At 39.8% G+C, this 122192-nt stretch overlaps 9 protein-coding genes and 1 non-coding gene across 15 annotated transcripts; 4 read left to right on the forward strand and 6 right to left on the reverse strand.

The window, feature by feature from the left end:
• Positions 1–4456: 4456 nt before the first annotated feature.
• Positions 4457–4550, reverse strand: trnai-uau (transfer RNA isoleucine (anticodon UAU)). The gene is made up of 2 exons: positions 4513–4550; positions 4457–4492 (listed from the first exon to the last, which is right to left on the reverse strand). It is a non-coding gene; the product is annotated as a tRNA-Ile (tRNA).
• Positions 4551–8213: 3663 nt separating this feature from the next.
• mta3 (metastasis associated 1 family, member 3) lies at positions 8214–31373 on the reverse strand. 2 transcript variants are annotated; one of them, XM_075456966.1, is made up of 19 exons: positions 31146–31373; positions 29306–29373; positions 28272–28365; positions 25850–25976; positions 25629–25692; positions 24229–24346; positions 23960–24062; positions 23319–23418; positions 23041–23229; positions 22354–22428; positions 21049–21107; positions 20811–20929; positions 19794–19951; positions 18522–18744; positions 16729–16821; positions 16411–16572; positions 15786–15817; positions 15575–15693; positions 8214–8857 (listed from the first exon to the last, which is right to left on the reverse strand). In XM_075456966.1, the coding sequence occupies exons 1-19, from the start codon at positions 31171–31173 to the stop codon at positions 8686–8688; spliced, it is 2103 nt and encodes a 700-aa protein (XP_075313081.1). In that variant the 5' UTR covers positions 31174–31373; the 3' UTR covers positions 8214–8685. The 2 variants fall into 2 exon arrangements, 1 of the variants encoding a protein (XP_075313081.1); XR_012768541.1 differs by lacking the exon at positions 8214–8857 and adding an exon at positions 15975–16082 and having other exon boundaries at positions 15622–15693.
• Positions 31374–32332: 959 nt separating this feature from the next.
• On the forward strand, positions 32333–36866 carry kcng3 (potassium voltage-gated channel, subfamily G, member 3). Its single transcript, XM_075457200.1, has 2 exons — positions 32333–33150; positions 34659–36866. Exons 1-2 carry the CDS (start codon positions 32474–32476, stop codon positions 35302–35304), a joined length of 1323 nt encoding a protein of 440 aa, XP_075313315.1. The 5' UTR covers positions 32333–32473; the 3' UTR covers positions 35305–36866.
• Positions 36867–42435: 5569 nt separating this feature from the next.
• Positions 42436–47971, forward strand: cox7a2l (cytochrome c oxidase subunit 7A2 like). The gene is made up of 3 exons (XM_075457238.1): positions 42436–42582; positions 46730–46864; positions 47331–47971. Exons 1-3 carry the CDS (start codon positions 42511–42513, stop codon positions 47469–47471), a joined length of 348 nt encoding a protein of 115 aa, XP_075313353.1. The 5' UTR covers positions 42436–42510; the 3' UTR covers positions 47472–47971.
• Positions 47972–55255: 7284 nt separating this feature from the next.
• pigf (phosphatidylinositol glycan anchor biosynthesis, class F) lies at positions 55256–59119 on the reverse strand. The gene is made up of 5 exons (XM_075457345.1): positions 58754–59119; positions 57066–57157; positions 56582–56698; positions 56387–56495; positions 55256–55571 (listed from the first exon to the last, which is right to left on the reverse strand). The coding sequence occupies exons 1-5, from the start codon at positions 58979–58981 to the stop codon at positions 55458–55460; spliced, it is 660 nt and encodes a 219-aa protein (XP_075313460.1). The 5' UTR covers positions 58982–59119; the 3' UTR covers positions 55256–55457.
• Positions 59120–60121: 1002 nt separating this feature from the next.
• cript (cysteine-rich PDZ-binding protein) lies at positions 60122–64091 on the forward strand. Its single transcript, XM_075457132.1, has 5 exons — positions 60122–60256; positions 60460–60525; positions 61689–61743; positions 61889–61992; positions 63730–64091. Exons 1-5 carry the CDS (start codon positions 60241–60243, stop codon positions 63792–63794), a joined length of 306 nt encoding a protein of 101 aa, XP_075313247.1. The 5' UTR covers positions 60122–60240; the 3' UTR covers positions 63795–64091.
• Positions 64092–65409: 1318 nt separating this feature from the next.
• On the reverse strand, positions 65410–68242 carry gch2 (GTP cyclohydrolase 2). The gene is made up of 6 exons (XM_075457538.1): positions 67948–68242; positions 67196–67305; positions 66899–66954; positions 66317–66348; positions 66128–66212; positions 65410–65866 (listed from the first exon to the last, which is right to left on the reverse strand). Exons 1-6 carry the CDS (start codon positions 68240–68242, stop codon positions 65737–65739), a joined length of 708 nt encoding a protein of 235 aa, XP_075313653.1. The 3' UTR covers positions 65410–65736.
• A 4068-nt stretch (positions 68243–72310) lies between these two features.
• On the forward strand, positions 72311–81009 carry msh2 (mutS homolog 2 (E. coli)). Its single transcript, XM_075457607.1, has 16 exons — positions 72311–72577; positions 72831–72979; positions 73221–73505; positions 73726–73872; positions 74340–74489; positions 74704–74837; positions 75107–75306; positions 75636–75745; positions 75846–75969; positions 77343–77493; positions 77600–77697; positions 77951–78196; positions 78270–78474; positions 78551–78798; positions 79921–80096; positions 80545–81009. The coding sequence occupies exons 1-16, from the start codon at positions 72370–72372 to the stop codon at positions 80719–80721; spliced, it is 2808 nt and encodes a 935-aa protein (XP_075313722.1). The 5' UTR covers positions 72311–72369; the 3' UTR covers positions 80722–81009.
• Positions 81010–83613: 2604 nt separating this feature from the next.
• On the reverse strand, positions 83614–99271 carry fbxo11b (F-box protein 11b). 5 transcript variants are annotated; one of them, XM_075457994.1, is made up of 22 exons: positions 98938–99271; positions 97655–97818; positions 97372–97432; positions 97055–97196; positions 96816–96945; positions 94546–94629; positions 94256–94388; positions 93998–94104; positions 93339–93450; positions 91188–91294; positions 90961–91098; positions 90648–90865; positions 90386–90566; positions 90110–90232; positions 89003–89088; positions 88781–88857; positions 88550–88693; positions 86729–86839; positions 86529–86636; positions 86337–86445; positions 85251–85349; positions 83614–85014 (listed from the first exon to the last, which is right to left on the reverse strand). In XM_075457994.1, exons 1-22 carry the CDS (start codon positions 99023–99025, stop codon positions 84885–84887), a joined length of 2652 nt encoding a protein of 883 aa, XP_075314109.1. In that variant the 5' UTR covers positions 99026–99271; the 3' UTR covers positions 83614–84884. The 5 variants fall into 5 exon arrangements, with proteins under 5 accessions (XP_075314109.1, XP_075314108.1, XP_075314107.1 ...); XM_075457993.1 differs by having other exon boundaries at positions 97055–97199; XM_075457992.1 differs by having other exon boundaries at positions 97351–97432.
• Positions 99272–101403: 2132 nt separating this feature from the next.
• Positions 101404–117284, reverse strand: fshr (follicle stimulating hormone receptor). The gene is made up of 14 exons (XM_075457996.1): positions 116866–117284; positions 113967–114038; positions 112728–112802; positions 112484–112558; positions 112317–112391; positions 110410–110484; positions 109914–109994; positions 107074–107142; positions 106902–106976; positions 104994–105179; positions 104437–104654; positions 104038–104219; positions 103757–103948; positions 101404–102646 (listed from the first exon to the last, which is right to left on the reverse strand). The coding sequence occupies exons 1-14, from the start codon at positions 117060–117062 to the stop codon at positions 102134–102136; spliced, it is 2085 nt and encodes a 694-aa protein (XP_075314111.1). The 5' UTR covers positions 117063–117284; the 3' UTR covers positions 101404–102133.
• Between the last annotated feature and the right edge of the window lie 4908 nt (positions 117285–122192).

A 122192-nucleotide genomic window follows, 5' to 3' on the forward strand; every position in this document is an offset into this window, starting at 1 on the left:
TGTGGTCACTGCCAAAACCCCCTGGCAACCCTCTTTATGCTGGCTGACTCCAAAAGTAATGCTTTTGATAACATCCAAAAGTTCTGTAACTCTTGTCAGTATCAAAGTTGTGAGGTGGAAGAAGGTATTGCAGTGTCCTCTTGTTCTTGAGGTTAGTGCTCCATTTATTTTCTCCACAGAAAAAGTGAGATGAATGAAAGTTGCAGAATTAAGTTTTTGCATATTTATGTTAATTCACTTGGTTAGTTCATCCATCTAATTTCAATTTGTTCACTGAATTTTTGATAATCAGTATACAACTTGAGAAACAGAGAAGCTGCAAGCAATATTTACTTTTCCTTCTTTGAAAGGCTCCATTTTACTTTACGTCCATTTAAAACTGCCCCTCAGAAATACGCAGTGTGCTCTGATTGGTCAGCTTATTAGTCATGATTGGACGAGTGGATGCAGTAACTCAATATTTGTAATACTGCTTTCCATGTAAATATGGTCAATTTTTTCATGGTTATATAAGAAAAGCCCAGGCTGCCAATGAGACATTTCAGACAATTCAAGTTCAGTAGTTCCATTACTGTTTTGGATTTGCATTCAGAAGATGTGAATGAGAAAAGATGATTGGAGCAGGTAAAAATTAAAAAGACTTCTACTGATAGGCTAATTAGGTTATATGCAGCTCTGCACTGTATCCTCCCGCTGGTCAGCTGATCCCATCAGTTGTGTTAGACTTGTTTGATACCTTACTGCTTCGTATTACTTGAGCAAAGATTTATGTACATGACAAGTGTTTGTGCTTTTTCAGAATTCCTTCATATTTGTAGTTCATCTTGTAGTTGGTATTTTGGGATTAAACTTGCTTACTAAGGATACCACTAGTCAGCCACAATTCAGCCAGTCAATTGGAAACAACTGTCCCATGCAAATGTGACGTCCGACCACTATCTACTGCAGGTAACACACAGACTCATAAATACTACACACAATCCCACTTAAAAAGAAAAAGAAACCTTTAAGCTCATCCCAGAAAAGTTATAGGTTTGATGCTGGGTCACTAAGAAAGGTGGCCATTCCATGACAGATAGCAAACCTTCCTTTGCTCTCTTCTCCAAGTTGTTTTGAACAGCTAAGAGCTGTGCTTAAGGTCACTGTGCTGCTTCATGACACTGTTGGGACCTTTCAATCAAGTTTATAGGATGACCCCACAGAGAAAAGTGATTTCAAAGTCGGTTCAGTTGCCTTAGACTTCATAATGATCACCAGCAAAGACCTCCAACTTTGACTAGTTTGTCCATAAGACTCCTGTTCCAGTCATTCTCAGTCCAATGTAGAATCTCTTGTCTTATTATCTCCTTATTTTGGGAGCATAGGACTGATTTCTCAGTAAAAAGTCCACCATGCACACTGTAGTTGTACTGCTGATGTGGATACAGCAGCTGGGCATGTGTCATCAAGCTGAGCTGTAAGTTGAGTGTAAGTATCTGTCACACTGACTATAAGCATGGAGAAAGTTATCCTCTGCAAGTGGGACGGGTTGAGCAGTGTTGTTTGTTGATCCTGACTCTTTTGAAGCTGCTAAATCACTTTTTTTTAATCACAAAAAAAAAAAAATCACTACTAAACTTAAAAAAACAAATGAGAGCAAACTATCAAGGTAGCTGTTGGGATGATTCTCAGATACTGTATGTTGTCTGTGTGTAATATTGAAACTTGTGTTTTAAGATATGTTAGGAACTGGTATTATAGCATTCCTTGACACAACTGTAACACAGTGAATTTGACTTGCACCCCAGCTTTACAGTAAATTTGGGATATTTTCGACTGGATACATCCTTTAGTAGGGTACTGTATTTAGGATTATATATGTAAGGGTACATTTCATTAGTTTGAGCAAATATGATGCAGGGGGGGTGGGCTGGAGCAAACTTGGTTGGGACGATTTAGCTATAATATAAGTGCATGTATAAAGATGGAGTTATGCATCAGTGAATCTGTGTTTATGTCTGTGTGTGTGTGAGGGCAGTATGGTGAAAGCGGGGCTTATCCGTTGTCATTTTGTGTTTCTCCCTCAGGATTAGACTTGTGTCTTATTAATGAAAAACTCATCAGATATCAGAGCAGCTCCCTAAGGAACCCACCACAGTTATGAGACACATGTTAGATTAAGACCTTGTGTGTGTGTGTGTGTTCACAGAAGAGAGTGGTATTTAATTTTCCAAGATGAGGGATTATCACTGGCAGAATTTGATCATTCTGCTCTGATCTCAGGATGTTCAATCACAGCTTATCCCAAATATTAAACTCTATGTCTTTTGTCCCCTTTCACCTCAATCCCCAACACACAAACATATTTACACGTGCACACACACTCACAGATGCTTGCGCTGCTCCAACTGCCAAGCTTCTCATTGAGTAAAGTGGCCCGCTGAGCCTACTGTTAGGGTGGTGTGTGTTATGTGATTGTTCAGCCACCTGGTGAGCTCAGGGGTTGGGGGAGTAGAACTGAGGCGAGGGGAAGAGGGGGGGCTCTGGTGGCATCGAAGCTGGGCTTTAGTGTCTTATAGAGGCAGCTGAGGAGAGTAAATTAAAAAACTGTTACATCTAATCCGGAGCGCCGAGAACAAGTGGCACACACTCCAAAATCTGATTCCGCATGTTTACATGGATCTGGATGAGCTTAAATACACACACAGCATGCACGCTCACACACTACAACATTCCCTGCTGCTAAATGCGCTGTGATTGTGTCTCAAGCCGGATGGAGGGGCTGTAGTAGTGGTTGGGTGGAGGGGAGGTGCGAGGCCCTGATCTTCACTCTCATTTTCAACCCGGGAATCTGCACGCAGGACATCTGGGTCATATCATTACTGCAATCTTTTGCTTGTTCATTCCCAGCTTTATGGGGCTTAGATAGACAGACCTGCAGACAAACATACAAAGCACACACTGTGAAAGGAGAAGTTGCAAGAAGTGAAACTCAATTACGTCTTAAAAAAGATTCAAATACATTTGGTTGTGTATTTGTTAACACATGCAGGTTACGAAGAAAGAAATGAGCAGTGTTCAACAGCTGTTTAATGATAAAAAATAAATAAATAAATCGGATATAGGATATAGATACAGGAAATCTTTCCTGCCACATGCCATCACTCTGTATAATAATAGTTAATCATTGTTCTGCACTAATTATGGTCATTATGGTCATTTCAATTTCGCACAACTGCATTTGTTGCACATTTTGCTGTACATATATATTTTTTATTTTTATATATTTTTTTACTTGTCTGTATGCTGCAACTGCAAAGTAATTTCCCAGCTGGGATGAATAAAGTACTTCTATTCTATTCTATTCTATTCTATTCTATATTCGGGTCATTTCTGGAGCTGTAAGTTTCACTAAATTACTGCCCTGAAAATAAAATAATTAGCAATAATAAATAGATTTATGTATCTTGATATCACAAGTGCGCTGCCCTTATTTATGTATCTATTCATGTTTCTTGATTAAGATGTCATGGATTTGTGGAGAAACTCTTTGTTGTTGGATGCAGTCATATCGCCCTCTAGTGGAGGAAACCTGCACTCATTCCTAACCAGCAGTTCCACTGGATGACCACCAGGGGTGCTGTTGTTTAGAAAAGTCATGATACTGAACTTTATTTCTATAAACTTAACTGTACAGGAAGATAGATATAGATATAAAACTCTTCCAGAGATAAATAGCCTCTGAAATAATAAGAAATTAATCTGAGCAAAAATATTTACAAGCAAAATAAATAATATGGTTAAGGACTGATTAAAAAAAACAATTCAAACAGAAACTGAAAATTATCATATCATTTAGTCTTTTCATAAGCTATGTAAGCCACTTCGAATTAATTTGCTATTGGATTGTGGTGTGTTTTTTTCCTGGCCTGTGTTTCTGTTATGAACAACTATAAATAAATTTGAAAAACAAACAAACAAATAAAGGTCTCACAGAGTTGTTCTGTCTTTTTCCTCGTGAATTCAAAACTGAAAAAAGTCTGCGCAACTGCAAAAAGGCACATACACACAGCATCGTGGATAATCTCGTGTTTTTATCAGGAAATAAAAAACCTCTTGTGTAAATAGACACAGTCACAGTTCACTCATGTAACTTATTTAAGTGGCCAGATATGGAAATTCTGGCCAGATATAGAAATTCTGAAGTATTTCGTTCATTTATGCGCCAATGAACCCGTTTATAAGTTTGCTGTTATAAATCACTTAATAGAGTATAATGCTTCATAACTAATGCCACATGTGGTCAATAGCTGTGCTTAGTCAAACACATATAGTTCTTTGTGACTGTAATGTACTCTGATTTATTTTATTATCAAGTGAGGAGCAGCTGTTCCTGAAGAGGTGTGTTGAACATCAACAGATCTCGGTAGATGAGGTTTTTCCTGCTCTCCCCACGAAGGGATTACACTAAAAACTCTGCTCCAGGTGAGGCTCGAACTCACAACCTCGGCATTGCTCTGCTGAATACTGTCATATAAGTACCGCGCGCTAACCGATTGCGCCACTGGAGCTACGACGAAATTGCGCCAGGAAATCGGTTTATCAAAAACACAGCCGTCCAAACGAGAAAAACTTTATAATTGTTTTAATGTTCTTTAGTTCTTTTTATATTTACGAGGACAGCATCTCATCAAGCCAACGAGGATCGGGATGCCGACGGGCAGCGGGTAACAGCCCCCAGCAGCCGACGATGTGCGGCGATCACTGGCGATCCTAGAGAGGTTATATTTTGTGGAGCAACAGTCAATTTTGTCCTTTTCTTGAAATAGTATTCTTTTGCCTATTGAATGGAGTACTTCAGAAGGTCAGTAACTAATTATCCTATCAGATTTACTTATACAGCACATTCAAAACAAACAGTTGGCCAAAGTACTGTACAGAACTTAACACAAATAGGAAAAGAAAAGTAAAACATATAAGCAGTGACAGTTTTAACGATCATAAGAGCGATAAAGACAACTCTAAGTAAAACCTAATAAAACGAGTTCCTTAAAATGGGAGAAATATAACAATAAAAAACTGTAAGGGTTGGAAAATACTAGTGTTAAATGTAGGAGAAGGAGAACAAATATGTCTTCAGCTTTGAGTTAAAACTGCCAATAGAGTCATAGAGCCATCCACTGTCAATTAACACATTTAATTGACAGTGGATGGCTGTTCCCTTGGAGCTGGCCCTGTAAATGAAAGATCTCCCTTTTGACCTATTCTCGATCAAGGAACAGCCAAGGGCAGCCTTTCAGAGGATTTAAGAGCCCTGGAGTCGGAGTAAGTCCAGAAAAGGTTCAGTTCAATTCTATGTTTATTTTTTCAAGCAATGCAAGATTAGGGGCGACACTTTGTCTTTAAATTGGAGTCTGAACCAGCTTCAGAGGAGCTAAAAGAGACTGGCTGGTGCCCATTTACAAGCAGTTACAATAATCTAGCATTGAGATGATTAAGACTGCAATAACTGTCTTCAGGTCACTACCAGAAAAATTGGAATTCAGTTTGGCAATGTTCCTCAATTGGAAAAAGAAATAGATTTTCACCACTGAATTTATCTGTCTGGCAAACTTTAGATAAAAATCAAATAAGACTCAGAGATTCCAGGCCTGGGTCCAAAGATTGAACGAAGATGGCTCTAAGAGGCTTGCTAAACCTACTGAAGAGTTTGGGTGTGTGTGTGTGGGGGGGGGGGGGTCACATATTATCTAAATGAAGACAGTTATTAGCCATCCAACATTTTTACCTCCTGAAGACAGTCGATAGAAGTAATCGCTCTCGAGCCTCCGGATTTAAATACAGGTAGATGTTTTAATCATCTGTAGCGCAGTGGAATAGGATATTATACTTACTGAATATGCAGAGAAAGGGAAGCATGTACAGTGAAGGATCAGTTATCAACTTTGTTGCATATTGAAGTTATCATTCTGATATTTGTGATAAAAACAACAGCAGCAGCACTTGTAGTCGATTCTGTGCTGACTGACCGATAAACAAAGCCAAAGATATAAATCAGGTTGTTGTTGTTCAGTTGTGGTTACAGGTGGGATTCCAGCAAACTGCTTTCAACTTCATGGCTGCAGTCTTCATGTTTGGCCACATACACAAAGCCTGGGTCATACAGAAGACATTTTTGGGATTTTGTACGGAAGCATTAATCTATTCTGCAGAATCCTGACCTCAACCACAACCAGCTCCTTTGGAGTGAACTGTATCACCCAACATCAAGTTCTCGGGATGGAACGGGACAAAGTTCCTGTTGCCAAAATTTCACGACAAGCCAATACAGAAAAGTGAGAGCTGTTGTAGTATATAACTGTCCTAGCCCAAGCTTGTGTCCATCATGTAATAACACCTTCTGCTCACTGATGTTTGAGAATCCCACGTGGGGATTTCAACGACTGTATTTGTTTTAAAGGTAATGTACTTCCAAAACTCTGTTGTGCTTTTATGTAACAATTTGTTACGAGGAAAAAAAAGAAAAGACTACTACTCTAAGATCTGGTAAAAATAATTGAGTTGCAGCTTGGAAACACATATGTTTAGAAGTCTTCTAGGACACCCTAAATAACTTCAGTGTTTTTAAATGACCTCTATGTAAAAACAGAGATTAAACGTTCAGACAAACTAATATTTAACTCTACAGAATGCCTCCATCCTACTAAATGAGAGCCATGAACTTGGGTAAATCAATTGTCTACACTTTTGGAAGGAGAAATTTAACAATTAAACATGAAATGGGGTACAGTGTTCAGTTGCTTTTTTGGGCTAATTAGTGTTGTGTTAGATTTTTGTATCGACGATGCTGCCATTAAAGATTTGAGGGAGCAGGTGATGGTGTAGCTGTTTGCAAACCTCCACAGTACCAAATGCAAATACCTGAAAGAAAAATGACCAAATGTAAGCGTCATCCTCTCCGTCAGCTTCCAGTTTTCACTGGAAACTATAGAGTGTGGAGAGTATATTTTCAAAAACTTGCCGTTTTGGAACTTGGTGCTCTGGTAAGCTGCAAATGGAAAATCTTCACTGAACAACAGGGAGTGAGCAGCTAAAGGCGAGCTGTAAGCCTCCACAAACATCATTTGTTTTCTGAGATCACTCCTCATTCCTCATCGCTGTCAAATTGCCACATTTTGTGGGAGTATTTTACGACGTCCACACACAAGCCAGAGTGTGCATCAGGCCTCCATCTACCATCTGTTACACTCTCCCTCAAGAGCAACACAAAGAGAGATTATAGACACACAGAGATGGCGTAGGTGGCTGGTAGACGGGACAGGATGTCGGAACAGCTCAAAGAATGGACACCGTAACCTGGCATCGTTTGTTATCCTTTTATTATTCTCAGCATATTCATAATTCAACACGACAGACAGGAAACACTAACATAAACATTCTGAATGAAAGAGAAGAAATCATCTGACCCATCGGCCAAAGACATGCGGCGGCGATGCCAGTTTCAAAACTTAGAATAAACTTGCCCAAAGGCTGGATGGGTTAAGCGACAACTTTTAGAGGATGAGAGATGTAAAAACATGACTGCTTTAAAGAAGTTACACTGTCAAGAAAACAGATGCTGATTGGAAGAGGCAAACCACCGTTGGCAATGTAGCACTTATTTTTGCCTCTAAAAGTTGCAGTTAGGTCACAGCCTTGAGGGAAATATGACAGATTCATGCCCTTTTCTGCTGCAAAGGAAGTGCTGATGTACCCATGTTAGGGCTAGGCAGCCATAGAAATTGAATGTGAGGAATTTACAGTGCTGTAATGAGATATACAACATATTATACACTGGTTCAGGTCGGAGGCTTATGCTGTTTGATGGAAGCTGGCTCCCTGTTTCTTTTCATATTTTCAAAACTGCAGATTCATCATGATTATCTGTTAACATTTCAGGTAGAGTTAGGGGAGCTCTGATAGATAATGCCTCCAGGTCATTATTCTTCAACACTGGCTCCTGCTCATCTACACAGATTTCAAAATGGCCGTGGAAAAACTGAAGATAAAACAGAATTTAAAGCAGCCGTTTCTTAAAAAGCCACTTCAAATCTCAGAGTAGTGCTTTTTTTAGTTTTTTTTTTTTTTTTTTTTTAGTTATGTCAGCACTGGACATGTGTCCATATTAAAAGACTCACTCCCCACAAATGCAGTCCCACCCCCTCCCTCCCCGCCCCACCTTAACCCACCCCCTCCCAAAATAACTTTATACAAACTGATGAAACTTTATACAAACTGAAACTTCACGACTATTCACCATCGACACAAAGGTCACGCAATGTTCAGTCATTATTTTCAGCCATAAAAACAAAGAACAACACACATCCCCTTGTTTTCCAATTGTGTTGTTGGCATGATCGCGCACACACACACGCACACACACACACACACACACACACACACATTCTCTGACACGCACTCACATGCACCCAGATACTGTATTTACACATAAAGACACATTCCCAGGGGGTCAAAGACAGGCAGCACTTGTAGTCAGATTTATGTTTCTATTGCATTACGGCTCATCATCGCATCCTTCTGTTGCCAAAGAGCTTGTTTAAGCGTTGTTGAGAGTTATAATGGCATTTATAGGATACAAAATAGGATTTGTTGAAATTATTAGTGCGGATGCAGGTGGGTTGTGAATGTTAGAGAGTCTGTATCTGATCAGTCGTGGATGACGATGGGGCCGCGCATCCTCAGACTGGGGTGAGGGTGTGGAGGGGCAAGGACAAGTCCCTGCGGTGGGCCCTGGGAGACCCTGCGCAGGGTGATTTGCTCGCAGGGCTGCCGGCAAGCGTGCCTCAGCTGGGAGCGCGACAGCAGCCGTCGAGCCCTCCTGGAGGGGTGGAGAAGAGATGGGGCATGAGTGAATAGGAAGATATATAATTACAACAAAAACTCCAAATTTAATTGGACTGAAGAAAGATTCCTCGCCATGAACTTTTGGTACTGATGGGAAAAAATGATGTGCTTGCACTTTGACAATTTAATTATCTAATTTTCTTTACCATACTTATCTCATCGTTGCTGTGCATTACTTTGTAATTTCAGATTAGTAAAACAAATCTACCGGTGATCATTGCAGCCAGGACTCACTTTCTATTATTTTTAAATAGTAATTCACAAGCAACATCACCAATTGTATTCCAAAAACGTACATTTGAGTGCCATTTATGTATATTCTAAGCTTTTGAGAGTCATTTTACACCATTAAAATGAGACACCAAATAGCTACGTCAATAGAAAAAAATCAATCGGACATCATCCTTTCACTGTACATGGTGCTCAGTAACAAATGTGAAAAAGGCTAAATGCATTGTAAGGACATGCAACATCACTTTGCTATTCATACGCTATTTCATGACACCGAGATAATTCCCTACATTTCCTGAGACACTCTCTGTTGCATCCTTCTCTTAAGAAACTAGTTTCCTCTTACAGTGGATGCTGTCTTTCTTCTAATCCTTTAAAAGCTTTGTCTTATTCTCACTGATCTGTCATTTTAAAATTCTTGCAGCAGTACTGTAGTTAGTTTGAAGAGCCCATATATTTGCAGATAAGTTTACCTTTTCAAAGTCTACCACTACCACTGGAAAAGGTTTTAAATGCTTGAATGTTTAAAAGATATTTAATTTTTTTGCATATTGTACATTGCTGCAGCAACTCTTACCACATTCTTTCTGAAATGCTCTGTTTAGACTGCTGTCTCTTTAAGGTCCCCCTTCCTAGAGGCCCAGCCCCTCCGATTGGTCCAAAAAGTTAAGTTTGTGCTTTTCCTTTGGATCAATAGATTGTCATCTATCTATTTTCATGTATTACATGAAGTTAGTCTCTTGAGACACACTCGATATTTGTTATAAATGACTTATTTTAGTAGAAGCCACTTATCCACTATTCTTTATGTTTCAGCAAGGTGAAACAGCTAATCTTGCAAATATTGTTTGTCTGAAATTGCTAGTTTTATAAAGCTGCTTAAGAACAACACTGACACAATGACAGCTTAGTTCTCAGTATGGGTTTGCAAGCAATCTGACAAAAATGTATGTTGGACAACTGAAATTGATTCATTTGGTTGTAAAATTGTTGCGAAGATTCAATTCTGTTTTTTTGCTGTGGATCCTATTTCAGTGGAAGAAAAAGGTTTCCTCAGTGAAGCATACAACAAGCAGCAGCTTTATGATATGTAGACTTTTAATTAGTTCAAATGATTTAATATACGCTCAAAAGTTCAATTTGAGAGCATCAAATTTTGCCAAATAGGTTTTCCTATTTGAAGAGGATTCACGAAAGTGCAACATTTACTGAGCATTGGGAATAGAAGTACAAATAAATGGGGTAGGAAGAGGACCTTCCCTGCAGGATTTCCAGGCTTGTAAAAGAACTCGGAGGTAATTTCCTGACTGCTATGGGCTTTACGCTGTGACAGTAAGAAGCTTTTAACTGGCCACAGAAAATGTCTGCACGAAACCAAAAGCATGGCACACAGTCACAACTGTTTGACACAACACTAATGGCATTTGACCGACAAATGCAAAGTACACGACCACACAACGTACAGGTGACAATTCATGCAGACAATTAGGGATTCAAAGCTCTTCCAGCACTCTCATTTCATTCCTGTTTCACTGCTCCCTCTTTGGATGTTTTTCTTGCACCATGAATGGTAAAAAGATCCTTCCGTTGATAAAATGAACACATTATATTACATTATGTGCCTGTACGTCCAGGGGCACAGAATGTGTCTAAATATGCATGCAACAATCATGCATCTGCATGCGCATCTTTGAAGTGCTCTACACTCGAAGACTGACTGTTACAAGACATGCACATACTATCGCTGAGGGCTCCAGCATAATATGAAACAGAGAAGAACACATTTAACACTTGCGATACATTATCTAAAGCTCCTGTTTGTATGTTCAACTGGCTTTTGGGTAGAGGAAAGTAAAAGCGCATCATTGTATTTCCTGTTATATCGACATGGTAATTGTATCGCTGGTAAAAATAGTTCTTTTTAGTACTGTATATAAGATGCAGTGTTTTAATTCGGTAGTTCAGGCCCGTTCCATTGGAAAATAAGAAAAAAACAAAGGATTACCAGATGATTGATGATGTAGAAAAACAGAAGGAAAAAAAAAAGGCTCAAAGTTCTTCTCACCTGCATTTATTTTCTCACACATCTTTCATTTGTGTGAAATGGTGGATAATATTACCCTTAAAGCTGGACTCTCATAATATTACACAGTTATCATGGCCAAAAGCATTCATGTAATGATATTTTTTCAGTCAACAGCAAACTTGAAAATATATATTGCTCTTAGTTAATTCGTCGTGGCTTGTTTATCTATTCATCTATTTCGGTTGCCTTTACCTTTGATAAAAACATTACATGCCGTACAAAAACCCCAATTTGTAATAAATAATGTTTTGATTTTATCAACTGAGATCAAATCACAATATATTATAGGTGTTTTAAACACAATATTGATATTTTATTCCTTTATCATCACAAGTCTATCACTTGTGATATATCCCAACAGCCCTGTTTAAAGCTTCAACCATTTTCATCATCTAGAATCTCATCTGTGTCTGTGTTGACCCTGTGATGGAGTAGCAACCTGTCCAGGGGGTACCCTGCCTCTCGCACAATGGTAGCTGGTATGGGCACCAGGCCTAAAGCAGGTATAGAAAATTAATGAATGAATTCATTCTTTGATGAATAGCCCATAACAGGTATGTATTTTCCTCAGTGTGTGAATCTCACTGGCTTTAGTGATCCAAGACTCTTCCTTTCTCATCAGCAAAAGAGTCTTTTTTATATCTATATTTGCTTTCCAGGGTGTAATACACCTGAAATTTGATCATTCTTTCTTTCCAATTTTTTGTCCACTTTAGGAAGTCGATTGGTTTCGATGACACTCACACACTGTCTTACTTAGCTCCATTTCCATTTCTATTTGTCTCCCACTTCCCTGAATAACTGTGAATATGATTTCCCAGCCCTTCTCTCTGCCCTGTGACACGTTGCGTTCTTCATCACTCGAGAGACGGATGAAGGGACTGCGGACAAGAATGAAACTTCGATCATCCCTCATTAATATCAGATTGGATCTTTTATTCAGAGAGGAATTTGCCTCACTGGGAGAGTGAATGACAGTATAATATGAAGAAGGGTGCAGACTTGAGATTGATGCTGTCTCTGTCACACATCAACACACAGCCATGTTGATCTTGGTGGTGAGTGAGTGATCCATGTGAGTGCACCCATGGTTAATGCGGTAATGATATTTCCACTCAGGGCACGGCAGTGCCTGGCTCCATCTGCGCCATTTAGCTGCTCTAATTTTAGCCTCGGCGGTCCAAAGGAGGCTGTGAGACTCGGGTGCCATGGCTCATTTAGGCACCAACTTAATGAAGAAACATCTTTCTTTCACACATACGAACACTGCATAGTTTGATTAGTTATAAGCACACACACACACACACACACACACACACACAAACACACAAACACACACACATCTATAGGGTGTGTTCAGAGAAAGAAAAAACATGTTTATTCAACTCGACATTCAATGATATTTACATCAAAATGTGTATTTAAGGCCAAAATTAGCAAAGACAAACAGGACATGAATGCAAGTAGTCTGCTCTTTGAGGTTCTGAGGAGATTTTAAGATGTGTGTATTTTTATTGCCTCCTCTTTAATAATTCATACTCCTTTGAAGGCTCGAGTAAATCATTTTTTTACAATGTGGAAAAGAAGGAAAAAAACAACAACAATATCATCTTATTCCAGTCATTCTCGAGGCGATAATTTGGTGAGGGCCTGTCTACTGAAAAGCAAATTCACTTTTCAGTCACTCAGCAGATTGCGTCATAAAATCTCATATTTCAGTCCTTGATTACAACTGATTCGGTTTGAGTCACTAATAACATCCTAATAGCTATGCTGGAAGATCTGTAATGCTGCATCTACACACAGGGTTGCATACAACTAAAAGCTTATGTCACATGCTGAGATGCTCACAGTGACATGCTGGTCATTTCAGCAGCCATAATGATGATGCATTCAAGCAGTGCTAATAGTATGACATGGTGTACACTTTCAGTCCCCTAAGTGGCAAAAGTGAACGTTGTGAGAGTGAATTGATGAAAATGCCTCAGAATGTCAGAGGATGTGTGACTTGAATTTTTTTCAATATAACTGAGAATACCGAGAATATGGGGTGAAAGCAATCTCAGTCTGTGCTTTTGTTCACTTCTCCCAATGAAGTAAATAGAATCAACACTTTTAGTTAGCTGTTTAAAGGGGAAGGTCAGTGGCAAAAAACATGTATTTGTCTGTTTGCTAGCTCGAAAGGTTATCGAAGGATTTGCTCCATTCACTAACAAGCATGTTAGCATTGCTAGCAAGCTAGTTTGCTGACTTTGAATGAAGTTTTCAGGGAGAGCATTATAAGGGGAACATAAATGCATCAAATTTCATACAGTAGCAATCCACCGAAGAGTTGTGAAGATAAGTCACTAAAAACCAGAGACTGTATAGGGAGAATGAGAAGATATGTTACGCCATGTTGTATGCTGGGACATTAGCACCATCTTGTGAGGAATACTTTCCCATTACCTCCATTTAAGAGCATTGTTGCCTGGTTAGATTTAGTTTTGTTTGGCTAAAAATGATCCAATTTAGTAGAGAAGAGATAAAAAGGAGAAAGAAGATTAACTGTAGTAATTGAATCACGCCTATGTATACAAGAACTGCTTATTAACATGCTTTTACCAAAACTTTTACATGCAGTGGACAGACGTGTTTAACATTTAGTTATGAAGATTAGAAATGGACAGCAATTAAATTAGAAGAAGCACTATCCTGAAGTTAGAATTCAAGGTCTGTGCATACAAAAGAACAAGCGAGAATAGAATATGTCAACTTTGCAACTTCGACTTCTCCATGCACACATGCAGTAACTATGGCATCATCTACTTTTTTAGTTTACCGCTTTGGCCATGTTGTTCTTTTGAAACCGGATATTCACGAGTGAACAATAGAGCTGGTAGCAGAAACAATGTATGACCATTGGGTGACGGGTTGTCATAGGAAAGGTTTTGCTCTAAAGAATACACTGCTTTATCCTCTAACACACTTCCAAACTGGCTTATTTTTTCACAAAGGTGGCTACTTCCATCTTTTAGATAGAATCTATGACTAAAACCCCCTAAATTTGCAGTGTTGTATCGATGGTTTACCCTTTGGGGACCGGGAATATCTACACCACATGTAATTGCATTCCATCCAGTTGGTGGACTGACCTACCAACACACCATGTGGATACTGTAGCTAAAAAGTAACTAAATTTGATCAAAGAATAGCTGTTATTAAATGCATAAAACTCAACTTTAAGGCCCAGGCTTAAAAAGGAATGTATCTGAGGGAAAAACTAACTGGCAAAAAAGGGACATGGAGGTGTAAAACAAAACAAGATAAATTAAAGCAATGTAAAATTTGGATAGAAATGTACATTAGTGTGAAACCCAATAATTAGACCCAACAATTTTTAATCAAACCAACCATCATGTGTCGTAAATACAAGCGGGCATTTGTAAGAATTCATATCACTCAAAAATCAGTTGAGAATTCAGTGAGTTATGATGCTTTACGTTATGAATAGACATCCTGCCTCCATAGACATATCCATTCGTCTCTGTATTAACTGCGAAGAAAGTGAGCAAAAATACGGTCCGGTTAAAGATCGAAAATAAGAATCAGTTTAATCTTATTGATTGGTAATATGTCTGATACATCCATTGTTTTAATTTAACATTTGTAAAGTGGCAACATACTAATCAGCTGCTGCTGACAAACATGGAGAGACTATCTCTATGAGCTTTGTGTGAGAGTGAGACATCAGGAATGTGAACCAAACCAGCTATGCTTTGCATCTAGCATAACTAGCATGAATAAATAGATTTCATAATAATATAATATTCAAGATCACATATTTACAATGTAATATAGAAATGGAACTACTTTCTTTTCCCAGGATGTGGGTGTCATTATCCACCGATCCTCCTGTGATTTTCTGCCTATAGCCAAACATTAGCCTCGAAACAAAAGCATCGCAGTTCTTTATATTTAGACCCATAAGAACATGATTAAGATGCATTTTTAGTTTCAGAAATCCATTTATAAATGATACACTTTCACTTAAAGTGAAGGCTTGCTAACTGTTTAAGAAAAGAAGAGAACACTGATCAGCTATGAGTATCCAATATTCATATCATCTATGATCAAAAACTCAAATCTGTTCATAAAACCAAAAGATTTTTGGTTGTATAAACATCTAGTCAGTAATGTCCTGATGAAACCGAACTGTTATTTATGCACGCGGCAGCTGTCTGAAGTCACCACAACACAAAAATGACCTTTTTGGTCACAGTTTATCTGCTTTCGCTCAGCTCTCACCATTAATTGCTTTCCCTTCACACACACACACACACACACACATCAAATCAGTCAATTATAGGTCGGTAAAGGGTCACCTTTGCTTACCTGGTCTCCCGGGTGACGAGGAAGAAGCTGTCATCAGGGGCATCGATCCAGTTGGGACGTCTCTTTCGGATCATCACTCCACCCCGGGTGCTTCCACTGCTGCTGTTGCGGCCGTTATGCTGCAAAAAGATCATCAAAAATAATTTGATTACAAAAAGCAGTGATGCAGATGTGCAAAATGTGTTCCAACAAATTGAAAAAGTTCACCAACCATGAGAGGCCCACCTGTTGAACCTGGGTTCTCTGCAAAAACAAAGTCACAGCAATGAGAGAAAGATGCAAAGTACACATGAGGGAAACTGTCAGGTAAGAATAGTATTGATTAGTTTATTCATTTTCCTATTTAGAAGTGGTGCAGCAAATTACTGTGTTTCAATTTCAGGAAAAATAGTGAAGTTACCAATAAAAAACAAAGTGTCAGACTGAAGTTGAATCATCCAAATTATCCAAATGACCCCCATCTGCTGATTCGTTTTCATTAGAATTAGTTGTCATTCTCTCCAACGAGCTAGTTTAGATAAGAAATGGCAGAAAAGGTTATCAACTCCCGGTGCGATTCAGCTAATCTGATTTTACAAAGGAAAAGGATGACAAAAACATTTCATATGAACAATGTTTGGTCCCCAAGGTTAACTGACATCATTTGTAACTTAATTAAAAGAATGAAGAGATGCATTTTCCAATTCAGTGGGGGTTGGCTTTCACTAACAACTCTCTGCTTCTTAGCAGGATGAAGTGAGACAACAACAATCTTAAGGATAAATAAACCATAATCACTTTTCTGAAATTAGCTCAGATTTAGTTTATTGAAGGAAAAAAAAAGTCCTTGCGTGTACCTGAGCGCCTGTCCGGCTCAGCCCTGCTGTGGTGATGGTAGCTGCGTTTTCCCAGCATGCCATGGGGTCCATGTGGGAGAGAGGAGAGGAGGCGACGAGGGGGAGGCGTCTGCAGGCCTGGGGTGCGGTGGGAGCGAGGGGCGTGGGCCGCTGGACGGGACTCTGGAAGAGACACCACACTGGAGCTGCATGAACAAGCCCCTACACACCATCTGAATAATGTATACCGATAAATCACTGGTTTCAAACTTCAGGACTATAACGAGTCTGATAATGGTCCATTTTTCCTGCTCAGACGCTGAATGTGTGTATGTTTACCTAGAAACTGCACAACACTGGTGAGAGTGCTCCTTTGGGCGGCTCTGGTTTTGGGTAGGCGAGTCCCCTGCCCCTCCGACACCCTCAACATGTCTAAACCGAACACACACAGAAATTTGTGTCAGTCATTGCAGGGTCTCTCAGACTGCACAAATTCCCTCTCCTTCTTTTTTGAAACTTACATCCTACCTGACCAAGATTTGTATAAGATTTTCACCCATACAACTTGGCCTTTTGCTTGTGTAAATGAGGAGAAACACATGATGCAGAAATCAATTCAAGAGAGCACTGAGGTTTTAATGTGGTGAATTGCTTCCAGGGATGGCACGACCACTAAAAAAAAAAAAAAAGAATTCTAATCACCTTCCCCCCACATGCACATACAGATGTCAGTACATGCATGCATGCAGACTGAAAAACATATCACAAGCACGTGTGAATAAATAATGAGGGCGTTAGAAGAGTAGGCACCAAATGCTGAGACCATGCTGGGGAAGGAGGGTGTTGGTGTGATTTCTCCATGTGTGGTGGAGTTGATGGACAGATAACACAGACACATGAAGCACAAGGACTCAGAAAAAATGCTTTCAGGTGCGACTTTATTGGAAGTCTACTCTCACATTCACACAGTAATGAAAGAAAAGAGCAAATAGAGGTAGAAGATGAGATGAGAATATTGCAACAGTCGTTAGAAAATGACAGATGGGGAGGCAAACTGGAGAGAGAAATGAGTCTGAATGGCAAATCCTGTCCCCAGGATTTACAAGACAGAGGAGGCATATGGATGGATTTGTATGAATATTGCATGATCTGAACACAGGAAATTAGCTGAGCGAATGGGACGGTGTAGGTCCATCCTACAGCAGGAGACCTGGTCTCCTGATGGGTAAGCCTGTATATAGAGTAGGCGACGGGGTCAGCAGCAACAGAAGTCAAGAGCAGCTGCGTATTCTTTGCAGTCTTCTCTTCACCCCCCATTCTTTCAAGTTTCAGCAGCCGAGATCTGTTTAAAGCTCGCTTTCACACCAAACGTTAACCGTTTCGTCCTAATACGCTCAGAGAAACACACAGGATTAACAGAATGAGGGGAGAAAATGCATGTGCAAAAAGAGACAAAACATTTAAAAAATGGTGATGGTCAACACACTGAAGCTGAGGTTCAGTATTTACAGTGAACATTTATGCCTGAGACAAATTGTCCAGTCATGACAGCACAGGGTGGGTGCACCTTTACCAGGGCACCGTGCAAAATAGAGCTTCTCTTATTAAAATACATTTTCTCTACCTCTAACTTCAGCAAATATACGGCTCAGACAAGAACGACTCCTATTGCAAGCTATTACAATCTACCTGTTAATTACAGTTATTATTACATGTGTATTTTCAAATGTATGCAGGTATATCTGTAGACTTGTTAAACCACTAAATCTTTGTGTATAATTTCAACAATGGCTTTCAGTTCACAGTTACCAAGAACCATCACAGATTTAAGAATGAAAAAAATAAAAAAATACGAATGAAAAGATGATCAAAACTCATAGTTATGAGGACAGGCAGTCTTTATTGGAAACGGGGTGGGAGAATACAAAAAAACAAAATAATAATAATAACAATAATAATAAAAACAGAAAGAGAGACAGACAGGGGGCAGAGATGGGGGTTGATGGCAGGGCAGTCAGGGTGAGGAGGGGTGGTGTGTGTGTCTGTGCGTGTCTGTGTGTGCTGTGTTTTGTCTTCAGATGTGCATGTGTGGCCATGTGGCAGAAGTTAGGAGGAAGTGAAAGAGCTCTTACACTCTGCCTTTATGGCCCCACAATTAATGGGGACAAAGGGCCGGCGCGCAGCACGGCGCAGCCTGATGATGTCACGGCACATGTGCCGGGCCAGCTTGGTGAGGCGGGTGGCCTGCAGCAGGAAAGCCTGCTTGGTCTTCATGGAGGACTTGGGGCTGCCGCTGTTACGCATCGGCACCATGTGGTTAGACTGGCGAGGAGCATGACTCCTCGAGCGAGAATCCTGAGATTGAGGAGAGAAAACGGAAATGAACGAACGGCAGCTTAAACTTGGGGGGGGGGGGGGAGAAGCAAGTGTTATTAAGGCGCCGAGTCCCACTTTAATTTCAGGTGTCGATGTGATTCATTTTGTAAGTATACAAAAGTCGAAACACTCGTGGAGGTCGTTTTAAGAGACTAAAATATTACATCACCATGCAAACAAATAAACAAAATGGTCCCATTTTAATATTAGCTTTGTTCAACTGAATTTTGACTGAGCTAAAAAATATTCAGTCCAGCAATAAATTCTACCCACATGGAAGACAATTCGGTTGCTCAAAGTGCTTATTAAAACTTAAAGTTCCATGTGGAGGCTGCTGTCTAAATCAGAGAGGTAGCTCTAATAATTTTACCGAGTGACCATAAAGCTGACTCAGCAACTTTCTGAAAACCCAATAGAATATTATTAAAAGTCATGAAAAGGAGATTTATAGCAGGGTTGTTGTATGAGATTGTGTGCTACTGTACAGAGACTAGTGGGCATTTCTTTATATCGCAGCTGAAAAGGCACAGGTCTAATAGATTAAATTAATAAAGACTGCATTCCAATTCTCTTCAATCAATTCCTTGGCATGTTACTTACAAACAATCTTTGTGTACGTTCATCTGCTCGACAATGTAATTAAAATGTACATCAGGGAGATAAAAGTACAGCCACAAGGTGCCTGACGTCCTCTGAAGCTCATATTTCTGCTTACAATAAAATGAAAGAGCTGTGATGAGATGGCATCTCATAATTGGTCTGTTATCTCAACTGAAAAGGCAACACAGTCGAACTAAAATGTGTTTTAATAACAGCCAACATGTTAAATGCTATTTGGAATATTGTAAACAACAGCTCCAGGCACCAGTTAAATACAGGATATGTCGCATTTCACAGACCTACAGTTGTTTTTCTGTTCAAATCTGGAAAATTTGTTTTAACATTAAAACATGGTTGTGGGGACTTGCAAAATGTTGCCACATTTTTATCTTCCCTGTATTTCAAACATGTTCAGGTCTGATGCTCACATTGCTTGCTGGACTGGGGGAGGTCCTCTCCTCCGGACCCTCAGCTCTGCTTGGCATCTTCAGGCCACCATACTTCTTCCAGTACATCCAGCAGGAAACACACAAGCGGCACTGCATGTTTGGGGGCCCCCATGAGTACCACTGGGCCGACTGCATGGCTGTTAAAAGTACAAAACACATTATTGCTTGTTCGAGGAATTGCAGGAACAAGCTGGTCTCAGACACTCAAGAGCATCGATCTTCTCCCCACTGTGTGCATCCTTCCATAAGTGATTTTATCAATATTCATGCTCCAGAAGGACTCGCGCAGCATGCCAGTTATTGACTGTAGGCACCAAACAAACAAGTCCACAAAGATGCAATGATAAAAACCCTATATGAACAGACGTTGGGGTTTGATACAATTTAGATTTAGCTGATTTTTGGTTCATCTTCAAGCAGCACAAACAGCAGCTCAATAACAAGTTTCAATAACAACCAGAGAATCTGAGGGGAAAGAGATTCCTTTTTAATCAAGCAAAAAAAATGAAAGAAATATTCTCTACTTGCAGTTTGTGTGAGTATTTGAACTTTTTCTCTTTCTTGTGTAATTGTAAACCGAACAGCTACAAATTCTGAACTGTGTGTTGGGGGGAAAAAAACAAAATCAAGAATTTGAAGACACTTTCCTGTGACTCTAATGGGCATTCACAGAATTTCCAGACATTTTATCGTTAGCTGTACGACAAGTTGCAAAATGGGTCCAACATTAACTGATGAGAAAAATTAAAAGCACTCAAATAAGAGAAGTTTAAATTCAGAAAATGTTTTTGTTTCCCATCCCACATCTGGAACCAAAGAAGGGAAAAAAATATTACTAAAAGCTATTATTAAAAAAAGAAAGGTGCAAATTAGAGGAACGCATGTAGTTTGGAATCAGAGCCTTCAGAGGGCAGATATTTCTATTTACATTTGACTTTTAACTGCTCTGGTGTTTTAATTTCACACCTGCGGTGCCGACTCACAAACTAAACTTACTGTAGCAGCTCTCGCAGGCTCTGCCCCCTCCTGCTGTATGGTAGGCACCGGGGCCCGCGCCGTTCACCGTCGCCATCTTGCCATTGGTCATCGAGATCTGGTTGGGGTTGGGTTTGTTACTGTCAGACACAGAGGGAGATAAAAGAAACCTGATTGAAAGCACTGCATACCCTGCTGGCACAGATGCATAAATAACTCAAATTTCCATACGAGTTTGAAATGAGGTAAAGAGACTTACTATGTGGGAATATAAACCTGCTTCAGTTTGCTTTCTGCTTCAGCTGCCTTCAGTCTCTTCTACTCGGAGAGAAACAAAATTAATTTATTCATTACAATCAAATAAAACAACTTTCACAAACATTCTCGCTGACAAATCAAAGCCTGAATGTAGAACTCCAAATATCAACTTAAATCACCCAACAAAGTCCACACTATTCCATCTGGTCTTTTTCCTTAAGTCATTGAAAAATGCATTAGGTTGATTTATCGTGTTCTCATCCAGAGTGACCTCCGCACCGTCAATTTTGCTTATCTGACAACTTTCAAAGCATCTCCTCCCCCAAAACAACTTCACACACAAAAAGACTGGTTTTGCGATGGGGGTTATCACTCAGCTTTTGAACAGTTGTGCAATGTTTTTTGCTGCTCTGGTGTGAAAAATGCTTGGTCTAGTCTCATCTTCTGCTGAAGGTGCAATTACATTTTCTTTTTTAGAGAAAACCTTCACCACAAATGGGGAGTTTGAAAGATTGTATAATTTCACAGGCAGAAAATGTCTTAAAAAAGATGCAGTTTGGTTAAAAACGTTAAGACCAAACGCCTTTTTTTAAGCTCAACTTGAATGGACTAACTTTCAATCATTCATTTCTGGAAGAGCAAAACTAAATGTGGAGTTTCCTTTTTTTGAGAGATGGGCCAGAAGACGAGATTGTACAGTTCTATCGAGCTTGAAATTCAATATTTGGTATGAGCACCTTTATTCTTCACACAGCCTGAACCCTCTAAAACAAGTTTTCTTGTAATTTGTTCCAGTAGTAATCAGGGATAGATACTGTTTTTAGGCCTGCAACTTCATCTTTTGACCTCCACTTGAGTTGTGCCACAACTCAATCACATTTTAAGTGATTTGCTCTTTGGGAATCCCCTTGTTGGTGCAAAATTACAATTCTGTCTCTTAAACCGTGTTATCTTTGGAATTTTTTATCTAGAAAATGGAACAAATTAAACAGGCTTCTAGTAACAAAGTGCCTAAAGATAGAATTTAGGTGCTTTTTTTCTAAAGTGACTTAGCTAACCAAAAAAAACACATTCCTATGAAAATGGCCAGGTACAAGGACCTGAACTAGAAATTAGTAAAAGAGCAATGTTTTCAAAGGCTTTTCAGAAAGCCTGGAGAACTGTTGATCAAGACCACTTTAAATGACTACAGGGATTACTGGCTCCTTGGAAGAAAAGAATAAAGAAACGAGAGGCGGCTCAAGTCTTTTGCACAGTGCCGAAATTTGGTGCCTTTAATGTTCTGAAAATACTACAGTTATCTTACCTGTTGCACATATCTGTCTGTGGTCTTCCACATGTAGTAGTACTCTATGATACTGGTCAGAGACTTCCATGGCAACTTCACAAGCAGAAAGAGTAAAATAGGGAGCGAAGGTTGGAGAGGGAGAGAGACCGAAAGAAAATTAACGATATTAATAACTCATGTTCTTGCCATCTGGGCGCGAAGCCCTCATGTATATTTATAAGCGAGAGACATCGTGACCACCGAGGCTGAAAGCTACTGGCTTTGCTCCTTTCTGGCCGCAGACGAAAACACACACTGTGATTCACACATTTAATAAGTATTCATGAGCACCTGCCGCCACGAAATAACCAATATCCTGGCTTTATTGTACAGTATAGGTAGAAAAGCTAAAAAGAATCTAATAGTCACATGAGAGTATTTAAAGTCCCAAAAGTTTCCTTAAACAGAATAGCAGCTCTGGTCAGCTTGATTTGATGGAATTTTAATGAATTTCCATCCCATTGCAGATAATTACAGTGCGTAGGAAGCAAACGTAGTCTCAAATTTGTCCAAACATAAATATTAAAGAGTATCTAGAACATATATCATTTTTGTTTCTTCATTGTTCTTTTGAATCACTTTAGCATTATTAGAGCAGTTTGCTATTACAGAAGATTTTCCTCCCAAGCAAGTCAAGGTATGAATGTCGTTACAAAAAGTACTTACAAAGTCTTGTCGGATGTCATTGAAGTCTTTTCCGTATTTCTCTAATGCCTCTTCGAACATGGCAGCTTCTGAGGCGCTCCACTCCTCCATCTCATCCCTGCAGAGCACTGGACCCCCCGCTGGGACCAGCACACTTAGCGCACTGGACAGATCGTAATTATGGCGATGCAGTGTGTCCATTGCATGGAACTGGAACCAGTGTACACAGAGAGATGGTTACAGCCCATCACTTAAATCCTGAATCGTTGTTGCAAGGGTGAGTGTGTATCCAAGCTCACCAGTGTGATATCTCGTGAGGCTGCAGCTGCACTCATATGTAAGCTTGGCTGTCTGACTGAACTGCTGCAGTCCAACGCTCGGGCAAACGTCCCAACCGCCCTGAAAAAGTAACCAGAGACACACAAATCAACAGGGAATACGTAACACATGTGCCATTAGATTACAACACAATCACATGTATTAAATTATGAGGGCTTTTTGTTTTGGTTTCCAGGTGTGTCTTTTTTCCAGAAATAAACAAAAAACGCCTCACGGCCAAGATGCTTCCGATGTTACAGAGCAACATATTGCAAATGAGCCATTGAACAAGCACCTTAAACACTTGTAAACAGTTTCTTGAAAGCGTCAACAATGATTCAAACGAAATCTCTTCTGAAGAAAACTACAGAAAATCACGTATTCATAAAAACCAATAATGATGAGTTCCCTCAAATTAAAATGTGTGTTTATCACGTTTATGACCCAGCTTTCCATCAATAAAAAGTAGTGTAGTTGAACATTGCATCCTTTACATTTGGAGTAGCCAAAAACATCCAAGCTAGGAATAAATTTGTGAGTTGTTAAGTGGGAATTTTATCTACTACAAGTCACTGTATCTGACTGATGTCACTGCATCGGAGTAAGATGTAAAGTGACCTACCGTGCCACCACTAAGAATTGGTCTATCTGTTTGTTAGTGAGAGGACACTCTGGATCCCAGAGCTTCTCTTCTAGTTTGGACTGGTCCCTGTCATCTGCCTCACCTGCAAAACACAGGAAACATCTTACAGATCCCACAGGGACATAATTTCACACTGAAGATGAAAATAACAATTTATAATCCATGCGCAATTCATAAGTTCATGATTATTCATTTATGAACCTGTTTGCAAGAATTAAACTGAATATACAATGAACTGCATAGTATACCTTCTTGTAACATTTCAGGTACGTCTGCCTGAAAGCGGGGTCCCACTCTGATCTCTCCTTTGTCGGCCAGCAGAGTTTTCTGTGTTGGGTCGTACACCAGCGAGTAGAAGAAGGTATCCTGAGGAAACACAACATCACTTTCAGACACATAGGAAACAGTTTGGGATGCTGGATTCTTACTCTAATCTAAATGGAAACTTCTCTCATACATTTTTGAACATAGAATTTGAATCCAATGTGGTTTTTCCCTTGCATAGTATGACTTGACTTAATTCTACCCATCTATCCTCCAGTAAAGGTAGCGTCCCATCAACATGGACGAGCTCAGCTGCTCATCATCGCAGGTTTTTGTAAGGTTTGCATGTGGGACATTATTCTGTGCAAATGTTTGACCAGCTCCGAGTTAAAAAACAATGTATGGATTAACACAGCGAACTGTTTGCTAGAGCTAACCAGGTGTAAATGCATCCTGTTCATTTCTAAACACACTCATGGACTCGTGCAATCTGTGCCCACAGATCTGTAAACTGTGCGCACACATTTTTCGACCCCTTCTCTTCTCAGACAAGATGGAAGTGTGTCAACGTCTGCAGTACAGCAGCCCTGTTGTTACACCCAAAGTTGAGGATTCTCTGACTTTTTAGTATGAGCTTAAGTCTCCTGGAACTTTAACTGAGGTAGTACTAACAAACAGGTTTTTCTGTTCAAGACATTACATACAATAGGGAGGGAAAAAAAAAACGGGCCATGTCAAATCAGGGAAAAAGCCTCATATCTTCAAGTTCTGATATTATCCGTAATATTTCCAAGTGATAGTTCCTGTCCTATTTCCAATTTCAACTGATGTCTACAATATTCAGCTAATGAAATTAATAATATCTGCAATACAAAAATAAACTTGAACATAAATTTTTTATCAACAAGGTAGCAGCCAAACTTCAATAAATCAGTCAACGAAATGGTAAATAGACCAAAAATAATGTTTTTATAAATGTTTAGTTGAAAAAGCCAACATTACAAGTACTGATTGGTTTTTATTTGCTGACTTTTTACTATGAACATATGAAGTCATCTGAAACTATCACGTTTGCTTATGTTTCATTAAAAATAAATAAATAAATCATAGAAATCATTTGCCAATCAACTGAAAATCAAAGTAAGCAGCAATTGCATCCATTAACCATTTAATTAGTTTGCCATCCAACATACAGTCATCGAAGATGAGGCCACTGTCAATTCAATCAGTTCAATTTGTCAAATCTACAATGTAATAAAAATGAAAGGGGTGTGATACACTTTGCATTCACCATACAAAGTATGACCAGACACATTCTGTGATGCAATCCCAAACCTGCAAAAAACTAACGAGCAACATCAAATCTTTCTTCTGTCAGGCTTACCTCTTTGTCAAGGTATGAAAGAACGGATTCAGTCTCATTCAATAACGCAACACTGCACTTCCCCCTAATGGAGAGGGAGAAAGGGAAGCACGCACCATGTAAAACACAGACAAAGGAAGTGTGAAGCTTGGAATGTGTTTGCAGCTGAATGAGTGGCTATCCACGAGCCCTGCCTGCAGATGATGAGCTGTATACCTCGTGTATGAGCTGGTGTGTAATACCTGATGTGTGTCGCAGGTAGACTCTCGTACTGTCGGGAGAGGAAGAGCTCTCTGTGGCGAAGCTGGTGTTTCTGTTTCTCTGTTAAGTCTATTTCTGTTGGGTTCTCCTTCTCCTCTTCCAACTCCTCTGCAAAGGCACAGGAAAACGGAGGAAAATGACATCACAAAAAATACACTGAAAGATTGTTGGTAGTGTCCAAGTAGGAAAAAGAGACAAGAAACAAGGCAGATAAATTACTGAACAACAGACCAATAAAGATGAACGTGGCACATTCATCTATCCGAGATAATGACACTTTGGAATAGCTCCAGATACAGCTTTCCAGATATGACAAAATAAAAAAGTTGGCTAAAATGTTTTGCAATTGCAAAATATTGCCGTCTATGGCTAGAAATGGGATTTTAGGAACCGTGTTCATCAATGAATGCTGGAACAGCTGGTTTTCTGCAGCTGAGTCAGCACAATATGCCAGACAGCAGATAAACATTTAAAATCACTGTGACACACACTTTTTTCTGAATATAGATCATCTGCCAATGCAGCTATATTAATAAAAAAAAAAATGTTGTTTTCCAGCATACAGGCTGTACTAATAGCATCACATCCCACTACAAACCAAATTCCTCAATGTAGGTAGGCAAACCAAGAGGTTCTAAATACTTTTGGGCACATGGTTTATGTCTTTTGTTCGTCAGTGAAGTAAGACAATGCCATTTCACTGGTATTTAGAGAAATAAATCTATCTTTTGGAGGATTTTGTTAGAAGATAAGGAAAAGTTCCCATTCAAACACTGCAAACTCATAAAATTGTTGTAAAATAAAAAGGACTTTAAAAAAAAAAAAAGAAAGAAAAGAAGCTGGAAAGATATGGTTTGCAAATTGCTACAGCTACTTTCTTTTATTGCAAAACTCCAAACACAATAACCATAAAGGCAAATGTCACCCGTTGAAGACAATGGAAATTCAACACCACAAGCAGGAACTCTGAAATTTTTGATATCATGACATAACTGGTGGCTCAATATCACTCAGGGGAGACATTTGAGATTTGGATGAAATGACTTGTTAGTTCTCCAGCAGAGCTGATGTTTCACCAACAGATGTCTGCTGATTAATAAGCATGATAAACAAAACAGATGCAAATTTTACTGCTAAAGCTCAAGAACAACAACACAAAGGCCTCTAATCCTCCCCTCTGACCTTCACCATTAACCAATGATGCAGTGAAGTTGCTTTTTTCTTCTTCTTCAAAGCCAGTTTTCTATTTACTCAACTATAACACTTCCATAAACCAGATGTTGTGGCAGTTTTCTGATAAAAACAAACCTGAACTATAAATCAAGTTAGCTCTTCAGTTTATGGAGTGGTAGGCAGAAATGAGTTCTGTTGTTTCGGCCTCTTCTGAGCAGCTGGCAGACGGACGACAAACAGCCTGCGGAGCTGTGACGGCATCGTCTGTGGCTCACTGTAAGGTTTAGGCTTTATGTTTTCAAAGTCAAGCTACAGTAGGCTTTCTTGGCCTACTCATACACGCGCCTTCACATTTCAACCTTCTCCTTGAATTGAAAGTTTTATGTGGTATGGAAGTACTTATTTTCAAGTCGTAGTGGAACACTTAAAGCCATGATGCCATTTTCCCAGTAGTTTTCAGATGCAACTTAAGAACCACACTGTTTCATGATGAAAGCGTCAAATCTTCTATAATCCATTAACAACTGCCGATTGGTCGTAGAAGCAAAATAATGATTGCCACAAAAAACAGTAATAAGATCTAATTGATTCTAGCAAAAGCTGTTTAAAACAATCAAGCATCCCAAACATATTCAAATAGCCTTTTTATTTCTAGGTTGACAAGCAGCTCAAAACCCAATGGCACGGAAAAGGAGCATATCTTCACGTCTGCAAAGTTAAACCCAGAAAGTACTGCCAACATTTTTCAGTTGCTTTAATAGATTAATCCACTTATATTCCTTCACAATTCCCAGCATACTGGGTGCTTTGGTGTTGTTTTGGTCAGTCTTGCACCACCCCAATTTCTGAACGCTGTGTAATGAGTAATGCATATAAAATACAGTAAAAGCAGAGGGGAAGAGTGTGTGAGAGTAGATCCATCTCTACTGGTATCTGAATGACCAATCAAAACCCAGAACGGTGTAATCATGATACATATTACATCAAAAAAGCACTTACAAGGTAAACAGAGAAGTTGGAAACTGTGTAGTTATGTCTGTGTGCACATAATGTACTACATGCAAAAATACCATTAGTGTTATAGTACTGCTGAGGATGAAGACTGCACTGACTCCAGCGCACCCCGCACTCTGACGTAAATGGCAATGGAGTTGTGCTGACGTCACAATTCGCTCACACAATGGCCGCTGCAGCGAGCGTGCTGCTGAAACTAAAAGTCTGACTACTCACTTGCATGTTTATCTGCGAGCTGGATGAGGCTGTGAGAGATGTCTCTCCGTCTGTAGAAACAAACCACCTTGGCCTCCACATTGCCACTGGCAGTCTGGAACAGAGAAGACAAAAGATTCAGATTGACTGAAAGAAGTGGCAACACCTCCCTGTAAAAACCTCAAATTTCCACAGGGAACTGCCTCCTTTGTGCGTTTGTCAAATTATGCCACTGTGACAGGCTGACCAGGGCAGCAACAGTGTTTTCTGAAAAGATGATTGATTTATTGTTGCACTGTATAATTAGGCCAACAGGCTTAAAGACAGCCAGTGTTAAATGTAGTGACTGATGCAGGAAGAATGGTTGTGGGGGTACAACATTTGACTGCCTCCATGCTGGTCCTGCTACTGTTTTTACAATAAGGACGAGGACAGAATAACAGAAATATAGTATATTCCAATGAAACGGCTCCAAATATCATCTGTGATTAACTACTCACCATCTCACCATTATAAAACATTGAAGATGTTAAGTAGTATACAGGCTAAATTGACTGCTAAATTAAACTTAATCCTACAGAAAGCTCCCCTTCTCTCACTTAAGATGACACTTTTTTTTCTGACCAGACATTATCTCAACAAGTCTGATAATGACCATTATTCATTTCAGTATCTTAGCACATACTTATAAATAGGTTAAGTGAGAGGAAAATAAATAAAGCCATATTGCATTTACAAAAAAACTGATATCAGCTTTTCTTTAAAAAAAACAACAACAAATATTTGATATCTTTAGTAAAAAGGTATAAGCAACATTGGAACACTCAATAACAATTATTGCCACGCCAAAACACACACACTCACACATTAAGTGTATCCAGTAATAATGACAGTTAAGAGACAAGAGCACACCTGTGTCTAGACAATAAGCGCTTAAAGTCACTAAATGGACACACACAATGGCAAAGAAAGGGGGTTGGGTAAAGCAATGGAGAGGAATCCAAGTTATTCACCCGCAGGCATGAACGCACAATGACACACAAACACAGCAGTACCTTGTTGAGTTCTTCTATCCGACGGATCAGGTAAGGGTTACTGGAGGAGTTTTCAAAGAATACATAATCTGCAACATCAGACACGCGCCGATTACTTCATGCATCACATCACTATAACACTGACTAATCTTCAAAACAATGTCTGAGGATGGGCTTTAGATCTCACGCAAAAAGTCATTCAAGGCAACTAAATTGGCTGTGTAACATACTGCAGTGTTCTCACTCATTCATTAAACATATCACAATGTAGCTATTAATATGTAATTCTATTAAGGAGTAGGGAAATTCACAACGCCCAGCGGCAATACATTTATATGAAGTAATGAATATCGCATCACATCACATAAAGTGAAAATGTAGCATGCAAGCACCACTATAAATACCAACTTCCCAACTTTAAAAGGTCAATTAAAATTCATATAAAAGGTGCAGTGCAAGTTTCTAAGTCTGCAGGACAGCATACAGTTTTGGTGTTTGATAATCAACTTGAGGCTAGGGGTGTAGAAAAGTCTAAATATTTCATTTTACAGGACATTTTCCCCCTCTCCTTAAGCATGATTCCACTTATCTGAGCAGGATGTACAATAACTTTGCACAACTTCAGTCTATCATAAATGCTACATTCAAACACAATCTGAATGACTGTAGTCACTATGTTCCTGACAGAAATCTATCCACCTTTCTATTGGTGAGATTTCAAGAAGTATAGCATAGAGTTAAGGCTAATAATTCATCATTCAAATATATGCAATTACACTCCGGTTCTGATTCTGCTGCAGCCTATAATTGTGTCGATTTGAAATGGTTATTTGCAGCTTCCATCACTTTAATTTGGAAGTTTAACAGAATTAGATCTGACTATTTGAATCGAGACACAAAATCAAATCTAAAAAAAAAAAAAAAACTTGTTTCACTGCATATAATTTTTCATTTAGACAGGGCAAAACTTCTGAAGGCAGTAGGACGGTGAGGAAAGTAAAGGTGTATTACAATGCATATTGTTTCAGTGACAAAGTGTTGCCAGTATCGCTTGTAGTTTATGTGGCATTTCTAACATCGTATAGTCATGATAATCCATCATCCTCATGTAGATTTAAATGTTGGGCACCTATGAATCAACCCCGGCAGACGCCACAACGCCATGAATTGAGACAATAATTTGACGTTGAATTCCAGCAGACTGCTAACGAGCTAGCCAGCCAAAAGCCCAATTTGCTAATTAATTGCACTTAAAGGGAATGTGGGCGTACACTGTGGCAGTTCATGTGTTTTAATATTGCCAAGATGGTTACATACAATGCTCGAATGATGAGCGAGTGTAGCAGAGGCGGAGATAATGGTTATCAGTGAAGCCACCGCTGGTGCTAACGTTAGCTAAATAAGGACTCGTACTAATGGCTGCATGCCAGAAGAGGCAAATACAAAGGAAGCCTCACACTGACCGTGGTAACGTTTTAACAACAGTATAAACACATGTATAGTCGTGAGGTCCCACGGTGAATCAGTTCTCAGTACCCACGGTGTTCGTATTCAAAAAGTGTTGCAACAGTAAAAGGTGCAGACAACTGAAAAATGTTTACATTATAAGCTAGCCACTTAGCAAACTGGTGGCTAGCTTCTGTGGCCACGACAGACGCCAGGCCTGACCCATTTTGAATCCCAAATATTAAGAAATTCTCACCTTCATGCTCCAACTAAACTCATCTCAATTTGTGTGGCACAGCCGTACCTCACTGTTAAATGCAAAATAGCTCAAATAACGCAGTACATCAACCAAGAGGTGCAAATCTGAAAGGGTTTCTGTTTGATTAAAAAAAGAGATCCACATTGACGTACATACCTCCGACCCGGTACATGTTGGCCGCCATTTCTGCCCTCCCAGAGCGTTAACGTAAAGCATAAACTAAGATAAATTGAATAAATTAATAAAAAGAATAAAACTCAGTCTCTTAAAAGGTGCTTTAGATTAAGCTCGAAGAGACTCCGGATGTGTACCCTATCGGGAGAAATTTTGCAAATCAACCCCCCCCTCCTCCTCCGATTCACAGAACCCTTTACAATACAGTGAACTCACAGCAGCCAAAAGAAGTCGGATCAACCCGAAAAACCACTGACTGGTGACGAGGGAGGGGGGGCGCGCACGCGCAAACATCCACACAGACGCACGTACACAAACACTTCCACCTTCAAAAACGCTGCAGGTGAGATGGGTCAAAATTTTTTTATACTGATTTATCGCGACGAAGCATCCCAAGTTCATTTCTTACATTAAGCCAGCTGCTTCTGTATGGCAGGTGATATGTTTAGGAATACAAATGAGGCCAAGTCTGGCAACAAAAATCTACACAATTTCATACATTTCTATAGTAGATATCTGAAAATTGGCTTATTTGTTCTAAATTCTATTTACATTTTGTTGGAGTAGCCTATTAGAGTCCTGACTTATTGAGATCTTCAATTTCTCCTTGTGTATCAATATTAATTTGAAAATAAAGAGAACACAACCAACAAAAAAAGTCATTAAATATCACCATATTTGGTAAATCCCTCTGTAATCAACTTGGGGAAAACAAAAGAAGGGATGAAACTGGAATAGTCTGTAAAATGTCATGCATCTTTATTAAAAAACTTATTTACAGGTTAAAATAAATATTTGCCTGTAATATTTGGACTACACGTTACACATGTTATGCTTAAATGTGCAAAGGAGGCATTCATTTATTTCTATGACCAATAGAGAAAGTGAAATGAAAGTAAGATAATCAGAAAAAAAAAGCAGTAAAACAATCTCAGAATTTTGGGACAAAGAAAAAAATAGTGCGTTTCCTAGTCGTATTTACCGTATATTAAAATATTTATTTGCTGTCCCTCCACCTAGGAGATTTACTATGAATTTACAGTAAGTATAGTATTGTGTTTTTTTTTCTTTTTTACTGCGTGCGTAAGTACGAGCGCGCGCATGTGACATCATAGATGGGATTGGCTCGCATTGACTGGGGTGGAGAGTCCTTTATACAGGCTACAGAGGGAGAAGGAGCCGTGAGAGACAGAAGGAAGAGTTTTCTCCAGCCACGGACCCCAGCGCAGGGCCACTTCCAATCACAGCGAGCCACGCCCCGGGGACAGGGGAGACTGGAAGCTCCCCCGCAGGCTAAACTTCAGAGATGGATGGGGGAGTGGACTGTGGCGAGGAGTTTTAGTAGGGCACAGGTTGACAAGATGAAGTTCGGGAAGAGCATCTGTGTGCTCAATGTAGGGGGAACCCGGTACGCCTTCACCCGTGAGGTGATCAGGGATTTCCCTCTCCGGCGCGTCAGCCGCTTGCATGCTTGCTCAAGCGAGAAAGAGGTCCTTGAACTGTGTGATGACTATGACCGGGACCGGAATGAGTTTTTCTTCGACCGCCACGCACAGGCTTTTGTGTTCATTATGCTGTACGTGCGCTCCGGTAAACTCCGATTTGTTCCCGGAGTGTGTGAGCTATCTTTCTACTCAGAAATGCTCTACTGGGGGCTGGAAAGCGCGCACTTGGACTCCTGCTGCCAGAAACGCCTCGATGATAGGATGTCCGACATAGGACTGGACACTCTGTCGGAGGTTGATATCGTATTGTCAGGAGATGAATCCCAAAGCCCGGACGAGTCAGTGCCACGGACTGCACTCACTGGCCGCGTTAAATGGCTCGAGAAGATGCGCAAAACATTTGAGGAGCCCAACTCTTCTCTTGCAGCGCAGCTTTTGGCGTCTGTGTCCGTGATCTTTGTGATTGTGTCCATGATAATGTTGTGTGCTAGCACGCTACCAGACTGGGATACAGCAAAGAAAAACACTGTGGAGGAACACAGGTAGGCAATGGTTTAAGATCAAACTTTTGGTTTAAGGAATAGAAGGGCCCACTTGTGAAAATGCTTCCAAATGTTCATGCGCAATGTGCGCTGACGTCCCGCAATTGAGATGGTGCCCATTATTCCTGTGCGTAAAAGTGAGCTCAACAGGTTAAACCATGTGAAGAATGAGCTCATTTCACAAAAAACGCTCCATAAATAAATAAATAAACACACTCTTAAACACTTGAAGATTCTCATATGAGCGCCTGCATGTGTCTAAAACAGCAGTCAAACTCATTGCGCATATCAAGGCTGGCGCTTTAAGACATCTTTGATAATCCTTTTTTGTGTGCGCTAAAATAATTTTGTGCTTCACTGTTAAAAGGTAAAAAAAAGCAAACAAATAATTTTGAAACATGAAAAAAAATCAAGACGTAAGGTGGATATGCCAAATTTCAGGCAATCCCTTAAACATTAGGACCCTCGTGACAGTCAGGCAAGCTCCCCAAAGGAAGCAAATCAATGATCAACAAGTAGTCATGAAGTGTTAATTATTGAGGGAGCCTTCCTTTGCTCCTCTTACCTTTCCCACCCAGCTCTCAGTGAATCTGAGCATCTTTATCTGTTCATTTTATTTTACACAGTGCACACAAAGGACAAACACATTGATTACTGCTAGATTCATAAAATTCAAGAGGTTAGGGGCAGGAGTAGAATGTGTACCAAAGGCTTATGCATAACTGTCAAAAACAAAAAAGGAATTAAACCTCTTGCAGGAATAAATAACCTTCTGTCCAAGTCACACATCGGGCTGTTATTCTTACCCCAGTTTGTGGATGCCAGATGAAAACATGGATCTCTATTTCTGCGTTGTTTTTGCTTCAGCCTGTCCTCTCAAGGAAGCCCAGCTCAGAGGAGGCCATTTTCTATATAAGGTTAAGTTATGTTCACTCAGGCTAGACATTGTTCTGAGATTTTGAGCAGCTCCAGTGGTTAGGTAATCAACTAAAAATGTAGTTTATACTTGGGGCCAAAAGGATTTAGTTTTGTGACAGCGGATGATGCAGGTTTCCCAGCTGCTTCATAATTTGGTTTGGTTTAATTGTGTTAATAGTTACCCTGTAGGCACTGTGGTATTTGCTTGGATTCAGTGTTTTTATGTGAGATACCAGTGAAACCTCATTCTAGTTTGATAGCCTTTGCTGTTCTAATCAGTGGGGCAATTGTGTGGCTGCTTGTGTCACAATCTCTGTTTAAGGTTTTTAATCAGAAGTAAAGACCGCTGTGCAGTCTTACTAGTCTCCTGTTCTTGCTGTGTCTGTCCCGCTATCTTATTTTACTTCTGTCAGCCCTAAATTGCATGAGACGTGTTCCTTATTTCGATAATTCCATTCCTCCTGCTTTGCTTCATTCTTCTTCGCGTCGAAGGACTGTCAACCACTACCTCATATCTCTGTAGCTCCTCAGCTATTTCCTGTTTACTCTTCAACTAATTTTTCTCCTCTCCTCTCCTCTCGTCTCCGTAGGATAGTGGAGGCAGTGTGCATTGGCTGGTTCACAGCAGAGTGCATAGTGCGCTTTTTGGTGGCCAGAGACAAGTGGGACTTCATCCGCCATCCACTCAACATCATTGATGTGATTGCGATTACCCCCTACTATGTCACCATGGCAATGGCCCGTGCAGGGATGCCGGGTGCCGGGCTTGGAGTAGCTGGAGTGATACTGCGAGTGCTGAGGATGATGCGAGTGTTCTGGCTCATGAAGCTTGCCAGACACTTCCTGGGCCTGCAGACTCTGGGGCTGACACTCACGCGCTGCTACCGGGAGATGGTCATGCTGATGGTGTTTGTCTGCGTTGCCATGGCAATATACAGTGCTCTGGCACAGCTACTAGAGCATGGCTTGGACTTGGGCACGCAGAACCAAGATTACGCCAGCATCCCAGCCGCCGCCTGGTGGGTCATCATCTCCATGACAACAGTGGGGTACGGGGATGTGTACCCGGTGACAGTTGGGGGTCGCGTGCTCGGGGGAATGTGTGTAGTGAGCGGCATTGTTCTACTGGCACTGCCGATCACATTCATCTACCACAGTTTTGTTCAGTGCTACAATGAACTCAAAGTCCGCTCCGCCAGATGTGCACGCAGCTTGTCTACAGAGATGCTACAGTGAACTTGCATTTATCACGAACATCTAAGGCCCTGCGTACATGAGAAAGAAACACAAAAAAACAGTAGATCTGCTGCTCTCATTGTGAAAAAACTGTGCAGATTGCCTGGTTGCCTGATTTACCCCCCCCCCCCCCCCCGTCTAGTTCCTGAATGTTGCACTGATGATCTCTAATCATCGTCGATAACCAGCATGAGCTGCAACTGTCTTCTTAATAAACACCATGTGATCATAATACACAAATGATTATTTATTAACCACGCACAGGGTCAGTCCAGTTTTGACAGTAGCTGCTGTTTACACTGTATTCCCATGGTTACAACCATGACGGAGATGGCTGTATCGACTTTGGTGTGTGTGTGTGTGTTTATTTATGCAGCTGTCTGCCTTTTACTTTGTCTAAGATTTACACCCAGATGGAGAGAGTTACACAAGATTGATGTGTGACCTAGATCCTTCCCGTTAAACCTGTGAAATGAAAAGAAGGTGTGAACAAGTGCAAGCAAAGTGAAGATGGAGAGGGGGACTTAGTGTGTATGAGGGGCTTAAGCCAAGAATAATGAAATATGGATACAGGTCTAAAGGGACTAAAAAGAGGCAGGCAATGAAATGAAGACAGATATGACAGGGCAGGTGGAATGAGAAATGGAAGATGAGAGATGATTGAACAAAAATGACAGAATGTGGACAAAGCCCGAGCACAAAGACTGAATAGATGCGTCTGCATTTGTGAGTGAATGTAGGGCATTTTCTGTTTCTGCGTCTCCAAGGCAACCTCATCCTCCAACATGCCAATCATAATAGTGGTTGATTTCTGCGCAAACAAAGAGTCTACATCTACGCATACCTCCTGGCTGGCACTCAGCGTTTTTGTCCCGGGATTTTGTCTTTGATGAATCCTATCAAAATGTTAAAATTTACGTAATAATATATATTTTTTTTTAAAAAGCCAGTGTGTAAGGGAACTGAGCAGCGGAGGCTGCCACAGATGAGGATTCTGACATCCGTGATTCACACACGTTTGCAGTCTTCATACTTTTGCCAAGTTGATGCGATTTGTTGAAGAGACACATGATCCAAACAAACAAGTCAACACCTCTCCCACACAACAGTCTTTCTCTGCATCTCCTCTCCTCTTCTCCCTGTTACCATCAACCATTCTTTTTATACACACACGCACACACACACTCTCGCACACACATGCATATCAAGATTCTGCTCCTCTGTTTGCAAAAGATAGATAAACTGCTCTGTTTTTTTTATCTCTTCCTCCTTAAATTTGAAGTCTATGTGCTTTCCACATAATCTTTGCTGCTCTATATAAGTTTAGTCTGTGTTGTGGACATCTCAATATTCTTGTCGTTCCTGGTGTGCTTTTCAAACTGTGAAGTGTCATGAAATTAAACGCAATCCATATTTTATCAGCCAGCTTATAACACTTAAATCATGTAGCAGTACATTTTTGCTGTGCCTGATTGCAACAGCAAATCAAAACGATTTCACCAGTACTTAATAAATGTGATCAGTGTACGAGCTTTTCTAATAAACTTTCTGTGTGAAATCTCTTTGAGTGCCTAATTGCTTATTATGACACAAATTATACAATCAGAACGGTCACTTTTAGGTGTCGGCCTCCGTCATCCGCAATTATAGTATTAACATATTCAAGATTTGCACATCCCTTGTGAAATATTCATCCTAATTGACTAAGTTAATTTCACACAGTATAACCTCAACACTCGATCAAAGAAAAGTCATTCTTTGCTGGCCGGTGCTTCTTTATTCAAAAATCCTGATGTCACAGCACACTAAAAATAACCTGTATGTCTATTCCCTTGAAGGCATCAGAACATAATATTCAGTCTGAGAAACACCTGAGCCCTCTGGCAAGGGCATGAAGTCACCCCTCAGAGCCACACTGGGTTAAGCATTACACAGTTTGATGCACAAAGTGCTGCTCGAAGAATAAACCGAGTCTGATTCGAAAACCTTCGCTGCACTGCCCTCAGGGTTGAACTTTTCTTGAACACGTTGCAGGTATGGGAATAAATTTGGATGCATTTGTTTCTTCTCAATCTTCTTTTATCATTGTGCGCATTAGTAAATAAAATCTGCTTTTTGTTGGTAAAAGTACACTAATAAGCATCTTTTGGGGGCAGAAAATGATCCTCTGGAACTCAGTTTAGCGCCTAGTTAATGTGGTCGAAATGGAGGGGGCTGGAAAAAGTTCCTGCACTCGGGAAAGGATCCATAGGTCCTCTTCATAATCTGCCAGGTTGCACTGACTGACAAACCAGTCAGTGGAGGGCGAGGCAGGGGTATTCAGATTATTGACACTAGATATTCTCAGTCCTTTACTCCAGTCTTTTTCAAGTTACACCCTCATCTGGCCTTTCAGTAACTGAAGCAAGAAAGTTTGCGTTTTTTCCATACTTTAGTCACTTCGCTTTATGTCAGGAAGATTTATGAGCTCTGTGAGGCTGTTAGTTAGCTTTTATTATGCTTAATGCATTAGAGACAGAGCTAATGTGTTGTTGATATTTTACCATGATGGTGCTTTAAGTATTTTCCTTGTTTGGCTTGATTTTGCCCTCTTTGTGGGGGTTTCTGCTGTTTTGTTTACTGCCACACTTCTTAGCAGCTTGGACCAACCAATCCTTTCCGAGGCAAGCATTTTTAAAAGTCTTGTGTTTGCTGCAGTGTCTCTCCAAATGTTAGTGTTCATGTTTAGGTTAGCTAATCTCAGGATGTTGTTTAATTGGAGGAAAGCTACCTTTCTTATAAACAAAACTCTCAATAGATATAAAGTACTGGTACTTTTCCATCCAGTTTCAGGGGGGTTCTGTTGATTTGGCATTGAGCTTGAGGATCACACTGTTCCCATATAGGCCTCTGTGTGCTGTGTTTTCCACCACTGTTTTTTTTTTTTTACCCTACCCTTGTGATTCTTGTTAGTTTCCACATGAGACTGTTCTTTGCTGTCCTGAAAATTTAAAGTTCAGCCCTTTTCCTTCCATGTCAGATTGCCTTCTTTTAACCCCACTGTACTCATGTCTTTTCCTCAAGTCCAGGGTATCAGCTGAATCATGTTCTGCTTCTGTGCTGCAGATGCCTTCATGTCCCCACTGATAACTTGAAAAAGAGGCTTTTTTTCTTCTTCTCATGTCTGCAGCTGCTTCTAAAACAAGTGCTTTGCATGTATTTAGTCATAAAACAAAGTTTTGAACACATTCAAAGTTTGATCTTGTGATGGTATTGGAGAAAAATAAATGTATGTATCAACAAAGATATTACAGTCTTTCTCTAAAGAATGATAGACACCCTCACAAAAGATCCCGGTAATCCTTGAAAAAAAATCTTGTTGAGACATGACACAACCACAAATGTCACCCGATGGCAGTGCGAGAATGGAAAAAAATGAGATAACTGAAATTAGGGTAACTGAAATGAAACATTAAATGTTGAGGATTTATTGATTGATTAGTGAAGTTTTGATCAGATGCACTCTGACACCTCTGAGAAGGAGTTCACATTGATTTGCTTTTTAACAAAAGGCTTAAAAACAGTTTCATCTTAATTACTTTTCGAGATTTGAAACATGATGTTTCTGCGTCTTTGCATTGTTTCTATTTCCAGTCACTAATGGCGCGTTTCCACTAGCTCGCTTCGGCTCGGCGCGCTATTTGCGTGTTTCCACTAGCACGCAGTACCTGCAACCGGGTACACTTTTGGTATCACCTCAGCCCTGGTTCCAAGCGAGCCGAAGCGTTACCAAAACGTGACGTCAGCCAACTGCCTTCCACTGATTGGCCGATGAGTGTCGTCACTGGAAGCGCCATAACCCCGCGACGACCAACTAGAATGTAAATTGTACATTGCTCGGCGCCGTGTAAATGACATCACGGAGGTTTCGCGCAGCCATGTTATGACGACCCCGCCCACGTCGAGGAGGCACGAAGTGATACTCGGTTGTAATGGAAACACAACCAAACCTAGCCGTGCCGAGCCGTGCCGAGCCGTGCCGAGCCGTGCCGAGCCGTGTCGAGCCGTATTGAGCCGTATCGAGCCGTATCGGGCCGTGCCGAGCTGTATCGAGCCGTATTGAGCCGTGCCGAGCCGTATTGAGCCGTATCGAGCCGTATCGGGCCGTGCCGAGCTGTATCGAGCCGTGCCGAGCCGTGTCGGGCCGTATTGGGCCTTGCCGAGCCGTATCGGGCCGTGCCGAGCCGTATCGAGCCGTGTCGAGCCGTGCCGAGCCGTATCGAGCCGTATCGAGCCGTGTTGAGCCGTATTGAGCCATATCGGGCCATGCCGAGCTAGTGGAAATGCGCCATAAAAGGCAATCCTTGGCATCTGACTTCTTTTAAATCTTTCAAATGAACACAACAGAATATTCAAATGAAAGTTAACACAATGCAGGATGGTCAAGGCCAATGTCTTATTTTGCCATCTGTTGAAAGTGATCATAGTTTTCAAATGCTCCATGTCGGCATAAAGTTTCATGAAAGTGACCTTTGTAGTTTTTTTGATCGTGATCACAAAAACCAAGCAATGCAGTAGGTGCGGTAGGTCAGATTGGACTCTTTTAGTGTTTCTGTGATGCATGGAATCAAAGATGTTTTTTTTGTTGTTGTTCAGATTCCATTTTTCCAACAGATAAGACCTCAGGAATGTACAAAGGGGGAAACTTAGACAAAAGATTGGAGGCTCTTTCCAAAATCCTTGTTTAACGTGTTTTATCGTGGCTGCTCTAACCTTCTGATTGATGGCAACACATTTTCAATCCTAACTCAAATACTTGGGAATGAGAACAGGTTGTTGATGGATAGTTGAGGCTTCACACAGCCTGAGGGGAGGACCTGAATTCTTTATTTACAGATGAAAAATGTACTACTGTCATGAGGCATGTTGAGTGAAGGAGTAGGACGACCCAACGGCTGGACTAACAGGCAGAGGATTGCTAGGTGAAGTAAAACAAAAAAGAACAGAGGACATTTTATGAAAGACCAATGACAGAGAATCATCAGAACTATAATCAAGATGCAACACAACCAAAACAAGAAAAGGGAGCTTGCACTGAATGAGGGAAAACCCATTGAGTGAGAAAATGACAAAAAAGATGCAGGTGTGGCACTCAGTAAATGAAATGCTGGCATGAAACAAGAGCAGGTGGTAGACTAAAAGGGCAAGCTCTATAGATTAAAACAGGAAGTAATACAACTGAGGTGGAGGATGTAGAACGATGACAAAAAATAAAGTAGAATACAGAACATGGAAACACCAGAAAAGCAAACTGAAAAAAACAAGAACAAAACAAAACTCCTACACCAGGATAAAAAAAAAGAAGGTTATGTTTGAATTAACCCTCAGCTGCGTAATTGTAACATTAAAAGGATGAACATCCTCGTAATATCAAAAAAGAAAAAGCATGTGACATGATTTTTGTGTCATGTGTTTTTTTGTCCCTACCTAAGGTTAATTTGTGCTTTTCCTTCTGTCTCCTGTCTGTTTATGCTAATTTACTTTTTGATTTTATGGAGTTGTTTACTTTGTGTTGCTTATCTTTTTGCTCTTGTGACCATTTGCTAGTTATCACATGAGACTGGTTACCCTTGCCTCCCTGTGTATTTATAGTTCAGTTCAGTCCTTCCCCTTGTCAGCTTGTGTTCATCCAGTCTTAGTTACTCGTGTTTTCTTCTTCAATTTCCCAGCCAGTCTGTTGGCTGTGTAGAACCTGCCTCCTAATGTCATCATATTTTGGCCCTCTGAGGAAACATGCCTGAAAGCAAAACACATATAGAAATAGAAATAGAAATAGAAATAGAAATAGAAATAGAAATAGAAAAATACTTTATTTATCCCCCAATGGGGGAAATTCAAATTCGTCAAGTAGCTCAACATTTTTTTAAATATTTACAATGATTGAATTTACAACAATAAAACAACAATAATAATTCTACTACTAACTAAATAATAATAAATGACTAAATGGTAAAATAAACAAATAAATAAAAATCAATCAATCAATTTGAGAAGAACTCAGCAGTCACTGTTATAAAGCCTTATGGCTGTGGGAACAAAGGACCTTCTGAACCTCTCAGTCCTGCAGTGCAGAGAGATGAGCCTCTCACTGCAGCTGCTCCTCTGTCCTGTCAGGATGCTGTGGAGAGGATGTTTATTATTCTCCATTACAGAATCTAATTTCCTCCTCATCCGTTTCTCCACCACAGCACCGAGAGGGTCCAGCCTTCTGCCTACAACAGAACCAGCCTTTTTCACCAGTTTGTCCAGGCGCCTACAGTTTCTGTCTGTAGTGCAACTCCCCCAGCAGACAGCAGCATAGAACAGTGCACTCTCAATGATAGTGTGATAAAACATGCACATCATATCACTGCAGACATTGAAGGACCTGAGCCGTCTCAGGAAAAAGAGACAAAATATGCTCGAAATATACTTTTTCATTAGCATAAAAGCTGTATCAGAGAAGTCATTTTTTTATTTTGTGAAACATTTTTGGTATATATGTAATGTAAATCGTTATTTTCTTTTCTTTCCGCTTGCTGTTGTTCTCTATTTTGTTGTTTTTGGATTACTATGTTGTGTTCTCTGAAATTCTCCTGTTCTCTACAGTGTCAGTTTCTTTCTGAAACGTTTTCCTTTTTGTTGTGGTCTCTGACATGTCCTCTGAAATGTTGTCTTGTTTTCAGAATTGTTTTCTTTAAAGCCATTGTGTTTATTGTTTTCATTTGTGAAATTTGGATGTGTTTTTAAAATGCCGCTGTCCTGTCTAAGATGTTGAAGTGTTTGGATTTGTTTATCTGTTTTGCATTTCAGGACCATCATATTTCTGCTTTATTGTACAACACAAACATGTGGATACTGTTTGGATTTTAAAGTTCCGACAACATGTAGCTATGACATATCAGCAATGTATTTTTTTTTTTGCTTAATTAGTGTAAGTATGCTTACAAATGATGTCTTTTTTATTTTGCAGCTCTTATCTGTTTATGTATTTATCTGTATATATAGAAAGATAGAAAAAAAAAACGCTCAAGTCCTTTCGGCAGTCCGCCGCCCCATTTTTAAACTGGCAGCTTTTTGGCCAGCTCACTTCTACGTCACATTCCTTCGACTGTCGCAGCAGGAAGGAAGGTCCTTACCGGTTCATTTGTTGTGGAAGCTACACCTTCCCTGTCCTTCAGCAGTAAAATGTACTACAAGTTCAGCGGTTTTACTCAGAAATTGACGGGCTCTGTTCCCACAGCTGCCCTCGGCCCTCAGGTGAGTTTGGGACTCGGCGTGTCTGTTAGAAAGCAATACGGTACTCGCGGGGTTGACCTTGATATCGTTTTGTTAGATAACGGACCTCTACTGTCGTTTCGAGGGCTTCATCTTTGGGTTGAGTCGATCAAAATCGTCAGTGGAGTTTACTACATTGATACATTTATTTCTTAAAACCTCAACGTGATCTTTTCTTGATGGTTTAGCTCTGTTGAGAAATAATGATTTCTGATTGTAGCCCACTGTGGGACGACATAATAGATAAACGTTATGTTTTTACATCTATTTTTCATATCAATTACAGCTATTTTACTCTGAAGATAACCCTAGGTGGGTCTACTTTGATGCGAGCTCACGTGGTATTAAGAGGTTTTTGTTTCTTTTATTACTTTTTACCACAAAGAGAAATACACATTTTCACCACTGCATTGCTATATGGTCTTCAATTTACTATACTTGAGGGTTATTTCAAATCTGTGAATTTGTCATTCTTGTGACTGAACGGTCAATTTAAAAAATTTGTATAAACCAGACGGAACCTTTGTGAAGGCTCCTCTTCTCCTGTCTCTTACTACAGTGTCTTTGTTTCGCTGTGATGTTTGGTTAAACCCAAGCTTGTTATCCAACATCAAGGTTATTATAAGAAAAATAAGCCAGTAGCATGAACATTAAGCTTAAATCCATCCTGTACTCCTTAATACTCTTACTTAATTTCACTACTATTCTAAAAAAATAAACAAAAAAAAAACCTTTTCGTTGTATGAGGATCATTTTCTAAATAAATAATAATAAAAAAATCTTTATCTTATTCACAGAGCATAAAATTATATCTATACAACAATGTATATATTACTCAGCTTTTAGTGTCTTAGCAAAAAAAACAAAAAAAAACAAAGTTAAAAATAGAAAAAAATTAAAAGTCTGTCGTCACTGTTCCTCTAGTCACGTCTGCTGAGCTCTGCTGCTCCTGCAATAGGAGCAGCAGTAGGCGGTGTTGGCTGAGAGCTATTTTGCTGTGGTACAAGACGAATTTGTTGATCTGCATTCAGATGATCTGGCTCAGGTCAATATGCAGCAGCCACAGTAACATTATACTGCAGACACATGGTCATGGAGTGATTGACATTCATTTGCCTTAATGTGTTTTCTTCTCCTCAGTCCAGCATCGACCAGGCTGATTGCTCTGTCCCTCTGTTGTTTTGGCAGTGATGACATTGTGCAGGCATGTGAGGGAGAAAATTAAATTTGTGGTTCTTTTTTACCTTTTGCCTGGACACAGTTTGAGAGCAACTGCCAATTCATTGCTTAGAATTCACCCCTCACTTAACAATCAAAATGTGTGAAAACTGAGTGGTGTGTTTTTAAGTTTTGTAAGTTCAATATATTTGCTTTTGTTTCCACACTTACAGGTACTTTTCCACATAAGTTTTTACATATAAAACAAATCATGCTCATATAATGCTTGGTTATACGTTGAACTACCTGGTAGTGTTCCATTTAGGCTTCAGTACAATCAGTTTCACAATCAGTGAATTCCATATTCAACATTGTACCAAGAAATTAGTATCACTTAAAGTAGTCTCTGTGCCAGAATGCTGCTTGTTTTGCAGAAACCTGGTTAGACAGAGCATGTGGCATGCATATCAACAGGCAATCAAACAGCAGCAGATGGTGAGGATGCTTTGATAAACACCGATTTAATTTTTTAACAGCTTAGTGGTTAACCTACTTCAGTAAATTTAAAATTTTGATGACAGCAGCAAATCTTGGGATCAGGGTGCTTTTGTTTTTTTTTTCCTACTATTTAGCCAGTCATGATACACACAGAGCCAGTCTGTTCAACACATTCATCAATATGTTGTTAGATTTTATTGCCTCATACTGACAAGTGATTCTGCTGTTTTATCCAAATGATTTAGAATAACAAAACATCTCTGTGGTATTATGCTGGGAAACAACGCAAACGACCTCCTCCAAAATGAAATTACAGTTAAAGTCGACGTGTTTCCACAAAGCTGAACACTGCAGCCATCACGCGTGGAGCATCTTCTTATAACTCACTGGGTAAAAGTAGATTAGGTTTCCTTCTTCTTTGATAAAATATGTATTGCTAAGGTATTCCAAAATACAGATACAGCAATAAAATAGCATTTACATTTTAATGCACACAATTGGCAAGTAAAATGATTTCTAAGTTTGTAAGAATAAGGCAAAAATAAAAATGGATTTGATATTATCCATGAATCTTGATGGCAGCAATCTGCTTGGTTTTAATGAAACACAGCCAGGAGGAGTCTCTAACCAGTGTCAATCACCGCCACCTTAACAGTTGATGTGGTTATTAGCTTGTTGGCCTCCTCTACATGTGGGAAGCAAAGCTGAAGCACAGCAGAGTGGGAGGGGGAGGCACCTGCAAGTTTTATTTATTGACATTTCCATCCCCAGCTTCTTAAGGTTACCAAGATTTGCTTAAATTCACCAATTGTGTGTATGACTAAATACATCAACAGTAGTAGTATTTATAGATAAGAGGATTATCAGTACTGAAGTGGAGAAGAAAACACACTACAAAGCCAATACTGAGTAAAATAGTTCAGCCTCATACAGAGACGCAGCTTTCATATCAGTTTGTGACAACACTGACATTCTGTCTCGATGTCTCACTATGTGATGATACAGATGTTCAAAGTTTCACTGTATCTGTTACATTTGCCATGTCCAAACATTTATACGAGTGTAGACTTATCTTCACTATATCTAAACTTACCTTTGGCATCGTTTTAGTTGACTGTTACGAACAGATAACATCAGATTTACAACTTTGCTCTTAACTCTTTAGATTAAACGAAGCATTACATTTTTTAATTAAATGATTATATTGCACTTTAACTCGTTGTCTTTTTTATCCTAAAAGCATTGAAAGTTGTAGAGTAGACGGCACTAAATATTAGCAAACGCCCCTGATTTGATTGACTGATGTGACTTTACAGCCCATTGGTTTCAGCTGGTACGCAAGAAAAACAATGCTTTTTTTTTAATGATTATCCAATGTGATTATTCGGCCCTTGGTGGGTGTAAAGATTGGACCCTGTCACCTTGGTTTATCTGTCCTTTAGAGTTGCCTCTGCTAGCACAAAATATCTCTCTTTTTGTTCCATCTTGCATTGTGCTTATTGTTAAATAGTAAGTACCAGAAAGTACAAAAAGGAATAGTCCGTGTATTTGTAGCATAATCCACAAAGATAAGCTCATTCTGTGAACACATTTAGTAAAAGCCTGTCTTAAAAGGTAGGTAAAAATGATCTGTTTTTAATGCCTCCACATTTTTTATGTCAGATTAATTTACCCACTCCTACACTATCTGCCTCCACACTCTTAACAGGATGGTGGGTGCCCCAGTAACTTTCAGAAACCTTATTTTAACACCACAGTGTGCCTCTGGCTGATTTACAAGCGGTTTATACTCACTGACTATATACAAAAGATCAGTATGAAGAGACTCAGCTGACATCTAAGTATCTTCTGTTGTTATCAAAAATCTCAGTATATTAATACAAAATACTGTAATTGCACACAACTGAGAAAATATGTTTGACTACACCCAGATAACATTTATTTTATGTCTACCTCAGAGAATGTGTTCTAGCCCATAAAAGATCTGGTAATCTGTGCAGACACTCATTGATCTCTGACACATGCTCTGGACTTGTCTCGTTAAAGGTTTTTTTTAGTGTCCACAGCTCATCAGGAAAAGCACCTTATTTTTCTCATAGAAATGTACCCCAACCCTTACATTTGTAAAGTGGATTATGGAGGAACAAAGATTCAGCCAGATGGAAAAACAGGATTGTATCGCATTTTACTAAACGGTGCCGATTGCCTCGAATGTCCTTTTAATTGATCCTTTTCTCTACTTGATTAGATTTTCTGTCCATGTCTTCCACCCACACAGTTGGATTGGGTGGGTGTGGAAGTAGAACAGATTATGTAAGTTGTAAATGTTAAAAATGAAGTTTCGGGGAAAAAAAAAAAAACTGATTATATTCGCTGTGAACGTAACTGGCTTTGCAAAACGTGTCGAAAAAAAACCTGAGAAAGTTGCTTCTTACATAGAATCTAATTGTGCATTGTTTTTTTCCCCCTTCAGGGACTAAAGCAAGGTTTGCCTGCAGAGTCCCCGACCATGATCTTTGCTACACCCACCAAGGTGGTATCAGAAGCAGGGTCCACAGTGGAGTACATGGGAGCAAACAGGGTTCCTGACCTTCAGAGGTTATTCCAGGTAATAAAGAATGAAAAAGGCACCAGTTGTGACGACAAGAGTAATTTTATATTTTCTCATAACTTTCACTATCAGTGTTTTTTTTTAATTTTTTTATCTTTAGTATTCAGAATGAGGGTTCATGAAGGGCTACAGCCTTTTACTGTCAGATAATGACTGATATTTATTGCTCATTATGTTCTTAATGGCCTTCTGGTTCTTCCTTCAAACCCATCAATATAAAAGAAAAAGAAAGAGGCTACAGTTGGAAAAGAGAAACTCTCTGTAATATGTACTATTAAGCATTTCAGTTTTTATAATCAAATATTTCACAGGCAGCTTTTGCAGCATTTAAAAACCTTTGAGTATTTAAGAAGATTTGTCCCAGTTTGAATATTGATAACCGTCTCATAACTCTGACACAACGTCACACATTTATTTCCTCTTTTTTTTTTTCTCTGCTCCCACCTGTTTCCTCCCCTCTCAGACATCAGACGGCATCCCTATTCATTTAAAGCGCGGAGTTCCCGACAGGCTACTGTACCGCACCACCATGGCTCTCACAGTTGGAGGCGTCGCCTACTGTCTGGTGGCTCTTTACATCGCAGCCCAGCCCAACAAAAAGTGACCAACATGAAGCCAGGATCTTCCTGTAACACCTCTGACTTGTTGCTGCTGCATTCAACAAAACATCCACAGTTTCAGTCTACCCTGGCTACGCCATCTCTTTGGACTCTTTTAGATGAGAATTTATCACTTATAGCAGTGGTTCTCAAACTGGATAAGGCCGTCAAGACCTGGGGTAAAAACATGTTGTAGTTTGATCAAATTAAGCTACATAAATGTAAATTAATGAGTCTAATATAAACAAAGGTTTGCATACATTATAGTGCTAACCTTTGTAGCTTAATTTACAAAAATTTCTATACAAAAATTATATGCCTCCTCTATTATTGCTGGTCATTTCGAAAAGATGTGGAGGGTGAATTTTATTTTATTTTTTTAAATTTCGGCCCCAACATGTTCGGGAACCACTGCACTATCAGGACATCGAACCAATGATGACAACAATCATGTCTGCCTTCTTCAAAAAAAGATGTCCAAGTTAATAAATTTGAAGGGGAAAATTTTGTTCAAGCCTATTTCCTTTGATCATGTCTCTGAAAAAGCCTCACTGTAATAGGTGTCATTATTGCCAGTTGACTGACAGATTCATGAGCAGCATATATGGAACCATCTATAGGGTACTGCACTCTGTCATCAACAGCTCATCAGCAAGCATGAAGGAGACCCTGTCTGGAACAGAGCTGCTGCTCACTTGGCTTACGTACCGTCTCATGCAGCCCTCATATGTGTGGGCCCTGGTGTGATGTCACATGCTTCTCACCATCTCTTCTTATGATCTTGTCAGTTGCTGCCTTTTCTCTTTTGTCTCGACGTTTTATCTCTTATCTTTTCTTGGCAACATTGTTATTGTTTCAGGCAGGAGACGGTTGCCATGGGGAACATATGTCAGCGGGGACAGAACTAATTTGTGGTGCATGCAATATGTTGTTTTTAAAAAAAAATCACAAGTACTATTACTTGCATTTATATGTAAATGATGTGGAATGAAGGCGTATGAAGTACCTCAAAATTATACTATACAGAGAATGAATTAACATGTAAGGTTGCGTTACTAAAACTGCATTAATGCATTCTAAAAACACTTTTTTATTCATACCTGCTAATTTATGCAGATATTCCATCATTTGCTTATGGTAGCAGTGCAGATACATGTGAGGAGCTTCTGTGACGTTCACATCAAGCATCCAAAAAGAGAAATAGGAGAAACCTTTATTAGTCCCACAATGGCAAAATTGACATTGTTGATAGGTTTGCATCAGATAGACGCAATGTAGCAGGGAATAAGCAAATGGAAAATAATATAGAACGCCATAAGGGTACTACAATATATACAAGCAGTATTTACATTTATTGTGATATCAGTGACTTTTCTTGTAGTGCTTGATCTTCAAAATGCCATTTTACAACTGGTGAGCAGAGAAGCAGCTCAGAATGTCGACCATGCCGGCTCTCCTGTCCTGCCTGCCAGGAACAGACGTGTCAGGCTGCAGAAGGCACCTGCTCCCCAAAACTGCACAGCTGAAGACAGGACAGACTTAGTCTGGTCTGGTCAATCTGCATTTTCGGTAGAGCCATGCAGACGGCGGGGTCAGAATTTGGAATTAACGGCACAAATCCACGGGGCCCAACTTTCCTCTGTGATCACTTTGGATTTGGACCCCTAACTACCCATCAGTCATGGACCAAATTCCACAGCCTCCCTTTACAACCATTTTCTGTTGGCTGCTGCCATCACCACAGTGATACATGACAACGTTTCCAGTAGACTTGAAAAATCCCATCGGCAGATCTAAATCTTGTTGAGCATTTTTTGGGGTAGACTTAAAACATTTGCAGCATTTGAAGACCACCGTATCAAAGACATACAGGATATTCATCAGTTATGCTGTAATGTTTACCAGGGATTTACCTCGCAAAGTCCGGTGAATATGAAAAAGATAATTCTGTTTTGTTTTACTACACTGCTTCCAGCATTAATTTTGTCCCTGAGAATCCATTTGTTAAGAAAATTGAAATTTATGAGTAAAAATAACATTGCACCATGTTCTCTGAATGGCATTCTTGTTCCTGTATGCACATTTCTCAAAGCCTTATTTCCCATTTCCTTTATGCGTCCACTTTTTCTTCAGTTAATGTATTGCAGACCTGGAGATATCCAAGCAATTTCCTATTTTTAACGTGTGATGGATACATGCTTGATACACTCTAAGCTATAATCATCAGTATATAGTGCTATAGTGCAAACGGCTGGTATTCTTTGAAGTTCTCAATGCATTTTTGTACTTTTTGTGCGATGATAAGGCAGAGTCACATGATGCCCTGCCTCTAAAAACTTGTAACTAGTGGCCTCTTCATCTGATTTGGCCTTTTGAGGTAGTTGCAGTAAGATGACCGTCCCAAACACAGGCAAGGAAATCAGAGAGCCAGTGATGATTGCAGTGCAGTTTGATGATGGGTTTCACTGCTGAGTGCCATGCAGATGAATGGAGGAAAAGCAAAGTGAGAATAAGAATGAGGTAAATATATCTGATACTCAGAGGTGGCAGAGCCTCACCAGAAAAAATATTTTTCTTCCCCCGGGCCCAACTCTGTATCTGGCAAGGTAATAGATTTTCTCTTCCCCATATCCATAAAGGACCTCTTGCTTGTCTGGATGATGACTCGAGCTCTTTGCCTTGCGAGACCTTCCCAGAGGCATTTAGCTTCATTCATCATAGTGGTGAGGATCATAACACCACACACAGTTCTGCCTAACCCAGGTACATTCAGCACAGTTACATGCACAGTTAAGCTGAATTCAAGTTATATCTCAAATTGGCCATTAATTGTACTACTCTCCTTTGTCCCAGTACATGTGCACGGAAAGGGAGTTGATTTATTAAACCAAGTACTGAATGTTCAATGATGTGGACCATCTGAGAAAATTATATTTTACCACTTCTGTCAGTGAGGGAGATCTACATCCGCCTAAGTATAGCCAGAATCACTGCAGCCATGTTGCCTTTCAGTTACTTTATTGGGGATTTTGTCAGATGCTGCTGTGGTTATAAAATCAGGATTTTATGAGAGCAAAACAAGACTGATAAGAGAGAGAAGTTGACATATAGTCTAAATGGGTGGATTTCAGTTACAATTCCTGGTGTGTTTAATTGTCTGACAAAAGAAACAGAAAAATATGTGACTGAGACCAGATTTATTTGGATTTCAGCTACGTCAATATAGACTTATCTTTACTATTTTTACCAAAATAATGCACACTACCCCTTCTGGTTATTATTTTTTGCTACCGTCTTTCTTTTTTGTGTACAGGATAAGAACTATGGAGCATTTCAGTTAGGCCAGTGTGTTTACATGTATGTTAAATGCCTAGTTTTGGTCACGCTAACACAAAAAAATCTTTATATTTGCTCAAATCTTTTTTTTTTTTAGTGTAATGTAAATGTTTTTACTGAGAAGAGCCAGTATCGGTAGTTCACACATCTGATAAGGATGCCCCCCCTCGGTGTCTCCCTTTAAAGGTCTACCAGGCATAGCCATTTTGGTGGAGACCCCGGGGATGAACCAGGACTTGCTGTGGGGATGGATAGATTGGTTAGATATGAAGAAGTTGAACAACAAAGGAAATATTTCTGCAGTTGTGAAACAGGTACTCTAAAACCTTTACTATATTCAGAAATGTCAAACTGAGCCATGGTTTTAGTCTACTGTCAAATACTGTGTTACCATACCAGAGCTTTTATGTGCCTATTGTTTAGTTTACAATGATTGAACTTGCTGTCATTGGACCATTATTGTGACACAGAAATTGTTCTCATTTTTTCCACCAAGGAATTAAAAATATCAATCTGCTGATGCCACAAAAAAAAAAACAAGTCAAGGAATCAATAAAGTCAGCCATTAATGTTCTTTGTGCCACGAATGTGGTCCCAGAAATGTCAAATGACTTTGTGTTCACATTAAATTTTAAAGATAATAAAGGCTTTGATAATACACTTCATATGTGTTTTTTTATTTTCATACCGTCTCCCGCATCCACGCTGAGTCATCACAGCCCACTTGAACATCCCTCAGTAACAATGGATCCTTTTGTTGGTGCTCTTTCAGCAAACAGGAGACATGAGACTACTATCATAACATGTTTGTGACACAGCACTCCAACTGTTAATGAAGCACACAGTGAAGGAAAAAAAAAAGTGGGGTAAAAGGAGAGTCAAAATGCAGGAAGCAAGTGGGATGTGAGGAGGATGGGTGTGAGAAGAAAGCTGTTAACTGGAGGATGGGTGCGACTTATCAGAAGAAAATTGAAAATCAATCCTTTTTTACTGAAAGGAATCCCTGTGTGAGAAAGCTGTTTGCATCTTGAAATAATCAATCCAGTCCAGCGACCATCTCAATCTGAAGGGCGAATCAGTGTATGGAAAGTTTCAACATGATTTCACAACAGATTATTTAGAAGTTTCAATTAGTGTAAGAGAGAGAAAAAAACCACAGAATCTTCCAGCACACAAACCCCTGGTGGATCAAAAGAACCTGAATATTTTTCTCGTGGTGGCTCTCAGAAAAGCCAAACCCTCTTTCTTACCTGACCAAGTAATAATCACTGGCAAGATTGCCTATACTGATTTCATGTGAACTCATGAGCGAGAGACAAGTTTTCTAAATTCTTTTTTTCTTTCTTCCTCTTCCATGTGGCCCTGCTCAGTATGACAACCGAGAGAGTGGAAAGTGTTTTTGTCTTACAGACTGGAACATTAACATATCGTGACAGCCAGCAGCTCATCGAATAACATGTTTGAATGTCTACGACAGGTTATATGGTTTACCTGCACAACAGCTAATTCTTTCATAAAATGCTTTCATTGAACAAAATGTACAAAATGTTTGGGTCCTAACTGGAATGATGAGCTAAATAAGTAGCAACGTCGGGGAATATTCTATCTCCCTGCATCCCTGTTGTTTAAATCCCATCGGATTGGAGCTTATGACACAATTATTCACTGTTTCTCAAAGAACAACTTTTTTATAAATTTTCCTGCCGCTGGTAAATTATGTGAGAAGATAAAAACCAACAATTAATCAGTCCCACAGTGTTTGTGTGTAGCCAGCTGCAGCTTCCATAAAGGCATAGACTGAAGTGAAGTGAAGACATGCTAATGATATTCATCTCTGAGTCAGTGAGCTTTTGTTCTTTTTTTCAACTGTTTGATGATTTGCTTTCCCCTTATGATTTGATGACGAGGTGAGGTTAGAACTGGGGAATAAAGGAAAGTTTCTGTTTAAGATGTGGAGTGATGTCTCAAAATAACAAGACAAGCTGCCTTGAAGCTGCAGTCTTTGGTGTTATTCCAGTTGCAATTATGCAGTTTGGGTCAAGTTCTATTGCTTTTAAACGTGTAAGTAAAAGGCGTAAAAATTTAAATCAGAAACAAGGAAATTGGATCAGTTGTAAGCATGCTTACTGCTCGTAGATTTTAGCATTATAACGAGCTTAGATGACTAACATGACCAATATTAATCAGTTGAATCAAACCAAATATTTACTAGTTAAATATATCTGCTGATGGATTTTGAGTTTGAACCAAAGAGGTGGACTGAACAAAAACACTGAATTATCATCACCACACAGTTAGGATGCCTTACTTTGGACTTTGGATCGCCTTGTTGCTGAAAAGTGCTATATAAATCAATTTCACTTCACTTACCATAGCCAAAATAAATAATTATATTGAAGTAAATCTCAACCAGGCAACCGTGCAAATATTGTTATCTTCTGTAATATAAAGCTGAATTAACTGATCTCGCTAACATTTTGTCTTTTATCATTGATTTTGGGTCATGTTTCTGGTTTCCAGATCAAACTTAAAGCCAATGCTCATTTAATTTTGGTTGAATTTCTTCCTCTTTCTAAGAAAAATGTCTCTTTCATTACTTTGACCCTCTATAACAGCTAGTTATGCGAGTCTGATTAATGTTGCCAGGCTTGTAGTTTTAATCCTAACACTGAGATCAGCTGCCTGCTGTTGCTGGAAGCAGTTCGTATGAGCTGAGACTGAACCGGGCATTTAATATGCAGGTTGTGATCTAGAAGAGGCACGCAGACCTGCATGTAGATTTTTAATTCTCTGTTGTCAGCCACATTAGCAATCTTGTCAACGCATCCCTTAAAAGCAGCGATTCATATTAGTTTAATTTGGACACTATCCACCACAGAGAAAAAAAAAAGATCCAGGTTTACTAGTTTCTTTCTCCTCAGTATAAATCTGCAAAAAAGTAAACACAAGCAAACAACAACTGCCTTTCAGAAAAGGCTGAGAGTGGAGGACGGACAGGGAGTGACAAATCACCTCTTCTCACAATGCTCTGCCACAATAGCGCTGCCTGAGAACAAATAATGAATAAATAAAGTTCTCTGAGATTGAATGAGGGGGGCAATTTGTGAAGCAGCAGCTATTGTGTGTATGTGTGTGTGAGTGGCCTTGTCTAGAAGATGAAACAACCACAAGTGGAATTGAGCATATGAACAAAGCAACCCAAACCAGGTTTCTGTAGACAAAGAACATGAACAAAAATAGAGAACTCAAAAAGACACACACACACACATTCGCTAGATGTGACCTGTGTGTCTCATCCTTAGTCTCCTAAGAATAAATATTCACACTGCAATGCAGCTAGAAGTGAAATCAGGGTGAGATTTGGCTCAGGTCAGGGCGAAATCAGCCTTGTCACAGCCTTTTCTCTCCGGCGGCCACACTTGATAATGATTATCTGTGCTGAAGTGGAAAATAGAAAAAAAGAAAGCAGAACAAGACCAATGATGCTAACAGCATGAAGTCAGATTGAATTTCGTGAGATGGAAGTAGAGATTGAAGCATGAAAAAAGTGTTGATTGGTGTTGTAAGCATATGTAGGCTTCTTGAAGGGATCTCCCTTTTTTTCCTTTTTTTCACATCGGGCTATTTTTCCCAGCTTTTCCCTGGCAACAGTTTTATGAGAGTTCAAGCGCAGGGGGAGTGGAAAGTTTTTCCCCTGGCTGTGCACTGACCGTCCACAAATCTTAATAAAATCAGAAAATTAATTTCAAACGGCTACAAAGACATTCATTTATTTTTTTTGTTGTAATCACTGAAGTTGTATTCGTGTGTCCAGTCTGTCTGCGTCACACATCCTTCAATTACTTTACAACCTGAGACTGCAGTGCAAAAAAATGTTACTGTCATTGTGGTTGATTGCTGCAAGGGAGAACAAGGGATGTGGGTGGAATGAAAGGAGGAAAATTAATGCCCCTAAAATGAGAGTGAATCAATATAGTTGCCTGAGGATGTGAAAAGGTGGAATGAGAATGAGAGCAGGGGTGGGAGGAGGGTGTCGAAATGGAGTTGTAGCAAGATTAATGGCTGTTTAAAAAGGACCAGTATTCATCAGTAGTCAGCTTCAGGTACAGACTGGCATCAGAGAGGATGTGTGTGAGTGTGTATAAGCTTTCAAGAAAGTTTGTTTTATCTTGAACTTTTTTAATAAATAATCTTCGAACCATATAAGTGATTGCTTTACATTTAATTGCAAATGAGGCTTTGTTGCTTATCTTTATTTGCACTCACATACACACACACACACACACACACACACACACACACCGGCGGTGATGCAACAGCACCATCTACAGTTTCGAGCATTTTCAGATTCAATAATTCAGTAAAAAATAATAAGAAAAATCCCTGATACTGAGGAGCTTCTAGGTATAAACTCATGTCTTTTAAATCAAATAAATCCACAGTAAATGCACACTTTTAATTTAGTATCGTTTTATTTGTGTCAAAAATACTAGGTTAAGCTATCACTTGTACAAAAAAATGTCTCGTCTTGTTCCAAAATCATTTACAGACAGCAAACAGCTCAAACACCCTCAATAAATAATCAGCAAAAAGACAATTTAAGACCTGATGGACACCTTTACACAAACACAGATATAAAACCGCATGTCTTTCTATCACTTGCACTTGTACGTGAGCTGTTTGCGATGATAGTGGATCCACCCTGGAGCAGCAACAAGCCCGGTTAGGTAGCCAATAATGGCGCCCAGACTGCAGGAAACAGGCCAAACCTATGAGAAGAAGACAAGTGTTCGTTCACTGACACTGAAAATGATGAAACACCCGGACGTCGCTCTGACAAATGCCGAATTATCTTCGCCACGAGCATGTCCCCACTCGAGTATTTAATTCTTTTAAAGAGGGTTCTCTGGTGGAAAAATGCAACAGTGTTATGTGTGTGAGTTATGTTCTAACTAGCACTATTTTGCATCTCCCCACTGAGTCATTTCACAGAGAATCCCCCATGCAGTAACAATTTTCATGTATTCTTTTATGCCATAAAATATCAAAACGATTAAAAGAAGATGAAACAATTATTGTGGAGTGTACGAATCTAAATCAGGTACAATTAAATGAACGACAAAGTGCAGCTTAAAGTTTCATGCTGTCACTATGATACTTTCCAATGTACTGACAGCGTTCTTTTTTTTCCAATGCTTGTGCAGCTGTCACAATCTCTCCTCGACAGCTTCTCGCTCTGCTATAGAAAGACTATTTCAGCACCTGACTTGGTTTCACATGAACACACTGTCTTTAAGTCTTTAAAAAAAAAAAAGGTGTTTGAACTGATATTTTATAGTCCACAGTTTAAAAAGCACTGATTTTGCAAATGATGACATCACAAAGACTGCATTAGGCTTAAAGGGTCCCCTCACATAAAGTCTGTGCATTTTAATGAATATATCTCTCCTGCAAGACAACTTCACAGAAAAATAAGAGTTTAGGATATGATGATCCATTTTGTTTTTGGACAGAGGCCCAACGTTAGGACATCCTGCTCGACACATTTGAATCTATGTGAGAATTTTCCATGTGTGCTGCTGACCTGCCACGGTCTGTCCCAGTCCAGAGGTATCGGGAAGGCCCCCAACCAGGCACCTATCAGTGTGCAGGCCACTGTAATCTGCAGACCGGTATCCCACACGGACATCGCTCTGAGGATGAAGAAAGAGCAAAAGAAAGGTGTGATATGCAAATGTAACAGTGGGGCAGAAGGCAGGTTTTTTTTGCTTATGCCTACCCATGTCGACTGAACACTCTTATCCAGGCCTGGACGTGTGGGCCAAGAACACAGAGACACCTCAGGGTGGTCAGGGAGGACAGCAGCACAGCAAGTGAAAACGTCTCTAAGGCAGATCTGAAAATGTAAGAAATTTTCCTGTGTCAGCGACAGGTAAAAGTTTTGGCCCAGCATACAGGAAAAAAATAGCACTCTTTTAATTACAAGGTCAAAAATGTAATTGACTAAACAGAACAAATAGACATATGTCATGAAAAAAAAACGTGTACATTTTCATGCGTACATACTTCAGTTTTCCATTCATTTACTCATTACATGTGATACTTTTCTGGTACATCAGCTGCTACTGTGGTGATTTGATCCGGGCACGCAAACAAACGGAAACAAATCATCCTCCACTGCCCTCTTTACTGCCACTTTCTCTTTTTTACACACACACACACGCACACAGGTATAATATAAAGGGGAAATACTGGCTACTCACTCAATCAGCGGGGCTCCATAGAGAACAACCACAGTGTGGAAGAACAGGCATGACAGGAAAAAGTACACACATGAACGACACAGCCTCGACAGCTGAGGAAAGAGAGACGAAGGTCGTTAAAAGATAAACTATCAAGATAAAAACTAAGTGAGAGCAAACACTGAGGCCTTTGGGAGCAAGACATCAATGTTTGTTTGGGCTCAAAACCTTAATGAACTAGAGAAATGATCTTGGTCTGATGAAAGTAGTTGAACAAGCAAACTCCATCTATTTCTATACAAATCAGAACAATAAGAATACTTGATTCAGTATAATGAAGTGCTGTACTCCTGCAGCGCTGTTCTTGTATTCTGAACTCTTACATTGATACGATCTTTGCTCCACATCTCATGATATAATGATAATGAACCAACGGGTGGGATGATAACCAATAATGCATTCTAGGAGATCATATGAATCTTAATACGTCACATTTTAAGAAAAAACAATCATCACACAAGAAATTTAAATCCTATAAGAAGAGCCATCTCACATCTTATGACCCGTCAGTTTTATATTTTGGCTCCGTTAGGCGGAGGGTGGGGAAGTGGGAGAACTTCTTCACTGGAAACGACTGGATTAAGCATCTAAACTGTGTATAAAGCATTTAAAACTAGCTCCACCCCAACATCCTTCTATATTAAAACAGTATTAACACACTTATAATAAATGACATCAGCCCTAAGGCTCATTTCTTTGCACCAATACATTTGCTTTTGTTACTTTTCATTTATGGTATTTTTGCGTTTTTTTCTAAAGTAAGCTTTCGATTGGACTTTTACTTCATTTTGAAGGTCAAACATATGACCTTAGACAAGTAACGCATGTTGCCCTTCAAGCCGCTCATAGACATTATATTCTCCAGAAAAGCAGAGCAATTTGGTCTTCTTCCTGTTTTTGTAGGTGGATTTCTAGCAGAGGAACGCGGTTTACCCCGTGGGAGTAAACCTGGAACTCTGAACTACATGACAGGGATTTTTAAATCCTCTAACATGGACATGCAGCTGGACTGACAGCAACAACACAAACAACATGAGCAGGGATTATAAAACAGATAAAAACATGTGCTCCCTGCTAAGAATATCTCACCACTAAATCTTTACGTGGCAAACGTTGAGGTTTTAGACATTGTGCACTGAATTTTAAACTTTATCCGTTTGTTTGTAGACTGCCTCTTTGTAACTTGAGTGCATTTCAAATCGAAGCTATAATTCAGTAATAATTTCTATATAGATTTCTTTACATTAATATTAAATCACTATTTTTTTCATTTTATTATTGACTCTTGCTGCTGTAACAAGTCCCTCTATGGGGATAAATTACACCTCATCTCATCTTATGCAGAAGTACTCTGGTGGGTAAATATTCTTAAATATTATGCTCAATGTTTTCATTGCTCGCTCACTCACTCTTCCTGTGAGTGAGTTTTTATCTTAAGAAGTTAACATGGGAACAACTAAATCTATCTATCTATCAAAGTGAGCTCACACCTTTTTTCAATTTACTGTCATTAAAATATCCTTGGTTTTTAGAAAGGTAAACATTAATCGAGACAAAGCTACACACACCATACAGTAATAAAGGGATAAACTTTTAACTTGACAACCACAACAAGCATCCACGTTATTTGGGACATTATCTCTCGGTACCTTGTATCCCAGTGTGTGCTTCTTTGAGGGCGGTGTGATGCCGAGCAGCCAGAAGACGGCGACACTGACCGTTGTCACCGCACCGGACACGGAGTAGATCCACAGCAGGTGCGTGCCGTACACCGAGAAGCCTGGCACGAACACCGCAGGTAAGACGGTGGCCATGAACACCGAGGCGGCGATGATGGCGTGAGTGGACGCCATGGCTCTGATTTCACGGCCCCACATGTTGACAGCTTCCCCTATCTACAACTAGAGACTGACGCAGCGGACGAAATCACAGTCAAACGATTTAAAAGTTAACGTAATAGCAGAGGTGAGTAGTGAGTTGAATCCATTGATGAGTCTCTCCGCCGCGTTTCCGTAAACACGGAAGAACTTCCGGTGGAGCTTCGCAATAAAGGTCCAGTAAACGCAAACTCAGTTCACAGGGGGGAGAGCAGTGAAACATAACAAGAACGATGTTGTTTTAAAAGACAATATATACAGACAGCCTTTAAAATAACAAGTAGACATTAGTTACTGCCATTTAAAAAGAGGTGAGTCATTATAAAAGTCCAAATTGTAAAACTGCTAAATTCCCATGTTAAATTAACTCTGTTAACTCTGACTGTTTAAACGGACACATATTACTTCCCCAGTGTTAAATTTACACTCGCTGTGTTAATTTAACATTAACAGTTTGAATTCTGCTGTGATGTGCGGCTATATAATTGCTTTTCAATTGATTTTTAGTGTTTGATCACTGTGATATATTTTCAAGCCTTAAATCCTAATACGTATATCATGAGAAAGATCACAGAAAATTTCAGAACATTATTCTAATACCTTTGCTACTTAAATACAAGAAAAATGTTCATGCAAACTGTAATTGGATATAGCAAAAGCGTGTTTATGAGAAACAGGCTGTAAGAACAAAAAAAGATTTCATAGTCTAACAGTTTATGCCAAAAATATCAAAAGTTATATTTGATGTAAGTCCAATTTGTGTAGTGGGAATTTCCACAATGATAAAAAGAGCTAACTCAATAAATAAAAAAATAAAAAAATTAAAAAATAATCATCATCTGTCCGTCATGTAGCTTAAAATCTTTATAATGATTCGCTGGTATGTGAAATGTAAAATATATATATTTTTATATGCATCTGAAATCACTATTTTATTTAGTAGATTTTAAGTTTCTCCAACACAGTATAAAAACTAGTTTCTTATTGCCCATCCGTATTGGACAAATATTTTGAAAAATTATTACACGCAAAAAAAAAGGAAGCATTCATTTACTGCAACGTTTGTGCAAATGATGTGTGCGTCTTAACCAATCATTGAACGCGTTACTGGGACCAGTGATGAGCCGTTGCAGGCTAAACCAATTACATTTGTGCTTTGAAATGTCAGAAACGACCGGAAGTTTACATTAACTGAGCAAGCTACAGCTAGCTGACCATTTCTTTTCAATTTTAACAGCGTAAATAAACACAGCAGAAAGATGGTTTGTGAGAAATGTACGTATGACTCTCTGAACATTGAACTTATTTAATTTATTAATTCTAATAAACGTTGCCGCTGTCAGTGAAGGTTTGGAAGTCTTTGTGGCTGGCTAACGTGTGAAGTTCGCAATCTGTTTTGTTGTTCTTGTCGTTGTACCCACTTTGTTAGCTAAGCATAACATTTTTGTCCATAAATGTTGTTTTACTTACCGTTTCAGGTGAGAAGAAGCTCGGAAAGGTCATCACACCAGACACATGGAAGGATGGAGCACGGAATACAACTGGTAAGCTGAGGGGGCCACAGATTCAGGGAAAATGGTCAACATTGCAACAATGGAAATTAATTCGAACGACAAAGTGAATATGAAACTAAACAACCGGTGTATTTTGTTTGTCTAGTTCATTTAATTATATCTATTAACTTTTCAAACTTATAGGGCTGATCTTACTTTGTTTGCAGCCTTTACACATGAGGGAGTAAATAATTGTATAATCCTGAACTGATCAGCATGACAAAGGCTAGAAGTTTTTCTTTGTTAAAGAATGCTCTTTGCGGAATATTTTGATTGTTTGTGCAGAAGACTGCAGCTGGGGCTTAATTTCCTAGGGGAGGTAGGCCAAGATCATTATTAAATATTCAGTTTGAGCATTTCTGGTATTCTGAAAAGCAGGCTTGTCAACTATGAGAGTATTAAGGATAAAATATTACAAACCCAGAGATGTTTTTTTCATGCATGTAACTCAAATCAGGTTTGCCTTTTTGTTTTCTCTGCATATGGACTTCTACCTTTAGAGAGATGACCTAGGGAGCCAAAGGGTGATTGCTTAACTCCAGTGCTAAAGATTAGTTTCCTGATAACAGACAGAATTATCAACTAATTTTGCTCTGTATGCAGAATCAGTATATCTGATGGACTGCACAAATTTAAGTGTTTACATCCAGGCAAAAAAGATTAATGCAATAAAAAGCAAAGAGTTGCTTAAACAAATGCTTAAACACCTAGCAGTCAGTTTTCTGACTGTATGGTCAAATGGCTTCTCATGGTTTTTCTTTTATAGTTTTATGTTAAGGAACATTCAGACAAAAGACACATTTCTGTTATGTAACAGGTTATGTTACATTCAGAGGATCCAAGACATCATATTAAGCCCCAAATTGTAGTGTTGCCCTCAGTTGTCATTAATTTGATACAGAAACATCAGTGTCATTTCCTCCATGCGGCTATGACTTGCGTGTGTGTGTTGCTTTTTTAAAAATGTTTTTACATGTTATATGCAAGTTCTCCTTTCTTTGTCTTTAATGTGTTAAGCAGTTAAATCACTGTTTAGCGTAAATGAATTACCTTCTATTTTAAATTTTTGGATTATATCATCGTACATGTAATGTTACACAGATGATAAAATTTAATGGAATTTTAAAAACAATTTTTTTTTTTTTTTATCTTAGAAGGTGGAGGGCGTAAGCTTAATGAGAACAAGATGTTGACTTCTAAGAAAGCCAGGTGAGTATCCTCTAATCTAAACAAGCTCACACAAAAGTTTTTCATAATCTGCTTTCTCTGATGATTAAGCATTATCATTTGAAATAACTAATGTATTGGCAGTGCTGTGCTCTAGTTATGGACGTGCTATGCTTATTCTTCTCAGGTTTGACCCTTACAGCAAGACAGGCTTTGCTATCTGCAGGATCTGCAAAAGCTCGGTTCATCAGGCAGGATCGCACTACTGCCAAGGCTGTGCTTACAAGAAAGGTATAATCTCACGCACACCGTGCTGAAATCCTGATGAGTTCCGTTTTCTTTTAAAATATGAGGATGTAACTTTCGCCCCTCTACATAAGAATTGCAGGTGTTTATAGTATAAAGTAGATATTTTATTGGCAAAAGTTATCCGTCTTGCTCTGCAATCTTTTCATTGACCGACATTAGCCTTGTTTGTGTGGCGGATCCTCTCAATGAAGAACAGCAGGACAGAGTAAGCTTGACATTGTTTTGTATTGAATGGGGCAACAGCAGGAAGATTGCTATTTAATAAAGTGCCAGAAGGTAATGGCCAAACTTATTGGACCTAATTGGCTGCTCATGGTTGATTCACAGCTCATATTAATGCAGGGCTGAATTCACCTGACAGTATTTCTAATTTTCATACATGTGCTCACTATTTTCTGCTGCTTGTTGACTTAAGTGATTGAGTTCAAGCTTTAAGGTCTTTATTCCCTCTTTGTCACATGTTCAGTTGAGTCGACATTGATGTAATTTCATTTGCAAGCTGTGCAGGGTTTATTGCTGCCCCATCATTCAGCTTTTGAGTCAGCTGTTTAGATGTTTTCACCTTTCTTTGCATCATAGTGTCAAAATCAAAGTCTGTTGCAGTCTCGCATGAGTAAACTGAGGATGTGCAGACAGAATGAAGAGCTTCTCTGATAACTTTGTTTGACTTTAGTATGGTGCAAGGTCTGTGTAGTATTTAGAGGGAATGATGAAATCCAAATAATAGTACATCTCAGTGAACCATCTTGATTACAGGAAATGAGGCCAGATAAAGCTGCAATGGCCACATACAATAAACAATATATAGAAATTAACAGTAGGTCTAAGTGCAGTGTGTGATGACCACGATTTCAGATGGTTCAGCAAACAGCAATAATTTCTGTGGGACAAACATTCCCTAAGTTTAGTACTATAGAGTTTTCTATTAGAAAGGCCAGATTTCAGGCTTGGATTACCCTCTGAAATAGCTGGATTTATCAGAATCAGAAACAGCTTTATTGGCCAGGCTTATAGGTTGGGATGAGGTGAAGCAGACAGTGGTCTGAGAGTCCTAGAGCTGCCCGTGAAACGGCGCGGTAGGCATCTTTTAAAACAGTGTAACAGTGGTCCAAAGTGTTTTTTTCCCCGGTGGGAATCTTGATATGCTGTCTGTATTTAGGGAGTTCCTTACTGAGATTGGCGCTGTTAAAATCCCCAACAATAATGGCGAGAGAGTCCGGATGTTTTTTCTCAATGTCTGTTATCCGATCAGCTTGTTGTTGTAACGCGTCTACCACGCTAGCTTGTGGCGGGATGTAAACACCGACCATAACAAACGACGAGAATTCTCGCGGAGAATAGAAGGGCTTGCAGGTTATGAAGAGGGTTATCGTGTTATTGTTCTCAGGTGGATTCTAGTATCACCCATCTTATTGTGCACTGTTGTTTTCAAGCTGCAGCTGACAGACGTTTCATGAAAAAGATCATAAAATCCACTCTACACAACCTGCTCAGCGCTGACCTGTAAAACATGAATGGTTGAGCGTTTAGCAAATAAAGAAACGTTCTGTGTATTTTCTTCAAGAATTACTCCCGACAAAAACACAGCTAAAAAACTGCCCTGTGGTGCAAAAAAGTAAAACTGACTCAGTTAAGTTTTGGGATTACGGTTGAGATAATGTGCAGCGTCCTGCTCCATATATTATTTCATCTTTCCTTCGTTCCTTTTTGTCTCCTCAGGAATCTGTGCAATGTGTGGAAAGAAAGTTTTGGACACCAAGAATTACAAGCAGACATCTGTGTGATGGGGTGCTGATCAGAGAACAGCTCTACAAGTGAAACTTTGGACTGTGAAAGAGAAAGATCTGGACATGGCTTTGATAGATTATCTCATAATACTGCTGGAACTATCCCAGTGGTCCTACACAGGCAAACCGTGCCCGCCACCTGTTATTCCCCGTTTCTAAAGCCACGGCTTTCAGACTTCTTGTGTATTTAAAATCTGTGCTTAAATTTGGATTAATTGCTTTTTTAGAACATTGATTTCTGTGTATAATATATCCTGTGTTGAATGTGAGTGAAATAAAGAAAGTGTGAGGAGATTTGACTGGGTCATTTTGTATCTCTGCCTGCAGGTAAAGGAAAGTATAATTTTAGCCTCTTACGCACAACATATACATATTTCCCTTTTTATGCTGTAATAATTGGTTTACTCTGACATAATCATATTTGAAAACTGGCTGGTGCACCCTCAGCTGTGACCCCCCCCCCCTCTCTTCTTCAGCCTGCCATCAGGGATGGAGGTTGTAGTTCACAGGCTGTCTGATGTCAGGCTCCCTCCTTTGATATTTAAAGGGCTTGCTCTGCCTCAGGCATTCAATCATGTGTGCACGCTCTTGTTCTTACATACCCTTGTGATTTATGCTTTTGTGCCATAACACAAAAGCATCATAAGTGCGTGTAGATCTAGCAAATGTAACTGCATCAGACAAGTTTAGCAGAGTAAGCTGCTGTGATCTAAATTTAAAATATGTACAGAGCTGTACTTCAATATGAAATGACAGCATGAGTTACTGGTTTCAAACTCTGGATCCTTCAGTTTGTATCATTACCTTTTGCTTGTTAGGTTGGCCTTTCATTTCACCAATAATAAATTTGATTCTCTGACCTGGTGTGTTGCTAGATTTGCAGTGGAGTCACCTTTCAGCTTTACTTTGAATTGATTCAGTGTTTTTTGTCCTTATTATCCCTCTGCATATTGAAGACATCCAGAAAAGGTGCATTTCTGTGATGGAGGCTGAACAGTTAGCTACTTGGTGGTACTTGGTTTACGCATTGTAGTAAGCTCACAATGCGTTTGGGGTCTGGTTTTCTTCCGCTTATATACTCATACTAAAAATATACTAGAATTGACGTCAAACTGTTTAAGTGTCTGTCTCCAAAGCTCAGTACAACACAGTTCTCATTCTTTTACATTTTTTAAGCTTCTATTGACCAACACTGATAATATCTTTTCATGCAAGTCTCTGAATTTGCTTTACTTGGACTTTAAACTTTAAATAGTGCGTAAAATCTCTGTCTCCATTATCAAAAAATAACATTACAAATTGATGACATACACAAATAAAAAGTAATAAACTGTTATAGTGTTGACATAGTTCTTTATTTAAGACTTCAGAATACATCATACCATAGTCATTGATCACATAGCTACATTCATTAGCTCTACTCTTTGGACTACAAATGTAATAATTTCTGTTTGATTTGTATCTTAAAATGTCATATAATACAAAGGTTTTAAAAATGTATTTATAAATGACACATCATTTGTTAAACTGCTAAATTCAGTGGATTCTAAATACAATTATAACATATGGAAATACGTTTGGAAAAGCACCAATGTCAGACAGCACAAAAAAAAATTCAAAGTTTGAGTATTCTCACATAACAATATTGCACTCAGGTTTCATACTTTAAAACAATGATATTGCCATTTAAAGACTGTAAAATATATACCAAAGGCACCATGAATGAGTGTGTTTGTGTTCACAGCCGCAGGGCTGAAATCTTTCAGGCTTCTGTGTCTGTATAGAGGTTAGCTCAAGAACTGGAGGTACTACTGTGACTTTATGTCTTCTGTTGCTGGTCTGTGTGTTTTTAGTCACACGCAGACCCACAGTCTCCCCACAGCTCTCTGCTCGCTGCTGACTCAGCAAAGACTCAGGGGTGGAGGGTGTTTAAGGTTTGTTAGGCGCGCATCGCTAGGGTCAGGAACTCCTCTCGGGTCTTGGGGTCTTCTAGGTAAACTCCCAGCATGGTGCTCGTCACTGTGCGGCTGTTCATCTTCTGGACACCACGCATCACCATGCACATGTGCCTACAAACACACACACAAACTTGTGTCAGACTCTTAGCGGCAGCTCTTGACATGCTGTGAGGAATCTCTATTGGCTGAAGATAATGCATTTAAAGGGGAACGCCACAGATTTTTCCACATCAAATTCTGTTTATAAGCTGTGAAGTTAGACTGGCTGGGGCTGAGAAGAATGAAAGTGTTTATTTGCACATGAAATTAATTGATTTGTATGAGTGCTAAGTATTTTTGAAATATTACCGTGGTTTGTATGTGTGTACTTACGCTGCTTCTATAACCACAGCTACGCCTTTTGGCTGCAGAGCCTCAGATATCCCCATAGCGATCTGCTTGGTCAGACGCTCTTGGACTAAAAGAAACAAAATAATTCAACACATTTAAGCCTCATACAATAGAATTTACTGGATTTAAGTTAAACTTTTTCTTTCTTTTTTTTTTAAATGAATTGCTTACCTTGAAGCCTCCGGCTGAAGATCTCCACAATTCTGCAGAAATCAGAGTGCAAACAAAGCAGAAAACACTGATTACAAATCAGGTGTAATAATGATTCATCTTCCGATAAACCCAAACTGACATCAGTCCTCAACCCTTGGCCCCTAATCTGGACATCCAACTGTATAACCTCTTCATCTGTGAATCATTCACCCAGCAGGATTCTACAAATCTGTCGGGCATGTTAATCTAAACCCGCACTGACTCTGTTGCAGCTATTCTGGGTTTATATGTTCATATCTGCTGCAATATTCTAGGGAATGGAGAGGAGGAGACAAAGAGGCTGTGATAATAACCAGTGATTCCCACAGGTCTGAAGGGATTTTCTCATGGCTCGAGCGGATAGAGTTTAGATTTGTGTCTGTGAGGTTGCTTGATGAAGGGACTAGATGATGGCCAATGGGCTCAGACTGTAAGCCTCCAGGTCAATGCACTGAGATAACAGAAGAACGCAGTCACCCGGCGCTAACACCAGAAACATTCAGCCACAGTGACGACAGGAGGGTATGGTAAGTGTGTGAGGGTGCATGCGTACTGCATTACCTTGCCAGCTTGCTCAGTCCCACCACTTTTTTGTTTGGAATGTACCCGATGTGAACCTGGAGAGAGGTGACAGTCAGTAAGGGCAGAGGTCACATTATGAGAGGAAAGGGTGGGCAATAGTAATCCAGAGTTGATCTTAAACAACCAAACAATGCCTGTTAGTTGCATCTACACACACAAGCTTGCACAAATTCTGCTTTTAAGACCATTAACTTGCTGGTTTATTATTTACTGTCATGCTTGTATGTACCACCTTTAAATCTTGTTTGATTGACTGATGCACACATTCAAACTTACCTTTCCAAAAAAGGGCACCAAGTGATGTTCACACAGGGAAAACACATCTATGTCCTTCACAATCACCATCTCATCATGGTCTTCATCAAATATAGCGTTGTTTAAGATGTCTGTTGGATGCAAACACATTCTTCAAAACTTTGTACTACTCCATTCCATATAAGAAACAAATGTGCTTGCAAAGGTTATATTCCAAGAACATGGATCGTTTCTTGTGCTATTTCATGTTCTGGCATGACAATAGTTTTCAGATAATTATTCCATCAGCGATAAATCTACAAATCCTCTTTTCTATTAATCTGGGTGATACATTTGAGAGAATACTGAACATGTCAAAGTGTTTCCAAATGAAAAAGATCTCCAGTTCTTTTCAAAACAACACAAATAAATCTACCACATGGACTCACCTTTGAGAGGCTAAGATTTGCTTCCACAAATAACTCTTATATTCAACTGAAATTCAAAGCTGCTGCCTATCGACTAGGGCATTGGTTTCCGTTTGTCTGGTCACTCAACAATACATTTTCAAGAGAAGGCATTTTTCATGATTGCTTATACTAGGTCAGAAAAGAATTCACTTTGATGCCTACAATCACTTGGCTCACTTTTTAAAATCTCTGAACTTCTCTGCAGGAGAAGCTTCAGGACTGAATTCTGAGTTTTACTTTAGACTGGAGGATGCACCAACAGTCTGAACACAAGCAAATTACCTGAGATGAATGACCATGTCAAAGGAGACCCTGTTGACTCACCTTCGATGGTCTCATGGTAGCCCTTGGTGAGGAATTGGATGGCTTTGGCGGCGCGCAGCGGCGTGCGCAACAGCCCCTCCCGATCCGTGTCCTCCCCAAGGTGCTGCAGGATGTTGGTGTAGGCGGCCTCCAACTCAGGTAAGCGGGACTCGTCCTCGGCCTCTTTGCGGGATGTCTCGTGTTTGCGGTGCACGGCGGCGGATTTCTTGGTGTCTATGATGAGGTCGCCGAAGCCGTTGTTGCAGTGGAACTCCTCCACGGTGTCGCTGACTTTTGCGTTGCAGTGGGAGTTCATGTCGCTGCGTCTGTTGACTCTTCGAGAGATAAAAGGAGAGAAGAAAGAGTAGATAAGAGGTCTGAGCTGGCTGAGTTGACCTGGTGCTGCTGCTTGGCTGTGTGCGCGCTCTGCTTTTATAAAGCTGGAGGGAGCGCATCAGCCTCTCATTCGTCAGGATGCCGCGTACGTCAAAACACTGGATCGTCTATGGGGTCATCATACCACCCCCCTACCACCACCACCACCAACACACACACACACACACACACACACACACACACACACACACACACACACACACACACACACACACACACACACACACACACACACTTCCTAAGTATATGAGGTTGGCTGTGCAACGGTTTTTCTGCATCTCGCGTCACTTGACACTTAATGCATTAGGCGTATCTCCAATGAATTTGTTCCGATTATGTTACACCGCTTTACTACAAACGTTCTCTTAAACAGCTTACGAGGCTCATGATATGTTTTTTTTTTTTTCCTTTTTTTTCGGGACAGTCAGACGTAGTATGACCCTTAATCTTTGGAAATCAAATTGGATAAGAGGTTGTACAGTGGGATACAAATGTTTGGGCACTTCCGTCAAAATTTCTTTAACCGTGAACACAAAAGATGAGCTGATCTTCAACAGGCCTCAGATTGAAGATTTAACCTTTTTTTCCCCTCCGGTTGTTATTTAAGGTCAGATTTGGGCTTTTATGTTTCATTATAGAGTGAAAAAAATGTTAAGGAGGACTATTAATATAGGCTACCGTGTTGTGCGCTCTCAGGTTACTTTTAACAAGGCCCCAGATTTCCATTAGCTAATAAAAACAAAAGCCTGTTCACAATTTGATCTATTTAATGTTTATTTGAATAGGGTCAGGTGTTTGGTATTACTGTACTAATTACTCACAACATCACAACATTTTACAATGCCTGTCCCAAAATTGGCCTTTGAGTTACATAAAATTCAGCATGAAACACATAAAGGTCAATTAAGAATACAAACACACAATAAACTCTTAAAGTCATATCACTAAACACAGGGAGGGCAAGAAAACACAGGACACAACAGACATATAAGCTTCAAAACAGGATCATAAAAGAAGAAATAGCAGCTGATTTGTGACTGTGACTGACCCCACCTGAAAAAAGTTCCAGTTTTATTATCCCTCATCTCTTTGTGTGTTACCAGGGAAAAGGAAAACAGGAGCATTTATTGAAACTTGTGCAGATGTAAATAGAAATACAGTCAATAAAGCAAAAACAGAGTGTCTACTCCTCTTCTTCTTTAAAGCCAATATTTGGTTTGAGCGTCTTTTTTCTTTTAGTCACCTTTATTCACAGCCTGGACCCTCTTACACAAACTTTCTTGTAAATTCTTTAAGGAGTCTTCAGGAATAGTTCTCCAGGCTTCTCGAAGGATATCCCAAAGCTCTTCTTTGGATGTTGGCTGCCTTTTGTTCCGGTCTCTGTCAACATGATCCCACACTGCTTCAGTAATGTTGAGCTCCGGGCTCTGGGGAGGATTCATCCCTCCATAAGACTTGTTGTCACTGATTTTCAGTCCACTTCTTGTGTCATTTGGCACAACTCAGCCTTTTCTCCATGTTTCCCTTCAGTAAGAATGGCTTGTTGACAGCCGCCCTTCCATAGAAACCACATCTGATGAACCTTCAGTGAACAGTAGATGGACCAACTTCAGGTCCAGATGCATCTCTCAGTTCCCGTGAGGTATTTGCTGGATTTTTTCTCCAATTTCTTAAAAACATCACTTTCTGATCCTGCTAATTTTTTGTAGATGGGTTTTCTTTTTTAGACCTGACACTTGTTCTTTTGTTCCAGTATCCTCAGATTCTTTAAGAACTCACTGCTATATATACTCAGACATGACAAACATTTGTATTAAAGCTTGTTTTTTAACATCTGCTAAACTCTGTTATCTGAGGCATTTAAGTATAAATTTTATAGGTGTTAGTGACAAGATGCGTACAGATATAGTAATAACTTGGTTCTCTACTATGCTGTCTGTTATGTGTAGACACAACACTGGTTCATCCCTTGAGTTAGGTGTCTTTTATCCCATAGATGATTCATAGGTTAGTGTTTCAGCAGTTAACAAACAAAAAAACACATTGATCTGACCCTTTTTAACACAATAGAAGAAACATTTTTAACATTTGCCCACCCAGTTTTTTCTTAGTATACAGATGCCAGAGGATTGCAGCAACTCATTAGTAAACAGAATCAGACCACAACATGGTGTCAAAACCAAGTCTTAATCCAAATATGATAACAACCAGGTGTTAGTCAAAAGCTAACCGCTTACAATATTAAGAATGATGCAAACCAGACTTATAAAAGAATATTTGAAAGATGGGGGATAAAAGTTTCACAAGGATAGATAATTGGTTTTATCTTCTTTATTAAAGAAAAAGTAGCTTCACTGTTGGAAACATTTAGATAAGTGATTACTTGGACCCTTTTGTTGATAATTTGCCTTCATTTTGTGAATTCTTTTGTATTTGATTATGGTCACAGTATTGTAAAAATGCTTTTCATCATTTGAATGACGGATTAGTCATGCTGGAGTAAAGTATTTTCATTGTGGAATAAAAAAATAAATAGATTGCCACCAAAAATGGTATATTTCAAATAAAATAGATCTGTTGTGAAATTTTGAGTACAAAAGTTTTGATTGAAAATCTAAAAATCTTTTCGCACAAACTGAGAAATTTTGTCTCCAAATGTTCATATTGATTGGCCTTTAATTCACAAGCTTCTGCCAAATAAATCAACACAAATAAAATTGCAGACAGCGACTATCTGGGAAACCTCATTTTACATGATGCAAATAATTTTTCATGTCTTTCTGTAAGTTTGATTTACATGGTTGCACTCTGATTTTCTGCCTTCTTCATGGGCTCTATCCCTCGTTTACTAACTGCGAATGTTGCCAGGCTGTAACTCTGACCAGACAGTGGCAAAAAATGAAGGTAGTGGCATTTATGAATGCAAGAACTAGAAACGCACACGTCTTTTCTGCCCAGGACCTGTGGAAACACACGAAGAGTTGCTACACTAATGCAATTAGACCAAGCTTGTTAGAAACAAAGAGGTTTCTCTGGTAAAACAAACCACACTTTCCTTCTCCACTCTTAAGTGCATGGGTGTATAAGAGCATGTGGTAGTTTGGTTTTTCAGGGTGACATGATTATGTGAGTGATGTATTATGAGGTAAAGTGTTGTATAAAATCATGTTTTTGAGAGGAAAGTTATAATGATGATTAACTGAACGATTAATGAGCTACATCTCAGTTGAGTTTAAGATGGGAAATCTTTTTTTAATCACCACCCAAACCAGTCCAGCTTTTTGACACTATATTTAGGTGCTGCCAACTAAAATGATGTAGGCTACCTGACTCCAGTTCCAAAAAGTATACTTTGTAAAATGTACACAAATACAGAATGCAATGGTTTGCAAATTTAAAAGGAAACTGTATTGTCATTTATTTTTTCCTTTTCTTTTCCCTCTGCCTTTGTATGGACATTCTCAGCCTGATGTTGTACAGTTCTGATGATGGTCAGTTTGCGCTCCAGTGAGTGATGTGATGTGAGTAGAAGGGAAGTTACTGATGTGCGTGTATAGGTTCCCAGTATACCCCAGTACTCGGACTTCCATCCTCCTCAATATGTACCTCACAATCCAAATAAGGCAGCTTGTTTTCCTTTACATCTGCCCTCATCCACTGAGTTCCTGTGTCTTGTGAAGGCCTCGACTTCCTCACAAACCAACAATACAACATGAATGTGTACAGTGATGCTTCTGTACATTTGAATCTTAAACTAATGTACATGTTTATGTGCTTTGTCTTTACAGTTATGTTTGTGACCTGACACCAGATCGATGCAGTTTGGGGGCATTACGCTCCACCTCTGGGTACATTTTCATGCAAAATGTCTGTACTTCTGTTCCTCCTCCACCACAGTAGGTGGCTGTAGTGGGTGTTCAATGATTTCCCAGAGCATTACTATTACCAAAGAAGAAGCCCACGGGCTCTGTCCCCGTTTCCATGGGGACACGGCAGAATGACAACGTAGCTTCCTGCTTGGCTCCATCGGTGGCGGGAGATTCCAGCATGGCGGTGCAGCCGAAGCAGAACCTTTCCATGGACAGTGCAGCCGAGAACGGTTTTCTGAACTTCATTTTCTCCATGCCGGAGAAACCCGACACAACCTTCAGGATATTTGACCGTAACGACTACTATACCGTCCACGGGAAAGACGCCATATTTGCTGCGAGGGAGGTTTTCAAGACGAATGGGGTCATCAAATACTTGGGATCAGGTAACCGCTTGGAGCAGCCTAGCTTACTAAGCTGAAGCTCTGAAGTTGATGCCAGGTTGCGTTTATTTATTAGCAAGCTGATTTAGTTGTCTGACTTGATACAGTTAAATGTAGCCTAGAAAGCGTAGAGTGAAGCTATCACCTTATATCCCATACGTGATGCGTTAATATCGGTTCATTCTTATAGCTGTCCACTTAAGTTTGAGCCGTTTAGGTCACTAAGATTCAGGATGTTGTTCTTATCGGTCAACAGGGAGCCGCAAGCTGGAGGGTGTGATCCTGAGTAAGCTGAACTTTGAGGCTTTCGTGAAAGACTTGCTGCTGGTGAGGCAGTACAGAGTGGAGGTGTACAGGAACCACAGCAAGAGCAGCAAGGAGCACGACTGGAGGATCGAGTACAAGGTATGCCATGACATGTCAACAATCTAACATGGCCCGGGGACGTCAAAAGACGTGAAACATGTGCACAGCAAAAAAAAAAAAAAAAAATACTGAAACACAATAGCTGAAAAGTCTGAACCTATAAGAAAGAAGAACATTTTCGAACCGGCTAAACAAATAAATGCCAAAATATTTTCTGAAGGCTGTTTTCTGTCGCATTTGGGCTGCTGCATCTCCACTTCCTGCTTCCTTCCAAATGCAGGCCTCTCCAGGAAACCTGACTCAGTTCGAGGAGATTCTGTTTGGTGGTGGAACCGGAGCAGAAGGCTGCGCAGGAGTTGTAGCTGTGCGGTTTGCGACTGGAGCCGACGGACAGCGTGCGGTCGGGGTCGGCTATGTGGACGCAGCCCAAAGGACGATGGGAGTGTGTGAGTTTCCCGACAACGAGATCTTCTCCAACCTTGAGTCCCTGCTCGTCCAAATCAGCCCCAAAGAGTGTCTCTTACCTCAGGGTGACTGCAGCACCGATGGGAACAAACTGCGGGAGGTAAGTGAGGGTGATGCGACGGCGAGATTGTTTTACACTACATGTTCAGCAAGCCCCCCTCTGCAACACAAACACCTAATCTGCTGGTTTATATAGTTTTTGCCACACGTTGGTGTAAGATGTCCTGCAGTTTTCTCTGAATGTCAACTGGGCACAAAAGACGGGTGCGGTATGTGGTGATTATTGTGTGCAGACTGTTTTGTTTTTGTTGTTGATGTAGGTGGTACAGCGTGGAGGCCTGCTGGTGTCTGACAGAAAGAGAGCAGAGTTCAGTAGCAAGGACATTGTCCAGGATCTCAACAGGCTGCTCAGAGCTAAGAGAGGAGACACGGTGGCGAGCAACACCCTGCCTGAGCTGGACAAGCAGGTGACTCAAAAAGAAAAGATTCTTGAGGTCTTGTGAGGGGCCGATTTAACTCAGTTGCAGGTGCACACACTCATAGCTGTGGCCATAATGGACCGATAGTTCTTGTGTTTTTTGTTTGAAGTCAGTGGGCTGGAAGCATTCCATGCACGTGCTGTAGGTCAGCATCTAGAAAAGGAACTTTTTCAACTAGTTACAATGTAACATTTAAATTCTTATCAATAATTTACCATTTTGCTTGTCATCTTATGAGATTGTGTCATCATTTTTATGGCAAAATTAAAAATACTCATGTATTTCTCGCCAAGCACAGAGTTAAACCCTCAAACTGTTAAGTGCTTCTTAAAATCTAAAACAAATGGAAGTTGCCTTTCTTATGTTGTTTCTTCGGACATGCAGATATGTCAGAATAGAAGAAGAAATGGAGAAAAAAGTTTGACCCGAGTCTCCATGGATGGCTTTATTCACAGGTGGCCATGTCATGTTTGGCTGCAGCGGTGCGTTACCTTGAATTGCTCTCTGATGAATCCAACTTCAACTCCTTCAGTCTCGCCGCGCTGGACCTGGGTCAGTACATGAGGCTCGACAACGCTGCCGTCGGGGCTCTGAACCTCTTCCAGGTCAGTAACCTGTACTCATGTCACAGGACTTCATATTTTCCCCGCACAAAGTAAACAAGTGCAAGTCGACTGCAGCTTTTCCACAATGAGAATGAGTTGAACTTAAAAAAAAATGGATCCTACTCTCTATGTAAAAGACGTCAAAGCGGAAGGAGCAGTTTTGATTGACTGTGTTGTATATTCATTGTACCGTGTTGAATTGTTTTTACTCCAGGGTTCACCTGATGACACCAGCGGAGCTCATTCATTGGCCGGTTTGTTGAACAAGTGCCGCACTCCGCAGGGTCAGCGGCTGGTCAACCAGTGGATCAAACAGCCGCTCATGGACAGAACTAAAATTGAGGAGAGGTAATTATACAGTGATAGGGATAAACTGCCACAGTTTGTTGTTTCGATAAAATCAAAAGAGGAACAGGTCAGATCTCTTTCTGATTGAGGCAGTGCAGTGGTTAGTTCATGTTAATTCATGTAGTGATTTTGGAGCAGGACCATCAGTATTTAGATAAACAAGGGCCAGAAAACTTAAGGGCACATTCTTAAAGGATGTCCATCGCTCTCTCAGGACTTTAAGCTTCTTCACATTTTGTGTGTGTTTGTGCGTGTGTGTGTGACGACAGGCTGGACCTGGTGGAGAGTTTTGTGTGCGACTCCGAACTAAGGCAGACCTGTCAGGAGGATTTGCTGCGGCGCTTTCCTGATCTTCACCGCCTCGCCAAGAAGTTTCACCGCCACACTGCGACGCTGCAGGACTGCTACCACGTCTTCCAGGCTGTGAGCCACATGCCCGCCCTCCTCACAGTCCTGGAGAGATACTCAGGTACCCACAAAGCTGTTGCTGATACGGTCGGTGTGGACGTATTCTGCAGGTCGAAGTATGCATTCCGTTGTCAGTAGGCTGAAGCTGTCGATCTGATCGGTTATTTTTCTGTGGGCTTCGGGAGACAAACGTATGCACAAACAAATACCACCACTGGCTTGCATCTCATGTCCCCATGTCTTGATATCTATACTGTACTGAATTTGTCTTTATAGTATGATAAACATATTGCGTCATAAACCTAAATATTATGTGTTTTTGGACCTCATATATCTATGAGCAACAAACAGTGTTGTTACATTTGCTCTGTGTGTTTGTGTGTGTTGCAGGCAGCTACCAGGTTCTGCTGCAGGCAGTGTTCACCTCTCCTCTCAAAGACCTCCTGAATGACTTCACCAAGTACCAGGAGATGATTGAAACCACACTGGACATGAACCAGGTCTTTTTTTTTTTTTCTTTTCTTTTTTGCTTCCACACGTTGGTAAGTTTTCTTTGTTGTTTAAACGCGTCTTCTCTCGTGTGTCGTGGGTCACGCGTAGATTGACCATCACGAGTTCCTGGTGAAGGCATCTTTTGATCCGGTCCTGAGCGAGCTGAGAGAAAAGATGGATGCGCTGGAGAAAAACATGCAGACGGTGCTAAACAGTGCGGCCAGAGAACTGGGTAAGTGCACGTCCAAAAACTGGGTTTGTTTTTTTTAAGAATGGTGCAACAAAAAAGCCAGCAGCAAACTGTTTGCATCATGCAGTCGTTATGTTCTATAATGTGTGTATTTTAGACTTTACATTTAGCTTGCAACTCACCTCTTGGTTTAGCTTTTCATTACTGTCTTGGCTTTTGAGAGACGCGCTGTAAGGTAACTAATAACCGGTGGACACTATGCACACGTGTATGGCTGTATGGACACAATGGGTAGCTGTGGCTCAGCTGGAAGAACCAGTTGCCTCTAATCACAAGGTTTGCGGCTCCATTCACAGCCTTTCCGTGTGTTCTGGTGTCCTAGGACAAGGCCCCAAGTATTATGCAAACCATTTCCCATGTATTAGCCACTGGTCCGTCATAAGTTAGCCAAGCTCTAATGTATAATGTAAGTCTATTTGACCCCTAATGGGAGTATAGTTTAACAAAGAAACTCTTGTGTTGTTTTGGAGAACATTTGAAGCCATAATCTCATGAGGAGATCAAAGGTTTCTCATGTACTTCGGTCTTGAACCAGAAGCGCTGTCCCCACTGGTTATAAGACACTTTTGCTATGACTTGATTATTATTTATAATTCATTTCTGTGTACGTTTTATTTACTTTTATTTTTTACCGGGAGGAAATGTCCAGCTTTTACTTCCATGTAGTTTTTGGTGGTGGTTGAAGCAGCAGTTATAGCCTCACCACTACGTAGGACAGGGTGAGGTCAGAATGAGCTTGATGTCGTTGAAATCTTCACGATTGCATGGATTCCGCGAAACAATGTTTAATCAAGTTTCAACTGACACTTTTGAAATGTACTTGTATTACTTTGTATAACTAATTTGGTCCTGTTTTTAAAAAAAAAAAATACTAAACCATGAGGGTACCAAACAGTTTTAGTCAAAAAGTAAAACCTTAAAACACGCGATAGTGTGAGCCTATCTGTGTTCCTTAACTGGAAGATGACAAAAATGTTAAAGTCGGGTAGATTACATTTGAACTTCAGATTGATGTAGATATCAGAACAATTGCGTAATGAAAATTCAGCCCAGTGTAACTTACACACTTAACTTACTATAGACAGATGGCTCATCGTTATTGTGTTGTTATTGTTATTGTGCTGTAACTGGTTTCCCCAGTACAGCGTGCTATTAAATCATGACTCTCATCATGACAGAGGTCTTTATTTGCCATTATATCAGAAGCTCTTCTTCTTAATGAACGTTTAGTGGTACCCCGTGGACTCTGGTGCAACAGTGTGACTGTAGATAACAATGATGAAAGGGGAATAAACAAAAAAAAAAAGATCTTCAAGGTGTTTCTGGAACAAATTGGCTGAGCTTGTGTGTTTCAGGTCTGGATGCCGGTAAGACGGTGAAGCTGGAGTCAAACGCCATGCTCGGTTTCTACCTGCGAGTCACGTGCAAGGAGGAGAAGAGTCTGAGGAACAACAAGAAATTCACCACGCTGGATGTTCAGAAGAACGGAGTGCGCTTCACCAACAGGTCGGTCTTTGCTGTGTCACATGTCTGGAGGAAGTTTTGGATAACTCTTCTCTAATTGTCAGCTGATGGCCTGGACTCTTGAATGTGCCCTTTCACGTGTCTGCAGTAAGCTGAGCTCTCTGAACGAGGAATACACCAAGAGCAGGGAAGAGTATGAGGAGGCCCAGAACGCCATCGTCAAAGAGATCATCAACATTGCCTCAGGTGCGGAATCCCATCACATGCTGCTCACTGTCTTGACAGCATGGCATTGATTTGAGCAAAAGAGTCTCGACTACGTGGAAACGATCATGAATTCTTACATTTCTAATTTGCCTGATATGCTGGTTAGTAATTGATTTCATTCAAAGGTCATTAAACTTCTCTTATCTTACAAATCATTGTGGAGGCCTGCACATGCTCCAGTCTCCTGTCTTATGTCATTTGTTAAAAGTTTTTAACGCTTATGCACCGCCAGGTTATGTGGATCCCCTCCAAACGCTGAGTGACGTGATAGCGCAGCTGGACGCAGTGGTGAGTTTTGCCGTGGCGTCCGTCTCTGCCCCTGTGCCGTATGTCCGGCCATGCCTCTTAGACGACGGCTGCAGGCGCATGGAGCTGCTGCAGGCCAGACATCCCTGCATGGAGACGGACGCAGACACCGCCTTCATTCCTAATGACATCACCTTTGTCCAGGACGAGAAGAGCTTCTATATTATAACAGGTGAGAAACGCCACAGGATTGTGAATGAGGGAGAGAAGAAAGATCCTCAGCTAACCCTTTTTGTTGTCTACAGGACCAAACATGGGTGGCAAGTCGACATTTATCCGGCAGGTGGGTGTCATCGCTCTCATGGCTCAGATCGGCTGTTTTGTGCCATGTGAGAAGGCGGAGCTTAGTGTGATTGACAGTGTCCTGGCCAGAGTGGGAGCTGGAGACAGCCAAGTGAAAGGAGTGTCCACCTTCATGTCCGAGATGCTGGAGACTGCTGCCATTCTGCGGTAAGGACAAGACATGCACTTTCACTACATGATACGTCCAATAGCCTTTTTTCTCATCACCACATCGTCCCCGCAGGTCGGCTACAGAGAACTCGCTCATCATAATTGACGAGCTCGGCAGGGGCACATCCACTTACGATGGCTTCGGGCTTGCCTGGGCCATCAGCGAGCACATCGCCTCCAAAATCAGCTGCTTCTGCCTCTTTGCCACTCACTTCCATGAGCTGACAGCGCTGGCAGCACAGCAGCCCACCGTCCACAACCTGCATGTCACGGCCCTGACGTCCCACAACACGCTCACAATGCTTTACAGAGTCAAACCAGGTAGGCTCAAATTGGTTTCATACATTTATTTGCCTCAATGTATAAACGTTAATTAAAAGGATTTTTGGTTAGGGTTGTTCAGCTACCACTTTAAAGTTTTTCCTACTTACTGTCATTTGGAAACACAGCTCAGGTTAAGGACGAGCTAGTTCATAGTGGGCTGTTCTTATAATAATATCTAATTCCCATATGTTTTTTAAAAATGGGCCTGTAGATTGTGTTGATGTTCAGATCCTCTCTGACAGAAAGCTCATTTGCTTTCTTGCTGAAGATGTGTCTGAGAGATCTAAAGCCACAGTCAGCTGACTCTTAGCTTATAAACATAAACTCTGAAAAAGGAGAGTAACAGGAGAGCTGGCTCCATGAAAGGCAAACAGATCCTTTAAAGCTCAATTCAACACATTATATCTCATTCATCATTTGTCCTCTTCAGTTTTTATGCAGATAAAAGATTTTGTGGTTTTACCACATGCTGGACTGGCTGCTGTTCCATAAACCCAGGTTAAACAAAGGAGCCAGGCTTATTTGAGTTATTCTGACTTATTTTCAGTTTATCCACTTCCACGGAACAATTTCAATACAGTTTAGGCTCTTTCAATATTGCAACCTCGTGTTGGGGAAACAAACTTGAATTGGGGCAGGCCGATTGTGAAGCTAAGCCTGAGATTTGTGCTGCAACACTGAGCTGAATAGATAAATTACCACTAATTTATGTTACAATATCTGACTTTATTCATCACTATCCAATCAATCGAATGATACAGTCGTATAGACTTACTGTACATATATATTTAATTATATGTTATAAGTTGTGGCTGTTTAATATATCAACACAGTTTTCATTTACACAGTTGATACATAGAAACATTTGTGTATTTCAGTGGATCTTTTAAGGTTTTCTTCACTAACTGACTGGATGTCATTTTTTTATATAAATGTATTTGATCATAATTGATAGTGATGCATCAAAGCTGGACGTTTTTATTATCCTCTAGCAATAAATCCTCTGTTTCATGGCGTAGCATTTCTGTTTTTTTTGACAATTGAGCATGAAGTTTTATATGTGAAAAAAATGGTTTTGTTTGTAATTGTCTCAACTAAATGAACTACCTCTGTCTTCAGGTGTTTGTGACCAGAGTTTTGGAATCCACGTTGCTGAGCTGGCTTGCTTCCCACCATCAGTGCTGGCTGTGGCGAAGGAGAAGGCAGAGGAGCTGGAGGAGTTCCAAGAACCTGCCGGGGAAAAGTCGGAGCAGGAGGAAGAGCCCCAGGCCAAGAGACGACGGACAGACAAACAGGTAGGGCTCAGTTTTCCACAATCTTTCTGCCTCTAGATCCACACAGTCTATGCTGACGTCATACGCTGTGGAGGAACAGGCCCAGGGACAGATCAGAACATGATTGATAAGCATCAGTGGGCAGTGTAAAAATAATTTGCAGCTGGTTGCTCTTAAAAACCCACAGTGCCAGCAATGCTCCATGTCCTCGGGGGGTTTTAAGATTTATGTTTGAGGAAAAACAAAGCCACACAGCCTATCATGGTGCCAGACAGAGCAAAATGTGTCACTGGAATCCACATCTTTTGTAATTGAGGTTAATAAAACTCTGGAAAGAGTAGGGTTCCACTGTTCTACAGTTGGTTCAGGCAGCTGTGTGTCTGAGCTGTCTATGGTAGATCTGCATTATGTGACAAGTTACTATGGTTAACGGCAGTCATTGTAAAATTCTATTCTCCCTCTCCTTCAGGCGGGAGAAAACCTGATCCAGGACTTTCTGAAGAAGGTAAAGTCGCTTGCTGTTGCCACCATGACTGAGGAAGAGGTGAAGGTGGCGCTCAGGAAAATGAAGCAGGAGCTGGTCGCCAAAAACAACACGTACATCAGTGAGATCCTTGCTCGCTGCGTGTCTGTAAAAACTGCCTGATTTCCAGACACGCATTCTGTTCTCACCTAAGCTTAACGCTTATCTACCACAATAGAGCGATTCAACTGTATAGTTTTTCAATAAAGAATTTTCCTTTCCTGTATTTCTTTGTGGCTGAGTCATGTGTACGTTGGTGTATGATGCAGATTGCTTTTGGTTTCAAGAGTCTAGATAAACCAGAGCTGGTCTGAACCTGGCTGCTGTGTCTAAAGTAATGCATGTTACGCTGATCTGGGCTTCTCAGAACTTAAACATCGTCTAGTACATATTTGCAGTAGGCATATCTGGAGTTTTATCACCATCAGCTCACCTAATTTGTTCTGCTCTTCTGGTGTCAAGCTTTTGTTTTACAATGTCTCCTCTGCTGGTCACATTTGGTGAAAATTAGAACAGAGATGGTTAAGTTTGATCAATGGATCACATTGAGAAACCCACTTTTTTTTTTTTTTTCTTTTTTCTCCCTCATTCAAATCAAAATCTGGACTTATCATTTTGGTGGCGTCTGCTAAACATTGAATAAAACTAAAACAATGCTGCTTTTACTCTCTTTTAAAGATGAGCAGAAAGGTCAGGACTTTAGAAAAGAAAAGGTAAATTCAAAAATGTATAAACCAATATAAAACCTGACCTGGTTTTAAATGTTCTTCTATCGCTGGAATAACAGGCTGAACTTGCTCATCTCTCTTTGAAAGAGGTATTTTATAGTGACGCCAATTGTAGCGGCAGCACCAAAAGAAAAGTTTGTAATTTGGTCACCTTGGTGCCACCTTTATGTTGTGCTGCATGTTTTTTTAACCACGTTTCTATAAGCCTGTGCGTTCCATCTGACTGATTGACAGCAGCATGAGAAAGGGGCTGAGGTAGAAAAGTGAAACTTATTGAAAGCCCATGAATCAATTATATGAATCCCCCTCATTTTCGGCCCTGGTTGTGACCAATGATGGCTGATCCACGCTTGCCCCCACTTCATTACGCTGCCAATACCATGCTTAGCTTTAGATATTCACCTGAGATAGAGCTGCACAACTTTTCTCTGATACTGGAAGAGTGTGAACTGTTGGACCCTGTGTGAACAGGTGTGTGCCTTTAGTCATCACAGCTGGAAAATCAATATATTTCAAGGTTGATCAAAACATGCAGCCGACTACAATTTGGAGCCAAACTGACTACTTTTAAGTTTTTTTTTGCCTTGGTTTGTCCAGATTTCCTCCTCATAGGCTCCGTACTTCATGTGGTGAAGAACATCTTGTTATTAAGTTGTCCGATAAAGATTCAGCTTCTTTCCTTGTATTAAAAAAAAATAACTATGGAAGAAGCAACACCTTCTCTTACTGCATACACTTGGTTACAGTGTTATTTTGGGAGGAACGTAAGATCTGTCATTTCAGAATATATTTGTTTTAGCTGTATAAATATTCTAATGCACTTAATGGCGTTAACACAGCTCTGCCAAAGGGTTGAGTTGAATTTTAGATCTCAACAGGAGTAAATTTGATTTCTACAGAACACAGCAACAAGGCTCAGAGTAAATTGAAGCTCCTGAGGACACCGCACTGACTTGTGATTGTTCATGGCTTATTTTCACAAATGTGAAGTAAATCGCAGGAATTTGAGACCCTTCTTTGTGCCAATCTGGACTTGTCTGCTCGGTCAACACAAGCACATGTTCAGCTGATCTAGGTTTCCCAGAACTGCAGCATCATATGGCACAGGCATGTCTGACGGCTCACCACCATATCATAGTATCTCAACATCAGTTGATTAAGGTTGTTGCAGTAAATTATGTGACGGCTCTGCTCAATGTTTCTTCTGTTGGTCACGTTTTATAAAAATTAGACCACGAGTTTTACTGTGTGTAAATGATCCCCTAAAGAGCTCTGACGACTCTATGCACAGGACCTAGTTCTGTTATAAATTGGCTTTATTCTTAGACTTTATGCATTCATATTCTGTAGTTCACTAAATAATCTATGTTCCTAGTTTGTACGTTTACACTCTGCTCATACAAACGAAATGTATGTCAGATAGGTCTGGTATAGTAGATACACGCCTGAAACAACACTCACATTGTTTATCACATCCAAAGAACATGACAAAGACGGTGGATGGCCTGCTCATATTACTAGCAAATGTCCAATTATACTTTGTCGAGTGTAAGTACAACCTCTGTGAGATAAAAGGTGGACATAAATATGAAATGTGTCCGGATATTGGGGCTCTCTGATGGAGGCCCTGCGTGGGCTCTGTCTCTCCGAGTTCAGCACGGCTAAACTTCACGTGACCACGAACAAATACTTTGTTTAACTTAAGATTTCTCCCTGTAGTTTAATATTTATTTGGGCCAATCAAGCTCCCAGAAAAAGTTTTAGCAGCAGTTGTATCATATACCGTATATATATTTTCCGACCATAGACAACTGGGTTTTTAAAATCCCAAAATTAAGTCTGGAGCAACTGCAGCTTCTGAGGAAACGGAGGAAAATATTTACGGCCACCAGCTGCTTCTCTGCCTGTTATTTTTTCTTAGACTGCATCACAGAATGATTAGTTCTCAGTTGATGTACTTGAAATGGTGATTTTGTTTTAAAACAAGTATAAAAGCACCCCGTGACCCCTTAGTAATCCAGCAACATCTCCATTTCACACTACAATTAAATTAATTCTGCAATATGACCATTAACTCCAAATGCCACCAGCTGCTTTTGATGAACCTCTCATTTAATTTTTCCAACAGGATTCCTATGACTTGTGACCAGTCAAGTGATCAATGTTGGGAGCAGTTAGACAATCAAACTCCCTTTGAGGTCTTTGAGCTGCATTTCCTTTCAGAACAAGAAGCACTTACGTAAGGACTTGAATTTCATCGTATCAAGGGAACTCAAAAACAGACATCTTTGATCTAATAAAGTTTTATTTTCTTAGAAATGGCCAGTTTCCTGTTTTCTTTTTTTTTGTCTTTCTAAGAAAGTATACCCCTTTTTGAATTCCAACTAGCATCTACATAATGGTTATTGAATACTTCACAATATATTAAGTCTAGATGTTATGGTACATGCATACGATTCAGGCTGCATGAAGAGCCACAGTCACCACGATACACAGGGGAGGGGGCGGGTGAGGACAGCGGGAGGACTGCAGACCGACTCTTCAGTTCCAGTTCAAAAGGAGCTTGGACGCCTCCTACCGAAACCCTCTCCACAAAACACTGACTGCATCAACTTATAAACACACACACTCATGCGCACACGCACGCAGAACTTGCACTGTACACAACACATTTACACGCACCTCTTTATACAAGTGTGGAGCTTCTCCACCTGCCATTTAAACTAACACACAGGAGAGGGTTTTTAGTGTTTAAATGACTCTCTTTCACAGAAAGAATTTCACCACTGGGACGTTTGAGTTTCTGCAGGTTGACGGGGTGAGGGACGCTAACCAAAGAAAAAAAAAATAATAATTATAATATATAATAAAATAAAAGACATTCAAATACAGTCAGCTTTTTGCTTGGAAATACAAAACTACATGAGAAAGCATTGAAATAAAATCCATTGATCGGAACATATATATATGTATATATATATATATATATATTTTTTTTTAAAAAAAAGCCCAAGTGCTCCATCACACACACACAATCTTGCTTTTTATGCACACACAGAGCAACATCCACCCATCCGTTGCCTAGTCACAACTGCCAAGACAGCCAATCGGGATGGTGGCTGTGAGGAAGCAGGAAGTCTTTGACAGCAGTTCTTGAGAACAAGAAGAATAAGAGGGCCAGGAGCTGAGGATTAACCGGGAGGAGTTCACACTCAAAGTGCCACCAGCTGACCTTGACAGCCCCTCAGCACAACCCTCCTCTTCCCATCTTCTTTGTTTACGGACTGCAGTTAGAAATACTCCAGTGAGGAATCTCTTGTGGCTGTTCTGTCAGTCTACCCTCAGCTCCACTGCGCCCTCTGGTGCAGCGTGTCCGGCTGAAGCCACTTCCTCTGCAGCTTCTTCCACCTTGATCCCGCCCCGAGAGCGCTGCAATCAGAGTCTCTTTGGGTCCTTATGGATGCAAGTGGATGTGTGTATGTGACTGTTTGCGTGTGGCTGTGTGCAATGTAATGTGTTTGTATGCTAATGTGAGGCTGTTGACTTGACCAGACACCTTCAGTTATGTTGCAGCGTGTTGGACTCGATGGGCGGCGCAGAGTCATACAGAGTGTCCGTGTCATGTGTGGGCTCTCCGGCCAGAGTGCACGGGTTGGACAACGTTCCTGCTCCGCAGTCACAGAAAAACCTGGTGCAAAAAGTTTCAAATTCAGATAATTAACCACCCGTGCAGTATAAAAACTCCCATTTCGTCTTCTTTAAACAGGTTAAAGCAATCACTTTATATTTGAAAGAGAGATGACGGAAAAACTACCAACCCGATAAAGCATACATATCAAATATTTACAGAAACGAAGACTGACTTTTTCAAATACGAAATGACAATAATTAGAAAGGGATAAGTGTCCGTAAGAAGAAGCTTACCGATCATGCCGTATAAACTCTACATCATGTCCTTGGTGGCATTTTTTAATGCAGTTAACACAGATGGCGTTCCTATCTGTTGTGTTACAGGTGTGACATCTAGAGACAAAAGGAGATTCGTTTTCATGAAAATTGGGAAATAAATTAAACATAAAAAGAGATAAAAATGTTCAGCCACAGAAACAGAATTCTCAAAAATAGTAGTAGATCACCCATTCCTTTGTGATCCGAGTGCAAAATCAGTTTAACCGTTTTATTTATATTAATCTTTTGATAAAGTACTTAACCGTATGGTCTACAAATGGAAATCATTTAAAATGTCATTCACAATTTTCTAAAGCTCAAGTAAACATCTTCAAATCAGTCAAGTCCTTGGGTACCCGATATTCAAGGCAATATAAAAATATCCAAGCAATGAATGCTCACAAGTGAATGATAGATCTACACAATGAGTTATTTATTTTTTCACCCAATGACTATGAAAATGATTACAGCTTTACTTTGTGCCAACTAAAGACGAATCTACGATTCCATGTTTGTATCGCTTTTAGATTACACAGAAAGTTTATTGGAATTCAACCAAAATAAGCTACCGAGGTGTCCTTGTATTCATCTCTCAAACAAGCAAAGAGTGTATTACCCCTCAGTGACTGAAGCAATGTACAAGCTGGAATCTAACTGGTTGGAAGGATAAACAACGAACAGACAAGAAGCACAGGCAATGCCTGCAATGAAAATTTGAAATGATTTCCGACACTTTAATTCACTCCACTACAAAGAAGTTCCAGTCCACTATAAATTATGTTGGGGGCAAAGAAAAAAAGCCAAACAGCAGCAAAAAAACCCAAAACAAAACAAAATTTAACAAAAGTCACCTCTATTTCAGTCTGTCCACATATAAACATCAGTCCAAATTTGGACATGGGTAGTGAAGTGAAGTGAAATTTATTTATATAGCACTTTTCAGCAACAAGGCGATCCAAAGTGCTTAGATGTAGGTAGATGTGTCCAACAGTTTGACGGGAAAAGTATCCGACTATGCGGTAACACAGTGGGGACTTGAAGGGTTTTTGTATTGAAGCTTACCTGTAGAAGTCATGCATGGGGTAACTGGTGTAGCTGGAGATCTTGTAGAGACACTGTCCTCTGCTCACTGCCTTCTCAATGGCATCCTGATTATTCTGAATCTTGTTATCTGAAAGTACAAATAGAAAATGAATCCGGCAATAGAGCAGACATGCAAAGACCAGAGTGGTCCAACATCGAACAGCCACTTACCTTTCATAGTAACGTTGACTCCAGAGGCCAGAAACAGACCCCCAAAGCGATTGTTGAAGATCTGGTTGCCCTCCAGTGTTGCGGTGGCATGGTTAGTGATTTCAATACCTAAACGAATAAAGGAAAGATACGCCTAACATAAGCAAAAAGCAGATAAACGGAGACGATATCAGTACTAATCAAGAGTTTGTCAAGCTAACCTGCTGCAAAGCCATCAAAAATGCGGTTCTTGCGGAGTATTGGATGGCTGTTGGTGCTGATGAGCACACCGGCCTGAGCATTCCTGAAGATGTCGTTCTCTTCCAGCAGACCTACAGAGAATACCATTTCACAATTAGCTATACACCACCAGGAGCAACACCACAAGACACAAACATCAAGGTAAAACCGCTTTATTTCTGATGGTTAAAAAGAAAGCTCAGTATAGTCCAGGTTAAAGATTTCAAATGATAAGAATGGACTCCTTACCATGACCTTATCCTGAAAGAATTCCCCAAAGTAAATCTAACTGCTGCATAAATTAGCAACCGAAAAAAAAACCCTAAACAAATGACAAGGCATCTGTCTTACATTCACTTATCAAATGTTTTTATCCAAAGCATCTTAGAGAGGCAGATACTGAAAGGGTGTATATGTTGGGTTTGTTAAATAGACTGAGGAAGTTTTAACATTCCAACTAAAAGACGACCACCTTTGTTCCTGAACCACAGCTGCCCCCTTACCTCCAACTGTATCTTAGCCGCTTCAGGGTAGAGTTTATAAAAATAAATGAAAGGAAACGGAAACTCATTCAAAGAAGAAAGCTCATTGACCAGAAGAACTTACATGGATACATTGGATACGCAGGCTGAAAACCCATCTCTTTAGGAAACACTACCCTGATCCTCCCTCTTAGGACATCACCCGTTTCGTCCTAGCTCATTACGCACTTATTTGTTTCCTAAATTGTCTTTACATTTGTCTCGGTATCTAACTTACCGCACTTACTCTAGCACTAGTTATGCTCTTAGCTGTTTGGTTTTGGAAGGAAATGCACTTATGATTTCTTGTGACCTGAAGTTCTTTTGCCTACTGATGTGGAACACACTTATTGTAAGTCGTTTCGGATAAAAGCGTCTGCAAAATGACCGTAATGTAATTTAATGATACATAAGCGATTGATTTTGCATTATAGAGATAACTGACACACAGTTTATGATTCGTCTGAGCTATGAGAGCCAGATCACTGTGTGATTTCACCGTTCTCCTTCAGCCACTTAGTAGATATGGATTTATGCTGTGAGATCTTTTTTTACTCAGCAACTGGCAAGCGATTTCATATCAACGGTGTGCTGCATCATTCATTAAGTCTTAGGTGCCCTGTCTGTTGAACATGACGGAGAAGTTAAGTCTACAAAAGAGGAGATAGCGGAGCGCGTGATGGCACATGCATGAGGATTCAAGCCCTTGCACAACATGAAGGCCCATCCAATAAAACAAAGAATTAACATTCATTCAACATCCAGTTACTTTGTAATCAGTTTGGTCTCGTTTTAAATTCTTCTACTACTTCTTTACAATTATTCCTCTATCAGCACATACTGTCAACAGATTCTGTTCAGCACCTTTAATTAAGTCAACTCAACTGAGGAGCGACTGAGCTTTAAGAGTCACGCTTAAGGAGAGTTAAGGCTCTAGCATGGTTGCCGCGTCTGCTACCGCGAGCGATGTTGATGACGTCACGGTTTCGTACAGGTGCCCATACAAACGCACATCCTGACTGAGCCTGGTCTCAAATTGGTCCATCCAGTTTGTTGTTCTCGGTGCAGCCAAGTTACAAAAATCGACTGGTGCACGACAACGCGCTGCGCCGTCTTTTCAAGGTAAGCGACATGCCTGAAACGTCATTTTGACGTCACGGGCCGCCACCGCCGTGAGCGACGCGTGGACTATAATTCCGCCTTCACGGTGTTGCTTGCAACTGAGCCGAGTTCTTCTGACAATTAGCCTTGCTGGAGATGTAACGCATTATGTTTAAGTACCTCGGCCTCCGTTGAAGATGCAGATGCCTCCATCTCTTCCGTCATGGATCTTATTTCTTCTCAGCGTGGGGTTGCTGTCTGTTTTGATCCACACCCCGGCCATGGCATTGTCAAAGATCTCATTGTCCTCAATGAAGCCCAAACCTGTAACATGTTAAATCATCATTCGACAAAAAGGTAATTACTCGTTATATACACCAAACAAATAGAAGGACATAGTTAATTACACACCCGAGTTGTAGACCAAAATGCCTCCATTCTGGCCTCCCCATATCTTGTTGCGCCTTATCTTTGGGTTACTCCCCGTCCTGTGAAAATTCAAAGTGATCATGTGAGTTTACAAAGGAAACTGAATTCAGCTGATGCGAAAGCTTTTACGTAGAATAATCTGCATTAAAATGGCCCACGCAATCAGTATGCTCAGTGAATACAACTGACGGGGGTAATCGTTACCTTATTTGTACACCCGAGTACATGTGATTGTAGATGTCGTTATCTTCCAACACACCATGCCCATTGTCATAGAAATATACGCCAACCTGAAGAAGGAGAGAAGAACCGATAAGCAGGAAGTTACATGATAGTAAAATAAAGGGAACTCTATTTGGACATTTTGAGCTAATTTCTGTGGAGAGGTCTGTCTAATGCTGCCTTGAGAATATGAGCACAATCCAAATTTAAGGGCAAGCAGTTTAACCCCACAGATGTGGTCAGTGACTTAACTGCAGTATGTTTACCGAGTGGCAGAGAGTACGAGATAGTCCAGAGATGTTAAAAGCGTCTTTCACAGAGTGATGAAAAACATAAAAAACAAAACTCCCAGTACATCCAACGTCTTTCAATTATACTTTGATACCACCACAAGCAGAATGCAGCTCTGTCAAAAACACTAAGCTGATCTGAAAAACATAAATATTTTCATGGAATCAACATTTGGAATAACCAAATTACCGCCATCTATGGCATGTAATGGTCTTACCAGCAATAGACAGCAGTCAGCTTGAGGAAGCAGGAGGATGCACGAGTGAAACTAACCGCTGCTCAAATAACAGACAAGAGAAATCTAAAACAACTCCAACCTCAAACGTTGCATAGTGGTTTGCGCAAACACTATACTGTGGATTTTAACACCGTGTCACTTTTGAATCAGACAGTTATTTACCTTGAATCTAAATGACCTCATCTGAAGAACATCCATGTTATTGATCAGCTGAGTAAGACAGAAACCGTCTCAAACTTGCTGAAAAGCTCATTGCCGAGCATTACTTTTGCGAGGATCAAAGAGATGGTGCATGTTTGCGCTTTTCCAGGATGTTCAAATAAAGTATTTGGAATTAGGCCAATAATAAGGTCAGTCTGCTGCGAGTTTGAGTTGTTTTAGAGGGTGAAAATGTCTCATCTCGGTTATGCCTGGTTCTGAGTAACAGTTAGGTTAGCTTGCTCTGCATCCCACTTCCTTCTCCAAGCTGAAAGCACTGTCTACTGAAAGCTGACTGCCGTTCATTTTACAGTTTTAAGATTATTTCAGACTTTACAGATGAAATGATTTTTCCATTTTACCTGTTTGCCACTGTGGATGCGGTTCTTGCGGAGCACAGGGGTGCTGCCGGTGGTCACCCAGACTCCGGCGAGCGTGTTGCTGTAAACCTCATTCTCTTCGATCACTCCCTGGCCTTTCTCATGCTGAAACACAAGCAGGGTCAGTTGTAAGAAAACCTTCAATGAGGAGAGCTTTAATCTAAAACTGAAACATTATCTGCATTTGCGGTTGTATTCCAAACTAAACTTCATATATTCTTATCTGCCTGCTGCTTCTTAAATGAGGAGTGCATTTACCACATAGATGCCCCCATGCTGTCCATCATGGATTTTATTGTGCCGTACAATGGGGCAGCTGTTGGTTCGGATCTGGATTCCAGCCAAGGCGTTACCATAGATGTCATTACTCTCTATCAGACCTCGCCCATCTCCAAATATGTACACTCCTCCTTGGTTACCGTTGTAAATAGCGTTTCCCCTGAATTTAAAGGGAAAGAGGTCAAACGTGTTGATATAAACTCTTCATAATGACTACAGATGCTGTCCTCTGCGTTCTTACCGTATCGTTGGGTCACTGTTGGACGTGATCCACACACCAGCAAAATTATTGGCATAGATTTTGTTCTCTATAAACTGGCCTCGCCCTTTCTCATGGACGTAGATGCCTCCCGTTTGGCCGTGGTGGATCTCGCAGCGCACCACCGTGGGGTTGGCGTATGCCTTTACCTCAAAGCCTGCTATGCGATTTCTATGGATATTACAGTTCTCAAAGTAACCCTGAAATACAAAAAAAAAAAAAAAAGATTAATTTAAGGCGTTTGTGAGGTTTAATCCAGCCAAATGTTAGACAAGACACAGCTGACTGTATTTACCATGCCGTGATCAAATGTGAACACTCCAACATCTCGTCCGTGGTGAATGTGGTTACGTCTAATGATGGGATTACCATGGTTTTTCACCCAAATTCCCGCTAGCGCATTGTTGCTTATTTCATTGTCCTCATAAATTCCCTGGAACAAACATCAGCAGTGAGAAGTTAAGTTTTAGGGAATATTTGTGAGTGCATGTTTGTGCACTTATGGCAATAAAGAATGCTTACCTGTGCGTGGTCGGTAATGTACAGCCCTACGTTCTCACAGTCGCTGATGTTGCAGTGTTTGATGGTTGGACAGGCTCCCTGTCCACTTACACACACAGCTGAACCCACTAAACACAAAACACAGAGGGGTCACACAAGAATAGGCTTGCCAATACTCACCTGTAAGAAAATTAGAAAGGAAGCAAGCTTATCCTCACATTTGCAAAGCTAAAACTAATTCCTTTAAATCTTAATAAACAAGACAGTCTTTAATCTTGTCAACACTTACATTTGTGAAAAAAAGTTTAACATCCATCAAAATGTCTTCACTAAATACTCATAAAATGTAGACAAACACTATCCGACTAAATTAATAACTGCTGGGTTAAGATCTGAAATCTGGATTTGTTATTCTAAAACATGAATTTTCTCATTAAACAATGAGAAAATGTGTTTGGAGTCAGTGCCTGGTTGCGTCACCAAAGCTTCAGTTCATACACTGCTGACATTTCTGTTAAATTGCGTGCGTTGCATGTTTTTTTTTTTTTAGACCATTCTTAATCAGCGTTTTACTTATGATGGAAAGAGATTTTAGCACAATGTAAAGACTTCTGCCTGAAGTTGTGCTGTATTTTTTCACCCCCCCCAATCTCTCTCTTAGGGTTGCACAGTACCGTTTCTGTAGCAACAGTTCTGAATTTTTCTCCATTTGCAGACAGTTTGTCTTGATAAACACAGAGGCCTCAGAAATGCTTTGGTAGCCTTTTTAAGCTTTTTTTTTAAGACACATGGAAGATATTCTCATGGGTAGCCTGAATTCTTCAGAAAAAAAATTGTGCCAATTCAAACACAAAGTATTCACTATATTTTGCACAGACAAGCCAGAAAACTAAGCAAAATACGTAGCTAAAAAGGAATCCGGACAGCTCATCTGTGAAATAGCTCAACTGATGAGGTCCCTCCAATAGTCAAAAACTATACTTAAAGCTGCAGTCTGCAACTCTTTTTCAAGCATAATGCCTGGAACTGTCCGGGGATTCTGAAAGTAGTACATTAAATACCCCAATACAAAAAAAAAAAAAAAAAAAGAGTTATCTAGGTCCCCTATATGTTCCGCTAGGTCCCTCCAAAGCCAGCAGGTTTGTTTACAAAATTGCAGACCGGACCGGTAAAAGGTAACCAATCAGGTTACAAGCTGGGCTCTGCTGCCTGTCAATCACCGATTGTGCACGCGCGATACAAGGTAGGCTCGTCCCCACGCTTATTTATCTGGACTATTGAACTTCATTACGGGCTTGTCTACTTACTGTGTCTTCCATGATCGCAAATGACAGGTGAGTTGATGAATGAGGAGTCGTGTAAGCGCATCTGGCGTGCACGTCTACGTGCACAAGTTCTCATGTGTTTTGATGGGGCGGGACAGGAAGTTGAATAACTTTTTATTTTTCGGTTAAAAAATAAGCATTTCTTGCATTTTGCGACTACGGAGGTCACCGTTTTCAACTTCAAGCGTTCTGATAGATCATGTAAACTCTTAAAATGCCAAAAATTAGGACTTTACGTATGACAACAACAAATCCTGCAGACTGCAGCTTTAACGAAAAGGAGCATCATAGTAATAAAGGAATCTTTATTAGGAATATAAATACTTTACAGCATATTAATCAATTGTAAGACATACAGCTCACTAATTGTAAATGTCAAATGACATTTTGTGGGACATGACCTTAAGACTACAAATATAAACAGGCTTTTCTCATCACCAAGACTGAGAGAAACTGAGCAACAATACATGAGGAACTGATTTATAAACACTAGGAGCCAACAGGCCAATTTTCCTCCTCACAAATTGATAAACGTGACCTCCCACATTCACAGCAGTTGCCAAAACGAAAGACTGAAAAAGTTTTTGGTGCTTTTGTTTTCAGTCCAATGTCAAAAGTAGCCTCTGACAAAGTAAACTCATTTTACTGTTATACAGATATTAGGGTTCAAACGGGGGGAAATGTGACTCAACACGGAGTAAACATAAAAACAAGCAGCCAATGTTATGTAAAAATTACATAAGTGCCCTCCAGTAAATGCTACTTTTGCCAAGATTGAGTTTGAGGTGCTAACAAGGAACATAATGAACCATATCCTCACCCTGAAAGCAGAGTGTTGTGTTGTTACCTGTGCATGTGGAGCGGATGATGCAGTGGTCGATGTTAGGGCTGCAGTTGACTGTGATCTCCAGACAGTGGTGGGCGTTATGGTGCTGCGCTGACTTATCATCAGGATTAAACTGAGGACAGAAGAGCAACTCAGGTCAGACAGTGGATACGATTACTGACAACACTTCTGTCCACCCACCACATCCACAATGGACTCCTCTTATGGAAGCATTAGCGCCACTAATACTTTTGAAGCTTATAAAAGGATATAATGAGTTATAATGATGAAGTGGGATGGTGACACAAAAATAATCAAAGGAGGACCAAACGAACACCCTTTTGTTAGAACAAAGATTTTACGTAAATAAAAATAATCCTGGAGCTGCACTCTCTCAAACAAAACTGGTACAAGAGCCTTAATTTGTTACGGATGATTGGGCACTTAATATCAAACAACTTAATCAAACTAGTATGTTTGATGTAATTGCAGCCATTTAATTTTTTCCCCCACTTTTCACAATCTGTAAAACATTATCTGAGATCTTGAACATGGTGTAGCTGGCACTGAATCATTAAGAAACAAGAGACGAGGCCAAACTTTAGGACCAAAAAAAAAAAAAACATTTGACATACAGCAATTCTTTACATCTGTTTGAGAACAGCAAGAAATAGGTTTACCTTGATGGTCATGTATCCCACATATGCATCTTCTGAGCCCTCCATGAAGACAAACGTTGAGTCTCTAGTATTTTCTATCACCACTTTGTCTGCTACTTTACCAGGAGCTGAGGGGAAAGCAGAGACCTTTCATTAAAACCCTCACACATAGAGACATACACACAGCTGAGTGTGTGTCCCTTTCTTAGAAGAGATATTGATTGAATGCAGGATAGGCATCACATCTTCAGCACTTCTCAATGAAGTGAACATACTTACCTGCACCAATCATGGTGATGGGGGACTCTATATAAATCCACTCATCTGTATAGATGCCAGAATGAACAAAAATAAGCCCATCGAAGTGGGCCTCCTGTACCCCACCCAGAGCATCTTCAATGGTGTCATAATACTGCAGGAGAAAGGCACAAGCACTTTCAGGCGGAGCGAATATACACTTACAATTCAGAGGACAGTTTGACATAGCAAGACGATGCCTAAATAAGCTGTGAAATGCAAAAATATCAGGACTGAAGGGTTTTCTCTTCAACTGCAGGGTTTTAACTTACCAGCATGTTCTCCCTGCCTTTGTATCTGCCAGGGTTACTGTAGAAATGCTCAGCAAAGCCTGGCTTTACATGTGCACCTTTGTACTGAAACAAAGAAAAAGCCCATATCAGTGCACGTTGCTGCTGGTTCACATGGTCTTTATTTAACCAAGCCATCAGTCTTTCTGATTCAGTACCGCAAAAAAGTTGAACACATAGTTAAAATTTCTTAAGATGCTAAAGTTAAGCTTTTTATTAGACACTTGAAGGTATTATTTGTTACCCAAGAGTTACCCACAAACAAAACCCTCCAACAGTGCTGCATTGCATATGTAAAGGTCAAATAACCAAGAAGACTTTTGAAATGCAGAGTTGCTCCTTTTCTGGTTCCCATCCTTTGCGCTACCTTGCTATCCAGCAGAATTATCTGAAGACCTCATGCAACCATCAAACCAGCAACAACAGAACATATGAACAGCAGCCGCGGCTATTCAGAGACAACACGGGAAGCCGGACAGCCTCTCCCATTCTCTGGCGAAATTGCTACATCTTCAATGTTAAATTGATGATAAAACAGTCATTCACAAAACACAAGATATGCCCAATACTGCATTTACTTTCATAACTACAACATGTTGTCCTGTAGCTTAATGAAGTGATTTGTTCTGAAATCGCCACCGTTCACTGAGGAAATCATGTTATGAAGCCGCCACTAACAGCCAGGCTTCCGAGCCGAGGGCTGCCCGGCTTCAGGAGGGGGCGGGAGAGTCAAGTTTTTTTCTACAATTCTAGGTCATCATTGGCTAAACCGACAAAAACTCATCACTTCCGAGGCTGCTTGGCGTCTATGGGGGTAGATTAGATGTGGGCGTGTCAATATGAGGGGCTGTGTCGTGATGATTTGAGTTGGTGTTTGTCCATCATGAGAGATTTTGTGGCAGCCGAATTTTTAAGCGGGGAGAAGCACGCTGGAACTTCAGTCCCAAAGCGGATACGAAAGAGACTGGTTGTCAGTGAAAGTGCTGTCGGAGTTTCACTCATTTCCCATCGTTTCCATTTCCATCCTCACACACATACACTTTTGTAAATATTACACTGTAAATAAGAAACACATCCTTGTTGTTTAGAAGTTTTGTCAATCATATTCCTGTTGTGCATTTGTTTGTCATGTTAGCTAGTAGTTTTGTCACAATGGCGGCTATGCTCCATCGAACTCTAAGTATTCATTATGACAGGGAAAAATGCTCCACAGATTCTGATCCAGCCACAGATCCAGCCATTTACAGGCTTTAGATTTCTATCATACTTGATTTTGGCCTTGCTGTGTGAATTTTCAAAGTCTATACCTTCTTTCTGTGTATTTGCTGGGCATACTAGACACAGCTATGTTATAACTAATTCTTTTTAACTTTGCCATCTTCTGCTTTGGGATGGCACGAGCCACTACAACCCTGAACGCGTAATATGGGCTTCCCCTGTTTTAAAAGTCAGCAGTCGCCACTGATGAACAGGTACCAAAATGATCAAAATTGATTGTGTTTTGCAATGAACGTAATGATATACTGCACTCTTAAATGCCTCAACAGCGCAATCATAAATAGCTTATGGCAAAAAAGTGACCATAGTGACTAAAAAAAAAAAAAAAAAAAAAAGTTATTAATGAACGACTGCATTCACAGCTTGGTCTTCGCCTTCAATTTTTCCTTTTGCTTTCTAATTAATAATGCAAACATGCTTGCCAATAATCAACCTGAGGCAACCCAACTCCACATTTACAAAGTGACCCAAAAAAAAAGTCTTTAAATCAATTTGATCATTGTATCAAAAATACAATTCTGTACAGCCTTGCAGAGATTATGTAAGAGCTGCTTTTTGAGGAAGAGGTAAACTGAACACAGGCACTTTGACTCAATGTTACTTGACACGAAAAATGTAAAATTAAGGCTCAAAGGAGACTTAATAGTCGCATGTCATAATATATGTACATATGACAAAAGCTGTCAAAGATAAATACAGTAGCTTAGTTAAGGACGTCTATCCACATTAATATCAAGTGATACTTGTGCTACCATTTCTCCCTGTGCAATCTTCGACCTTTATACAATCAACATGCTTACACTACTTTGCTTTCCATGTGTTCGATGTGTGCAAAAATTGTTCTAACTTTCCCATTTTGACTTCGAGTGGGATATATTTTAATTGCCAAGCCGTATCATGATGTAAATCGTCTGTGTGTTGAATACATAATTAAGAAAACAAAGAAATAATTTCAGTAATGGAGACTAACTTACCAGCTGCTGGAAGCTCTCCTTCCAGGGATTTGGGTGTTCGTGCTCCTCGGGGCTGACCTGGAAGAACCTGCCTGGCTCAGGATGCATCATGGGACGAGTATACTCAAACACCTCCATGTATAGCCGTTTCCTAGAATATCCACAAAAAAAAAAAAAAAAAAAAAAGACATACAGAATAAGTTTCAGCTGTACATCCTATAACAATGTAAAACAGTCTTCATGTCTTTAGCTGCACCCACCATAGGATGGGGTCATTTGCTAGCTGGCTGAATCTCTTGCAGACACAAGCTGCTTGGCAAAGGTCCTGCTCCAGTAAGTAGGAGAAAATCTTCAAAACAACCTCATCTGGAAGCTTCTGCTGCAGATATTGTTCTGCTGGGGCTGCTAAAAATACACAAATACACAGAACATCAGCCTTCAGAAAAAAAATAAATCTGGTCACTGCAAGCACACAGAACTACTAATAGCCAACTCAAAAATTAAACTACAAAAAGCAATCCCTTTGCTTATCTAGCGACAGAGCTTTAACACACACCTGGCAGGTCGTGGCTCTTACCGGACACTCGTGCCCGCTTGGCTCGATGGCCAAAGGCCTCTGTTGATGAAGTGGAAGCTCCCTGAAAAAGAGGGCAAGTAGGATATAAATTTCAAGCCAAGATCTAAGCGTTAAGTAATTAAGAGGGCAACACAACACTCTGCCAAAATATTATTGTTGCTTTGGAGAAGGATAAAACAAATCAGCAATACTCTCTCAATCCATCACATCTGCATTCTCCAGCCTGTAGACACAAAGTGCAGTCAAATGCCACATAAAATGCAAGTCAGAGCTACAATCTAACCTCCATTGGGCCCTTGCTGGGGCAGGCAGAGGCAGTAGCAGAGGCAGCAGCGGTTCTCTTGGGAAGCAGGGTCTTGCGTCGAAGCTGATAGGGACTGTTCTGAGCACCTGGGCCGGACTCCTCAATAGCCATTTCTGCTGCGGCTGCTGCAGGAGCCTCCTCATCTAAACAGAGAAAGGATGTCATATGCACACACCACATACCAAACATGCACTCATATGAACAAAGATGCAATATAGAGGAAGGTCATGCAACCAGAATAAAGACGCATTTCTTTAATAAGCAAAATCATCACATTTTTTTGCATCAATATTTTCAGATAATGCAGCACACATTACGGACATTGGGTTTTTACATCAAGCTCGCATGCTGTGTGCCAACTGCGCAGACCACAGTGAGGGGAATAGTCGGTAAGGCAGACAAAGGTTGGTTGATAGATAAAGGAAGATGCGCTCCCTGCAGCCGAAGTGCCTTTTTGTTTCATATTTAGTTGATCCCAACAGATACCAGACACTACACATTTGCCTCCAGATCGGGCAGAACCAAACTCATCTTTGTGGCGCTGTCAAATAAGGGGCCGCCGATGAAGTCGATGAGACGTGCAGCTAATGGCTAGAAACTGAACTGCGTAGCTGGCAAATCCGCGGTGTGTGTAAACAAATCAAGCAACGGCTAACAGGCGCCGACAATAAAGACGAGCGTATTTGTTCAATCTGATAACAAACATTAGCTTCACACAACACACCCAGGCACACGGAGAATTGAGCTAAAATCAGTATCATCTATCACAGCTGATCTATGTGGCCTCTCGAATCTGGGAGCAACTAGCTAGCATTGCCCCAAATCGCTGCTAATGTTTTTGTTAACGTTACACCCCAAAAAAATGGCAGATTTACACCCTCAGAAACGGCTGTGACAGCTGGGTATGCTGCAGCCGAGTAAACACGAACCTTAACATTAGAGGTTGTAAAGTCGATCCTTTTGCCTCTAGCTGAGGAATATGAGCCACATAGGATGTCCGTGTAGCTGCATACGCATTACGTTGAGCGAAGACAACCCCCAACCGCCTCCTAACCTGGTGAGCTAGCTAGCCCCGATCACTCAAGCCAAACAAAGCGCGGCCTGGCCTGAGCCACAGAGCAAAAAGCCTCGGGTTTTCCTGCTAAACCCGCAGTCTCTGGTACGGCTGAACAAGCCAGCAGCAAATACAAGGGTCGTGCAAAGAATGATGTCACCTAATACAGGTTAGTCTTAAACCATTGGCAGACCGTGGCCTAGCTTACCTCTGTCCCCGTTGTTACGTTCGGGTTGTACCGGGCGCGGCCTCGACACTCGCCTGGGTCTCCTGTTGGTGGCTCTGACGGAGTTCATCTGGGGAGTTGGTTGTCGAAAAATAGACCGCTATCCTCGACCGCCCGCTGCCAAATTTAGCTCTCGGCCCAAAATGCCACCCGGACAGTCTTTTTCCCAGATACCCCCAAACAATCGCGATCAAAAACACAATGGTATTTGGAGAGTAATTGCGTTTTTCTTCTCCGTGGTGTCACAGCTCCCCTAGTTTCACTGCTCGGTGCCAGCTCCGTCTCTGTCTGTAACAGGAGGAGCCATTAACCCACACGGGAAACAATCGCGAGAAAAAAGAACAGAATGTCGTTTCGACCAATCGTATTTTGCGTTTTATAATTTCCTCTTACAGCGGCCAATCAGAGGATACGTGTCAGACTAGTTAACAAACCAATGTGTTAGGGTTGGTCAAGCCGCGATTTGATCATTGCACGGAATAGGCATCAAAGGGCTCTCTGGTCATCAATTAATGTACAGTTTGCCACTCAAGCTCCCTTTGCAAGAGGTGCATATATGGGTAAAGGCCTATGTATGCATGTATAAATGTGATCTAATATATTTCCTCCCTGATAACAGTTTCTTTAATTATTAGCCATCATTTGTGAAAATATGATGCACTGTAGATATTTTTCTTGTTTATATGGAAATAACAAAATGATTGATGAGCATAAACTAAATGTTAAAATATGAACAAATACTATGCAATATGGATAAGAGAGAGAATTAAATAGGCCTAAAAAGAGAGAAGGTTTTGCATTTCTACTAGAAGACTATACTTATTTCCTTTATTCAACACAAAACACGCCAAAAAGAATGACTAATTAGGAGGTGTGGTTTTATTTAGAATATTGATACGTTATGAGTCTACAAGTGATTTCAGTTTGTTTTAAAAAATCAAACAATAATTTGTTGTTATACCTTAAAATACCGTATCTATTTTTCGGGGCAAATGTTGTCAATTTACAGAATTTTGGTGGAATGACACTTTAATAAACTTCTGGTTAGTGTCGTTTTATGCAAGATGACCACCAGGGGGCATTGTTTAGCCGCAAATGATCCGACCATGATCTGAAACTCCTTAAAGACAGAACTGTACTGATTCTTTTTTCCCCCTCCTTTTTTGTGGCATTGTCACAGGCGTTTGTCTTATTTATTTATTTGTTTAGTCAGGCGAGGCTGAACTACAGCAGTGATTCCAGTAACGAGTATACCTGTATATTTATTCAAAGGGAAAATATTTTTTTCTTTTAGAAAATCCTCTTTGTAAAATGCGCAGAAATATCCAGAAGTTCGTGATGGAGGTTTGTTGTATTTATGTAAGTGTTCTGTGAAAAGCATTATCTTAACTGCCACCGTTTTATCAAAATTTTAAAAGTAGTTTGTTTATCCAAACTAAATTTAGCTCACACTTAAAACTATGCTTTCCTGCCACAGTTGTTAATACGCTCATTTATGGTGCCTGTTGAAACGACTAACATTACTGTTCACAGCTCAGTGGACCATAGCATAGCAGAGATCACTATAAACCCTGAATCATTAGCGTCAGCTGGTGGTTAAAGTGTAAAATGCACCCCCACATTTAGCATGTAGGAGGCAGTACATCCATATCAATGAGACGGACTAGGATTCTTTCTTGCAGCTGCAGCCTTGAAACTCTGGGTTTCTGCTGAGTGTGTGCGCGTCTTATCTTGGTGCCATATCCATCCTCCTGTAATAAGCAGAATGAGCAGCTGTGTAGTCTGTCCTCCCACACCCACCCACCCACCTTGATACACAGAGCAGAGGTTGGTAGGGTCACCTTGTCCTTGAGAGCTTAGGATGCGCCGAAGGACAGAACTGATAGATAAAAAAAGAACATATATTGCACATGTGTGATTTTTCCCTCTGAAATCCACTCAAGCAGAGAGATTTATGAGCAAATCTATCAAAGATATGAGAAAACCACGCAATAATGTATTTTGTACAAAACAAACAAAAACACAATTGCATTTCAACGATGATTACAAAGCCTTTCTTTGGAAAAAGCGAGACACAGGTGAATTGGAGGGGACATAGAGACAGGAGCTTCAGCAGACCCTGTGTCTAAAGAGGTTATTAATCACCATGTCTTGAAGTGTTTTTTATTTTTTGGGGGGCTTTTTCATGCCTTTAATATATAGAACAGTGAAGAGAGACAGAGGGAATAACACGCAGCAAAGGGCCGTCCGATGCGGGATTCGAACCGGGGCCAGCTGCACGAGGACTATAGCCTCTGTCAATGGGGCGTCTGCTGTACCCACTACGCCACAGACCGCCCCGTAGTGTTCCTTTTAATGAATATTATATAATCATAACACTGAACGTCAAATTAATGAATTTTCTGTGCATAGGTTAATGTCCCCCCTTATAAAACCTTTGTCAAAGTCTTTTGTACCACTTTAATTTGTTGCATTATCTTGGGACACCAGATGGACAGTGTTAGTTGCATGAGACGATGGGTGAAGACATTACTTTACTATTCCCTCTGCTCTTCCATTTATACCAGTACTCCTAAACTGTTGTGTTGCTGGAAACTCCACCCATCAAGTTACAACAAACACAAGGGTATCTAGGACAGCTTAAATGACCCACATTTGTTTTAATTATCTGCAGTTGTTGTTTCTATACTTGGATTGCTGTAGTTCACACTATTTTAAATGTATTTTACAGTTGGCTACAAGATCTAAGATGAACATTGGACACTGGCCGCCTTGTGCTGTTGTTGATCAGGGGTGAAACATTTAAGTAATCCCGTAGCCCACATGACTGTGGTTGAAACACTGTAATGTCTGTGTTGAATTAAAAACTGTAGGACATTGATGAATTGAAGACCAACTTATCTTAAACCTGTCAGTGATGAGCTGGAGAGGGATACAGCAGTCTTTTCAAGCATCCCTACAATGTGCAACCATGAAACAGTTTTCTTTCTTTAATTTTGAGGCGTTGATCCATTTCAAAGTCTCGTTTCTCCTTCAGACTTCTCTGGGTGAGTGAAAAAGGGCTTTTGTGGGAGGATCAGGACAATCTGGTAAAGGTATGGATATTTGTGGAATTTTTGGATGAAACACCAACACTCTCGTTTCCCAACGAGACTCAGTGCACTGGCAAAGGAGGACATCAAACAGCTGCTCTTTGGAGAGGTCCATTTCGGCTGCTGACGGGAGAAAAGGTCCATGTCGGCTGCTGACAGGAGGAAGTCTCAGTGCGGTAAATTTGTGCCCGAGTCTTAAACAGGCCAAATCGAGCCGCAAGAAGAAAGAAGTCACGTCGGAAGGTACGGGTGAAGAATGCGTACAGGAAGGGATTGGAGCAGGAGTTGATGGGGTAGAAAAAGACCAACAGGAGTTTAGAGTCTGAAATGGTGATGAGGGGGAGCTTTAGGGCAGCCGAGATGGCGAAGAAAGAGATTGGAGCCATGCAGATAAAGTCAGTGAAAATGAGTACGGCCATGCGTTGAGCCACGCGGGTGTCAGCGTGGGCTGGTGCTGACGAAGGTTTGCGGTAAGTGAAGTAGATGCTGAGGTAACAGCCGCACACACAGAAGAAGGCCAGGATGTTGAGAAGGAGGAGAGAAACCACATAGACCTGGGACTCCAGAGACTCCACGTCCATCGGTAGGCAGATACTCACCTGCGTAGAGACACATGTTCAAACATCACAGTGATCACCTTGATGCACCTCATTTATACTTCACATCCTGGGATGTATAGAATACATAAACAGACACGTAGGTTTGGAAGCTAGATCTAAGAACTTTGCAATTACAATTCTCGATGCATACCCTAAAACCACTCCAACAACTTCCAGTGATAGCTGGGCATCGTAAAAATAGGTGCAACCATGGAAAGATTATGAAACAGTGGGCCCCTGAGACACCATAAGCAGCCCACTCGACTTACTAAAAGAGGTCTGAATCTTAGAGATGTTTTGCATCAGTATGTGTGTCTTCACAGAGTTATTTCTTGTTGTGAAATATTGATTATTTTATTCACATTTTTAATCTAATTTTTGTCATTTCGTCCCATTTGGGTATATTTTTAGTCACAAGTTGTTTATTTGGAATACAGTTTTTTCTTTTTTTCTTCTTTGAGATATACTTCAATTTGATCATTTCAAATCTTTGTGGTCAAGTTTGTATGTCCTAGTTTTTGTTTTGTAACTGTGGTAGTTTTTGTGTCATATTCTAACCATTGTAAACTTTTAACATGTGGTCATTTTTTTTTATCAGTTTATTTACACGTCTTTTACATCTAATGTTATTTGTTTTTTTACTCAGCAGTGGACACAAATAGATGCGATTTTTGTTTTAACATTGCATCTATGCTTTAGCCCCGATGTAGACAAACTGGTTTTAAAATCCTACTTTAAAAACATTTTACAGAGAGAAAATTCGAAGCTCTTTTCCAAAATGCAGAGAACACACCTTCATCTAGGCTGAGATTTGACAACTACAAAATTTTTAAACTTTGATCAGCCTCATTAATGACTAAGAAATTTAATAAATATGTTCTCTAACATTTATTGTAAGATAAACACATTAAAAAAGGAGAAAAATGTTGAGGATCCAGTTTCTAAATGATGGTCATATTGGGTTTTTCCTTGCCATTCTTAATTGTCATTGAATAACTTTTTTGGGTGCAAGATGAACACTAACACATGAGTTCTTATACCATTTTAAAAAGTACATTGGAAGGCACAGAAAAAAAAAATGAATATAGCATGAATAGATTAAATACTCACTTTGCTGTAACTGCTGACCCCAACTGTGGGCAGCAATGCGGCCAGCAAGGAGAAGATCCAGCCTGCTGTCATGATAATACAGGCATGCCTCAGGCGAAGTTTACGGTCGAGTCGCAGAGCATGTGTGATGGTGTGCCAGCGCTCCACTGTGATCGCTGTTAATGTGAACACTGACAGTTCACTAGCAAACACCTGTAGATGGCACACAATTTTGTTTAAACCTTGATATAGATAAGTGATGTCATTAATGCATGCAGTCAAGTCAATGTGTGTATACACACCGTGAAAAAGCCTGCTGCTTTGCAGCCAAGGCCCATCTGCCAGTCTATGGCGTGGTTGTAGTATTGCCCGTGAGTGAGCATGTCTACGGTTGCTATGACTACCAGGTAGATGCCCATGCAGAGGTCAGCAAAGGCCAAATGGCACATGAGGAAACGAGGCACAGTCAGCTTGGAGCGGGTGCCTGACCACATTAAAATGACTCCAATCACTCAAGTAAAAGTAATTAGCAGTAACATACACTCAAAATGCTTTTTACTGTGAAACAGATTAGTGCTCAGTTTTGTCATGTGGAAAAATGCTAAAAAGAACTTAAGGGGATGCAGAATGTCTGAGATGTTCAGATAGAGCAACCACTTACAGTATATGGAAAAAGCAAAACTTTCATTTGAGTTTCCTACCTAACAATACAAGGAGAACTACTGTGTTGCCCAGCAGAGCGAGGACAGAGATGATCCAGATGAGGACCCGTAATGGGACGGGGGACATGATGTCCTCACAGGGGTTAAAGTCATCAGGCGTTGGGCTGCATGTGATGGAGGTGGAGTTGTTACAGTGATTGTTGAAGAAGATATCGTCCTCCTTTGCCCTCGGGTCGCTACAAAACGAGTTCCACGATCTAGCACACAACAACACTTGTGTGTGTTAGATGGAAGCACTGTAGAGCGAAGTACTGTACTTATGAACGTGATATGTTACATTTCAGCATTCACTTTTTTTACACATTTTTTTCTATAGAACTTAAGATTCAGAAGTCTGTGTTCAACCAGTAATGGAGTTGTAATGAAATATTATGCATAAAAGCCTCTATTCAAATCGGGTAATTGTTCACTTCCAGGAAAAAACCCAAACAAATTGAAGTGAAGTAGCGCAAAACTGTAGCGTGACAACTAACAGACAGATGTAAGAGTGTTGGGAATGTTTTTGTGTTTGCAACAACAGGTACAAGAATATTTACACGTTTCTGGGCATGTTTTCGAAGGCGCAGCAGTGTGAAGGGTACGTTAGTTTTGCCAAATCCAGTCCGGTAAAGTGGTGCGGAGGTGGAAGTTTTTTCAGGTGATGGGCAGACTCTGCAAAAAGCTTCTCGAGACCACTGAGGATGGAGTCTGGCAGAGAGCTGATAGCTGTTTGAGAGATGTCCCTGCACAGGCAAGCAGAGACAACAGGATTTAACATGGGAGTCATTTTAATTACATTTAACACTCCTCCTATTTATTCGCTCAAGTAGTTAAACCTATAGCGTATGAATTTTTTTTTAAATTACTAGCATCCTATTTCATCCCAAGTCTGCTTGATTAGGTGATGAAGCCTGAAATGATTACTTTTCGTAGGACTAATTCTAATTTAAGAGAAATGATGCATAACAATACAGTACTTGGCAAAAGTGTTGAGCCACCTCTGATTCCTTTACATTTAGCTTCCAAGGAGACGGACTTCCTAATGATCCTTGAAAGTGGTATTGATCAATAATCCTCCAGACTTTCTGAAGGTCTTTCAAAGTTTTTCTTTGGACATTTGACTGCTTTTTCTTCATATTTCCAATCCAGCTCATCCATTTTTTTCTTCTAAATAGTCATTATTAGTTAAGCCACTGACCTATGAATCATTCAAGCAGAACAAAGGGACCTAACTCAAGAAATGAACAGCTTTGTCTACACATAACACACAGCTTAGCAAATAACCAGATTTGGATTTTGTCGTTTGTTACTCGCAGCCTGTCACAAAGACAGATAATTTATTCCCATATTTTTAGCTGCATCTATGAAAAATGCCAAAGATAACTCAGTTTGACAGACATGAAATGGTATTTTTGCACCCACAAGGTGATTAGCCAAAAAACGTGTATGTCTGCATGGTGAGCAGCGTTTCTTTTAAAGAATTGAACACAATTGGAGCTCAAAAAAAGAAGTGGCAGGCCTAAAATCCAACAAATACTTGACACAAGACCTAAGAGATGCATCTGGACCTTAAGGTGATCCATCTACTGTTTACTGAAGCCTCATCAGGAAAGGTCTCCGTTTTTAAGAAGAGGAAGCGGGGAGAACAGGCTGAGGTATGCCAAATCACACAAGAATTGGACTGAAAATCAGTGACAAAAGGTCTTATGGAGGGATGAATCCTCCCCAGAATCTGGACCTCAACATTATTGAAGCAGTGTGGGATCATCTTGGCAGAGAACGGAACAAAAGGCAGCCCACATCCAAAGAAGGGCTTTGGGATGTCCTTCAAGAAGCCTGGAGAACTATTCCTGATGACTCCTAAAATAGATTACAAGAAAGCTTGTCTAAGAGGGCAGAGGCAGCGTTTTAGAATAAAAGTGGTCATACTGAATATTACTATTCGAGCTTATTAATATTGTACAAACTCTGTTTGCTTGTTGCAAGTCTGTTGTTGATTTTGGCTTTACTTTATTTTTGTTTCACAATAGACACATAAATAATAGGTGGTTCAATTCATTTGCACAGTACTGTATATGCCAGTAATATTGAAAAAAAAAAAAAAAGGAAAGCAAATCAAGAATAAAGATGAAGCGGACCCGCTGTTGATTGCCAAGTATTTGCTGGGAGTGAAAAAAAAAAAAAATACACAGCAATGGCAACCGAATAGAAAAATACTTTTGTTTGATTGCTCTTTCAATAGAAGGAGATGTCTCTTTGTTTGAGGAATAAACAGATGAGAAGTCTTTCTGATGAAATTTCACCAACCTTCTATTTGTTTTACCTTAAATCTATAAATATTTTAGCATCTCTCTCTTCACACATCTCAAATTGTTTCTTTTTTATTCCTTCATCCTAAGTTTGATAAGTGATTAGGAGGAGGGTGAATCATGTGGATACGAGATACTGTCAGATGTCATGCTTACAGTACCACCAACTCACTGGAACCCACAAAGGCATTTGGACTGATGTGAGTAAGCTGCTTGTTGCCTCTCAGGAGCCTAAAAGAGACACAGAAAGAGAGAAATTAAATATTTAGGATGACTTTTTTTTTCTGTAGAACTTCTGTTGGTGATTATGCGTCCGTCTGTGACTCACAATCTGTACATCTTTGTTCCGTTGAAAGCGTCACTTGCCACCTCCTTGATGCCATTTCTGGTGAGCCGTCTGTCATTAGAAAGAGAAGCCAAATTACAGTCGTGTGGCTCCAACACATTCCCAACAGTAAACTTATCTGAGCTGCTCACGTCTAATTTTGTGTTTTCACTGCTTTGGTTTCTAGCAACAAAATCTGTGCAAACACAAAAGCTTTCAGTTAAACACGTCAGTTATTGTCTTCGATTTCCTTTTTTAGATTTTCTCTTCTGTTTAACAGTATAGATCATGTAGTCACTGGCCTGAAAAGCTGAAAGTGAAAAAGGCTAAAAGCAGTTGCAAACAACACAGATATAATTTGTGTTTTTTTTTGTATGTCCACCATATATGTTTTGGTCCCATTTTAATCATATTTTGCTGTTTTTATGTGGCCTATTCATTCTGTGGTACATTCTGTCAAATTTCTGCTGTTGTCATTTAGTCATCTCGAAGGTCATTTTGCAACTTTTTATAGCTTCTTAAAAAAATGTTTGGTTATTTTTGCATTTCTCTGTAGCTATTCTACATATCTTTTAGGTATTCTTTTCTCACATTTGGGACAAATAGTTGATGGTCTATCAATCTATTTTCAGTCGTTCTGTATCTCTCGATGGTCAATAACTAAAGTTCCTTATGGCTATTGTTCGTCTCATTTTGGTTTAGCATTCTTTTATTGCATTTCTGTAATATCTCTTTGTTTAGATCTCTTTTGCATCTCGTTTTGGTTGTATTGTATCTATTTCTAGGATGTATACATTGTTATATTTCTGGGATAAGATCTGGGGTCCACACTCCGCAGGCTCTTAAGCCTCTACCCTGTAGCCTCTTCACAAAATCCCATTATTTAAGATGTTACTTTGAAGATCGAAACAAAATAATTGTTTAGTTTTTTTCGCTGAAAGATTGATGACTGATCCTTTTATTTATATCAAGTATAGGCCAGCAGCCAAAAGGCTGTGCAAAGAACAAAAACTAAAAGCAAAAGGATCCAGCAAGCCTGGCTCAGTCTGAATGTTTAAAGCCTCTATGGCTTAAATAAAGCATTACGTTGTTTTTGTAAGCTATAAAAAAAAATAAAAAATCAGTTTGTAGTTCTGTGCCAGAATATTTATTAGCCAGTTGCAACTATTTTGAGGAGAGAAAAGGTGTTGTTTTTACATTTTGGATTTGTGCCTAGATTGAATAAACAGTTCAGTCACGAGAGAGCTTTGAAGCTGCCGGTAGTTGGATCTTGTTAACTTGTGCAGACTTCCCTGTCTAGTTGCTTGGCTAAGCAAAGCCTCACATTTTACCATGCAACCATGAAATTCTTGTTCATCATTTAATCTAAAAATCCTATTTCTCAAATACTGAACTATTTCTTCGAGCAAAAGTCAAGAAAGCAGACCTGGGCTCGTCACTCATACATCATTCATTCATTGAGTTTAGTGTATACACCTTGGACAGGTCGCCAGTCCATCACAGGGCAAATAACCATGCACGCTCACATCTACCAGTTGGGTCATTTGAGAATCACCAATTGACTTGATATTACTGTTATGTTATGATATATATATAAGTCTAATTGGGGTATTATTACTAATACATTATGTTATTATGTTGAAGCTGTATGAAACTGCTTGAGGAAGAGCTTTTCAGAACGATTCTATTTACTGCTGAGGTGCTTAACCTATGAAAAATGTCACATAGTTATCAAGTTGCTAAAATAGTGTGTGAGCAAAGTGTTAGTTTAGAGCACAGATTTTCAATGTGTGCACCAGGCCTGTCCAGGAGGGCTCCGAACCGTGAGTGAATGTAGACGAAAGAATATTACATTGGCTATCAAAAGAATAGCGTGAATATTTGTGATTTGGTCAAAACATTCAGGTACATTAGTTCTGAGGTCATTTACCCATTTTTCTCAAAATCAGAAGGCAATAAAAACATTATGACAGATCATTTTTGTATTTGGTGTAGTCTTAATATGTGGTTATCTTGGCTCACCTGTTTAGTGTGTATGGGATTAAATAACTCAATCATTATCCCATAGGTACCCAGGAATTTCCCAAACAGGTGATGTGAGCGTGTTGTTTTTTTTGTTTTTTTTACAAACTTTGTCTGAGTGGAGGCCTACTGTCTCAGTTTAGGAAAATTCCGCTTAAACCATTAAAACGCTCTATGCTAACCCTACTGTGTAAAAGAACATAATTATCAACATATTTAAAAGTAAAAGTACTTCTTTGGTTTAAAATGTACCGCTGTGATGCAGACGCGCGGTTCCCCAAACAAGGATTAGGTCCCAACAAAGAGTCACAAGAGAAAAGTTAGCAGTCATGGAAGAATTTATGCTACATGAAAAGAAAGTTTTGCTGTTTAGATTAGATTTAAAAAAAAAAATTCTTTGATTATCCTAAACAAAAAAAACAAAACAGGAAAAAATGAAAAGAAGTAAAGAACATAAAGTAAAGAATTGCACTTGTACTTGAGAAAATGAGCCAATATTGATCTTATTTTGTGTTGTTCATCCAAGAATAACAAGTAATGACATGTGCATAATGCATATAATAGATTTTTGTTTGAGTCTTATTCATTACATGATTTTCAGCTGAGATGGAGGACAAACTAATATGCAAGGTGATTTGGGGGGGAAGGGACATTCTAAATTCTAAGAGTGTTGGAAATGCAGAAAAAGAAGAGAAGCAGTAGAAGATATAATCAGTAAAGAGGACGTTTCAGGGAACATTCATCACTGTGTTTTCAATATCCACTCTGATCTTTCTGAGGGTGGTGTGTTTCTAAAAAAAAAAAAAAGATTAATCTCTTACATCTCTTCAATAGCTTGAGTGCTGAGGCCTCTGAAGGCATTGGCAGGGACTGTCTCTATGTTGCTGTTATCCTGCAGGTCACTAAGCAGCACAAAAAGAAGCATAACAAATGACAAAAATTTAAATAAGTAGCAGAAATACAAATTTGTATTGAACAATAGCAGGTACATGTATTCTCATGGTGAAATTTATGTAAGACCATATCTCAGAATCCCTGTGAATCTCACTTTTCTTTTGAAGCTGTGAGATGACAGTTTGAATATGGAGATTTGAAGGTTGAATTCTATAGGAGAAATGTTTTGTGCTTCAGATAAGCAGTCCTCAAAGGATTCTTCTATGTGTAGCTTTTGACTGCAAATATATCTGATGTGCGATTTCCTCTGGGCATGTTTAATACTGTACGCCTATAAATTCAGGTGGATGTGGGAATAGTAGTGCGTGGGCGTGTTTCTGAGCATGCGATTGTGGTTTATATCTGTCGTGTCCGGACACCTACAACAGAAAATTCTGGGCCATAGAGTGGATCTTGGAGAGGTCTGGAAAAACTCTCAGGCCGGTGTTGGAGATGGTCCTGTGATGTGAAGATTCAACAAATAAATATTACAACAGTCGGCCAACAGTCAACAGACACTTTTTGCACAGTCACATACAATGTAACATACATATTACTGACAGTGATAAAAATGAACAAGTGAAGAGATTACAAAGCAAATTCGAATGAAGGTTGCAGAGGGATAAATCAGCCATTAACTAGCTTAAAACACAGACATGAAAAAAAGGGAATTCATTTTGAAAGGATCGACTCTGCGAGGTTGTTCTTTAGGCACGATGTGATAAAATGATAAAATGAAATGGTATTGATGTTTTAATCTGATCTGTTTGAGTGTTTACATGACACTGTTAGAAAAACATGAAAACCACAAAGACCATATTTTGATATTGAGCAAAGTAACTAAAAAGTTGAAACGGATTCGATCTCTAACTAATACTGTCAACTATAATCATGGTTTGAATACGTTCACCCAAACTCTAGCATACAACAGACTTTAGACTGTGGAGTGTGAAGAGCTGGTATGTTGGGTTTCCCTAGTCAAATCAACATCCTATTTCTATACAACACAGTTTCATGATGAAATCATCTCTCATAGTTTTCTTGGTAATGGACGTGAATTTTAGAAAAACATTTTTTTTTTCTTTTTTTCAGATGCAGTGGGACTTGTTACCCAGTAAGCCAGACAAGGGACATTCCTAACAAAGCAGTAGACATTGTGGGAGGGCATGTTTTAAGGCTAGCATGTAGATTTTCAATGCCATAACTTATCCAAAATAATGAGTGACATTAAGGGTGACAATGAATGAAAACAAAAGTTTAAAAGTAAAATAGGTGACTAAGTTATTTCCTCAAACGAGAGATATATTTGGATCTACTTGTTAAGGGTTCCCTCCACCCTCAAAGGCAAATTATTATTTTTTTGCCTATTTGTCAAACAAACATGCCTGACAGTTTCACATAATGCAGTAAGCCTATACTCATTTGGCCTCTCAGTAAGTTTTTCTTTAAAAACTCACAACTGGTGAGCCATATGTGACACTAGACTTTAAGATAGTTTCCATTTTAAGGCAAGCAACAATGTTTTCTTAACCCAAACCAAGAAATGTTTCATGCCTAATTTGTTTTTCACTCCTAAACCTAACCAAACAATGACTGAAAGCAGAAGTAACTTAACTAAATTTGGTACTAATGGAAGATTGATGGTCAATGAATTTACATTAAGTGAAAATGTACAGTTTGTATTTGTAGCTGCTGTATTTCTCACTAACTTGCCACCGCTTGTCAAACAGAAAAAGGATATCCAGCCCTGTTTTGTATTAAACTTTATACTAAAAACGTATTTTTTTAAAACAAGCTCAAATAAAGAATTCAGCTTTGAGACATTGTTTTTTTCCCTTACACTGAGGTGTCTTTGACTAAGTATGAAATGTTTTAAAAATATGATAGTTTCTTTTTGTTTAGTATACAGTGCTGAGTTTGTGTGCTCCAGTTCTCATAAATTGGGACATGCAGAACAGTACTGATGAAACTGTCCCTTGTAAATAGTTACACTGAGATAGTTTTAAAAGAGAGAGACAGTTCAGTTTTTTGCAACACATAAATGTAACAAGCCTGAAGTAATGCGTAACACATTTAGGGTAGAACATTTTTTTTTTCTTGGTTGGATTCAGTGTGACACTTGATTTCTCATCAAGGGAATCAGTCTAATTAAAAAAAACATGTATTTGGTTGCGTGAGCCATGATAAGTAGGCCTGTCACCCATAACCTATTTTGGTCTCTTAATTAGCTTGAAAAACATAAACTGAAGGAGAGAGTATTCATCTTTGCCGCGCTCTTGCGGAGTACTCACAAGCACCGTAGCTTCACAATGTTCTTGAAAGCATCTGGATGGATGGATTTTAGATGTATTGACTTGGTTATCTCTCTGAAAGAAACACGTTTTGTCACACACTCATATACAATATAACTGGTTTTACAGGGTTTCACTGCTGTGGGTATTCTGCGACCCATACTTACATTTCAGTGAGCTCTGGGAGATCAGAGAAAGCAAAAGCTCTTATACTCTCCAAAGCAACATTTTCAGATATGAAGCTGAAACATAACAACAACATTACTTGCCACACTTTCCTCTCAACTATTTGGGTGATTAACCTTCTCAGAGTTTGCAGCTCATCTTATTCCACAAGAAAGACTAAAAACAAGAGCATTAGAGAAAGCACAGTATGTGCAGTCATTGGCTTTTAGAAATCTGCATACTCACATATCAGTGAGCCGAGGGAGATTGGCAAAGGCAGATGTACCAATACTCTGCAGCATGTCATTCTTCGATATGGTACTAATGTTGGAACGGGTGGAAAGAAAAAGAAGAAGGAAACACAAAAGGGTACAAATGTTTGCGTTCATTTGTTGTTGAGGCTAAATGCACAAACAAGACAGCACTTATAAACAAATCCTACAGCAGCACTCTCTGGACAAGAAGCAAAGAGGCACAATATGAGATACTGGACACTGAGGAGAAGGGGGGGGGGGGGGGGGGGCTGGAGTCTATCTGCTATCTATTCCAGTTATTTTGAGATGTGTCATTGGGTGAGAGGCGGTGTACACCCTGGAAGGGTTGCCAGTCCATCATAGGGCCACACAGAGACAAATAAGACAAACAACCATCGAGACACACTCACTGTCGCTCCTCGTCACAAATCAACCTAACATGCATGTTTTTGGACGGTGGGAGGAAGATGGAGTACCCGCTGAGAACCCATTCATACATAGGGAGAACATGCAAACTCCACACAGAAACATTCAAATCAGGAACCCTCTTGCTGTGAAGCCATTGGCCATCATAGGAAACCCGAATATATCACAAAATGACAATGATAACAATTTATTTGAAAGCAATTGCTAAAACCCTTTATATATGCTTCCTGGTGCGGATTTGCTTTTGATTTTACTTATCACAGATTTTACTTATCAAGCATTGCGAGCCTTCCCACCACAGAAGAAAGAATTAGTCAAATATTCAAATATTGTATGATCATTTGAATTTAGGGAATGTAAAAAGAAAAAGCCTGTTTTACCATTTTTTTTTGTCAAGAATAAAGCAGTAATTTAGAATAATGATTATTAAATGATGTTTCTAATAATCTGTGGCGGCAGAAAAATCAATTACTTTTCCAGTTTACGTTACCCCTATCTCAGTTATTTTGAGATGTGTCACTGCCATCAAACTCAAGATGAGGGAATTGTTTTTAATTAAATGGTTTGAGAAATGAGATTTGCAAATCATTGAACTCTGTTTTCATTTACATTTTACAAAGAGCCCCAACTTTTTAAAGATTTATGTATACCAAAGGTGTCCAGACATGAAACTGTACCAGGAATAGGATAAATCTTCTCTGTCTTCTCTGTCTGAATGATTCATGTCTTTTTGGTTTTGGCTTCATTACATTTTGCATCAAAGAATAAACATGAGTATCACACACAAATGGACACACAAACTTACAGTTTCCTGAGGTGCTGCAGGCAGGTGAAGGCGCGGTTATGTATCTCTCTGATCTGCGTCTGCTTAACTTCCCTGTAGATGCAGACACAGTCAGCCACATCTGCCCTCATCAATACACTGATCACAGGAATGTAATGGAGGATACTCAGCAGACAGTTGTTCTGTATGCTGGGGATATGAGTGGGATACTTTCTTTGTGTCTTTGTACATGCACTGAAAATCAAGGAGGCTGTAATTGAGATGAGGATTTTCTTTTCTTGCAAGAAACAAATTATGCAAATAATCGGTGTGGAAGAGCCCAAGGATTTTGCCTCTGGCTGTTAAAGATCATCCGAAATAACCATCTGCTGCTGCATACTTGTAAATACACCAACTGTTCCTTAGCCTTGACCTTTGAGCAGAGCAGAAGGGATGAGAACACACGTATTGCCTTCTTGGAGTTCACTGTATATCTCTTGGGAATAGTTGCTGCTTTTGGCACAAAGTACGTTCTTGCCTTGTGTGTGCGTCTGTGTGTGCGTCAGCAGTATTTGCATGTATTGTAAGAATATGTATAACAAAACTGCTTATGCATATGTCCAGGTGTAAGTTTTTGATTTCAAGTTTTATTCCACTCATCCCCATTCATCACAAAGGCCTTGACATTCCTTCTGTCAAGACACCCAAAGCTTAATCAACCCGTTAGAGCTGCACCTTGAAATTTTGAAATTATGACGAGACTGTTTGCTGGGAACATTTTGGAAGGGTCCAACTGCAGATCTCTCTCCTTGGGCTCATGATTGTGTGAGCCAGTGTGTTTTGAGAAGTAGGTCTCTGTTGCATGTGGAAGGCTGGGTAAATTTTTATTAATTTCACTTCAGCAATATAAAAAAAGGTAGAAGAAATTTGAAGAAATAATGAAGCAATCTACTTGCTTGATTTGAAATCATAATGTTTTTTTTTTATTTAATTTGTTTTAAGTTAAAACTTAGCTTCGACTTTTGTTTGGCAAGGGCACTACTGAATTTCCAGTGACCAGCAGTCTGCTCAACTCTAAGTTCAAAGAATATGTGATCTCCAGAGGGTGTGAGAACAACTGAATGTGAAGGGTAAAGGGATGTTTTTTTTTTTTTTTAATCTCTACCCAATTACTTCCAACACTAACCAAGTGATCTTACTGTCTAAAGCCACTCAGAAGTTTTGTTTCGACTAGTAGATAGCATTGATGACGGGATTTCAGCCCTAACCTCGATTTTTTTCCATGTACTTATATGTTTATCATAAGGAAGGGTTTCTTAATAACTTTACTGATATCAATGCTGTTGATTTGAATTTTGAACAGCTAACAACATCAGGTTAAGGGGCTGTTTATAATTAGCCTTTAGGTTAGCCCTAGAAGAATCACATTTAACTTGTTTATGTGTTGATTAAAGTATTTTTTCCTGTCAAGTTAATACATTTAAATTCAAATGTCAGTGCAGTAAAGCCACCACCTGCAGCCAGGGGACATTTCTTAGTATAAAAACAGTTCAGCTGGCTTGTCCAACGTTATCAGACCAGCATACCAGACACCTAAACGAGACCTTATCAGTTACTGTACTGAAGCTGGTTAATTTGTACTAAAAACAAAGTGTGAAAAACACACACTAAGGCTAGCTGTTGTTACCAGTTTCATGTTTTTGTGCTTAGATAAGTTATGCAGCTGTCGCTCATTGCTTGCCTGCCATGTCAAACTTAAGCAAAATATTGTGTGAGCATACAGACAACACATTGCAGTGTCCTACCTCCTCCTCCTGGTTTCACACTAATTTCTGCTAATTGAGAGTTGATAAGCGAAACATACAAATGTGGTCACAAATGCAGTGAGGAAGCTTGTGAGCTTGTAAATATGGATGCAGACATCCCACATAGAAAGTGGTGAAACACTGAATCAACTGTTTATAAGAAAACACCACAGGACATATTTAACCTTAAAGGAAGAGACTGAGGAAGGCAGCCATGCTTTGCATGCATTCCCCGAGTTAGTGAATGCTAAATAAAACCAGCAATGGGAAGTTCAGTGCGAGATGAGCCAAGAGGAGATGAGTGAGGATTAGATATCGAGTCAAAATGATTATGCAAGCTCATGCAATGGGATTTTGTAAACATTGTGAATTCTGAATTCTGAATGTGAAAGTGTGTAAGAACACGATAAATGGAGGATACTTTTTTTTAGATGAATTCTCTGTGATGCAGACCTAAAGACTTTTGTTTGTTATGTCAAGGTAGACTACAAGTTTTATTTATTTGCTTACCATAACAAATGTGATAGCAGCTACAGCTTTAATAATACTGTGGCTTTAAATCATCCCTTTAAAGAGAAATCATGGGGTCTCTTACAAACTAAATGTGGGGTTTGGAAATCCCTTGAGTTGCAGTACTTGAAATCTGGAAATCTACTTCAAATTTGGCCATTTATCAGTACATCCAATCCTAAATTCCAGAATGGACACTTAAATTACCAGAGTGAAAAAAATGTAAATATTCCAGCTTTTAATGAAAGAAAAGTAACAGAAAAGCCGGTTGTATGCCAAATTGCATTTGAATATAGGGACTTTTGGAGGGGAAATAATAGAGGAAGAGGTGAACATATCATAGGGCTGCTTGCAAGAAGAACAATATGTACAGTTCTCTTAAAGCTTATTTCTTGGTTTACCATATAGATGCAAAACAGAATGGAAATTCATGCAGAGCTAACCAGTGTCACAGCACCCCAAATAGCGTAATATTGCATTAGGATTCCTTGAATTTGTCAGAAAAAGTGAAGGTGAAGCATGCAAGAAAAATTAATGACCACAACACTACAGTTGCTGGTGAAAATAGCAGCAGATATTTCTTTTTACATCTACGTGTTTCTTTGAGTGTATTGACACGTACTTACAGGCAGCAGGTGTTGCTGGAGATGTTGGAAGGAATAGTTGTGATCCCAAATCCCACTTGGTAGCACGAGCCTCGGTTTAGTTTGGCGAAACTGGTTTCAAATCCAGGTTTACATTCCTTTTCAGCGCCTGGCACTGAAGCCACTGCCACATTTACTAACACCAGAATCAGCATTATCAGTATCATTACGGCCATCATTTCAGGCTGTCTTGGTCCAGATCATTTAACTTTTCTCTTTGTTTTTCTTCTTCTTTTGGTTCTTGTACTTACACTTTCCTACATGCACGCAGATTCTCCACTAAAGCCCAGGCTCTAGTTTGATGTTAAAACTTTTGCTCGTTTGTCCATTTATCCTCTCAGGATTTTGTTCCACGTTGGAGAGTGAAGAAGAAACGTGAGGTGTTTTGGCGTTTTCATGCAGTGGTGAATGTCCGGGGCGTGTGAAAAGTTTCAAGGGTGTATGAGGATGTAGGAGGTCTCCTCTGGGGTGTGTGCATGTGTGTTTGTGCACTTTGTAAAACTCACCACAGCAGTGCGTAGAATTTAGATTTAGCAAATTGCTCACGCTCTTTAATTTGTCCAAAAATCTGTTTCCACTCATCCTTCACACTGTGACATTGAAATTGGCTCCCTCAAATCAAATCACAACAGTCACCAAAAATTGATAATACCTGTGTTGATTAGATACTAACCCTTTTATAAGAGTTAATACATTAGCCATAAAAATGGTTTATTAACTTGTGTTGAGAGAAATTCAATTGGAAATAAAAATATACAGGAAGTAGGATTACTCAACCTAATCATTATTGTGAACTCAGTTCATTTTGTATGTGTTAAAAATATATTCTTAAAAGTTTTATATTGCCTTTGAAAGAACTGTTTACAACACATATTCATGTATCAGTATGTATAATGTAACATTGAAACACTGTGTTAAACTGCAAAACGAAACCAAAATGAAAACTGTCAACTTTATTGGGTCTGGATTTTTTTCTTTTAACTTATAGAGCCATAAATAGTTGCACCTATGAATAATGCTGATGTGGGATAGCAACTATTCCCAGGGAGATTGCATTTTCTAGTTAGAGGATCTTGCAGATTCATGTTTTAATCTGATCACTACCTCTACCAGGGTCCTTCACTCTAAATAAAGCTGATTTTTACATTCAAATATTCTGTTATGTATGTTCTGTATGCTTCCAGAACTGAAGGCTTATTCATATGCGTAGAATGCTGCTCGGTGCTCCAGTATTCTTTTATCACTGTGGTGTGATGAGGTTAATTGAAATGTTGTGGAATGGTGATTATTTTCCCATTCATTAATCTTTAAGTTTAGTTGCTTAAATTCCTCACTTTAATCAGAATTTTTGGATTTTTTTAAATGGTATATTTGCATATTTAAGTATTACCCTCTTCCCTCTTCTCCTTATTTTCTAAAAAATGTTTTCTTTTCGATCTGTTCTTTTTTTTTCATTTTCTTTTTTTTTTTATCCCCAATGACCCTACTACACTGCGATGATATGCAGTGCAATATAAGGTTATTGGCAGGTTATTGAAAAGCTGAATGAGAGAAATAAGGAGTAAGTGTAAATGAATAAAAAGCTTAAATGTATTTTGCCAGCTGGTTTGAAGGAAAAGAAAATTCAGTTCATGGTATGAGGTTTAATCAAAATGAATGAGCTTGAAAATTCTTACTGTACTATACTATATCTATTGTTCTTACTGTATTCTACTGAGCTAACTTGTCTCTAATTTTGTCGCTAATTTCTTATGTATTGTATTGGCTTCAAGGCTTCATTCTGTTACAAGTTACATTTCTCTTTCTCTCTCTTCTCTCTTTGATTCGAGTTTAGTACAGTTGTGGAGTAAATTGTACAAATAGTATGGAGTTTTTCTGGCTGATTCTATTGTTTATGGGGTCCAGGTGTTACTCTGTTTTGTCTCTTGTCTTATACTTGTGTTGAATGATGAGCACAGTTTGATGACAATGGACAAAATATTTGTTCTAATGTGCTCCTCAGTTGTTAGCAGGACATGCAGCCAGCTTTCAAGGACACTCAGCATTCACATGCTCTCAACAATTATGCACACTCTCACAAAGCAGTCTTTTTCATTGAAATAAGCTCTTTTTAAATCTTTTGCCTCCCCTTTCCATAAATGTTGATTAGAGTAAAGACGAAAGATTTGTATTGATATGTGTGTTGAACTGTGAAGCGGCAAGTTCATTTGGAGGAAAAGAGCTCTTGGGGATTTATTCCAAAGCTGGAGGAAATATGCTGCCTTGAGCTCCTGACACGACCACACGCGTGCACATGCACATGTACACATGGATAGTCTCCCACAGTTGCTTGCTCACACACATGGCAAAACGGAAACAGAAGGAAGGAGTGAGCAAGATAGGCTGGACACTAAGAAATGCAGTTGCACAAAGAAAATGAGATGAAGGAATGAGCAAGAGGAAGATACATGGAATGTGCCTATCATGAATTTACAGATGAATCTATTGCTAATTTAGTACACTTGAGAAGGGTGAAAAAATTTGACCAGTCTTGCCTCTGCTTGTCTACAAGGCCATCTATTGTGTGTAAAAAATAGACCCATTTCACAAAAATATTTTGACTACAAGATAGATGGTGTCAGGGTTCTGCATTCTGATCCACCTTTGAATGTGACTCTCCCGAATCAAAATGTCTGCAAATAAGAAGTAGTTCTGAAGATCTACCGGCTAAGAAACTACTTAATAACTCAGCCCAGAGCCCTCTTAACTGTACTTATGTTTCCCCCAGCCCTTAAAGCCATTGTCAAAATGTCTTTGACATAATAGTTTGACGAGGAGATATAGCATTTGGTGTACAGATTATTGCAATGTAGCATTTCCCTTTTATGCCATCACAGACTTGCAACGTACGATTTCAAAACAAATTCCTGGAACAGATATCTCTGTATTACAAATCTGCACAGGTATAGGTGTTTTTCAAATTGGGATTTTAAAGTGGATCTTTGTGCTTCGAGTGTTCAAGTGAGGATAGATGCAATTCACGTAAACTGGCCATGTCACAGGGGGTATGAACATGACGCAGACAGTTGTTTGCTTGGAAGACAAAACAGACAAATGATGAGGGTGGGATGAATCAGGCAAACACACACGGTTACTGAGAAGACCCAATCCTGAACAACCTGAAACTACACACGAGGACAATCTCCTCAACACCACATCATATTATGGTGACAAGTGATGTTTTGAAATTACATGCTGGCACCTTGGAAAAATTTCCAATAAAGGGTCTGTAAGTGGCTCTATAAGTGGCTAGAGGATTAAACACAACCTCTCACGCCACTGGGATAGAATGAAAAACTGAAATACAGCAAATGCATCCCAAAGAAAATGTTGATGGAAAACCAACTACTGACAGGGCTTCTAACCAAAAGAGACAGATTTGCCTCTCCTTCCCACATCAGCGCTCTCTTGGAACTATAGATTGACTCAATATGCAGCGGACCTATTTCAAATATCACAGCAACAGTCCCAATTTTGGCAAACCAATTTCCTTTCCAAATAGACTCCTCAGGCTTCTGCTGAAGTTTAGCAGATATCCATATAGACAATGAAATTTGGGCCATAGATAACCAGGCAACACACCTCTGCATTTTGTTTTCTCTGGTTTCAGTAATACCTTTATATGACACCAAAGCCCTTATAGAATAGAATAGAATAGAATAGAAAAATACTTTCTTCATCCCCCAGTGGGTGAAATTCAAAATGACTTATGACTGCTGTTTAGAACCAAATGGCACTCTGAACCAACTATAATGTTTAAAACTTTTTTTTTATTGTTGAAATCTACAGAACATTGTTCCCATACACGAATCTCACTGCTTTTCTGCTGGTCAAACCCCCAGAAGATGACTGACTTGTACTGATGAGACTGCTTGACAAGGAGCCCCATGACAACAAGAAGAGACTTTTCTTGAGTGAAGGTGCTGAACGATGACTGAATTGTGGTTGTAAGGGTAAGTAACAAGAAGATAACATGATCAACGACCAGAACCAGCAGAATAGTCAACTTGTCCTAAACTTGTGGAAGTTGTTGGAATTTAATAAAGTGAAAGACCGAGTAATCAAAGAAACCAAACCTCCCACTGACAGATTTCTGTCTTTCTTTTTTTTTTTTAATGCTGGGAGAAGGCATGCTCTTAACTAATGAAAATTGACAGGTAAACAGGCTGACTTCAATTGGCTCCCTGCAAACTTAGATGTGGTTAAAATGATCATTCACCTTTTCCTCACTTTATTGATTTTAATGGACTTATCATACAAACACTGCTTATAAATGATGATGTGTAGAGCTACACAAGCAAACTTATATGAGAGAATATTACTTACTATTTTACAATTGTTTATGTGATATTTGAGATATTTTCTTTTGGAACTTTGGAAGAAAAAAAATAGTTGTGGTCCCTGCTCCTCAAAATACAAATAGTGAAAATACAAAGAAAATAATCAGCAAATAAATGAAAAATATTTGTGAAATGATTCTGGAGATTAGATTGAGACACGCAAACAGTTCTGAGATTGAAGCTACTGTATTGTGGCAAATCACTTGATGACATTTGAGCTCAATCATTGGGCTGTGTTATTGCTACCCACACCTGAATCCGGTTTATCTTCAACATTGGGACACTGATTTATTCGTACACACGTTTTAACTCAAAACACAGCTGAAGACAAATGATGGCAACGACCTGGCAATTTTCAAATCCTCTGTGTTCTGCGTTGATCTCACTTCTAAGTTAAACTTGATACTGACTTTTTGAATCAAAATAACACAAAGAATGTTATATTGGAATAAAAGAATGTGACAGCTGTATGGATAAGTTCTTTATGAAAAATTAGTAGTTTTTTTTTGTTGTTGCTCACTGAACACCGATTAGCAATGAAATTGTTTCGTATTTTCCCTGGAAACACAGCAGGGCTATCTCTTTATCTTATTGCTGGTTGGTTGTGTTCAAGGACAGCATAGCAGCAGATGGCTACAGCTTAACACAAACCTTTTGTTGAGCACAGACTGTTCTCTGAGCACAAAAAGAAAGTTAAAGACAAACAAACAGCGAACGAACAAGAGAGGGAAATTTGGGAGGTGTTTATTGATATAGCAAGTCCTTGTAGCTGCTCTCACCTGAGGATGCAAGCTCAGTTTTGCAGTCTCAGGGATCTTTCATCCGGAAAACAGTAACTCTGCAGAGACCTATACCATTTACAGCACTCTCACACTTCAAAGCCTTGTTTAGTGTGTACGAGGGAGTATTTATATGACTACCGTCCCACAT

Source organism: Odontesthes bonariensis, chromosome 23 (genome assembly GCF_027942865.1).
Source record: "Odontesthes bonariensis isolate fOdoBon6 chromosome 23, fOdoBon6.hap1, whole genome shotgun sequence".
Lineage (NCBI taxonomy): Eukaryota > Metazoa > Chordata > Actinopteri > Atheriniformes > Atherinopsidae > Odontesthes > Odontesthes bonariensis.

Bases quoted from the DNA above. Each gene is read 5' to 3' on its own strand.
- mta3 (XM_075456966.1), bottom strand. From the start codon at position 31,173: ATGGCGGCCAACATGTACCGGGTCGGAG. The intron at 24,063-24,228 runs GTATACTATGCA...TGTGTTTTGCAG, and splicing joins ACCTGAAATGTTACAAGAAG to GTGAGGCAGATGACAGGGAC. The intron at 16,573-16,728 runs GTAAACATACAC...TGTCTCTTCCAG, and splicing joins CAGTGTTGTGCAGTTTCTAG to AGTCCCGTCCAGCGGCCCAC.
- fbxo11b (XM_075457991.1), bottom strand. From the start codon at position 99,025: ATGAACTCCGTCAGAGCCACCAACAGGAGACCCAGGCGAGTGTCGAGG. The intron at 90,567-90,647 runs GTAAGAACGCAG...CTTTAAATTCAG, and splicing joins AACAGTGACCCAACGATACG to GGGAAACGCTATTTACAACG. The intron at 85,015-85,250 runs GTAAGCTTCTTC...TTTTTGCACCAG, and splicing joins GAGTTTATACGGCATGATCG to GTTTTTCTGTGACTGCGGAG.
- msh2 (XM_075457607.1), top strand. From the start codon at position 72,370: ATGGCGGTGCAGCCGAAGCAGAACCTTTCCATGGACAGTGCAGCCGAG. The intron at 73,506-73,725 runs GTAAGTGAGGGT...TTGTTGATGTAG, and splicing joins ATGGGAACAAACTGCGGGAG to GTGGTACAGCGTGGAGGCCT. The intron at 74,838-75,106 runs GTAATTATACAG...GTGTGACGACAG, and splicing joins AGAACTAAAATTGAGGAGAG to GCTGGACCTGGTGGAGAGTT.
- cript (XM_075457132.1), top strand. The intron at 60,526-61,688 runs GTAAGCTGAGGG...TTTTTATCTTAG, and splicing joins TGGAGCACGGAATACAACTG to AAGGTGGAGGGCGTAAGCTT. The intron at 61,993-63,729 runs GTATAATCTCAC...TTGTCTCCTCAG, and splicing joins AGGCTGTGCTTACAAGAAAG to GAATCTGTGCAATGTGTGGA.
- kcng3 (XM_075457200.1), top strand. From the start codon at position 32,474: ATGGGGGAGTGGACTGTGGCGAGGAGTTTTAGTAGGGCACAGGTTGAC. The intron at 33,151-34,658 runs GTAGGCAATGGT...TCGTCTCCGTAG, and splicing joins AACACTGTGGAGGAACACAG to GATAGTGGAGGCAGTGTGCA.
- pigf (XM_075457345.1), bottom strand. From the start codon at position 58,981: ATGTGGGGCCGTGAAATCAGAGCCATGGCGTCCACTCACGCCATCATC. The intron at 56,699-57,065 runs GTGAGTAGCCAG...TTACATTTTCAG, and splicing joins TATGGAGCCCCGCTGATTGA to ATCTGCCTTAGAGACGTTTT. The intron at 55,572-56,386 runs GTCAGCAGCACA...TTCTTCTCATAG, and splicing joins ACTGGGACAGACCGTGGCAG to GTTTGGCCTGTTTCCTGCAG.
- gch2 (XM_075457538.1), bottom strand. From the start codon at position 68,242: ATGAACTCCCACTGCAACGCAAAAGTCAGCGACACCGTGGAGGAGTTC. The intron at 67,306-67,947 runs GTGAGTCAACAG...TGCATCCAACAG, and splicing joins CTACCATGAGACCATCGAAG to ACATCTTAAACAACGCTATA. The intron at 66,349-66,898 runs GTAATGCAGTAC...TGATTTCTGCAG, and splicing joins GGACTGAGCAAGCTGGCAAG to AATTGTGGAGATCTTCAGCC.
- cox7a2l (XM_075457238.1), top strand. From the start codon at position 42,511: ATGTACTACAAGTTCAGCGGTTTTACTCAGAAATTGACGGGCTCTGTT. The intron at 42,583-46,729 runs GTGAGTTTGGGA...TTCCCCCTTCAG, and splicing joins CAGCTGCCCTCGGCCCTCAG to GGACTAAAGCAAGGTTTGCC. The intron at 46,865-47,330 runs GTAATAAAGAAT...CTCCCCTCTCAG, and splicing joins ACCTTCAGAGGTTATTCCAG to ACATCAGACGGCATCCCTAT.
- fshr (XM_075457996.1), bottom strand. From the start codon at position 117,062: ATGATGGCCGTAATGATACTGATAATGCTGATTCTGGTGTTAGTAAAT. The intron at 112,392-112,483 runs GTAAGTATGGGT...TGTTTCTTTCAG, and splicing joins CTCCCAGAGCTCACTGAAAT to AGAGATAACCAAGTCAATAC. The intron at 104,655-104,993 runs GTAAATATTCTT...GTTGTGTGCTAG, and splicing joins GAAAACATGCCCAGAAACGT to ATCGTGGAACTCGTTTTGTA.